General features: G+C 34.7%; 4 protein-coding genes and 1 long non-coding RNA gene across 6 annotated transcripts; 2 read left to right on the top strand and 3 right to left on the bottom strand.

Moving 5' to 3' along the window:
- Positions 1 to 14622: 14622 nt before the first annotated feature.
- On the bottom strand, positions 14623 to 20665 carry LOC128219170 (uncharacterized). The gene is made up of 7 exons (XM_052926985.1): positions 20546 to 20665; positions 16798 to 16932; positions 16569 to 16700; positions 16316 to 16401; positions 15514 to 15599; positions 15047 to 15261; positions 14623 to 14835 (listed from the first exon to the last, which is right to left on the bottom strand). The coding sequence occupies exons 1-7, from the start codon at positions 20663 to 20665 to the stop codon at positions 14623 to 14625; spliced, it is 987 nt and encodes a 328-aa protein (XP_052782945.1).
- A 36342-nt stretch (positions 20666 to 57007) lies between these two features.
- On the bottom strand, positions 57008 to 63687 carry LOC128220746 (myosin-9-like). The gene is made up of 9 exons (XM_052929251.1): positions 63571 to 63687; positions 61899 to 62033; positions 61665 to 61796; positions 61413 to 61498; positions 60498 to 60724; positions 59974 to 60137; positions 59728 to 59881; positions 59092 to 59306; positions 57008 to 58868 (listed from the first exon to the last, which is right to left on the bottom strand). Exons 1-9 carry the CDS (start codon positions 63634 to 63636, stop codon positions 58656 to 58658), a joined length of 1392 nt encoding a protein of 463 aa, XP_052785211.1. The 5' UTR covers positions 63637 to 63687; the 3' UTR covers positions 57008 to 58655.
- Positions 63688 to 67144: 3457 nt separating this feature from the next.
- On the top strand, positions 67145 to 88830 carry LOC128220324 (uncharacterized). Its single transcript, XM_052928686.1, has 11 exons — positions 67145 to 67417; positions 75366 to 75882; positions 76774 to 76998; positions 77238 to 77332; positions 80667 to 80789; positions 81031 to 82012; positions 82312 to 82451; positions 84624 to 84709; positions 85179 to 85285; positions 86537 to 86696; positions 88227 to 88830. The coding sequence occupies exons 1-6, from the start codon at positions 67397 to 67399 to the stop codon at positions 81091 to 81093; spliced, it is 1044 nt and encodes a 347-aa protein (XP_052784646.1). The 5' UTR covers positions 67145 to 67396; the 3' UTR covers positions 81094 to 82012; positions 82312 to 82451; positions 84624 to 84709; positions 85179 to 85285; positions 86537 to 86696; positions 88227 to 88830.
- LOC128220325 (uncharacterized) lies at positions 67830 to 73144 on the bottom strand. Of its 2 annotated transcripts, none has more exons than XR_008258747.1 (4): positions 72785 to 73144; positions 71346 to 71424; positions 71002 to 71042; positions 67830 to 70627 (listed from the first exon to the last, which is right to left on the bottom strand). It is a non-coding gene; the product is annotated as an uncharacterized LOC128220325 (long non-coding RNA). The 2 variants fall into 2 exon arrangements; XR_008258748.1 differs by lacking the exon at positions 72785 to 73144 and adding an exon at positions 72407 to 72771.
- A 13874-nt stretch (positions 88831 to 102704) lies between the features above and the next one.
- On the top strand, positions 102705 to 119329 carry LOC128219171 (monocarboxylate transporter 12-like). The gene is made up of 7 exons (XM_052926986.1): positions 102705 to 102716; positions 103050 to 103461; positions 110912 to 111055; positions 112165 to 112617; positions 113126 to 113395; positions 114817 to 114942; positions 119112 to 119329. The coding sequence occupies exons 1-7, from the start codon at positions 102705 to 102707 to the stop codon at positions 119327 to 119329; spliced, it is 1635 nt and encodes a 544-aa protein (XP_052782946.1).
- Positions 119330 to 135494: the final 16165 nt, after the last annotated feature.

Consider the following 135494-nt stretch of genomic DNA (forward strand, 5'->3'; position numbering starts at 1 on the left):
TAAAGGGACTGTACACCAGATTGGCACCAAAAAAGTTGTTTTTTTCTTTAACGAATCTAAGGACAATTTTTTAATAAACTATTTTACTCTTTGATATCGTTATTGTAAATAAAATACCAAAATTGTAAAAAAAATGCAGTGCAGTGTCGAATCCACTATGCTATGAAGACTTACTCTTACTGGGTGGAATTTCCAGATATATACCTAACTCGCTTAAATCACGTAATAACGACAGATTACGCATAAGGAATGAATTCTACTCGGTAGAAATACAATGTACCTAGTAATCTTTTTTTAATAGAAAAACACGAAATAACTGCTATTAATAAATCATTTGTGAATTATGTGGATCATCAGTTAGTAAGTTTCAATGCATTAATTGTACACATCGATACCAAGTTAATGTCATGTTTCTATAAAGAAAAGTTTTTTTCTTTTTCATTATTTACTGAGTACAGCCCATTTAAAATGTACCTTTAAATGTCTGTGACTTATCAAATATTTAATAGTAATGGTCTGCAACCAAGATTTGTTTGAATTATCAAGGTTTCGAACTGAATTGTGTATGCGATTGGAAAGCTAATCTAAGTAATTTGTTAATTTGTCAACTGCGCACCAAAACCCTGAATCTGAATGTATACGCAAGCTTATGCATTAGTCAATAGTAACCATACACCGCCCCCCCCCCTGGTCCAGGGAATAGCGGGGACTTTTACTTTCGGTCCAGCAAACCCAAGCTAAAATCCCCGCCCTGCGGGGATGATCTGATGGCAAGGTCCCCACCAAATACCCCCCCAGCACCCAAGGGACATTAGGTTAAGCCACATCCACACTGTACTTTCCACAAAGAGCCGGCACTGCGGGGCCACCTGAAAAGGTAAAAACACGGCCCATTTCCCCGGTATACCCCCGGATGTGGGGGCCCTGGTTACAATTGACTGGTGCATACTGATCCATAGTGATCCAATCTCATTCCAAGACGATTTCTGGTCTGACATCGCCAGGTAAGTTCTTCTTAAGCATAAAAAAAGCATGGAAAGCATTTGAGAAAGACTGTTGTGAGGTTAAATCTTCATTACTTCACTATGCCACAATATTGGATGTTAAGGGAACTTTATTGAATATGTTGATTTTCATTTTGTTCCCTAAATGCCACAAGCCAAATGATTTATAATTCAAGTTCAATTCTTTTTCCACAATTTTCAGCACTGCATTATTAAAAAACCCTCAAAAGTTACATTTGTAAATTATTTAACCAAATACCTTTCCCTCAAATATTTCTCAAATTTATATTGATCTCTCAACAATGCATCACCATACTGTATCTCTGACTGATTTTCATTCTTGGCTAGGAAACAAAAAGTGAGCTCAAAGCGTCTTCAGAAAAAGAACTTGTAATTTATGCACCAGTCAAATGTAACCACACACCCCCCCCCACTCCAGGTCTGGGGAATACTTTGACTTTCAGTCCAACCAATCCCCTATAAAATCCCTGCCCTGCCCTGCCCTGCGGGAACGAACTGGTGGTAAAATCCCTGCCAAATAACATCGCACCCAAAGGATCTTAGGTAAGGGTAATTCCCCGCTATATTTTGCGGGAAGACAAAACCACCGCAATCATCAGGCACTGCGAGGACACCTGAAATGTGAAAACACTGCCCTTTTCCCTAGTATACCCCAAGGGGGGTGGTAACAATTGACTGGTGCATTATAAGAGTGGAAATCAAAAGTGAGCAGGCAAGATTTTTTTTACAAATGGCGATGGTTTATCACAATGTCATTGAACAAAATGTATTTACACTGAGAATGGCTCCAAGACATTTTTGCGCACATAGGTAAACACTCATCATATTCATAAGCCAGATGCTGTGCACATATTCATACATTTGGCTTCATTTAGAATGAAACTTCATAAATAAGTATGCGCATATTTGATATTTCTTTATGATTTATCTCCATTTTGCATAATTGAAATCACATGATTTTATCAAACGAACTTGCTTGAAATTCTACGTGTCAAATTAAACATGCTACCCACGGTAAGATGACAATAAATCCGTTTGATGGTGGTAATCATTCAATGGCGACTTTATTGATGAATTTCTTCAATAAAGCACGTATAAAATTCACATCATCAGCATCCGGCAGTAGTGATAACATGTACATGTGTGAAGCATTCGGCCGCTCTGATCAGAGTGAATGAGTCAATACAGTAGACTGGTACCCGAATTTACTTTTCCTCAAAAACACAAGTTATAACGTTATACAGGTACGCGGCATATGGTTTTTATTTTACATTAATAAGTTACATAGTATTTAAACAATCAATACCAAAAATCATGCTGCATTTAAAAAAGTGCTGAGTGCCATGCAATGATTAGTTAAAAAATAAACTTTGTATTTGAAAAGAAAATGTCACGGAAACATGCAAATTATGTCGAAACAAAGAACAGCCCTGTTAATAAAGGATAACAATACCTTTTTTAAAACCAAATATCCTGGTTGTTTACTCCTTAGACCGTACACTTGATTCGGTTTACGTACCCACAAGACATTTCGAATGCGCGACGGGCACCGTGGTTAGCTGATACTGGTCTCTTTTCGGATAAAAGAGAAAGCGGCTACCAGTCTATCAATAAAGAGCATTGAACGGAAAAATGTCGATGCGTATTCTTCCAATATGTTCATATTCTTATTGCATTTAATCTGACCGTATGCAAGAACATTCATGTAGTTAACCCGATTAACTGATTACGCTACGTATCCATTTTTTGTGCTTTATTAAAAGAACATACAATTAGCTTGTCTTGTTAGGAGAACTATTTTTATTGGATGTTTTCATTGTAATCAGTTCCGGTACTACTTTGATTATTCAAATTCGCTAACGGCAATCCAATCAAAATACAGCGCATGAATACATTACGTCAGTGAACCCCCAGATGCGGCTTGAGAATGCAGATTTACGCGTTTACGGCTATGAACTAGGCCACAATAGCCCTAGTCCAATAAGGTTATAAGCTTCCAAAACTTGGACAATTTGACAAATTACCCTAGTCCTTATCCTCTGTTTTTGCCGAAGTTTCAATCGATTCGATTCTCATGACTAAGTGTAAGTGTTCAGAAGAACTACTAGAACTATTTTGTTCAGAAAACAGGCTTATATTAGAAATCGTTTGGCAAGTTAATAGATAAAATTATTTTTCAAACCTACTGTTAAAAGTACGATATTTAGATAAAACTTACTTCATAATGTCCAGCCACCATTTTGTTTGTTTGGGTAAAGAGCAATTGATTCTCTTCCCTGAGTCCAGTGCTTCCAGCAATGGAATAGGAAGACAGACTAGTTGTCGACATGTTCGAAACATTTTCAACATAACTCCAAAATTGTCACACAGTCATTTAATGCGAAGTTAGTTCTTGGCTTCCATTTGGGTGTTGGGGGATACATTTTTATTTAAGTTTTAACATGTTTCTGACAACATGGCGCTCTCTTGATTTAAAATGTTTACCATGGTATATCAGTTCATGGAGTCCCTACCTTTTTCAAGCACTTATTAGAATATATGAACACAGTTTTAAACCTTCAATTTACCTAAGTTATGTCGTAGAGTTGTTTTAATTTTGTTTACTAAATCGAACCTTTAAGGAAATTTCGCTATTGCTATTTCTGGATTTAATCCTTTGCAAGTGATGTGTTTTTTTCTAAACGGACAAAAAAAGAATAGCATGCGTTGCCGGTTTTTAGATTAGTGTTGATGTCAAAGAATTCCTCTACAAATCGCGTTTTGACGATTTGTTTAAGTTTTGAATAAACTCTTGTATAATTATAAAGTTAATTGCGCTTAATTGAAATGACATTATTTAATTTCCATAAACCATAGAGTAAAATAAATAAGAGATTGCCCGATGATTCTCGTGACCCGGCTGACATTCTATTACTGTTAGTTTCGGCGGAAATGCCTTTCTTGCAAACTGGACAGGCCAATTTAAAAATGCCAACGTCAGAAAGTTACGTCTTATGAGGTTTGGGTGAAAGTTACCAAAGAAATGCAATTTCTATGTCAATATAACGCATATGGATAATTTAAGGTATGCAAGAAAAAGACAAACCATGTGTTTCTGGTTCGGATCGAAAATTCCAAACCGAGGGCACCTGCGTAGACCAGTAACGAGGACTGGAAACACATGATAGATACTATTCAGGTGGTCGTTTTATTCTGAAGTTACTATATCAGAGTTTATTATTTGCTTTACTTGATTCGTTTTCACTGTCTTCAAGATGATACTGACTCCGATTGGGCTTGTATTTTCATTTGTGCAATCAATAATAACTATTTAAACAAATGTTTTGTGCAGATACTATTGTTTATATTCGCAGTGAGCCCCTGTTTCACCGACAAAGGAGGCGGTGAAAATTTAACGTGTATAAGTAAAGACATGTTGATTCATGTGTGGACTGTCTGTTATGTTAGTACGTTGTTTGTGTATCGTCCGTTGTTTGTTTAGTAGTGTGCCTCATTAGCAGGGTATGTGTTGCTGTGTTATTTGACCCATTACTTGCTTTCTCTTATAATTTACACTTCCATTAAAATTTATATTATCCTTTTTATGAAACTAAGAACACGTTTAAACCTATAAAGACACATATTTTCGTCGTTTGTTATTATTTTGATATTTCAATTCTTACCCTCACATGTTTCTGTAATTACCAAAATTAATGCTGTGTTCTATATATTTCTTTTATTTGTTTCACTTCCATCTAATTATCGATTACTTATTTTATATGTTTGTACTAACGCCTGCTTGTATCAATACAATCGTATGTTGTTTTTTTTGTAATCAATAAAACAACAATACAGCTTGATTTTGCTTTCAAGCTTTTTTTTTAATAAAATAAGAACAGGATCCACTGTGCTTTATCTTTTTTTTTATTCCGAATTAAACCTCTGTTAAATACAATTTACTTGAGCCCATGACTTTAGTCTTTAATTCACAATGTCAGTGAATAATTTTGCAAAACTGCTTGTTAATGTTTTCCCTCTCTAATTATCCCGATTTGATTGGCTGATTCAAGAAATGGAATATAACACCAGGAGACCAGGAACGTGAAACAATACTTATAGTTCAAAATGTAAATGAAACAGGAACTTAATTGTCCATTTAAATGTGACACAGATACCTCACAATATTCGTCGAACTCATCGTCTATGGTTGATACCTTATTCGGCCCTATCTGTCCGATTGCTTTCGAAATTTCCTCATTTGAAAGAGCGAAAAGATGATAGTGTTATACCAGATGAGTTAAAATGTAATTGTCAAAGATTTATGGAAAGTATAACTATAAAATAAATGTATTTATTCCGGACTTTATGAAATAATGGTATCTACTGTGGACTATATGCCATTGCTATTATAATATCTTATTGTGTTTGTAAACTGTTATGTTTCCTATTAATATTCGATTCCAACAAGTAACGATCTCGTGTATTCCAATACATAGCAAATAAATGTATTCAAATTGACAGGTAAGAAAATTGTCTAACAGTATAATACATTATTGCATTTGTAAACTTCTGGAGAGTATGGTCTTTGTAAATGAATTTAACAGAAACGGTCTGAGTCAAATATTGTTCAAATATCGATTAAGTATGTACTGACATACTGACATACGTTACCTATTATTTTTGTTTAATAAATATTTCGGTCTTTCGAATTAAAAATAATCTAATGAATAGTCTACATTTCTTAACTTTATGTGTCATTATGTTTTTCATTTGTTATCAATGGCACTTCATAAAACCTAAAGTTTGTTTGTTTAATTAACTGATGGCAGTTTACTCCACACTAAAGGTCCATGAACAACTCTTCCCTGAACTAGTATGTCTATATTTGCTGCCTTTACTCTTAATTAAATATTGGCAGCATTTTTCCTATTCTGTATGTCTATATTGGCTGCCAAAATCGTTTTATACCATCCCGTGTAAGTTTGATGCAAAATGATATTCGTCAGACATTTTTAAGACATTTCTATGTCATTGAATGTGTGTATTCCAAGTTTCAACAAAATTGGACGAGAAATGACAAATATATTATATTTAAGTCTCAAGAAGTGGTCGTTTCTTGAGAAATTTATTAATTTTTATAGGTCATGACATATAAAAAATATTTCATACAAAAAATGTTATAGATTTCGTTACAATCACTAAGAATTAGTTGCAATCAACATTGGTTGTCCGGTTAGCGCAGTGGTAAGCGCACTCGCTTCTCACCTAGGCGACCCGGGTTCGATTCCTGGCCTGGGCGCATGTGAGTTTGGTTTGTGGTCACCAAGCCGGACAAGTGGGTTTCCTCCGGGTTCTCCGGTTTCCCCCACAACACAAGACCACACTCTCGCGTAAAATCGTGCCAACGAGAGTGATTAATATAATGTTGTAATAACTTGTTTCACAATCGTTGTAAAATAAATATGTTTATACTATACTAATTAATTACTTGTTTTTACAAGATCGGACATGGTTAAACATAGTTCAATGAACTTAAAAATATCTTTAAAGTAGTTTAGATATTTTAGTCAATGTTATTTGGTGTGTAACTAAGTGTGAACTAGTTCCAATCAATCAATATATATTCAAAGTTTCAACAAGATTGGACAAGCTATGACAAATATTTTATATTTTATGTCTCAAAAAGTGGTCGTTTCTTGAGAAATTCATAATGACTTTATGACAGATGAAAATTATTTCATAATTAATCATGTTTTTTTATGTTTTTGATTGTGTTACTTGTAGTAAGAATTTATTCCAAACAACATGTATTCCATCTTTTTAGGTTGGACATGATTAAACAAACCTTTTTTGAGTGCTAAGATATACCGATTGGACAAAAACATTTATGAATTGTCATAGCATTGCCAAGTTAAACATGATTTTTTAAGACTTATCTATGTCATTTGTTGTGTTACTTTTAGTATTGTAACAGTATGAGCCAATATATAGTGGTTTTACAAAATATATCAAATAGACCAAAAATTATTGATTCTAAGTTAATCAATAAACCACTTTAAGTTTACACCTTGTGCTTTTTATATGAATAACTAGTTTTAGCATTATATATTATGCAGACTAGATCAGAAATTACACTAAGATTGGTTAGCGTTTTTAAGTGTTAAAATTGCTATATTTTGAAAATAAAACGCGTGCCTACCACCCTCACTTTTGGCAACTTTTTAATATATAATTTTAAGTACTTTTCACATGTTTTTTAACTTAGCAAAAATAATTTGATAATGGTTACTTTGGTATTTCCAGTTGTTGAAACATAAACATCACTTTACATATTGTTTTGCAGAAGATTGAAATTGAATTTCTTTCATTATGTGTTGATATTCAAAATATTTGTGAGAAATCAAGGTTTTTAGTTATGAAATACTTTGTCAAACTCTTCTTTATTACTTCACAATAAGCATACTGTTAAACATCTCATAGTTTTTTTACAACTATAATCGGAAATGAACTTGTGGTTGTCTGGAGGTTCCTGATTCCCATCAGTTCGCAAAATGCATTACAATTAAATGGTTAAATCAATCTTAAAATTAAATTTAAAATCAAAATTGGAAGGTAACAGCATCTACTTTTCTATATCATCTCGGCCAGAACTATTTTGTCTATAGTTTGAATTTATATTCATCATAATAGCTGGACAAAAATTAATCTATGTCATTTGGTAGGCCTAAGCAACTCGTGGTAAGAGTTTAAATAAATAAAACCTACTAGGGTAAATAATTATTTAAATACAATACGATGGTTAGTTGTTTGAGACAATGAATGTATACAATTCGATAATCAATGCACACTGTTTAAACTCTGGGTCGATTCTAGTATAATGTCTATCAGACTTATAATTTCAATATCTAGTGAAATAGATAAAATAATAATTGTGCCAAATGTAAATCTAGAATGCAACTGGATTTCGGAGGCAAACATAATAAGAGCAATGGAAAATTATAATTTAATATCTTTAACGATACTCCACGCTCATATGCACACCGATATTGAAATTTATCAAATACACTGTAATTCTGTATTGCAAAAAAGAAGGAAGAAACTTTTAAAGGTTCAATGAACTGACAATCATGGCTTACACCGCTTCACAATTTCTTTATCCTTTATTCTGTCATCACGCGAAAGACTATAACCATATGCTTAATTCTGGCCAAAGATAAATAACACGTTTAAGAGTTGTAATGTACATAAACGCATGTAAAGCCTGGAATATCTACATAATTAAACAAACACAATGCAAATCATGAACAAATTTCTTCGCTCGTGATTCGTTTTCTAGATTGAAACTGATCAGAGTTTGACAAGTCCTCTTCCAATTTCTCAGCTCTTTCTTCCGCTTGTTTTTGTATTTTGTTTTGTTTCTATCTTCATAAAATACTTTAACTCGTTAGTTCCATTTACCATTGTACCTCAAGTTTTACATCTACGAAATTTCTTTTGAACTTTTCTTTGTATATTGTGATAACTATAATCTAAGGCACATCATATGTAGTCATGTAGCTAAGACAGTCACTAAAAAGGTGAACATAGTTAATACACATATTTGAGGTCGTTACCAAATGTCGATTCCTGCTTTATTGCAAGCTAGCCTCAACTCAAAACAAATCCTTTATTACCTCCTTTACTGAAGATATTCTATCAACTATTCTAGACAACGATTCCTCAAACGACGAAATTCTGAAACCAGATGTACTTGCAATCATCTCTAACCTAAGCACGGAAATTTTAAAGATCTCAAAGCAGCAATTAATTGACTCGGCGTTGCTAACATCTATCCGAACCGACGTTACAGACATTGCAAACACTTATAAAGTAATGAATGGAACCCTTATGCGCATATTGGCTAGACTCCCGGAAATCACAGCCAATTCCCACCTAAGTAAACTTAAAAAAGTACAAGGTCTCGGTTCAGCTTTTGCCACGGTAAACTAGCGACTGGTTGAGGTTAGCGAAACTCCGACTCCACAGCCAGAAAGGTCATGCTCTGAAATCGTGAAAGACCATGACAAAAACAGTAACCATTCAAATGATCGTAGGACTAGTGACCCTACACCAATGACTACATAGATAATGACTGGCTTCGACCGCGCCGAACTGATCAATGAAGCGGGAAATGCATATTGGGAGTGGCAACATCACACTTTTCTCCAACACCGACCGACCGAAGACCGGACGTTAGAACCTCCACCCACCTCAACCGGCGACCACCTCAACAAGCATCCATTGATCCCCTTACACAGATCGACAAATTTGTAAATGCAGAATTAAAGCAATTAGCGAATAAGAAAGATAATGACCTATCAAAAGAAATAACTAATACTATACAGCACAGTGAAGTTGAAAGTGCAATAAAATGTCTTAAACTGAGGAAAAGCCCCGGAGTCGATGCTATTCTTAAAGAACATGTAAAAAATGGTGGGAAAGTTAATATCAGAGCTCTGACATTCTATTTTATTCCATATTATACAATGAGAGGAAGCCAAGCGAATGGAACATTAGTTTGCAAATTCCAATTTACAAAGGAAAGACGAAAGTGCAGACCGATCCTAGCAGTTACAGACCAATATCTCTAAGCCCATGTTTCAGCAAAATCTTTGAAAAAGTATTTTTGAACAGACTTGATAACTCAATAAAAAATAGACACATCGCGTTTCCATGAAAACAGCAGCAAGGATTTCGCAAAAAAGCTAAAGCTTAGTTGTGTTAGAATGGTGTTCAACCTGCAGGGTACTATATCAACAAATAAACCATAACAGCAACGTATTCGTAGGCATGCTTGACCAAAAGGTTGTTTTTGACTCTGTATGGCACGAAGGTCTCTTTCTTAAGATGGGACGATCTGGCTTAGTTGAAAACGCATTACGAACATTAATGTCTTCATATCGTGACTTGAAATGTATAGCGAAAATGAACGGTTATACCTCAAAGAACATTGCTATACGGAAATTAGTCCGCCAAGGGGGCGTTCTTTGCACGTTTAATTATTTACTATACGTGGATCAAACACTAAAAGATCTAGAAAACAGTAACCATGGCTGCACCATACAATCAACAAAGGCTGGCAACCCTTCATACTCAGACGACATAGTTTTGATAGCATTGTCACCCCTCAACCTACAGCGAATGATGAATATTGTATATACATATTGTCTGTCATGGAGAATCGATATCAACGTGAACAAATCGGAAATAATTGGTTACAGCAAGAATCATGAACTCATAATGTCGCGATTATGTTTGGAAGCAAAATTATCAAACAGACTTATTCGGTAACTCACCTGGGTGTTATGCAAACTTCCAACTTGAAATGTTAACTGTCAATAGAAACTAGATGTCAGAAAGCTAAAAATGCATTTTACGCAATGACAGATCAAGGAGCCCATTCACATGGTTTAAATCTACTAGTGTCTGTGTACCTGTATATCAATATAATTATGCCAGTTGTTCTATATTGTAGCGAGTTGTGGAATAATATTACAGCTAGTGACATTACAACAATCAATCGACTCCAACACTTTATTGATAAAATAATTTCCAAGGATTTCACTTTACAACTAGATCCGATATGTGTAAGTCCCTACTAGGACAAGTTATATTCGTCGGTAATAATCAGGAAATTGTTGTTTTGACATTTACTTCTATGTCTTGACTCTACATGTGCTAGTATAAGTAATTTTAAGACGATATTTCCAGTACGTCAAAGATGAGAATGTACCTTTAGGGTTTATACCTGACATCTGTAAAATTATATGTGTCTTTGGACTTCAAAACTCTATTCACAAAACTTTAATACACCCTGAACAAATACAATCAAGACTCCAATGGAAAACTACTATAAACTAACTCGTGCATTCTAAAGAAACTTTGCTGTGGACATATAGAACTACGTCTGGCGAAGATTTTAGACTTTTCAAAGTGTTACACCCAAATGTTTCCAAAGCAACAGTGTATTATGTTTTTGACACGAACTACTCCAAACACATCCGAATTTTAACTTCAAACCTTGGTGCAACGAACAGTCTTCAACGATGCTACAACTGTGGTAAAGACGTTAATAACGTAGATGTACACAGCGTATATTAATGCAGTGAACGTGAACGGGATAGGTGGTGTTTCATCGCTGACGTCACAGAACTTCACGTCAACCTTGCCCAAGAACTAGCATTTATGGACGGAGAAACATTTTTCCTCGCACTTCTTGGCGAAGATCTCATAGTTCCTGACTATGTTGAGTTAAGGTAATCGCATCTTTTTTTATTGATCATCTCGGCCAGAACTATTTTGTCCTTAGTTTGAATTTAGACTAATCATAATCATTATCAGGACACACAATAAAACTCTTTTTATCTTTTTATAGGCCTTTTAAGCATTTTATGATTTGAAGAATCAGTGATGTTTTGACATCATCGTATTATTGTCATTAATACTGACGTCATCATATGCTGAGCTCGAGCATCGATCGCTGATAGGTGTACCTTTCACGTATTGTATTTGAAGTTATAAGGTATGTGTTATTGATATGGTGTAAGGAGTTCAATGTTTAAAGGTGCATTATTAATACCACTTCGTTTTCAATAGAAATCGCATGCACAACACATCACGCCCAAATTCAGATATTACCGTTTTTGCAATATTAGGATGGTCGACCACATTCATGCATCCTAGCTCAAGGTATCATTCCTGCATTCGCTGTGAATGATACAGGCGAACTGCCTCGAGTTGCAGCGCATCGGTTTTCCCAAGCAGAATGAATTTCTAACAAATAAAAGTAACACTTGATTAATGGTTTATGTGTCTGAAAGCCTTATCGGTAAATATCTAAACCAGAAATGTGACCTGTGATTTTTTATTACTTTGTTATTCCTCTTGTAATATATGCATTGGAATTCGCAGAAGTTTTTCTAGTTTCGTTTTGAGACATAAACATGTACGAAAACACTTTTGTTTGCATTTACGTTCTAGGTAGTTTTTAGTTTTCGATCTTTCGTTTTAGTCTGAGCTTATATCAACACTCATTTATTTGCTAATCGCAAAAATACACGAGCTATAGTTGATATATTTATTTATGTTATGCATCGTAGCCTACAAGATACCTGTTTATAAATTATCATGCCAAGAGAACAACTATGGGACACAACTGTGATAAATGCGCTTTGATAATGATACGGAAAATGAAACGCAATTGAATAAAGAGTACGATTTGAGCATATCAATGTCATTATCCTAGTTTACTTGCGAGGTTTAGACATGTCAATATAATGTCATAACGACTGGTACAAAGTTTGACATTCACTTTATCAGAATCGATGTACTTTGAAAACGGGTATGATAATCTGAAAGCAATTGCTCTGCTATGAATAAGCTTTTTAACGAATCTAATTGCGATGATATCCTTTTAAAGCGGATGAATAACTTATGATGGACAAACCGCCATCAACAACTAATCCGAACGAGTTGATGCCTCATGGTCGGCTATGAATAAAAACAGCGAAACTTATGAGGAGCAAAGCTTTATTACAAAACATCATCACAGCATAGATAGAACGTCAATAGAGATACATACATCACTTCAAATACAATAAGATTATTTTATATACACAGTAGAGGATTTTGTATTAGTGTTTATCATTTTTAGAAGCATGCATTCCTACTTTTGCTCTAAATTAAGTAACCCGATCGTCAATTACGGTATATTTCGATATGAATACAATGTGACGACAAGAACAAACGATTAAAAATACTTCAAACTGTAAGTAGTCGTGAAAGTTGACATACTTTCGCCTTTTCATGTATCTGTTTTTGAAGTACTTGGTTAGAAAACAACAGCAAACTGTCGTCGATATATATATAGTATTATATTCCGCCCAAATAAAATAAAAGTTAAACATAGTTTACTAACAATACAAAATATTATCGAATGATGTTATCAACATGTTTCTTGTACATGTATTAACATAAGGCACACAGAGTTATAGATACCATAATGATTAATCAAGATACAAATGGCTAAAAGTAAATAAAGCACACAGTGGTTAATGAGACAGTAAAAGAATGTAATACATCAACCAAAAACACCACGAGTCGACAAAGCTAGGTTATAAGTAATTAAGACTACAGGGACAAGCTCAATTATAAAAAAAAAACATTAATAAAAACATAGGTTGTGCCATCAGGAAATTAGGCAAACTTCAGTTTTCGATATTCTTATACAAGTAATTATCTTATATTCATTCATTCTTATCAACTAAAACTGTATCTAAATCAGTCATTTTGCATCATTCTTAATATTCAATGTAAAACCGACCTTGATTAAAATGACTTAAAATCAACGTCTACCATGTTTATCACAATAACTTTTTCTGAACTCAAACTATTGAGCAGAAACGAGTGTTTTAAGTTTATCGAAACCTCTATCACTTCATGATCTTGCGATAAAGTAACTCGATCATAATACATCATTTCTCACCCCAAAAGTACATATCCACATATGTTTGCCGAACGTCAAAGCATGTTTGTTATTACTAACTTAACTGAATATATTAAGCAGAGTCCTTTGAATAGCTTCACTTGTCTGGTCTTGACCCTTATATGCATATGTTTTTTTATTCCAATCAAAGTGTAATTTTGAGAGGAACCTCCAATATACTAAGTTTCATTACCGCAGGCTATTCTTTACTTAAGTTATTGAATTATGTTTTTATCAATAGCCTCTTAACCCGTATTCATAGTTTCAGATGATTAAACACCATATGATCAAGACCTATCCCACACCACACCATATTAACAGAAACAAGCAAAACAAAGCTTTGTCCCATCTACATCACTCCTGATTTAAAGTTAATGAAAAGGATGATACTTTTAACAAGAACAAACATTGATTCCAAAAACAGCAACATTGCATCGTGGTGTGAAGTATGTTGGTATCTATAAGATCAAAGTGAGGTTACACATAAAAATGGCAAAATAATCCAAATAACAAAACAATACACCGAGAGCAGAGTAATGCTACATTTTTAACATATAAAGCCTCCGAACCTACGACAATTACTACCATCAACACATCTAGACAACACTACAGCCAACAAGTGTCTATATAATATATTCCCATTATACATCAACAGCAACGATTAATTTTTAGAACAAGTTAAGAGATAAACATTGTTTCAATTGATAAAAAAATGAAATTGAATATTATTGTTTATATGTTTTGGGCGCAAAAACAGATGTGAATCCACTAAACATTTTATTTAACATCTTGATTTGAGTTATTTTGTCAAGTGATTTTAATATTCACTTAATATTGATCATGTTATGTTAACTGAATTTAACATAGAATATGCAATTTGAAAGCATAAATTAGAAACATTAAATATTATGTAAACTGAAATATAAATTTATACTATTTTTATATCAAAAAGACACGGAATCTGCTCGATAAAAATTTCATCTCATACAAATATTGTTTTATGTGTTTTATCTCCGTTATTACTTCTTTCATATGTTTTTACTGAATTGTCATCTTGTTGCCTTAAGTGATTCAGTAGTTCAGTATTTGCAACAGTTATGCGTCTTTTTCGTCGGTTATGTCTTCAACCTGAGGGTAAACCTGGTCGATCTCTTCCTTCAGCTCACGTAATACAGCTTCCTTTCTATTCTTTCTTTCTTCAGCAGACAAGTGGTCAAGTGGTTTTGACAGGTACTCGTACAGGAAATCTATCTCCTTGTCCGTCTCCACAACATAAGCGCCGCAAAGTTGCCCGAAAAATCCCCAGTTCTAGATGAGAAGAAATCAAACATTTTGAAGTGAACATAACATCTTGAATATGAGTTAGTCATTTAACGGAGTCGTCACCTGTATCATTATTGACTGTACTTGCACAAACATGTTCAGAAATTTAATTTACATAAATATTAATAATAATCATAAATAATGAATACATCAAATATAAGATAAAATGTGCCTTCATAAAAAAAACAATTTTAACCTGTTCAGCTCTTTCTATGGACTTCAGAAAACGTGTCTGGTACCGTTCGTCTTCTATCTTTTTAAGGTAAACTTCTCCGGCTTTGGTGTCATCTTTCAGGTACTTTGTTGCCGCTGCCATATCTTCCCAAAACTTAATTATCTTTGTAAAAAGCTTGTCCACATCACCCAAGTGGGTTGCCGCTTCCTTAAGGGTTTGCACGTCACCAAGGCCAACTGTAACAAGGTGAATATAGGTTGTCAAAATTGTATGGATTAACTCCTTGAAAGGCATTGCTTTTTTATTTTACTTACAAATCATAACTCGGTTGACCTGTCCTCTCTATTCAGTAGTTTATAGTGTTCTTTTTTCAACTTTATCTTTGAAAAAAAAACAACAGGAAAGATTGATAGTAATCTAGCATTCAAGAAAAATAACAAACGTGATTCATTTGTGAGAACAATGGGTTCTTAATTACCTGACTTTGCCTCCTCCTTTAGTTTTCATGACTGTTGTATTGCGTTCGTCAACTTCTCCAAGGTTTTTCTGAACCTTTCCTTGTATCTGATAATAACTACAATATATAGGCAAAAAATGTAGTAGTGAAGCAAAGGCAGTCTCTATAAGACAGGATAGTGTACATTCACCTATTTAAGATTGGAAACAACGGCATAATCCCGAGAAGTGACATGTCAAGGATCTAAACATTTGATAATGTGCAAAATGCAAAATGTGTGTCACTATTATTGTATCGAGCAGACTATAGGTGCCGCTGGAATGTGTAAAACCATTTGATTATGAAAGGAAATTTACATATAATTAATTTGAATTCAAATGACATCATAATATTTCGTGAAGCGTCTGTCAGGTCAAAAACAAAACATATCGAAGTCATGTTTTAAATTAAAGGACTTGCACAACCTTAACATTTAAAGTTCGAATGGTTAGCTCATCGCAATTTAAAATGAACTGTTGGATGTGAATGTTATAAGTAGTCCTTCACGAAGTTTGACTATGATAGATCATTCTCATACTCAACAGGTTTTAAAGAAATAATTCAACAGTCGAAAGATTTTCATCCGTATGTCAGTAAACAGTATACATGTGTAAAACAATAAAAAACGACAAATAACGGCAAGTGAGTAAAATAGCACACGTTTTATATCGGTAATGCCTGGTTTTGCTTGAAAACAAATTCCTACACACCGAAGACGAAAAATTTATGCTTTGATTAGAAATATATAATTGTTTACAAAAAGCATGCAGATTGTTGAGTATATATGGCGGTACCTTGCTTTTGTCCTTTCAGATTCTTTCTTCATATCCTCGGCAAGATCGAGTATTTGCCCAAATGTGTCCCTGACTATGTCAGCGTCCTTGTGATAAAAATATGTCATTATCAATTAATCACAGGCAATAATCAATGTGCGAAACTTATTTTGTAAACAACAGCTTTAATGACACAAGGAGTTAGATAGTCGAACGTTTATGCTTTGGGAATACGAACCGTAAATTTTAACAACAACTTCAGTAATGTTCTTACCTGCAGTTCGACGCCGTCACGAATCATTGGCAACAACGTTTGAACAACATGTTTTGACGTCATGGTAAACTTCTTCATTAAGCCTGACGTCATCAAATGCTGTGCTCGAGCATCGTAAGCTGTTAGGCGAACCTTAAATGTATTTCGATTATTATGGTTAAATGATATGTATGATTGATAAAATATTTTTAAAATATTCTTTCAATTGTATGTACATTTCAGAGTTCACCTCTTTTGCAATATCAGGATGGTCGATCAAATTCAGGTAGCCTAGTTCAAGGTATCGAGCCACCTCCCTTTGGGAATGGTATAGGCGAACTGCGGTGAGCTGCAGCGTCTCATCTTTCTCAAGCAACACCGATTTCTACAAATATAAGTAGGAATCGACTTTTTATTACTGGTGTCTGAATCTTAACCACTTAGCTTTAACAAATCTGCATTTAGTTTAATATCTTAAATATGTAAATATTAAGATATTTCAAACCAGCCCGAAATACCAAAATGCCACCTGCCGAATATTGCTCTTTGCAATTACTTTGAATGAATGTAATCCAAACATTAAGTATATATTGGTTTTAATGCAGAATGTCTCATGAACAATGGGGTGGTGGATTGCAGGACCATTTAAGAAATAGGAACAGTTAAAAAAAATCCTAGAACACATGTCTTCCTATAAGTTAGCGAACATATTACTTCCGGTCTAGCTTTGACCAAAAGCTTTTCGTTACACCACTTTGAGATTCCATTCCGTCGATATCAAAACGTGAAAACAATGCATGTGCTCTTTTGCTAAATAAATGTTTACACACACGCACATATATAGTCATTTTTTAAATTCCAATTTATATTAAAGAAGTTCTTAAATACTAACTTATAACGTTATTAACAAAATGACATAATGTTAACTTAACAAGTTTATGGAACTGAGTGTTCTTACTGGATGTTTCTCAAATCTCACATATGGTATCTGTTAACCTGGTTACTGTGGTTCCTACCGTAAACAATTGTGAACATAGCGAAACACATGCAAAGGGTACTATATAAAGGGCTGCTATCGTGATATACTGTGATCGAAAGAACTTTATACGTATACGTAAGAGGCTATTACATTATGTAAGATCACACTTATAGTCTGTTCATTTATCCAATATGGGGGATTTGTTTTATGCTTATGAATAATATGCTGGTATTTTTATAAGTAGTAATGTTCGTATCTGCTGATTATGTACTAATATAATACCTCAACAAGACCAATACTTCAACAAGGAATATTTTTTGTGAATATCATCAAAATTTGAAAAAACAACAACATAAGATACCTCTTTAGCCAGCAATTATACCAGGTGGAAAATAAGATCAATTCCTGGTAAAACTATATGGTTTGCATAGTGTAAGAATCGCACTTTTTCACAAGTTTGCTTTTGACCGTGTTTGTAAGGAATTCTGATCTGAATAGCAACGAATAAAATTTGTTCATTGTTGGAAACCTATTTCAGTCCTATTGGCCATTGTTGGACAATTGTTTCAGGGTTATCGGCCGTGAACTGTTGGACAACTACTTTTGCGTTATCTGCCGTCAATTGTTAGACTATTATTTCAGCATTATCGGCCGTATATTGTTGGGCACGTTCTTCAACGTTATCGGCCATAAATTGTTGGACAATTACTTCAGTGTTATCGGTCGTGTATTGTTTGACAATTACTTCAGCGTTATCGGCCGTGAATTATTAGACTATCATTTCAGCGTTATCGGTCGTAAATTGTTGGACGCGTACTTCAGCGTTATCGGTCGTGAATTGTTGGACGCGTACTTCAGCGTTATCGGCCGGGAATTAATACGCAATTACTTCGGCGTTATCGGCCGTGAATTGTTGGACAATTACTTCAACGTTATCGGCCGTGCATTTTTAAACAATTACTTCAGCCTTATCGGCCGTGAATTGTTGGACAATCACTTCAGCGTTATCGGTCGTAAATTGTTGGATAGTCACTTCAGTGTTTTGTCGGCCGTGAATTGTTAGTGAAATACTTCAACGTTCTAGCCATTGAATTGCAAAAGTACACATAGGTTTGCCAAATCCCATGCCTTATATCTACATATAACTATGTACATTTTACAGGACCTTCCAATTTACTTATTTTTCGCCAATAACCTTGAACCTGACCCCATATTTATAGCATATGATAATAGTATATCATTTATAAGATCTTACACTTGTCTATCCACACCATGTTTAACAAAATACAACATCCGAAAACAAAGCTATATCCAATTAACACAAAACCTTATTTAAAGTAAAAATAATGATGATACTTTTTAAACGACAAACGTTGAATCAAACAATAGAAAAATGACATCGAGGTGTGAAACATGTTAGTATTTAAAAGAAAAGAGTGACTTTACACATAAAAGTGGCAAATTTTAAAAATCAAAGCAATTGCAAGGAAACATCATATGTGGTCCCTATCGAGCTATTATACATAAATATATTACGACTGCAAGACACAGGAACTCACATTAAGCCTAAGGCACATAGAAATGGTACATTAACAACAAATAAAGTAGTGTTTGAAAATCGGACTCCATTTGCTATTGATAATCGAATCGAATCGGACTCAGCATTTCGATTTACTATCGGACAATAATCGAAAGTTCATAATATCAGTAAGGAATACACTCTTTATACATATCACCATGATCTTTTAAATGGTTAAACCTGGAATCAGTACGTGTGATGCTATAGTCATGCTTTTTGCTACAGTAAGTATATTTCCATATTTTTTTTCTGCCTTTAATAACTTAAAGAAAAAATATAACAACACAACACATACTTAATAATTGCACATTCGTTGCAAAATGATGCACACCGCATCAAGTAAGTTATCTTAGCATTTTATCCATGTAAAAGCATATTGAATATTTGTGAACCAGCTTATCATTCAATAAACTGTTACATTGAACATTTCATTAGAATATCATAATTTCATAAAAGTTTCACAAAAAATATAAACAATTAAATTTAATTTGTAATTTTGGAAGAAATTAAAAGTTTTTAAGGCAGTGTTTACATTCACGGCATTTGTGTAAGGGAGTGAACTCCCTTGTTAAATGAGCTCAACGAGAATTTACCGGAAAAAAAACTGACAGTTACTCGACTTTTACTACAAAAAAATACGTAGTTACCGGAAGTAACATTAGCGACATCGATTTTGGACAACCACTATCGATTGTCGCCGACATAGCATTGTCAGCGACGATTTATCGATTGTACTCGATAACCGTTTCATCACTAAAATAAAGCGTCCGAACCTACGACAAATACCACCATCAACACATCTAGACAAATGCAGCCAACACTTGTCTACATATATATTCCCATTATACATAAAAACCAACGATGACCTTATAGAACATGTTAAGAGAGATAACAAAGTTAGTTTGATTAATTATTTGATAAACATATATACCCAAATCTTGATATAATGATTAAAGAATTGAAGTTTAATATTAATATATTTATGTTGTGGCGCACAGATGGATGCACGTCAACTTAAAATTTAATTTAACATTTTGATTTGAGTTATTTTTATCATGTGCTTTCAACATTACTGAATATTTATCACATAATGTTGACAGAATTTACTATTAAATATGCAAATTGAAAGCATATAGAAGAAACATTAGAGGATTTATTCCATCAAATATTATTATTAAAAGAAGAATATAGCTCTAAAAGCTTCGTAGGATATGTCAAAATCTGATTTAAAGAATACTTTACTAACATGGCTGTTTGCCCCAAGGTGGATATATAAATATATACTATTGAATATATCTAAAATTCACAAAATCTGCACGATTAAAATATCATCTCCGTTATTGCTTCGTTATTTTTGTAGCCTTCAATTCTTCAGTAGTTCAGTCTTTGTATCATTTATTTGTCTATTTCGTCAGTTATGTCTCCAATATGTGGGTAAACCTGGTTGATCTCTTTCTTCAGCTCACTTATTACCGCTTCCTGTCTGTTTATTATTTCTTCAGCAGCAGACAAGTGGTCGAGGGTTTTCGACAGGTACTCGTACAGGAAATATATTTCCATGTCCGTCTCCACATCATAGGCGCCTCATAGTTGCCCAAAAATCCCCAGTTCTTTATGAAAACAAATCAAGCGACTTGAAGTGAAACAAACATATATTGAATATGAGTAAGTCATTAAAGAGAACATTGTGTCATCATCTGTATTATTATTGACCGTACTTAAACAAACACATTTAAAAAGGAACTGTTATTTTCATTAATGTTAATGGTTACCAAGATAAATGAATCTATCACATATAACATAAACTGTGCCGTCATAAATGAAACAATAATTTAACCTGTTCAGCTCTTTCTACGGACTTCAGAAAACGTGTCTGGTACCGTTCGTCTTTTATCTTTTTAAGGTATACTTCTCCGGCGTTTGTGTCATCTTAAGGTTTTGCTCGTCACCAAAGCCAACTGTAACAAAGTGAAACTATGCTGTCTAAATTTTATAGATAGACCCATTGAAAAACATTGACTTTAGCTACTGATCTAAATGTTTTGGCCTTAAAACTTTAACGTAGTTCCCAAGTCAATCAGGGGCCATGCATTGATAAGTTTGATAGGATAATATGGAGTTATGTAACCTCATTGTGTGATGGTCCTAAACAACTATGTGAAGTATTAAGTCAATTGAATAAGGGTATAGAAGTTATTAATAAATATCACAACCTGCCCTAAAACTGTAACCTAAGTTCCATAGTAAATCAGGGGCTATAATTTGTATAAAGGATAATATGGAGTACTCATAATGTGATGGCCCTGAACAACTGTGTTAAGTATTTAGCAAAATGAATGAAGGGTATTGGACTAATAAGTGAAAATCCCATCTTGCCTAAAACTTTACCCGGACGCCCTCCATATTCTTCGAAAAGTCGAGCTTAATATTCGAAACTCACAGACAACAAATTAATTTTAAGAAAAAAGTTATACAACTCTTGTTTAAAATAATATCATATTAAAATTATCACCCTGTGTAAAAAACATCAGTGCGCGATTACATTATCTTCTACTAAATAAATATTGGTTTCATATGATGACTTTGACTGTAAAGCAGAATAGGTTCACAACTGGCGGGACTATAAGTTGTTAAATTGTTTTGCTGTTCAGTAATGACACATTTTTTTAAACTTTCATTTTATAAAATTCATTTATGTAATATCTACTTGATGTATCGACTTTAAATTTGAACATATGTACCTTGTAGGTACCTCGATTCGGCAGGTCTTATCAATTATGTAAATTAATAAATAAATTCCGCTATAATGTTTGAAATGATATTGAAAGTGTACTGTTTAAACGAATGACGCATTATAATCAATAAATTTCAGGTTGTGCGGCCGTTTAATAGGCGAAACTGAAGTATACGTCAATTGTGGGAGAAATTTAGAAGAACCGAAACTGACATGCACCGGAGGCCCAAATGTAGAGAAACAACTCGCCACCAAGAAAGATATATTGTTCTTTCTCACCTACGCAACCGTTTCACTCCGGCTACGTCAACAGCAAGCAGACCGTTGGCACGCACATCTGTCCAATTAGCCCACAGACCGTCCGCAACCGGCTCCGGGCCGTAGGAGTTCGTGCCCGTCGACCATGAAAAGTGCATGTCCTTACTGCGGGTCACAGCGCACCACGGCTAGCATGGGCGAGACGAAATCTACGGTTGATTAGAGCTGACTGAGCTAATGTATTTCTGTGGATGAAACTAGCTCGAAGGTCCGTGGGTCAGATGGGCGCGTCCGCATTTACCGACGGAGGCGGGAGCGAAACAGGTGGTGTTGTTTGATTGACTCAGACCAGTTCGGCGTTGGTTTCATGATGGTTTTGGCAGGAATTTACATGCACACAAAGACTCCCATTTACCCTATCCATGGTAATTTAAACGCAATGAGGCATCAGAACGACATTATTAAACATGTATTGATACCGCACATTCAAGCTAATTGATACATGATATTGTTTCAAGACAATGCGCCTTGGCATCTATGCTGACAACAACAATATTTTTGTTTAGATTTTCCGGAGAAAGCCCAGATCTCAATCCAAGGAAAATTTGTGGGACTTGCTAAAGAGGTAATTTAGGGCTTTGCCCCAACAACACAATGCCGACGAACTCAGGCGAGATATTCGTCGGATGTGAGACATTATCCAACATCTAGAGACATGTGGTTTCAATGAGGTCAAGAAGGTACAAAGCAGTAATTATCGCAAATGGTGGTCATACAAGCTACTAAACTTTTTCCTGGACAGTACTTTGAGGCTTTCGATTTAATAGATGACTAACTTAAACACTGTTATTTCAAATTAATTAATTGTAATAATGAGCGGAATATTTTATTAAAATGATTGCAATAAAATGCGTAAAGAATGTGTATTAAACAAGTTTGTGATTTTGTTATATTATTCTCATATTTCAATAAAAAACATAGTGGACGTGTCAACATTTTGTTTAGTGCATTTAAACCAATATCCTCGTCGATATTTTGAAACCTCGAGAGTACAGACCTTCTTTAAAGTGATACATTGATTCGCAACACTATTGATACAGTACACAGATCGACAAAAAACTAAACGTTTCTATTTTCATGATCGACACCAAACACCTCGGCTTATTATCAATTTTGGACAGAGGTTTAGGAGCTTTTTTGATGGTATAATTGCCTATTTCAATTTGACACCTATAGAACGTATTTCGTTATCCGCTAAATGTAATCAAATCTTACAGCGGTATTAGATAAAACTTGATTGTTGGATTTGTTGACATTTCAAAGGTTAATTTTTATAACGATTTATGTTAATTTAAATTAAGAAAAATCATGAATTTAAAAATGCCAAACTCATCTCAAATTACATCTGGGTGTTTTTACTTTTATTATTTGCCGACACAGTAATGAAAATACCATTAAATACCTATCCTGGCTGGTTTACAAGTGATTTAATATTTTACATAATTTACATTCTTAACTTAATGAGACACGAACGTTAGTAAAATATGTATACGAATATCACTCGTGTTGACGATAATTCGCCTTCATAAAGTAATGTAAAGAAAGACAACTCCAAATTTATTACATGTAAAATAGTCTTAAGATTTAGCTCCCATACCATTTTCCCGAATGTTAACTCCCTTATACATTACTATCCTGTTATCGTAGATTTAAGGAGCAGTATTTATTAAACTACGACACTGAAAAGCTCGGGAAAATTATTCATATCAAGATCTAGATATAATTCGACCTGTTAATTTGTGAGAATGCTTTAATTGACATTTTCCCAACTTGTGACAATCAGTTTGTTTTCTACTGTTATTACAGATACATATCCATTGTAAAACAACAAAAATAATATGAATATTTATTATTATAACACAGTCTTCAATCCTGTCTCAAGCGTCATAATACGTATATTCTAAATGGTGTGTGCAACGAAATGGATCGCCAAACAGCAAAAACACAAACACTCGTCTGTTATATTTTACGTAAAGGGTTCAACTCTATATAGTGAAGAATATGAGTATATAATGGAAATCGAAAGTGTCAGACAGCTTAGGCATTCCATAATAACATTTCTCATTACTACATAAAGTCACTAAATTTGGCACTGACCATGTCATGAGGACGTCACCTGAATGTCAGTGGAAATAACATTTAGTCTTTACATTTAATATTGCCCTCAAATTTAATATTTCTAATTTTCTTATGTTGAATTTTTTGAATCATTAGAGGTATTTGTTGAATTATGTGGAAGATCGTATTTTATTTCACTCGTGGTCACAGAAAAATAATAGTTTCACTCGTGGCTACGCCAGTCGTGAAGACTGTTTGTTTATGAAACGTTAAAGTGAACTTAGGATTTTCAACGTCCGAACCGAATTTAAACTAAAGAACACGTGAGATTGGTGCCAAATGTAGAAGGGCGTACTATTTGTGAAACCTGTGATCAATAACATTTATTTCAATATATATATATATATATAGAATTGAAGAATTGTTGCTACTTAATTTCAGAGAACTAACAGACTTAACAGATGTTTTACAAAGTTGAAAATAAATCATATGAACTAAGGCGCTGCCTCTACGGGTTTGAAGTGTTATTGACGGACACTTAAAGTTTACTTAATGACTAAGTATAACATACAAGGAGTAAAAGGGAAACGTTTTTGTATATGTTAATAAAACGTTTAAAATAACAAGTAGTTCTGTTGCTAATAGCAATTTATTTAGTATATACACAATAATCTTCAATAATAGTGTATACATTATATATAATGCATTACTATTTATTTTATATGAAGTTTAGAGTTATTCTTCTTAATTAACTTAAATAAAGCTACTATGCATTTATAATCAAATTCACAAACGCATTTGAGGAAAATTTTACAAACAGAAAATAAATAAAAACAAGAGCTGTCACAGAAACAGTGCGCTCGATTATTCCGCCGATTTTCGGTGTATGGACTGAAAAGTTTTGGCGAAACATGCAATGATCACTGTTATTTTAGATTTCAATGCAATACATGATGTGCTGAGATATTTACATAAATTGAGTTGGAAAATATTTGAGGTGATACGCAAACTTTAATGTAAATTCTAAGTGAAAAAAGCGGCATAATTCTGTCAAACGGCTCGATACAGTGACCTCCTCATGTGCACAAGTTGGGGGCATGATGGTGAACAAGCGTGCGAAGTTTCAAAGCCGGATGTCAATTGACTTTGAAAATATTTGAGGTGGTACTCAAACTTCAACGTAAATTCTAAGTCAAAATGGGGCAAAAATCTGTCAACATGCTTGATAGAGTCACCTCCTCCTATGTACAGGTTGGCGGCATGATTATTGAACAAGCGTGCTAAGTTTCAAAGCCATATGTCAATGGACTTTGAAAATATTTGAGGTGTTACGCAAACTTTAACGTAAATTCTAAGTCGAAAAAGGGGCATACTTTTGTCAAAATGCTTGATAGAGTTACCTCCTACAGTGTAGAGGTTGGCGGCATGATGGTGAACAAGTGTGAAAAGTTTCAAAGCCATATGTCAATGGACTTTGAAAATATTTGAGGTGGTACGCACACTTTAGTGTAAATTCTAAGTAGAAAAAGAGGCATAATTTTGTCAAAATGCTTGATAGAATTACCTCCTCCTGTGTTCAGGTTGGGGGCATGATGGTGAACAAGTGTGCAAAGTTTCAAAGCCATATGTCAATGGACTTTGAAAATATTTGAGGTGTTCGCAAACTTTAACATAAGTGGCGACGCTGACGCCGACGCTCGGGTGACTAGGATAGCTCTCCTTATTCTTCGAATAGTCGAGCTACAAATGATTACATACCAATAATGTTGCACTGAAGTGAATTACAAGCTGGAGTAATTATAATTTTAACTAGAATTGAATGGGCAAAAATCTATTTAAATATGATGGTAAAACATGGCAAAACATTTAATCAATTACTAATAATTATGATTGAATATGAACAATATGACGCCAAGCAGCTCTGGCAAATTGTCTGCAAAATATCTCAGTGAGAATACAGAATATATTCTTATTTGTTTGTTACAAAAAAATACACCCCAACCCCCAACCCCGCAAAAAGTTGCAAAATGTGAATTATGAACAAATGTGTTGTTTAGATTTTAAGGGCAAATACAAATCTGCTTTAATTACAGAATTATCTAAACGATGCTTTCAATAAACTTGACAAATCTGACAAACATCAAGTCTAATGATCAAAATTATCTAAGTTTCAATTAATGAATATTGTAAAGAGCTTTGCTAAAATCAGGTATAAACTAGAAGACCTGTGACAGTTAAATATGCAGCAACACATGTATTTTTTACAGATCACCAACAGTGACCTTTTTGTCTTGCTTTTTGATAAAAAGGTTGTTGTTTTTTACATCTGGTGGGAAATAAAACTGTATGAATAAATTGTTAATATTTTCTAGACTTTTAAAGGACCAATATGTTTTGACCTCTTATGAGGTTTATTATAAATAAAGCATGACAATAATCAAAAACAATTGTTAATATCATGGGACTTTCTCAAAGACCCAGTATATTAAAGTTTAAACTTATCAAGGTGTAATTACAAACAAATGACTTCTAACCCTCACATAATGTTTAACCCACAGGGTGATCTAAAAAGAAATGATAAATTGCAATTACAATCAACATTCAACAGAGTTGAAAAGATATTCTAAATTTAGCACCTATATAGAATATACAATAAAAGTAATCAAGTCAGAGATATTGTTGGAACACACCCAAATAAGAACCCAGTGAAAAACTGTCAGCGGAGCTCACTTAGCACTATTTCATATAATTTTTATATTTCTTGAGTGCACCAGCCAATAGAGCAAGACCAAATTTCAGTTCCGAAACCATTTATATATGAAAACAATTGAAACAATTAAAATTATTATATTATATAATGTATACAGAATGACATCATGAGGCTATTAAATTATTCACATATGTTAATATGCACAAATTAAGGCATGTCTTCATTCATTAATGTTATCTTCTATTAATATATAAATATATTTATTTGAAAAAAATGCTTGCAATATGTACAGTTTCAAATTATGATGATAAAATTCAGTGTTCTCAAAAGCACATTCAATGTTTTCTGTACTGACAGCTGGATCTTAAATGTTTAACATATCAGTTCAACAACATACAGTGATTTTGGATTCATTGACAGTTAAAACACCATAACTACTATATACCGAAATGATTTCTTCTTGAAAAAATCATGAATAAAAGAAACCGAACAAACCAGCAAAAACTGAAAGTATCTGGTTTTAAATGCTAAATATGGCACAAAATTAACAGAACAGAGTTTTGCATTTGTCTATATGTTGCTCAATTATTACATATATGCTGTAAATGTCACATTTTTTATTATTTACACATAAACAAGTTGACAGGGGTGACATCTGCATTCTCTTGAAATATGGGATTCTGTGCTGCATCTAGTTTCAAATTAATTGAACCCTTCAGGCTGCTGGCACATAAGAATCTGCAAATAACATAAATGCAGTGTTTTTAACAAAATAAAAGTACTAACTACTATTGTGAAGGTATACCAGTTAACAATCATTTGAGGCATACACAATTCTATATGTAGTCATAAATTTGATATAGACACATAGTCATAGTGTAATTTGACGGATTCAAAGATCAAGACAAAATAGATGAAATATATTATGTTTGAATATTTTGCAATGAGTATTAATCAACTCCAAGGTAATTGGCTACAAAGAAGCATTTTGGAGGAGTCAGAAATGCACTTGCTTAGAATCTCTTCTCACTTGAAGACATTTTCCATTCTCTGGAAGTGGTATGGAATTCCAGACAGAACTATCTTGAACAGGATTTTTTGTCCATAAAGGTCCTCTAGAGCATCAGCAACCAGGTGGCTATAAAAAAGAACCAATACATTTGTGCTTTTACAGAATGTTGAAATGTATTAAGAAGTATTGCGGGATAAGTCAAAAACCTGAAATTTATAAAAGAGCAAACAAAATAGTTTTACAAAATTGACAAACACGCAGAGGTTGTTTTTCATTAGAAAATGATATAATATCATGGCTGTGACCGGAAATAATTTACAACCAGCATGAAACAAAATTATTTAGGAATGAAACAAACAGAAAAGATAAACTTAAAAGATTCAAACCCGCTACTGTTTGGATACATTTTCATAAAGTGATTGTGAAATACTAATGAATTACCGCATGATGTCTACTCCAATTTAAGTTCGGCTGGCTGGTCTGTCATCATCCCCATCTCCAACCTGTTGCAAACAATAAACAAACAAGAATAAGTTATTAAGGAATTGGATTACTAAAATGTGCACTATACCTGGTTTATGTAATTACTAAAATCTTATTTTCATTAGGACATTCACTAAAGGCTTCGAGTTGGGTTGGTGAAGCTGGCGTTTAAACACCAGACAATTGAAACCGCCCCCCCCCCAGGTCCGGGGAATAGCGAGGACTTTGACTTTCGGTCAAGCCAACCCCGACTAAAATCCCCGCCCTGCGGGAACGAACAAATGGTAAAATCCCTGCCAAATTCCCCCGCACCCCAGGGACAGTTGGTAAGGCCCATTCCCCGCTATATTTTGCGCGAAGACAAAACCACCGCATTCATCCGGCACTGCGGGGCCACCTGAAAACATGCGGTTATAGTACTTTGATTACATACAATCCATGCAGGATATGACTAATAATACGTGTTTCCCTTTGAAACCGTATAATTTAACGTAATTGCATAATAAAAAATCGAAACTTTTTACTTAACTTGCTAGTCTAAACAATGATTACTTTATTTTACAGGGTAAATGTGTTGTTTTTTTTGTCTTAATTAATTAAATGGTTGACCTTAACACGGTTAATTGCTGATGATAGATTGTTATAAGCTCGTCGATAAGATCGGTGCCAGAACAGTTTGGTATGCGTTGAAAGTCGTCTAACGTGTTTTCCGTTGTAATACCAATGGGTTGAACAATAGACTTAAACGGTGAGTATGGTCTCTTATTTTCTTTTCAGAGTTTTATGCGATTCAATTTAAAAACTCGAAGAATACAGTTCCAAATAGAATTGTGTTTTGTTAAAAGTAAAAATTATGAATTTAAATACAATTCTGATCGTCTAAGATCTACATACCTTGCTAAGCCTTAATGTTGACAAGGTAAAATCTGAACTTTCATAAAAACTGTAATCGTTCCGTATGTTTCATAAATTTCCTTACATATATGTGTAGAAATTTGACAGAATGTTGCCTCGTTACAAATTTTAAAACTTCAAAAGGTTGTGAGTGCCAATGGACAATTGTTTATGATTTCTAGAACACCCGATATCCGGATATCTGTTATATAATGTGTACGAATTCGGTGTGTATCAACATTAACAAATACTCGCTAGGATTAAATGTAATACACTGCTATTATTTCAAATAAAAAACAAAAACTGCTATATTCAATTAAGAAGAAATGAAAATAACACATATTTTGGTATATAGGCTGGTAACCCAATTAAAATTTGGTACGGAATCATTTCTCCCCCCCCCCTCTATACCCCTTGATTCACGACTGTTATAAAAAACGCGCACTTTAACAAGTGACAAGGTTTGTCTACGATTACGACGGAAATAAAAACCGAGAGTACACTGAAATCATCATGTATCCTCTATATCTAAAATAAAATTAAATATTCACCAATTTATCTGTAGCAATGGCTTTTTACTTTTCCTTGGCTGTATTTGTAAAATGACTTGAATATTATTCTTTATAATTTCAAACATAAACCTGAACTAAGAGTACATTAAACAAAACACTTCATACCTCCTAGTAGGCCATAGACGAGGATCATGATACGAACATTGGGGAAAACGTACACAGGAAGAACGAGACGGAGGCAACGGACGCTGCGAAGATTGCTACGGGTCGGCATCCACACACCGTCACCAAGATACTCGCTATAGGATATATGAAAAGGTAAAGAAATGTTGAAAGTCAATTGAAAAATATAAAAGAGCCACGTGGACGTCCAGAGACACCTTCCATCAATTCGATGCTAAAGGTGCCCCAAAATATGTCAAATTTAGGTAATGTCTCCATTTTAACATTTAAAACATGAAGTAATGAGAGAGTTTACCATTTCAATAAAACAGATAAATTGAACACAGGGAATGAAAAAGGGAAACGTCAGGAATGAATAGGGTGTCGGTCACTCGACCGCCAAAACGGAACGTTACACAATAGCATAAATGTCATCGGCTGAAAATATTTCATGTATCTTCCACGTCCGAGGGTGTAAAACAGATTGATCCAAAAACGACCTTACCGAGTTATTTTGCAGAATACCCTGCGCGATGGTTTGATTGAAACCTTACACGAACGGCCAGGGTGGATGCACTTTCTACCACTTCAGTTATTAAAAAAAAATGAAAAAATGTATTTTAATTTAATTTTTGCCAACAGGTATTTCTTAATCTTCGGCCATGGGCGAAATAAGGATTAGCACCGTGGCCAAATGTTTTGATCTATATATTTGCATTGGTAGAAATATCAATTCAACGGTTTTATCAAATGGCATAGCATTTTAAAACAATAGACAATGAACCAATGAAATTATCGAATATTGTTTTTAACCTTCAACTTGACAACTAAGTTGTCGTGATTTGTTTTTCAGAAAATATCCGAACTTGAACTACTCACCTATGCTAAGGCAGGCTCCGTTAAGCACGGAGATAATCAAGGAAGTGAGACTTTTGCTCCCCTGAAAGTGTTGAAGGAGCTCCCTGTAGAAAATTCCGAACGATAACGAGATTCCGCTCGAGTTAAGAGTTTTCCGTACCCCCACCCCAGCTACTTAAATTGTAACTTATAATTTAGAACACTTTAAATAGCTAAATACCGCTATTATCAAGGGTAACATTGCCTATCATAGATCTATCGCCATCAAAATGGAAATATGAATCTAAAAAATAATAAAATAGCCTTTAATTTTCTACAAAGTTTCACAAATGCAATTTATATCAAACAAATAGGGGATATTATGACAGGACATATTTTCTGGCGATCTGTATCACGTCGAGTTCGTTGTGTAAACGCGTATCCGTCGAAACGCGTACAAAACGTGCTACAGGCCGTCAGAAAAGCGTCATGTCGTAATATTCCTTTTAGTTGCTGTCGCCATCGATTATTTCCATGTTTTAAAGCACCGCTTTTAGTTCAATCCAACGAAACTGTGTTTAGACAATACACGACCTTTCCGGGAATTTCTATGTCGAAAATGACGTCATAAATTAATCACAATGACGATTTAGTGCATTTTCTTGAAAAATAAGCAAAAATCAGCAATTGAATACATTATTTAAGAAAAAAAGTAATTTCCACAAACAATTTATAACAGAACAGTAAATTTATATGGTAAAACATTGAATCAAACATATGTCTATTAAAAGTAGCACTCAACACATGCTACAATGCTGATACGGGTTTGGTAAAAGACAGTAGTATGATACGGATTTTTTAATACGGCGTGCTGTAGTGTCACAGTGTGATATGAAAATGGAAATGAATAGACATAAAATAAACTTTAATATCGTTTCATATGATGTGTACACAGTGTTTGTATATGTACGTCCACTAATTATCCATGCTACAAGACGAATTTGTGACAACTCTCTGCCCAAAGTACTCCCCTACCTACGGGTCTTTGATCTTTTTGCCTTGGTAAAATTTAAGTTTATCGTCTACGTCTTGAATGACCGGCTATCCAGGTCTGGGGTAGGTGGAAAACACTGTCTTAGAATACAATCTACATTGTCAGCAAAATATATTTAATCATTTAGAGTTTGAACATATTCGGGTGTTCAAAGGTCCGCCTACTACCACTAATCCGAAACACACGCCCTTCGTCAGATTTTGCTTCGACAATATGTAAGCCAATGCAGTTGTATTCGAAGTCAATGAGATGACCTGATGTAATATCTTAATATATTGATTACGAAAAAGACTTGTTCGCTACGCTCGTAACGCCAATTCTTAATCATTACAATCGCTTTGATCGTCGAACAACAGGTAAGTCCCTAACATCTGGCTGAGCATCTGATTATATCGCTCAAAACAGACCATTATCCATTGTATGATATGGTGTGGTCTTTGATTGGTCCATTACTGCTATTTGGCACAACTAGGCAATAATATCTAAAACAAAGGTTGGCCCTTACGGTATGAGTATGCTCTCGGAGACCATAGTGAATCAAATATTTCACTCAGTGTATGCGCGCAGTGGTCCTACCTGTCTAGTTGGTGGCTGAGAAAGCCCGAACATACCTTTTAAAGCGGTCAGTGATTACAAGGAGTGTATTATATCAACTTTTGTGACGCTATTTTAATCAGCGTCTTCTGGCAAATGCTTCGATTATAACAGCTGACGCCTGAATAGTGAAGCGGTCCGGTCTCTCCCTTGGTGACCTACATCATAATGCATTGTCTTTAACACCATATACCGCAATGGAGACGGCAACAGAGGCTTATCGTATTGGTCATCCGAATACATACCTTGCCGGTACAAAACACCGTTGTTCAGAACAAGGTTATCTCAATCTCGTGAGTACTTTACTACAGCTGTAGTCTCTTTTCTATTATTTTGCTGAGCTAGAGGTCTATTTACACGTTAAGTTTACTCGTGGAAAGCTGACAAAAAACTTTGGTTCTAAATGAGTAGGCTTCAATTATTTCTTTATGTATATTATAATCTGCACCTGCCGCTTCCAGTACATTTTATAGATATACTGAACTAGACAAAAATATGTCTGCTCATATGATGTAGTTATAGCGGTAGTTGTCGCTGCGAGTTCAGGTCTACTTCGATATAAACTCGTCTTAAACCGTCGGCATCGACATTTCGAAGTCCAGCTCGGTATCGGGAGTAAAAGTTTAGTTCGCCAATGCCGCTATACTTGTTGATCGGCTGAGTCGAACTTTGTTGCGTTATCGGCGGTGATAACCTTAAAGTCTGTGTCGTATAGGTAGTCGTGGTATTTTTCTGTTACTGCCCATTTAAATGCCAGAAATAATTATACTTTGTGTCAACGATTGACTGGCATACGATATAAAGTGGTATAACATCTTGTTGATACAAGACTGAACCAAGGTCTTTGAAAGTCGCATCAATTGAAAGCAGGTTGAAAGGCTTTGAGTAGTCGATGTAAGCAAGATTTGGTTGATTTTCAGACCTTGTCTTCAACTCATCAATTGCAAACAAATGGTGCTTTCTTCTGTAGGGTAGACTTTTGCCTTCGTCTTCGTCGTCGGATGTCCTATGAACAGGTTGTTAAGTGGGCGAGCAATCTTCGCGAGTCCCTTTACAAACTGAATGTAGTAACCGACAAATCCAAGAAATTGTCTCACGTCTTTAACCATATATGTTACTGACCATCTAATAAAAGCCTCTGATTTTTCCTTTACTTCTCGAGATAATACATGCCCAAGATAAATTGTCTTGATCTTGAAGAACACACATGTGGATGGTTGTGGTTTAAGAATATAATCATATAGTCGAGAGAAAACGTAGTTTTAATTTTTCAAGGTGTTAATATATAGCTTTCAAGTAAATCATTATATTATCCAAATAGGTTAAACAGTCTTTCAGATTCAAATCACGCATGGACCGCACGATTATACGCTAAAATAGTTTGCACGTTGCACAAAGCAAATGGCATGCGAGTGTACTAATAGAAACCTAGTCCTGCAACATGTTATACGATCCTTTCCCTGTTCTCTTCAAATGATTCCACCTGCCAATATCTAGATTTTATATCGCCTTTTCGAAAGTTATTTGATCCTGAGAGCAATGGCAATTAGTCTATTCTTGGAATGCTTCACAATCCCTTTAAGTTCTTTGGTTCAATTTCCTAATGTATATGCAGAATCTGATATTTTTACCTTCCTTAATCCTATCAATTACCACATTTAAATACCGTGGATATTTATTTCTCCAAGGTTTCCTATTTCTATCTTTTCTTTCAAATGTGTTTTTTGCTTCATTGAAAATTGCAGGTGGTAGTCTGCGTAATGGAATTTTCAACAGTTCATTGTTGATCAGTGATATGTTATGTTTGATTTCAGAAGCGCAACCACGTTCTAATTTATTCTTCGGAATGATTCTCTTCCACTTCTTTAATAGCTGTTATTTTTTGTTATTTTGCTTTTCGGTACGATTAGATTCATCCAAAATTAAGTCCAACCTAAGTTTTTCGCTTCATTGTGACTTCTTGTTTTTTGTGTTTTTTTCTTTCATGAGAAGCTGCTAACACAGTGACTTCCTTGAGCTGGTATAATTTCACTTTTGCTCTGATTCTTATAGGTTTTGCTGTAACATTACAGAGCCTCACTGATATACGTGCATTGACACCTTTGTTCTGTTATTCAACAACTCTCGGACATACTACAACGCTATGGTCATAGCCATCACTGTTCAGTAACAGCTGTTTCAAAATTGCTTGATTTTTTCAGAAAACTAGTTACTGTTCTTTTCCCCCTATGATATAGATAATAATATTTGGCGTTACTTTATCTGTAGAGAAAAATATCTTTGATGTGTTTTCTGTATCTTCATCTTTCTCTCCCCTTTCTTTAGACCGTCGGTCCTTTAAAATCATTGACCTTTGTTTCTTTAGTTTATAACATCTCCTTTGCAACCAACTTATTTTCCCGTAAAGCCATCCTTTCTTATTTTCTTTTTCACTTCCTTTCCATGTTCTTGACATTTAATCGAGCTTAGGTCAACCAAATGAAAACGTATGATCAACGTAATGCAATTCCTCTTCGTTATGATACTTATTCGCTTGCAAACCCTCCATATGTAAATCTTTGTTTGAAGTTCATTTTGCAAATTCCGTCCATCGTCCAAAGTTTCAATGTCCCTTCATTTATCAATTAATGAACTTGTATGTCCGAAAATTTCTACTTGTACGTCCGAGTGAGTGCACTTGTATGTCAGAGCGTTGTACTTGAATGTCAAAGCGTTTGTTCTTGTATGTCCGAGTTTGTTTTTTTACTTTTATGTCCGAGCGTCTTTACTTGTATGTCCGAGCATTTTTACATGTATGTCCGAGTGTTCGTTCTTGTATGTCCAAGCGTTTGATCATGTATATATAAGCGTTTGTATATGTATGTCTGAGCTAAAATGATTTTATGTCTGAACCTTTGTACTTGTATGTCCGAGCGTATGATTTTTAGCTCATAGCATTGTACTTGTATGTTCGAGCGTATGTGCATGTATGTCCGAGCTTATGAACATTTATGTCCTTTCCTTTGTACTCGTATTTTTGAAGGTTTGTACTTGTATGTTCGAGCGTATGTGCAGGTATGTCCGAGTGTTTATGCTTGTATGTCCAAGCGGGCGGTAAATTCCCTATCAGTTCAGGATTTTTAATTCCGTTCACATACATTCCGGATCTGCTGGCTGACACGGGTATGACGTCAAAGCAAGGTGCGATGATCATTGCCATAATCGGCATAACTAATACGGTGGTTCGAGTGTTCGTCGGCTGGTTGGCGGATCGACCCTGGGTCGACGCTATCATAATCAACTGTGTTGCTCTGGTGATAGGCGGCGTTGCCACTGTGTTCGTGCCCATGCATTCTTTGTTCAGCGGCATGGCGGCGTTCGCCATCGTTTTCGGGATCAGTGTAGGTAAGAACTAGCGGAACAATTGTCAGAACAGTTGTGTCGTCGTGATAAAAATATATATAAATATGCACTATCTTAAGAGCTTCATTTATAAAATGTTACACTAAACTGTTTTAAGCAGAAGAAAAAGTTTCATTCTGACTATAATCAACTAGCGCAAAACCACTTCAGATGACGTTTACTGATGTCACTTGATGGCGTTTTTTTAAAAAGGCACGAAGATGATGATAATTGATTTTATGCTAAATAAATACCAAGTTGAACTGTATGGCATTGTTTGCAATGAGATATTATTGACCTTGGGAGGATGGGTTATTATTATTGTTATTCTGAGAAAGTAAATACCAATAACGTTCCACAGCTCCTCCCTGATTGATTGGTTTTCGACAGCATCAAATAGGTCAATTATTGATATCGGAAACTAGTCGCTGCTGTATTAATTTTACGAAAATGACATCAAAAACATATCGTTGCACTCATCGATTGATCAAGCGTAGGTCGTAACTTAATCTCAGATCGGATGAACAAATGTCTGCTTAATCAACAGTAAATTGTGGAGGATAATGACCATATATCTGATATAATAGATTCATGAAATCATAAATTCTAATCAATATTTTGTAAAACGAAACACGATCATCTCATCTTATCTTTGACTTCGTTCGACTGTACGAATTATATATGCATATGTTATATGTTTTATTTTGCCATATTATTCAAAGAGCTATAAGCATCAAAACTATATCTAAGCTAAGACTGGTAGTATTTCATATAGATACTGGAGCGGATTTAACTTCTGACCAGTGTTATAGAAACATCGTAGAGTTATCCTTCTTTCCAGTATTTCCAAATTTATTTTTAAAGTAATTGAATTTTTAAGAAAGATGTTTTGATTGGTTTGCAAATATTCACTTTAAACAAAATTATTAAAGTAAATTCTTAAACAAATTCATATATAAGAAAAGGAACATATCATCAAACCCTAAACACGATTATGCAGCATAGAACAGTAAAAGTATTATTATTTGTGCGTGTGTTGTTTCCAGCGGTGTCCATTTCTTACCGGTCTACTATCGTGGCTGAGTTACTTGGTATAGAGAAACTGACGTCCTCTTTCGGGCTCCTTATCATGTGCGAGGGCTTATCAGCATTTATAGGAGGACCCATAGCAGGTACTTAGGTATTTTAGATGTTTATAAAGCCACTATGATGACCGTTTCAATAATCCAGACTAAATAAGTGGTGACATCCTTCTACCAGCTATTGTCTTCTTTTAACCTTCGCAGGTCAATTGGAATTTCACCTTCCCGTAGGTTTTCGTGTAGGTTTGTTTTAGTGTGTGTATGTGTGTATGCGATGTAGATATGTTTGTGCTATAGTTCGTTGTCGTTTGGGCCCTTGCCTTGTGCCCCTTAACAGGGTTTATTTGTGAGTTTTCGTCTACTGGGCTTGTCCCTGTGTTTTTCGTTGTATAAAACTACAACCTGTCCTCTTCAAATTAAGTGTATACTTGGAAGTTATAATTGTTTAAGCTTATATTGTACTAGCATCGAAAAGTTGATACGAATCGAGTCTATCTCGAGACGATTTCATGTGTTTAAAGCACCACAAGTGTGAAAAAAGCATCCATCGTCGGTACTTCGTCACAAACTTAAAAGTCTCGGTCCGATTCTACGGCATCTGTCAGAACCGTCAATAAATGAAAAACGGAGCTTAACATCAAACTTTTGTATGAACGAAAAGAGAATGACGGCAAAGAATACGCCAGGGATAAAAGGCATAAAATGTAGGCACTGTATATACTTAGTAATCAGCAGTTGCACCCTGATAATTTCTAGATCCTCCTTGCTTTTGTCAGTTGTGCAAAATACATTACCATCGAAAAATGTAAATGCAAATAACACTGTGTAGGATTTGAGCCCATGAACCTCTGCTTGCAAGTCTGATCCTCTGCCCAACTGGACTTACCAGGCACCTGGTTACTCAGAAGCCTTGAATAGGGGCCGCCACAGATTGGCTTATTGTGACTGTAACACTCCTCTCCACTATAGATTTTGAAAATGTTATCTAAGGTGGCGAGGCGAACTACTAGTGATTCAAGACTTTTGCGTAACCAGAAGCTTAGTTAGCCCAGCTGGCTATTTGACTTAGTCTATGGGAGACTTAAAACCAAAATGGAAAGGTTTATAGTTTATTCTTATCTCAGTGCACTTGGTAAATAGATGTACATAATGCAACAACAAAAATACTTGTCAGTTTGGCAACTTACAGGAAGTAAAACAGCCTTTAAATAACTGCTAGTGGAACCCGCCATTTTGCTAGTTGAAAAAATGGCACAACCAACAATTGATGTTGATTGTTTTTTTATAAGTTTTCATACAGGAACCTCATTTGAATACCTCAAACAGTTTGTGAGTCATGGCAATGTTAAATTAAAAAAAACAACTGAAAGTATTAAAAGTAACTATTTCTGTAATAACAAGCCTGCTTAATTGAAATTCCTGTAAGTAAATCATTTCACATACATGTGTACACAACAGGCTTAAATTTGATTGTATGATTGTTTATACACATGGTCAATACTGTTACTTATAGTGTGCATTTGTTTTGTATTTGTAGCTGCATACATATGCAGTGCAGAGCTTATAGAGATTGAAAAGGGTATCCTGGAGAAATGCAAACAGAGGAATGCACTTCTCAAAAAAAATCAATTTGAAAATGATAGCCATGTTGGATTGAAGCAGGAAAATTTGCGAATGTTAAACGAGTCACAATTGTTGACTTATAATGACTCATTTGTTTAAATCAAAATGCTCAAACTTTATTTATATGGGTCTGTCTCATTCAGAGTCCCTATTCACTTATGTATCAAGTCTAAAACTAATTAAGCTCTTAAAGCTGGTATTTTAAATGATTCAAAAGAACTATAATGTCACTCATTTTGAAATAGCATATTTCTGTACAGTAGAACAGATCATCTTTAACAGATATATGCAATTTTTATCGTTTCTTTTTTTGTAATTACATTTTTACATCTTATTTAAATCTGAGTATTTAACTTGAATTAAATACCTTAATGAATATGGGTCAAGATTATATCAGTTTGTGATATTTTTTGCTAATTAACTAAAAAAAAATATGTTTATGTACTTGAGATGTAAATTATGCTTGTGATCTTGTTTTGACAGTTGTATTGTATGTCTCTATGTTAACTGATTTTATAATAAAAATAGTTAACATTTTATCATAATGTTTTCAAATATATCAGGAATGTTTGTTACTGTAAACATTTCAAGATTTCAAATCAAAATTGACTAGTGCACATATATACAGTCCATTAAACTACATTGTTTTTCACCTCAAGAAATTGCCCGACAAATTTGTGTGTGTAAAATACACATAATGATCCGTTTTGAAGCTTGATACATTTTACCTCCATGAATAGGGAACTGCAATGGACAGTATTAGTCAGGTCAAAACTTTTGTTTGAGTAAAACATGGAAGAAGGTGTATTTTTTCTATTCAGTATCTTGTCAATTTTAAGAAGTGAAAACAAATTACATATTTGTGCACACTTGTTATACGAACTATTTTAAACACTATACTTAGTTGTTAATTATAGAATAATACATTGTTGACCATGGCTTTTGGTTGATAATTGCCCCAGTGGAAGGAATAATTGCCCCGAGGGCAATTATTTTCACTGGGGCAATTATCAACCAAAAGCCATGGTCAACCATGTATTATCCTGTATAATACATAAGTTTTGTCATTTTATTTCAGATGGATTTGAAAACATGATTTTGTGGAATAATGAAGGATATGTCATATAATTAGCATCTGCATGTAATCTGAAACTCTTAAAAATTGTTTTGAATGACATTTAGCTGCGAAAAATTACCAGTGACTGGAAATCAAAATAGCAAACCTTTTCGTACGTGTTTTCAAAATAAGACTGCAGTTTTTCCATCTTTCAATATTTCCTGTTTTACATCGGCTGATTTTGATGTTCATTTCAATAGGTGAGCACAGCTAGGGTAGATCTAGCATAGGTAAGTTTCATAAGAATCTCGGCTTGAATGACCCTAACCATTTCACTGGAACAGTTAACATTTCTCAGCAATTAAAGTAAAACAAAAAGTTTCAAGAAAACGTTTCCTTGTCTCACTGCCTTATGACCTTTACCGAATGCGAACATCCGGTACAGTTTCGGATAGTACTCGTTACTGAAACACGGAAGGTGTCATTATTGGTAAAACAAATGTTACTGTTATTGCACCGATAGTTCCATTTTAATCCCTTTAATTTAAAGCTACTGATCTTTAAATGTTTGCCTACCAAGTATACGGCGGCCATTTTATTTTTGTGAAAGTGAGCACGTTTTTGTCTTCGTCAGGCAATTATGCCAAATCGCCCTGACATGCAGTGATTATCTCACGGGCGGAGACAATACTCATTATTGCGGGAACGAATTTCAATAGTAAAATGTAACTATTTATAGTAAGATGTGTATTATAAGTCCATAAAAAATTAAAATTGATTGAAAGTATTAAGCCTTCGAGATTTTATGTCAATTAAGGACTTAGACAATAAGAATACTGATATATGTGAAGGGTATTGCTTTGTCCGACAAATCAAGAAAATGAGTAGCTACAATAAGTTGAAGCAATTGTGAAAGACCTTGTTAAAAAATGTTATCACAAGAGATGTTGGGTAAGTTCCGTTCGCCTTTTTTCCTCTCTCCCTACTTAATGTTCGTAACACTAGACGTTTGTCCGTCATCATCATTCGGTGAGATGTCCGGAAGTGGCAGCCATCTTTCCAAGCACATATTGTGAAGCTTGAAGCAACACAATATCACATTTCCGATTTCCCTGGGGCAAATGGCAGACACCCACTGCTCATGCTGAGGCATATGAAATGGCATTAGTTATTCTCTTATAACTGGAATTATATTCAGGATGTAATGTCTGTCTGGGGCACCTATAAAATGACATAACAATAACATTTCAATGTTCGAGGAGCAAAACTGACGTGAAAAATTAGATACAACGTCCTAGTTGTCAAATCTAAACAAAAATTAGTCAGGTTCTCTGGTTTTCACCATGATAAGCACAATCACATATCACCAAGACATATTGCGTTTGATTCCAAGTTTGTGTGGACAACAATTTGGGAGGTGATCACCAAGCCTTACAATTTGTCTGCAGCCAATATAATTTTATGAATCATACAATCATGATGTCCGAAAATCTTTCCTTCAACAAGCTACTTGTGCGATACACTACTACTCGGCCCCTTTTATTGACATTGTTGTAACGTTCCTCTGCAGGAGATACAGGATGCAGATACGGTGACAACATAAAACGTTTCCAAGGGTATTCACTGTCTCCTAATAGGTAGCCGATGTTTGTTGCCTCAAGATGCTCCTTTAATACAGACACAATGATGATAAAGTGATAATCAAGGAAACATGGCACAAAAATATGTAATTTTTCATTACTTATATCCAGTTCAACACTACCACCTGTAATATTCATAGCAGAATTAGAATATGATGTTGAAATGATCTGACTGTTTTTGTTGCAAGTATTCCAAATGTAAAGTGATTACAATCTGCCTTTTGTGTGAAGACCATAAAACACTTTGGTCAGTGTAACATCCTTTTTAAAGAACATGTAGTGTAGATAGATTTGTTAATTTACTTTTATAAAAGGCTATATATAATAGATATATAAAATATATTGTCATCACTGGAGAACGGTGTTGTATGTATCTTCAGTATACAGCTTTGAAGGTTTTAAACTACACATTAAAACCCACACTTAAAGGAAACATTTTTAAAACACTTAAAAAATGTATGTAGAGTTGTATACCTGAACCAAATGTTTTACTTTTATGCGTTTTCTGGAATGATCCTTTTTATTGAAATTGTACCTCAAAAGGATTTTGCGGTTTGATTCCTGCTTCCTGATGTATCATGCTGTTGGGATGACCCATGTCTTTAAACATAAATTATGTACATGTAACAAGTTCATGAGATCCACTATTAGAATTTTTTAATAAATAATTTGAATGAAAAGCAAACCAACGTGAGTATATGAATAACACGCATGCCTCGTTTTACTCATACTTATGCTCAAATAGAAAAGACAGGCAAAGAGGCGGGACTATTTTGGATGAATTATTTAATCGAAGTCAATGATGACTTAGACACCCCATCACCAATCATCTAAGTCATTTATATATATATTAAACTAGTGTCATGTTTATGCATTTGCTTTCCGTAACAAACCATTACGTCAAAATCACAAATTGAATCTATATCAACTAGTATACGTAAGAGGCTTTTACAATACGTAAGAACAAACTTATAGTGTGTTCATTTATCCAATATGTGGGATTTGTTTTATGCCTTGAATAATATTCTGGTATTTTTATAAGTAGTAATGTTCACCTCTGCAAATTAATTATGTTCTAAAATAATACCTCAACAAGACCAATACCTCAACAAGGAATAATTCTTGTGAATATCATCAAATTTTGAAAATGAACATAACATAAGATACCACTTTAGCTAGCAATTATACCAGGTGGAAAATATGATCAATTCCTGGTATAATAAATGGTTTGCATAGTGTAAGAATCACACGTTTTCACAAGTTTGCTTTTGACCGTGTTTCTAAGGAATTCTGATCTTAGTAGCAACGAATAAAAATTGTTCATTGTTGGAAACCTATTCCAGTCCTATCGGCTAATGTTGGACAATTGTTTCAGGGTTTTCGATAGTGAACTGTTGAACAACTACATCAGCGTTATCGGCTGTCAATTGTTAGACAATTATTTCAGCGTTATTGGTCGTGTATTGTTTGACAATTACTTCAGCGATATCGGTCGTGAATTGTTGAACAAGTACTTCAGCGTTATTGGCCTTGAATTGTTGGACGCGTACTTCATCGTTATCGACCGTGAATTGATGGACAATTACTTCGGCGTTATCGGCCGTGAATTGTTGGACGATTACTTCAACGTTATCAGCCGTGCATTGTTAAACAATTACTTCAGCGTTTTCAGCCGTGAATTGTTGGACAATCACTTCAGCGTTATCGGCCGTAAATTGTTGGACAATCACTTCAGTGTTGTCGGCCGTGAGTTGTTGGAAAAATACTTTAGCGTTCTAGCCCTTGAATTGCAATAGTTTGCATAGGTTTGCCAAATCCCAAGCCTTATAGCTTGTTTGTTATTGCTAACTTAACTGAAGATATTTAGATGTACGTTTTAAAGGATCGTCTACTTTTTTTTCGGCAATGACCTTGAAACTAACCCCATATTCATAGTATATGATAATAAAACATTAAAATCTTACACTTGTCTATCCACACCATATTAAACAAAATACAACATCCGAAAACAAAGCTATAACCAATATATACAGAACCTGATTTAAAGGCAAGAAAATTGATGATACTTTTAAAACGACAAACGTTGAATCAAACAATAGCAAAATGACATCGAGGTGGGAAACATGTTAGTAAGTGACTTTATACATAAAAGTGGCACAATATTACAAATCCAATCAATTCCAAGGAAATATCATATGTGGTCCCTATTGAGCTATTATACATAAATATGTTACGACTGTAAGACACAGGAAAATACACGGGACTAACATTAGGCCTAAGGAACATAGAAATAGTACATTAGCAACAAATAAAGCGTCCGAATCTACGACAAATACAACCATCAACACATTTAGACATCTGCAGCCAACACTTGTCTATATAATATATTCCCATTATACATAAAAACCAACGACGACCTTATAGAACATGTTAAGAGAGACAAAACAGTTATTTTAATATTTGATATACACATACACATATTATACATATTGATATAATGATTTAATAATTGAAGTTGAATATTAACATATTTATGTTTTGGCGCACAGATCGATGCACCTCAACTTTAAATTTCATTTAACATTTTGATCTGAGTTATTTTGTCATGTGCTTTCAATATTTACTGAATATTTATCATATAATGTTGACTGAATTTACGATTAAATATGCAAATTGAAAGCATATAGAAGAAACATTAGAAGAATTTTTCCATCAAATGTTATTCAAAGTACAATATAACTCTAAAACCTTCACAGGATATGTAAACATCTGATTTAAAGTATACTTTATTAACATGGCTGTTTGCCCCAAGGTGGATATATAAATGTATACTATTGAATATATCTAAAATACACAAAATATGCACGATTAAAATATCATATCATACAAATATTGCAGTACGTGCTAGCTAAACATCATCTCCGTTATTGCTTCTGTCATAAGTGACCTTTTGTAGTCTTCAATTCTTCAGTTGTTCTGTCTTTGTATCATTTAGGTGTCTTTTTCGTCAGTTATGTCTCCAATCTGTGGGTAAACCTGGATGATCTCTTTTATAAGCTCACTTACTACAGCTTCCTTTCTGTTTATTATTTCTTCAGCAGATAAGTGGTCGAGTGGTTTCGACAGGTCATCGTACAGGAAATGTATTTCCCTGTCCGTAATGAGTAAGTCATTAAAGAGAACATTGTGTCATCATCTGCATTATTATTGACTGTACTTAAACAAACACTTTTAAAAAGGACCTGTTATTTTCATTAAAGTTAATTGTTACCAAGATTAAGGAATCTATCAAATTTAATATTAACTGTGCCTTCATAAATGAATCAATATTTTAACCTTTTCAGCTCTTTCTACATACTTCAGAAAACGTTCCTTGTACCGTTCGTCTTCTATCTTTTTTAAGGTATACTTCTCCGGCTTTTGTGTAATCTTTCAGGTACTTTGTTGCCGCTGCCATATCTTCCCAAAACTTGATAACTTGATAACTTATATCAAAACTACTTAATGTACCGACTTAAAATTTGAAAATGCATCGTTATGCCTAGTACTCTATGGAAATTCATAAAGAAATCACAGCTTACGGTCGAGGTTAACCATTCGAGATAGGTACGATTTTCATGACGTGTTTTGGCACGAGGATCAGGAAGTTTTAATTTTACGCAATACATGTTCAATTTTCAACTAAAAAAAATAAAACAAATGGCTAGAACGACCATTGAAGATCGAGCAAGGGCCGTCGGAATGAATGATGTAGGTTCTTCGATTCGGCAGGTATAACCAATTTTGTAAATTAATAAATTAATTCCGCTTTAATGTTTGAAGTGATATTAAAAGTGTACTGTTTAAACGAATGACGCATAATAATCAATATAGGTTGGGTTGTGCGACCGTTAAATAGGCGACACTCAAGTATCCGTCAGCTGTGGGAGAAATTTAGAAGAACCGGAACTGACATTCACCGGAGGCCCAAAGGAAGAGTAACAACTCGCCACCAATGTAGATATATTGTTCTTTCTAACCTACGCAACCGTTTCACTCCGGCTACGTCAACAGCAAGGCGAACCGTTGGCACGTAAAACTGTCCAATTTGCCCATAGATTATCCACAAACGGCTCCGGGCCGTGGAGTTCGTGCCCTTCGAGTATGAAAGGTTTATGTTCTTACTGTGGGACACAGAGCAGCACGGCTAGCATGGGCGAGACGGAATCTACGGTTGATTAGAGCTGACTGGGCTAATGTATTTTCGTGGATGAAACCAGACTGATGACTAACTTAAACACTGCTATTCCAAATTAATTAATTGTAATAATGAGTGGAATATTTTATCTTTTTTTGGCAATAAAATGCGTAAACCGTGTGTATAAAACAAGTTTTGTGATTTTGTCATCTCATTCTCATATTTCAATAAAACACAAAGTGGACGTGTAGAAATTTTGTTTAGTGTATTTAAACCAATATTCCCGTATGTACGTGAAGTTAGGGGCCTAGCGGCCTAGCGGCGTGAAATTAGCGGCCTAGCGGCGTGAAGTTAGCGGCCTAGCGGCCTAGCGGCGTAAAGATGGCGGCCTAGCGGCCTAGCAGCCTAAAATGCTATCCTATTTCAAAGCATGTATACATTCGGTTTTTTTTTTTAAATGTTGACTGCTTGTTCGACTTTTGGAAAAAAGTGTTGATAATCGCCTCAGAGTGATAGTTTTTGCATAAAAACAGTTAATATATCTTTGTTTTAGAAGAAAATGCATGTATACATGCTTTGAAATAGGATAGCATTTCAGGCCGCTAGGCCGCTAACTTCACGCCGCTAGGCCGCCAGGCCGCTGGGCCGCTGAAGTGCTCGATCGACTTTTTTGAAAAAAAAGTTGAAAAACTTTTCAGAGTGATAATTTGTGCATAAAAACAGTAAATACATCATTTTTAGAAGAACATGCATGTTTAATGCTTTGAATTAGCTGACTGCTTTATCGACGTTTTTGAAAACAAAATGTTGATAATCGCTTCAATGTGTTAATTTGTGCATACAAACAGTTAATATGTCATTGTTTTAGAAGAAAAAGCATGTATACATGCTTTGAAATAGGAAAACATTTTTGGCCGCTAGGCCGCCAGGCCGTTAATTTCACGCCGCTTGGCCGCTAGGTCGCTGAAGTGGTTGATAGACTTTTTTGAAAAAAGTTGAAAAACGCTTCACAGTGATAATTTGTGCATGAAACAGTTAAACTAAAATTGTTTTAAAATAAGAGGTAAAGAAAAATGTTCTGAATAGAAAACAATTTAAGGCCGCTATGTTACTGTTTGGATAAAAAACTTTGATTTATCATTGTTTTAAAAAAACGCATTAACAATTGCTTGGAAATAGAAAAAATATTTAGGCCGCTAGGCCGCCAACTTCACGACGATAGGCCGCCAGGCCACTAGGCCGCTAACTTCACGCCGCTAGGCCGCTAACTTCACGCCGCTAGGCCGCTAGGCCGCTAACTTCACGTACATTATTCTCGACGATATTTTGAAACCTCGAGAGTACAGACCTTCTTTAAAGTGCTACATTGATTCGCAACCCTATTGATACAGTTAACAGATCAACAAAAAACTAAACGTTTCTATTTTCATGATCGACACCAAACACTGATTGTCAATGTTGGACAGAGGTATAGGAGCTTTTTTGATTATATCAATGCCTCGTTCAATTTGATACCTATAGAACGTATTTCGTCATCCCCTAAATGTAATCAAATCTTACAGCGGTATCAGATAATACTTGATTGTTGGATTTGTTGACGTTTCCGAGGTTAACTGGTATAACGATTGATTAAAATTCAAATTAAGAATAATCATGATTTAAAAAATGCCAAACTCATCTCAAATTACATCTGTGTGTTTGTACGTTTATCATTTGTCGACACAGTAATGAAAATACCATTAAATACCTATCCTGGCTGGTATACAAGTGATATAATATTTTACAGAATTTACATTCTTAACTTAATGAGACACGAACGATAGTTAAAAATGTATACGAATATTACTCATGTTGACAATAATTCGCCTTCATAACGCTATGTAAAGAAAGGCAACTCCAAATTTATTATATGTATAATAGTCGTAAGATTTAGCTCCCATACCATTTTCCCGTAAGTTAACTCCCTTATACATTACTATCCTGTTATCGTAGATTTCATGAGCAGTATTTATTAAACTACGACACTGAAAAGCTCGATGTAATTCGACATGCTAATTTGTGAGGATGCTTTAATTGACATTTTACCAACTTGTGATAATCAGTTTATTTTTCTACTGTTATTACAGATACATATCCATTGTAAAACAACAAAATTAATATAAACATTTATAATTATAACACAGTCTTCAATTCTGTCTCAAGCTTCATAATACGTATATTCTAAATGGTGTGTGCAACTGCACCTGAATCGCCATACAGCAAAAACACAAACACTCGTCTGTTATATTTTACGTAAAGGGTTCAACTCTATATAGTGAAGTTTATGACTATATAATGGAAATCGAAAGTGTCAGACATCTTAGGCATTCCATAATAACATTACTCATTACTACATTAAGTCACAAAATTTAGCACTAACCATGTCATGAGGACGTAACCTGAATCTGAGTGAAAAAAAATAATTTTGTCTTGACATTTAATATAGCCCTCAAACTTGATATTTCTACTTTTCTTATGTTGAAATTTTCGAATTAATAGAGGTTATTTGTTGAATTTAGTGTAATATCGTATTTCATTGCACTCGTGGTCACAGAAAAATAATATTTTCACTTGTGGCTACGCAACTTATGAAGAGTGTACGCCAAGTTCGTTTATGCATCGTTAAAGTGAACTTAATTTGCCTCATTTTCCATCCATTTAGTTCCTACAAAAATCCAGTTTTTAATTTTCCAAGACAAGTTCTTTTTTATAGCAATACATTCTGTGTCTAATGCCACATCTATTTTTGAACAAGTTGTAAACAATTTTAGAAGGATATTTCTGTGAGTTGGAAACTAACGAACGATTAATACATCTGCATAAATATAGGGCCTGTCACACGTTACCGCTGTACCTAGCCAGTACTAAACCGGAGCACACAATTAACAACGGCGGAATACCGGCGGAGGTCCGTCGAGGAAACACTTAGCAAAACAATATTGGCCGTAGCGAAACCGACGTTGTACTACCGTTGTGATACCGTTGTACAGTTTTCCTAACGATATAAGAGTCAATGTTCTACCGAACACCACCTTTCTGTAACTTTATTGTTATATCGAGGCGCCTCGTTGTCCCACCGGTGTGCCACCGTTAACCGGAGCTAACTTTACTTCCTGGCCGTTGCTTTTTTTCGCCGATGTTCTTACGGTGTCCTGATGATGTACTACCTTTCTTAACGATTTAATACCGTTGCGCTGCCGTTCTAGTACCGATCCCATATATCTCCAAATGTGTACTCCGGTTAAGCCACGTCGAGCCAAATTTCCTAGGTCTATCAGACCTTAAAACAAGCTAATGGCGGATAATATTTATTTGTATCTGGGCGAGATCTCTCCTCCTTTATCACAAAGCGTTCAGTATATAGTTTGGACTGAGAAATAAAAATCTGTTTAATTTGTCAAGAACAGGCACTGTACCTAACCCATTTTTCGGCTAACTGCACTTAAAAATAAATTTGAAAACCTTTTTTTATGATTTTCAGTTATTTAGGCTTCAGGCAAATAAGTTTAATAGTGTGGCATATAGAAAATCTAACTTAATCGATAAGAGAGCATAAAAAGGTTATAAGCCTGCAAAACATGGACAATTTGGCAAATTGCCCTAAACCTTATCCTCTGTTTTTGCTCAAGTTTCCAGGGGTTCGATTCTCATGACTAAGTGTAATTGTTCAGAAGAACTACGGCATTTTGTTTAAATCTTCAGAAAACAGGCTTATACTTGAAATCGTTTAGCAAGTTAATAGCTAAAATTCTTTCTCATACCTACTGTTTAAAGTAAGATATTTAGATAAAACTTACTTCATTATGTCCAGACGCCGTTTTGTTTGTTTGGGTAAAGAGCAGTTGATTCTCTTCCCTGAGTCCAGTGCTTCCAGAAATGGAATAGGCAAAAAGACTGGTTGTCGACATGTATGAAACATTTTCAACATAACTCCATAATTGTCGTACAGTCATTTAATGCAAAGTTAGTTCTTGGCTTCCATTTGGGTGTTGGGGGATATATTTTTATTTAAGTTTCAACATGTTTCGGACAACATGGCGCTCTCTTGATTTAAAGTGTTTACCGTGGTATATCAGTTCATGGAGACCCTGCCTATTTCAAGCACTTATTAGAATATATGAACACAGTTTTAAACCTTCAATTTACCTAAGTTATGTCGGAGAGTTGTTTTAATTTTGTTTACTAAATCGAACCTTTAAGGAAATTTCGCTATTGCTATTTCTGGATTTAATCCTTTGCAAGTGATGTGTTTTTTTCTAAACGGACAAATAAAGAATAGCATGCGTTGCCGGTTTTTAGATTAGTGTTGATGTCAAAGAATTCCTCTACAAATCGCGTTTTGACGATTTGTTTAAGTTTTGAATAAACTCTTGTATAATTATAAAGTTAATTGCGCTTAATTGAAATGACATTATATAATTTCCATAAACCATAGAGTAAAATGAATAAGAGATTGCCCGATGATGCACGTGACCCGGCTGACATTCTATTACTGTTAGTTTCGGCGGAAATGCCTTTATTGCAAACTGGACAGGGCAATTTAAAATTGCCAACGTCAGAAAGTTACGTCTTATGAGGTTTTGGTGAAAGTTACCAAAGAAATGCAATTTCTACGTCAATATAACGCATATGGATAATTTAAGGTATGCAAGAAAAAGACAAACCATGTGTTTCTGGTTCGGATCGAAAATTCCAAACCGAGGGCACCTGCGTAGACTAGTAACGAGGACTGGAAACACATGATAGATACTATTCAGGTGGTCGTTTTATTCTGAAGTTACTATATCAGAGTTTATTATTTGCTTTACTTGATTCGTTTTCACTGTCTTCAAGATGATACTGACTCCGATTGGGCTTGTATTTTCATTTGTGCAATCAATAATAACTGTTTAAACAAATGTAAGGTTTTGTGCAGATACTATTGTTTATATTCGCAGTGAGCTCCTGTTTCACCGACAAAGGAGGCGGTGAAAATTTAACATGTATAAATAAAGATATGTTGATTCATGTGTGGACTGTCTGTTATGTTTGTACGTTGTTTGTGTATCGTCCGTTGTTTGTTAGGCTCTAGAAGTGTGCCTCATTAGCAGGGTATGTGTTGTTGTGTTATTTGACACATTACTTGCTTTATCTTATAATTTACACTTCCATTAAAATATATATTATCCTTTTTATGAAACTAAGAACACGTTTAAACCTATAAAGACACATATTTCAGTCGTTTGTTATTATTTTGATAATTCAATTCTTTCTCACATGTTTCTGTAATTACCAAAATAAATTCTGTGTTCTATATATTTCTTTTATTTGTTTCACTTCCTCCTAATTATCGATTACTTATTTTATATGTTTGTACTAACGCCTGCTTGTATCAATACAATCGTATGTTGTTGTTTTTGTAATCAATAAAACAACAATACAGCTTAATTTTGCTTTCAAGCTTTTTTTAATAAAATAAGAACAGGATCCACTGTGCTTTATCTTTTTTATTCCGAATAAAACCTCTGTTAAATACAATTTACTTGAGCCCATTACTTTACTCTTTAATTCACAATGTCAGTGAATAATTTTGCAAAACTGCTTGTTAATGTTTTCCCTCTATAATTATCCCGATTTGATTCTCTGCCCTATTCAAGAAATGGAATATAACACCAGGAGACCAGGAACGTGAAACAATACTTATAGTTCAAAATGTAAATGAAACGGGAACTTAATTGTCCATTTAAATGTGACACAGATACCTCACAATATTCGTCGAACTCATCGTCTATGGTTGATACCTTATTCGGCCCTATCTGTCCGATTGCTTTCGAAATTCCCTCATTTGAAAGAGCGAAAAGATGATAGTGTTATACCAGATGGGTTAAAATGTAATTGTCAAAGATTCATGGAAAGTATAACTATAAAATAAATGTATTTATTCCGGACTTTATGAAATAATGGTATCTACTGTGGACTATATGCCATTGCTATTATAATATCTTATTGTGTTTGTAAACTGTTATGTTTCCTATTAATATTCGATTCCAACAAGTAACGATCTCGTGTATTCCAATACATAGCAAATAAATGTATTCAAATTGACAGGTAAGAAAATTGTCTAACAGTATAATACATTATTGCATTTGTAAACTTCTGGAGAGTGTGGTCTTTGTAAATGAATTTAACAGAAACGGTCTGAGTCAAATATCGTTCAAATATCGATTAAGTATGTACTGACATACTGACATACGTTACCTATTATTTTTGTTTAATAAATATTTCGGACTTTCGAATTAAAAATAATCTAATGAATAGTCTACATTTCTTAACTATATGTGTCATTATGTTTTTCATTTGTTATCAATGGCACTTCATAAAACCTAAAGTTTGTTTGTTTAATTAACTGATCGCAGTTTACTCCACACTAAAGGTCCATGAACACCTCTTCCCTGAACTAGTATGTCTATATTTGCTGCCTTTACTCTTAATTAAATATTGGCAGCATTTTTCCTATTCTGTATGTCTATATTGGCTGCCAAAATCGTTTTATACCATCCCGTGTAAGTTTGATGCAAAATGATATTCGTCAGACATTTTAAAGACCTTTCTATGTCATTGAATGTGTGTATTCCAAGTTTCAACGAAATTGGACGAGAAATGACAAATATATGATATTTTTTTAAGTCTCAAGAAGTGGTCGTTTCTTGAGAAATTCATTAATCTTTATAGGTCATGACATATAAAAAATATGTCATACAAAAAATGTTATTGATTTTGTTACAATCACTAAGAATTAGTTGCAATCAACATTAATTACATGTTTTTACAAGATCGGACATGGTTAAACATAGTTCAATGAACTTAAAAATATCTTTAAAGTAGTTTAGATATTTTTATCAATGTTATTTGGTGTGTAACTAAGTGTGAACTAGTTCCAATCAATCGATATGTATTCAAAGTTTCAACAAGATTGGAAAAGCTATGACAAATATTTGATATTTTATGTCTCAAAAAGTGGTCGTTTCTTGAGAAATTCATAATGACTTAATGACAGATGAAAATTATTTCATAATTAACCATGTTTTTGATTTTGTTACTTGTAGTAAGAATTTGTTCCAAACAACATTTATTCCATCTTGTTAGGTTGGACATGATTAAACAAACTTTTTTTGAGTGCTAAGATATACCGGTTGGACAAAAACATTCATGAATTTTCATAGCATTGCCAAGTTAAACATGATTTTTTAAGACTTATCTATGTCATTTGTTGTGTTACTTATAGTATTGTAACAGTATGAGCCAATATATAGTGGTTTTACAAAATATATCAAATAGACCAAAGATTATTGATTTTAAGTTAATTAATAAACCACTTTAAGTTTACACCTTGTGCTTTTTATATGAATAACTAGTTTTAGCATTATATATTATGCAGACTAGATCAGAAATTACACTAAGATTGGTTAGCGTTTTTAAGTGTTAAAATTGGTATTTTGAAAATAAAACGCGTGCCTACCACCCTCACTTTTGGCAACTTTTTAATATATAATGGTAAGTACTTTTCACATGTTTTTTAACTTAACAAAACAAATTTGATAATGGTTACTTTGGTATTTCCAGTTGCTGAAGCATAAACATCACTTTACATATTGTTTTGAAGAAGATTGAAATTGAATTTCTTTCATTATGTGTTGACATTCAAAATATTTGTGAGAAATCAAGGTTTTTAGTTATGAAATACTTTGTCAAACTCTTCTTTATTACTTCACAATAAGCATACTGTTAAACATCTCATAGTTTTTTACAACTATAATCGGAAATGAACTTGTGGTTGTCTGGAAGTTCCTGATTCCCATCGCTTTGCAAAATGCATTACAATACAATGGTTAAATCAATCTTAAATCTAAAATCAAAATTGGAACTAACCGCATCTACTTTTCTTGATCATCTCGGCCAGAACTAATTTGTCTATAGTTTGAATTTAAATTCATCATAATCGCTTGACACAAAATAAAACTATGTCATTTGGTAGGCCTAAACAACTCGTTGTAAGAGTTTAAATAAATAAAACCTACTAGGGTAAATAGTTATTTAAATACAATACGATAGTCAGTTGTTTGAGACAATAAATATATACAATTCGATAATCAATGCACACTGTTTTAACTCTGGGTCGATTCTAGTATTATGTCTATCAGACTTATAATTTCAATATCTAGTGAAATGATGAAAGAATATTTGTGCCAAATGTAAATCTAGAATGCACCTGGATTTCGGAGGCAAACATAATAAGAGCAATGGAAAATTATAATTTAATATCTTTAACGATACTCCACGCTCATAGGCACACCGATATTGAAATTTATCAAATACACTGTAACTCTGTTTTGCAAAAGAGTAGGAAGAAACTTTTAAAGGTTCAATAAACTGACAATCATGGCTTATTCCGCTTCAATATTTCTTTATCCTTTATTCTGTCATCACGTGAAAGACTATAACCATATGCTTAATTCTGGCCAAAAATAAATAACACGTTTAAAAATTGTAATGTACATAAACGCATGTAAAGCCTGAAATATATCTACATAATTTAATTATCACAATGCAAACCATGAACAAATTTCTTCGCTCGTGATTCGTTTTCTAGATTGAACTTGATCAGAGTTTGACAAGTCCTCTTCCAGTTTCTCAGCTCTTTCTTCCGCTTGTTTTTGTATTATGTCTTGTTTCTATCTTCATATACATACTTTAACTCGGTAGTTCCATTTACCTCTGTACTTCAAGTTTTCACATCTACGAAATTTCTTTTAACTTTTCTTTGTATATTGCGATAACTATAATTTAAGGCACATCATATGTAGTCAAATTAGACTTATTCGGTAACTCACCTGGGTGTTAAGCAAACTTCAATCTTGAAATGTAAACCTTCAATAGAAACTAGCTGTCAGAAAGATAAAAATGCATTTTACGCAATGACCGATCAAGGGGCCCATTCACATGGTTTAAATCTACTAGTGTCTGTGTACCTTTATATCAATATAATTATGCTAATTGTTCTATATTGTAGCGAGTTGTAGGATAATATTACAGCTAGTGACATTACTACAATCAATCGACTCCAACACTTTATTGATATAAAAATTTCCAAGGATTACACTTTACAACTAGATCCGATATGTGTGAGTCCCTACTAGGACTTAACAAGTTATATTCGTCGGTAATAATCAGGAAATTGTTGTTTTGACATTTACTTCTATGTCTTGACTCTTAATGTGCTAGTATAAGTAATTTTAAGACGATATTTCCAGTACGTCAAAGATGAGAATGTAATTTTAGGGTTTATACCTGACATCTGTAAAATTATATGTGTCTTTGGACTTCAAAACTCTATTCACAAAACTTTAATACACCCTGAACAAATACAATCAAGACTCCAATGGAAAACTACTATAAACTGACTCGTGCATTCTAAAGAAACTTTGCTGTGGACATATAGAACTACGTCGGGCGAAGATTGTAGACTTTTCAAAGTGTTACACCCAAATGTTTCCAAAGCAACAGTGTATTATGTTTTTGACACGAACTATTCCAAACACATCCGAATTTTAACTTCAAACCTCTGGTGCAACGAACAGTCTTCAACGATGCTACAACTGTGGTAAAGTCGTTAATAACGTAGATGTACACAACGTATATTAATGCAGTGAACGTGAACGGGATAGGTGGTGTTTCATCGCTGACGTCACAGAACTTGACGTCAACCTTGCCCAAGAACTAGCATTTATGGACGGAGAAACATTTTCCTCGCACTTCTTGGCGAAGATCTCATAGTTCCTGACTATGTTGAGTTAAGGTAATCGCATCTTTTTTTATTGATAATCTCTGCCAGAACTAATTTGTCCTTAGTTTGAATTTAGACTAATCATAATCATTATCTGGACACAAAATAAAACTCTTTTTTTATCTTTTTATAGGCCTTTTGAGCATTTTATGATTTGAAGAATCAGTGATGTTTTGACATCATCGTATTATTGTCATGAATACTGACGTCATCATATGCTGAGCATCGATCGCTGATAGGTGTACCTTTCACGTATTGTATTTGAAGTTATAAGGTATGTGTTATTGATATGGTGTAAGGAGTTCAATGTTTAAAGGTGCATTATTAATACCACTTCGTTTTCAATAGAAATCGCATGCACAACACATCACGCCCAAATTCAGATATTACCTTTTTTGCAATATTAGGATGGTCGACCACATTCATGCAGCCTAGCTCAAGGTATCGTTCCTGCATTCGCTGTGAATGAAACAGGCGAACTGCCTCGAGTTGCAGCGCATCGGTTTTCCCAAGCAGAATTAATTTCTAACAAATAAAAGTAACACTTGATTACTGGTTTATGTGTCTGAAAGCCTTATCAGTAAATATCTCAACCAGAAATGTGACCTGTGATTTTTTATTACTTTGTTATTCCTCTTGTAATATTTGCATTGGAATTCGCAGAAGTTTTTCTAGTTTCGTTTTGAGACATAAACATGTACGAAAACACTTTCTTTTGCATTTGCAAGCTATGTAGGTTTTTAGTTTTCGATCTTTCGTTTTAGTCTGAGCTTATATCAACACTCTTTGCTAATCGCAAAATATACACAGACTTTAGTCGATATATTTATTTATGTTATGCATCATAGTGTACAAGATACCTGTTTATAAATTATCATGCCAAGAGATCAACTATGGGACACAACTGTGATAAATGCGCTTTGATAATGATACGGAAAATAAAACGCAATTGAATAAAGAGTACGATTTGAGCATATCAATGTCATTATCCTAGTTTACTTGCGAGGTTTTGACATGTCAATATAATGAATAAATTTTATTAATGTCATAACGACTGGTACAAAGTTTGACATTCACTTAATCAGAATCGATGTACTTTGAAAACGGGTATGATTAATTTAAGCAAGTTTTGGCAGATTGAGTGCCATTACTTTTCGTGAGTGGAAATGGCAAACACTTAGTGAATGTGTCATGTTCAAACGTCGATAATCTGAAAGCAATTGCTCTGCTATGAATAAGATTTTTAACGAATCTAATTGCGATGATATCCTTTTAAAGCGGATGAATAACTAATGATGGACAAACCGCCATCAACAACTACTCCGAACGAGTTGATGCCTCATGGTCGGCTATGAATAAAAACAGCGAAACTTATGAGGAGCAAAGCTTTATTACAAAACATCATCACAGCATATATAGAACGTCAATAGAGATACATACATCACTTCAAATACAATAAGATTATTTTATATACACAGTAGAGGATTTTGTATTAGTGTTTATCATTTTTAGAAGCATGCATTCCTACTTTTGCTCTAAATTAAGTAACCCGATTGACAATTACGGTATATTTCGATATGAATACAATGTGACGACAAGACCAAACGATTAAAAATACTTCAAACTGTAAGTAGTCGTGAAAGTTGACATACTTTTGCCTTTTCATGTATCTGTTTGTGAAGTACTTGGTTAGAAAACAACAGCAAACTGTCGTCGATATATATATAGTATTATATTCCGCCCAAATAAAATAAAAGTTAAACATAGTTTACTAACAATAAAAGATATTATCGAATGATGTTATCAACATGTTTCTTGTACATGCATTAACATAAGGCACACAGAGTTATAGATACCATAATGATTAATCAAGATACAAATGGCTAAAAGTAAATAAAACACACAGTGGTTAATGAGACAGTAAAAGAATGTAATACATCAACCAGAAACACCACGAGTCGACAAAGCTAGGTTATAAGTAATTTAGACTACAGGGACAAGCTCAATTATAAAAAAAACATTAATAAAAACATAGGTTGTGCCATCAGGAAATTAGGCCAATTTCAGTTTTCGATATCCTCATACAAGTAATTATCTTATATTCATTCATTCTTATCAACAAAAACTGTATCTAAATCAGCCTGGTGTATACACATTTTTATCATTTTGCATCATTCTTAAATATTCAATGTGAAACCGACCTTGATTAAAATGACTTTAAATCAACGTCTACCATGTTTATCACAACAACTTTTTCTGAACTCAAACTATTGAGCAGAAACGAGGGTTTTAAGTTTATCGAAACCTCTATCACTTCATGATCTTGCGATAAAGTAACTCGATCATGATACATCATTTCTCACCCCAAAAGTACATATCCACATATGTTTGCCGAACGTCAAAGCATGTTTGTTATTACTAACTTAACTGACGATATTAAGCAGAGTCCTTTGAAAAGATTCACTTGTCTGGTCTTGACCCTTATATGCATATTTTTTCTTATTCCAATCACAGTAAAATTTTGTCAATAGCCTCTTAACCCTGTATTCATAGTTTCAGATGATTAAACACCATAAGATCAAGAAAGAAGCAAAACAAAGCTTTGTCCCATCTACATCACTCCTGATTTAAAGTTAATGAAAAGGATGATACTTTTAACAAGAAAAAAACATTGATTCCAAAAGCAGCAAAATTGCATCGTGGTGTGAAGTATGTTGAAATCTATAAGACCAAAGTGAGGTTACACATAAAAATGGCAAAACAATCCAAATAACAAAACAATACACCGAGAGCAGAGTAATGCTATATTTTTAACATATAAATCCTCCGAACCTACGACAATTACTACCATCAACACATCTAGACAACACTACAGCCAACAAGTGTCTATATAATATATTCCCATTATACATAAACAGCAACGATGAATTTTTAGAACAAGTTAAGAGATAAATATTGTTTCAATTGATAAAACAAATGAAATTGAATATTATTGTTTATATGTTTTGGGCGCAAAAACAGATGTGAATCCACTAAAACATTTTAATTAACATCTTGATTTGAGTTAATTTGTCAAGTGATTTTAATATTCACTTAATATTGATCATGTTATGTTAACTGAATTTTACATAGAATATGCAATTTAAAAGCATAAATTAGAAACATAAAATATTATGTAAACTGAAATATAAATTTATACTATTTTTATATCAAAAAGACACGAAATCTGCTCGATAAATATATCATCTCATACAAATATTGTTTTATGTGTTTCATCTCCGTTATGACTTTTTTCATATGTTTTTACTGAATTGTCATCTTGTAGCCTTCAATGATTCAATAGTTCAGTATTTGCATCATTTATGCGTCTTTTTCGTCGGTAATGTCTTCAATCTGAGGGTAAACCTGGTCGATCTCTTTCTTTAGCTCACTTAATACAGCTTGCTTTCTGTTTTTTCTTTCTTCAGCAGACAAGTGGTCAAGTGGTTTTGACAGATACTCGTACAGGAAATCTATCTCCCTGTCAGTCTCCACAACATACGCGCCGCAAAGTTTCCCGAAAAAACCCCAGTTCTAGATGAGAAGAAATCAAACATTTTGAGGTGAACCTAACATCTTGAATATGAGTGAGTCATTTAAGGGAGATTTGTGTCGTCACGTGTATATTTATTGACTGTACTTGCACAAACATGTTCAGAAAGTATCTTTAATTTACATAAATATTAATAACAACCATAAATAATGAATATATCAAATATAATATAAAATGCGTCTTCATAAGAAAAACAATTTTAACCTGTTCAGCTCTTTCTACGGACTTCAGAAAACGTGTCTGGTACCGTTCGTCCTCTATCTTTTTAAGGTAAACTTCTCCGGCTTTTGTGTCATCTTTCAGGTACTTTGTTGCCGCTGCCATATCTTCCCAAAACCTAATAATCTTTGTAAAAAGCTTGTCCACATCACCCAAGTGGGTTGCCGCTTCCTTAAGGTTATGCACGTCACCAAGGCCAACTGTAACAAAGTGAATCTAGGTTGTCTAAATTGTAAAGATAAACCCCTTAAAAGGCATTGTTTGTTTTTTGCTGTTATTACTGATCTAAACTATTTTGGCTCGATAGTGAAGAACGCTAATAGCTGTAATGAACCACTGTCGATTCCGTTTATTGGTGAAAACCAGTACTGTACAATCGTTGAGTGCAAATTATTCACTTGTGAGCATTGACATCACAATAAAGCAGTCGGATATAATATTTCCTTTGGTCACACTCACCCTCAATTGTCTTATTTGACGAAAGTCGATCATTATAATAAAACAGTATGCGTAACGACTTTAGATACGTATATCTATAAAATATTTAAGATGAAAACAAACTCAACGTAAAAAACTCACAACAGTGAAGGCATATTAATTATAATCTTACATGTATACTACCTGTTATATCTCTATTAAGTTTTTCGATCATGGCATGTCTTTCTAGCGCTTCTGTACGTTGTGTGTCTTCTTCAATTCTGAGTTTTACTTGTTGCTCGTTCCTCGCCCTGTCCTCAGTATTCAGTAGCTTATACTGTTTTCTTTTCAACTTTATCTTAAAAAAACAAGGAAGGATTGATAGTTATCTAGCATTCAAGAAACATAGCCCACATGGTTAATTTGTTTGGACAATGGGTTCTTAATTACCTGACTTTGCCTCCTCCTGTCTTCAAGATAGCCTGATATGAGTCCCACAGTAGCATTCACGATCGTTTTTGCGGTTTCTGGGACGCCTCCAAGAGTAAAAGATCCCATCACATCGTCTATGAATGTTGGTCCGTCTTCTAAGTCCAAGGCTTTTATGTCCTTTTCTACAATGAAACAATGAAAACTGCAAGGACAAACACAGTATTGAAAACCTTATCCAATACTATGTGTAAAGTCTCATTGATGAAGTACAACAAACACAATCAACTCTACAAGACAAGAAACTAAACAACTATCAAACTGACGTCATTGGTAAACGTTTAGTTTTGGAAAGTCAGAAGCCATCTATACAGTAGTGACTAATGTAACATTTATATCTTGCAGACATCAACAGCCGTCTGGCAACAACTCAAAACCTAAATATGAACGATATTGCGAATATTGCTCCTCCCGTATTTTCTTTTCTATTAACAAAACATATTCTTATTTTTAAACCTTGTATTAATCAAATGTGCAAAGCATACCAATTTCTTCGCCCATGACTTTCCTTCTTGATCGAAGTTCTTCCAGCTCCTTATCAGCTTTTGCCAACTCTACCTTCAACTTCTCAGCATTTTCATTCGCCTGCTGTTGCCTTTTTTCTTCCATCTCCCTTTCTATCTTCTTTTGCTCGTTAGTTTTCTTCACTGTTGTATTTCGTTTGTCAACATCTCCAAGATTTGCCTGAACCTTTCCTTGTATCTGATAATAACTACAATATAAAAAGTGTAGCCGTCAAGCTAAGGCAGTCACTATAAGACTGTATACGAAAAGATGCACCTATTTTAAATAGAACACAATGGCATAGTCCCAAAAAATGACATGTCAAGGGTCTAATCATTTGGTAATGATCAACAAAATGTGTGTCGCTATATTTGTATCGAACAGACTATAGTAGCCGCTGACATGTGTAAATTTACACATACTTTGTTTAAATTAAAGTGACATCATAATGATTCGTGAAGCGTTTGCCAGGTCAAAAACAATATATCGAAGTCATGTTTTGAGTTAATAAAAACAAGGACATAGCCTTGAAATTGAAAATTTAAATGGCTAGCTCATCGCAATTTACAATGAACTGTTTGATGTGAATGTTCTAAGTAGTCTGTCACAAAGTTTGACTGTGATGGATCATTCTCATATTGAACTGGTTGTTTTGAACGAAATCAACAGTAGCAAGATTTTCATCGTATACCAGTAAACAATATACATGTGTTAATCAATAATTAACGACAAATAACGGCAAGTGAACTGGATAGTACACGTTTTATACCTGTAATGCCTGGTTTTCCTTGATAACAAATTCCTACACACACCGATAACGAACAATATTTGCTTTGATCAGAAATATATAATTGTTTACAAAAAGCATGCAAATTGTTATGTATAGATGGCGGTACCTTGCTTTTGTCTTTTCAGATTCTGTTTTCATATCCTCGGCATGATCGAGTATTTGCCCAAATGTTTCCCTGACTATGTCAACGTCCTTGTGATAAAAATGTGTCATTCACATTAAATCAAATGCAAAGATCAATGTGCGAATCTTATTTTGTAAACAACAACTAGTTTAATGACACAAATAGTTAGATAGTCGAACGTCTATGCTTTGGGAATACGAACCGTATATTTTAACAACAACTTCATGTTCTTACACCAAGTTCGACGCCGTCACGAATCATTGGCAACAACGTTTGAACAACATGTTTTGACGTCATGGTAAACTTCTTCATTAAGCCTGACGTCATCAAATGCTGTGCTCGAGCATCGTGAGCTGTTAAACGAACCTTAAATATATAGCGATCATTATGGTTAAATGATATGTATCATTGATAATATTATTTTACAAAATACTTTCAATTGAATCGTTCGCACATTTCAGAGTTCACCTCTTTTGCAATATCAGGATGGTCGACCAAATTCAGGTAGCCTAGTTCAAGGTATCGAGCCACCTCCCGTTGGGAATGGTATAGGCGAACTGCGGTGAGCTGCAGCGTCTCATCTTTCTCCAGCAACACTGATTTCTACAAATATGAGAAGGAATCGAATTTTTAACTTCTGGTGTCTGATTCTTAACCACTTAGCTTTATCAAATCTGCATTTAGTTAAATACCTTAAATACGTCAAGATATTTCAAAACAGCCCGAAATACCAAAATACCACCGGCCGATTAATGCTTTTTGCCATTACTTTGAATAAATTCAATTCAAACATTTAGTATATATTGTTCTTTAATGCAGAATGTTTCATAAACAATGAGATGGAGGGTGGATGGATCAGTTAAAACAATCCGAGAAAACATGTGTTCCTATAAGTTAGCGAACATGTTGCTGCAGGTCTAGCTTTGACCAAAAACATTTCGTTATACCACTTTGAGATTCTTTCCCGTAGATATCAAAACGTGAGAACAATGCATGTGCTCTTTTGCTTATATTAGAAATTCTTAAATACTTATCTATAACGTTATTACCATGCTTAAACATCTTCATTTCGATGGTAAATAGAAGAAAAATACACCCTTTTAAACTATTATCAGTGTATTTCAGTTCAATGAAACATTCCACAAGTAATCGATAGCTTAATGTTCAAAATTTCTTAATACCATTATGTTTAAACTGATACGATAATTATACATCTCCTATAGTGTACGTGCACTGTGTGAATTGTGCTAGATAAACTAGATATAAATACACTAGAATCATAAACATCACTTTACTAAATTTAAATCATTGAAAGTCCTGTGTTTGAGAAAATGCTCACTGTATGCTCATACCATGCTTATAAAAGGGTTTGCCAAAATTATTTATTGCGAATAGTTTTAATTTAAAAATATCCTATTTTATTCGATTTATGAATTTTTATTGAACCAAATATCTTGTATTTTTGAAATCTTAGCATTATTCACACATAAGAACGTCCGCAGTCATGCACTCACACACAACTCACACTCAACACACACGCACACGCACACGCACACGCACACGCACACGCACATGCACACGCACACGCAAACGCACACGAACACACATAACACACACAGAACCAAAACTATTATTTGACAAAATAAGTACATATAATCGACGTCACCGGGAACGAACGGATGAAGCTGAAACAATAGAGCGAAATCTTTCCGATGTTGGGATGTTGCATTATTTACGAGTTAAAAGTAAAAATGTTGCACACAGTTAAACATGTAGCATGGCAAAAATGTCATTCCTGGATGCAAAAGATTAGCTAACAGTGATTAAATTTAGTATAGCAATGGTCAAACATAAAAACAATACAATGAAACCGCTATTGAGAGCATCAGTGGCATACTATTGAGGTAATTCTGCCTGTTACTCAAAAGAAAACCACATCTTGATGTATTTTCGATACGAGGCAACTCAGACAAACGATAATTTCAATATTACCTACATTAGCCAATAATGTATATAGCACATTGAATTTAAAAAAAAACAGACACACAATTAAATAGAGTTAAAATCATTGATAGCATATAACAGAATAATTACTTATTTCAATTAATAATTATTTTAAGATGGTTTCTAAAAGTTTTACCTCGAGTTTTGACACAGCCATTGTCCTGTTCTCCTGCGAAAATAAAGCTGTTAAGTGCGCGAGCATTTATAGGTTCCTGTGCAATGGAAATTTACCGAAAACATATTTGTAACGTGGGCTGACCTAAACATTAAAATCTTGAAACGATGTTAAAGGCGATTTTGCATACATTTGAGTATAATTGTATTTCCATTGCGTTTTTTCGGTTCAAATCCACATGTTTGATATTCACATATTGATGTTTTAAACCATACAAAAAGTTAAATATAGCAAAAGTAAATAAGTTTTAATTATCGTACTTAAGCAAGGGCAGTAATGTCAGGTGCGTCCATGCTTCCCGGTTCATTGTTTTGAGTGATAAACGTACTCGATTCGGTGAGTATTACCACTGTTTTCAATATGTTTCAACGCTTACTTTTAGAAACGACCTTGTGCACCGAATGAAGAGCAATTGCTCGTTTACGAAGATGCTTGTTTGAGATCCCAATAACGAGGTGTACTCATATTGCCTGTACAAAATTACCCTTCTTAGACGTGTTAAGAACATATACATTAATTTTAAAAAAATCGACGCCTTTTATTCGTTATTTTAATCTTTAAGATTTGGGATGAACCTAGGTTCTAAAAATGTACAGAATGAACCAGCAAGCTTTTCGTAAATAAGCCGATTTAACTCCAAAATTTGCTGTCTGCATTCGGAAAACAATAGCAATACTGCTATTGACCAAAACAAAGCATCGGGTGGGGTTTGTACGCAAGAGAACGATATTAAATAGTTGTTTTGAAGCAAAAAATGCATTGAGTGAGTCGGGAAGCCTAGTAAGAACGTGCATTGTTTTCACGAGATATTTTTATACAGATATTCTTTTGATCTAAAACAAGCGTCTTCGTAAACGAGCAACTGCTCTTCATTCGGTGCACAAGGTCGTTTCTAAAACATATCGTTGAAACATATAGAAAACAGTGGTAATACTCACCGAATTGAGTACGTTTATCACTCAAAACAATGAACCGGGAAGCATGGACATCACTTATTACATGCAAGGGACTACTTTTATGAGTACTCTCTTAAAAGTAAGAGTTGAGTTCATTTGTTTCGAGTAAATGACAGACAAGGGTTGGAATTGAAAAATGTCATTTATTCACATTAAATGACGTATATCGTTAGAGAACGAACGATATACATGTCCGAAACAAAGTTGGAGGTAAATTAAACGCACTACAATAGAACATATCGAAGAATACAAAATGCATGATGTAAGTCAAAAAGTAAGCTTACAGTAAAGCAAAAGTATAAAACAGAAGGCATGACTGATAGTGTAAAAACCAAAATATGTACAACATGAAAAAAAAGAATTATGTCCGAAACAAAGTTGGAGGTAAATTAAACGCACTACAATAGAACATATCGAAGAATACAAAATGCATGATGTAAGTCAAAAAGTAAGCTTACAGTAAAGCAAAAGTATAAAACAGAAGGCATGACTGATAGTGTAAAAAACAAAATATGTACAACATGAATAAAAAGAATTAGAAAGTAAAATGAACACAAACAGGCATGGATTGTAAGCGAAAAATGATATGACTAGATTTGGTATGATACTGTGGAAACAAACTCTCCTATTAAGTGGGTGAGGTAGGGTGGGATTAAAGGCTTGTGAAAATACTGCGTAGTCCGGTTTTGCATAAATTATCTGTGAAATTATTACGTTGTGAGATCAGCGAGACGAGACGGTTAAATAATACTATCAAAATTGGAAACTCGGTACTTATAATTTACTGAGTGATGAGTTAGATCCCTTGAAAGTATCATAGATAAATTTATTTCTTAGGCAATAAATTGAATTTTATGAGTACTCTCTTAAAAGTAAGAGTTGAGTTCATTTGTTTCGAGTAAATGACAGACAAGGGTTGGAATTGAAAAATGTCATTTATTCACATTAAATGACGTATATCGTTAGAGAACGAACGATATACATGTCCGAAACAAAGTTGGAGGTAAATTAAACGCCATAAGAAACCCCAACCTCAACTCATACGTGATAAGAGAGTGACCAAGAGGACATGATGTAGAAACAAACAGTGACTAGAAAAATAACATGGACATGAACGAGAAAAATAATTACAAATAAAGGGAATGAGGCTGTAGAGAAGGAGCCCACAACTCCAATCTTTAAAAAAAAAAAAAAAACCTTAGCAGTTAAAAGAGTACAGCAAGGAATGAGAGAAAGAGCCCACAACTCTAGTCTCTGAACATGATTAGCACATAAAAAAAAAGAGAAAGAGCCCACAACTCCAGTCTCCGAATTATATACCTGGAATCTAAACATATCTGAACACAAGGGGTTGAATATAAAGCAAATAAATTGACATGAACAAGAGACATGCAGGGGATACAGCAGAAAAAAACCGACGTGCTCGAGCCCACAACTCGAAGCGCGCCGCAATATCGATACACAAATGAACTATTGGTCGATGTATAAAAAATCAAATGTTGTGCTATATAAATATTTATTGGGTATGACGTAGATATAAGATGACAAAGAACCAAATGTGGAAACCAGTACACGATACATGGTTAATCGAAAACAAATTATTTACTTTCTAATATCATAAAATTAATAAAACTCGGAATGTTGGATATTGTTTTTTTAATTTTTAATGTGTATTGCATTTTTATACTTATGAATCTCATGTCACTTTTTGCAAGGCGAACAAACGATTGGATTTAGTCTTAACAGTATAACAAAATATTTGGTTCTGGATTTAGGTGACGTATGATATTTATACTTAGTTCTAGAAAATGATGACACCGGTAGCACAATGTCTCATTCTAGATACAGATGACACAGCATATTTGCAAAATAATCATCCCAAAACATCATAAAGATTACCTTCGTTCAGATACTCAATTTAGTCAACACTGCTGCGAATATATCGTAGACAGGTTATGAATTTTGAAAAAAAAAATACTATGAAAAGTAAAGGGACAATCCCAGGTGCCATCAATTTATATATACAATGTAAGATAGCGGCACAAGGCAAGAGCTCGAACGACACTGAACGGAGACGCTGAACGGAGACACTGAACGGAGACGCTGAACGGAGACACTGAACAGAGACACTGAACGGAGACGCTGAACGGAGACACTGAACGGAGACGCTGAACGGAGACGCTGAACGGAGACACTGAACGGAGACACTGAACGGTAACGCTGAACGGAGACACTGAACGGAGACGCTGAACGGAGACACCGAACGGAGACACTTAACGGAGACACTGAACGGAGGCACAAACGTACAAACACTACACAAATCAATACTTAAATCGTTTGGAACTGACTGAAGATAATAATAACGTGTTATATTTCAAATACTGTGTCTATCGTTATTTCGTCTTCTTTCAATACGAAAAATAAATATATTTTAGAAATGGCGTTAAGGCCTTGAGATACACAAATTTTGGAACAACCCTTGCGATCATGAGTGCTGTGCATGAGTGCATCTGCGGCCTATTTTTAGAATAACCCGAAACTGAAAGTATTAATCATAGCTTCATGGAAGGACTTTATTTACCTGTATGTATTCATGGAATGCGATCGTGCATGTTTAGACAAAGTTTTGCACATAATTTCGAGTAGTTTCAATATCTAGCTTTCTAGAAGGCAATTATACGGGCTTTAACATGAAATGGGGTACTCTTTGTGAGCAATAATAATGCATTTGCCTTAATTTGCTAATCTTTGATATCATCATTCAACAAAAGGTTATTTTTGTTCAGCCATAATATTTAAAAAACAACTAATTTAAATATAACAAAAAAAGTATGGATTTGCACATCGCTAAGGTAATTATGTTTATCTTATTTGTTATTTTAATTAGAAACACTACTGTTTTTGGTATTGTTTGTAATATAAAGTTATTATTGTAAAGAATATGATTATTATGGCAATTATGATATATGATAATTATGATTGATGATGATGATGATGATGATGATGATAATGATGATAATGATGATGATGATTATTATTATTATAATTATTATTATTATTATTTATTATTTATTATTTATTATTATTATTATTATTATTATTATTATTATTATTATAGAAGTATTGGTAAAAGTAGTAGTAGTAGTAGTAGTAGTAGTAGTAGTAGTAGTAGTAGTAGTAGTAGTAGTAGTAGTAGTAGTAGTAGTAGTAGTAGTAGCTACTGTATATTTTGTAGTATAAATCTCCATTTGAGAACCTCAACAATTTCCGCTTAATTAATAGCAAAATGTTCAAATGATACAAAATAATATGGGGTCAACATGAATAAAATGAAAATTAATGAGTAACAGAATCTGACTGACTTGCATCTTATTATGTTACTTAGCAAATATTTAACAGATATTGATGTTTAAATAAGGTAAACATAAATACTTATAAGCTACATGCCTTCTAATAAGGCTTTTTTTGCCACATTCTTCTATTTATTTTTCTTTTTGTGATTTGTTATTTGCACTGTGTGTCGTGTTTGGACGCTTCACTCATTTTCAAATATATAGCTTGACGAAACAGTTATTTCAATTGTTACGGATTGGTGCTCTAACGGATGTTGGTGTACGTACCAGCTGGGGAAGCGAAACTCAAATTCATTTTTCAATTTTCATTGAGAGGTACCAGGTTTTGTCTCTCAATCCGAAACACGACCAGAAGACAAAACTGTAAGATAACCAGAAAAATATATTAGAACGGTCACAATAAGTCACAATTTAATGTGTGATGAATAAATAATGCAATAAAATAACAAATTTGATTAAAAGTAACACATGAATAACATGATACAATTTTTAACATAGCAAATTGTAACAAAATTAATTATTGTGACTAGAATTAATAAAAAAAATAATTCTAAAACATATCAATACTGTTGAGGAGTTCATACAATTATACGAGTTCAAGAAAAATGAAAGCATACAGAAATTCAAATAAAATACTAAACGTGTTGATTAAATAATTCTTTTAACTTTATTCATTATACAACTCAGTACATTTTCATAAGAAAGACTTAAAACAATTTATGAAAAAGAATCTAAATGTAATAATAAATTATACTTCTAAACTAATACATTGTACTCTTACCTGTAAGATAACCAGATAAACTTCTGGGTTGTGCGCACGAGAGTGACGGTCATTTATACTTAAGCCCGTGTGGGTGTAAATTACTATCGGAGCGCAGATTTTACAGGTAAGTCATAACCTTCTTTCGACCTAACCAAAAATGGTTGGAAGATGGATGAACGTTGCTTAGTCAGGATAAAAGATTTTGTTTTAGAACTTTTCTTGTGGGCAGAGATTACTAATATAACCTTGTACTAGATGCTACTATTTATTGAATACGTTTTGTGTTATGAATATATTTACGGCATTATTTATGAATAGAGAGCTGTTTATGAAGAGTGTTAAATATTTGTTATAATATTGGTAGCAATAACAACGTAAAAAATTAGTTTAATGCGGTATATTAAACTGATATATCATTTTAAAGGTTACGTCATTACAAACTCATATATGCACATTTCTTCAAAATCCATCAATTTTTTACAGAATTATGGCCCTTTTAATTTTACATTTTTATCAATTTGTCTGCCAAAATAGGTCAAATTCAAAACTTCGGAATTTAAATGGAATAAATAATGTCAAACAACACATTTTGTTTAATTTCTATAAATTTAATACACATTCCTAAATATCAGAACATAAACAATGTTTTAAGCAAATTATTTCACTTTAAAACAATGATGAAAAAACGTCCATTTTTAAGAAATTTTAAAAATGCTTTATATTTTGAAGAATGAGCTTGAAAAAGGTAAAAGACAAAGAACATTTACATTCTTCCATTCACTGCTTGACTGTTGCATTTTTACAGTTAATAGTATTATAAATAGGAAGATTAAAGGCAAACAAAAAATTAGTTGCCATGGTAACCATTCAATAAAAATACAAAAAAATGCTTTAAACATTGCTTTTTGTTAAAAAGGAGAATTATGTATATCTTGCCATGATTTGCCTGACAATTGTAATAAAGGTGAACTTCAACCAATCTAGCAATTCTGAATATTTCAATATAAGTATGAGATTGTCAGCAATTTTCAAGGTTAAATTATAAAAAAAATTGTATACAAAGTATGACCAAATGATTAACAAATAACAGAAATATTCCCTTGACTGAAGCGGACATGCTAAAAAGGTATCACATTGAAAATACAAAGGTTTTTAGACAACAATTACAGTTTCTTAAGAAAACTAGACTCTAAAGTTACCATGGCAACTGTTTAAAGTGACACTCTTATTCAGTATCAATGCATACACATGTATAACAAACGCAAACATATTAAATGATTGGTGAATGCATAAAGATTTACTGTGATCTCAATTGGTAGAACTACTGTCTTTTATGCACATTTCCTTCAAGTAGAAGTAGGCATCCTTCATTAGAACCATTGTTTTCAACATTTATTCATCCTTTTTGGAATAACAAAACAAAAATATTAACTGTGGTAAATATTATGTGGGAGTAAGAGTGCATCTTTAAAAGAACTGACTTTTTTTAAAATTGACATGGAAACTATCAACACGAATAATACCAGATAATGTTTAGAAACAAACATAAGGACAATATTTCTGTTTCAAACCAAATTTAAAATACGTTTGTGGTTAATTATTGGAATCAAAATGTGCATAGATTTGGAATTATAATGTCCATGCATAACAAGTGTTACACATAAAAAGAAAACATTTTATATGGAAACATTTTCACTCTATAATCACTCAAAAAATGAAGGAACTGTTCATGCTGTACAGGGGTATTTGGAAGTGCAGATACTTCTTATTGCAAGAAATTTAATCCTCTTTGCACTACACTGTAATCTTAGATATTGCAGGAATTGATAGAGAATCTGTGAGACACTTCATGGTATGACTGTTGCATGATAGAATCACTGTCAAATACTGAAAAATACTGTCAAATTACACCAAGCTGTTGTTTTTTCTCAGAAACCATCATGAGCCTGAAAATATAACAAAGGAATGTGTTGATTTCAATACACATGTTCACAAAAGAAACTACATGCATTCAGTTTATATGGCAACATACATCTACAGATGTATACATACAGTGTAAAAAGGTTTTATCACAATTAATTAAGGGAATACATTATATTACCAGATATTGTCTTAATAAAGTTGACATACATACAGAGAGAAATAAGGATTTTCTAATTTAAAACTTCATACTGTTCAACATTTTTGTCCACTTTTTGTACATAACAAATTACCTTTTCTCTATAATAATTTATTTTTCCTTTCAAAATTATTCCTCAAAAAGGTCAACATTATATTTTTAATAGAGCAAATAAATACAATTTGACAAAAAAGTACATACAATTAGGTTACTGAATCTGCATCAGTCAGGTGAGAGTGAAACTGAAAGTAAACAGAAACATAGATAATTATGTATTATTCAGAGAGGGACAACTATGTATATATATGTAATGAGGTTTGATGTCTATACACAGTTTGGTATTTACCAGAATCAATTTAAGAATCAATTCAACTTTACAGCTCAAAAAAATGTCAAAAGCATTTATTTTACAAATAATAAAATATGTCATCATACAAAATGTCACAGTTTATAAAGAGTTCTCAATAACTTCAGGTATAATTTAGAAGAAAATGGCTTGTTCATGAGATATTCTCTGGTAAATATGCATCATAGTTCTATGTTACCTCAGTTCTGCAATCCTTCCCATCATTCTGACTGGCTGAATTTGAGTGGTATGAATGTATTCTATGGCTTTATTTCTCACTGAAAGGAAGAAAAGATTAAATAAAAAAGGGAAAAAAGACTAATAAATGACAAAACTGACCACCCATGAATTGGCAGACTTACTAATGTGTAAAAATACTCACAATATTTAGTCAAAAAGGAAGAACAGCCATTTATGGAATGTGAAGTTTAAAATAATTTCAAATGAATAATTAATCAAAACATTGAGTTGAAAATTTATGACAGCAATTGAAATCCTATCATAACAGGAATTCCAATAAATCTAAAGACTAATAATGTTTGAAAAGTTGAATATTTTTTACAGAGAGTGATTTTATAATCCAAGTAACTATACAGAACATAAAAATGTTTCCTGAAATTTACACATTGAAACATTGATATGTTGAAATTTGAAACTTTCCAATTATTATTTAAGTATTAGTTACTTGGTGACAATGTATGATCTATAAACAATTAAAATTGGTAGGCATCCAATTAACTGTTTAGAAGATTAAAAACATGCTTACTGTCTTAGTTTCAATTGTGAAATGCCTATATATAAGCCAGCCTGCATTTTTATTATTAACCAATAAAACACTAAATGGAAACTTGGCGTTGTAATTTGATTAATTGGGTTTTGGTTGTCGAGCTCCTTTAAGTTATTTAATATGAATTGGTCTGACAATGCCCGTGGCAGAAACATGCGCATAAACAATAACAAACTTCAACTTGACAGATTCTTAATTAATAATATAGAATGGCTTAATAAAAAATAACTGCCAATTCTCCAATAGTTTATTTACATTTTTTAAAACCGAAAGTGACCAGATCCTTAAAGAACCCAGTCTGTTTATTTCATTAAAACCAATCACAATATCCAAAATAAAAACAATTGCAAATGTCTTATAATATTTATTCAAATTATAAAACATTTGACCAATGAATGTTCATGCTAAAGAATTGGCAACCCCTAATAAATAGCATTCTAAATATAATAAAACAATGATATGCATAAACCTACCTCAATGTTTACTCAAAATAAATAACTATTTACAGAGGTTGGCATTTTATAAGTAAACAAAAATTACTTCCTGGTTAATTCGGATACTCTCGGCTTTTAAGGTTGCATGCCTTATGAGTCATCAAATTGTTCTTGTTTTTGGCCACTCTCAGAAACGATGTGTTTATAAATAGCCCTTGCGGAAAAATGCGACAGATTACTGAATCAAATGGATAGTATCATTGTGTAGATAAATGAATGAATTTTCAGAAATTCGTTGATGCATTGTTGTTTTCTTTCGATTTGGACCTGTAATTCGGCAAGTTTTATCCCCTGTTTCAGTTTTTGTCAAAATAAAAGCAGAAACTATACATAATAATTCATTAAAGTTATACTCACCGATGCAGGAGATGTCAATGTATCCTTGTAAAGTCATTGACAATCAAAACAATTCTTAAAATATCCGAAATCGGAAGTATAAAATGACAGTCAAAACGTCCCAAGACCGGCAGAAAAACGACATATTACAAAAAATGCTTGTGAAACTTTTTGCTCGTTTTATTTTGTTTCACATAATTAGCTAAAACCCGTACTACAGTTGATAGATAATTTATTTATGATTATTTTGGTACCATTTTCGGCAGTTAGTATAAATGTTTGCAGGAGTAATATCCATTGGAGTGAGGAGTGGTATTAGCATTGTGCAGAATAGGGAAGTGTAAAAAACGACGTTACGTTGTTATTGCTAATATTGGTTCTTTCGTTGTAGTTGCTTTTTCCATAATAATAATAAGTTGTTCATCAAATAATATTTAAGCTTGAATAAGATTTTGCAATATATGATCTTTGAAATTGAATTTTAATTTCATCTATTTTAATCTAAAAATAAAGATTTTTTTTCTTTCTAAATTTAATTTTAATTTAATTTAATTTAATTTAATTTAATTTAATTTAATTTAATTTAATTTAATTTAATTAATTTAATTTAATTTAATTTAATTTAAATTCTATTTAGTGTTTATTCAATTTAATTACTTATAATGAAAGTTTGAAAATTAGTTATATTGTTTTGAAACTTAACTTGATATTACAATATGGAAATAATAGACGCGTTACATTTCCTTATCCTAAAAATTCACATTAATTGCATGCGTGTTCAGTAAATGAATTGTTCTTAACTCGCCTTATAAATTATTACAATAATGTGATATTAAACATTCATTTGCACATATATACAACGTCATACTATTTCAAAATATTCAGCACGCGACTGAGTTTAAAACAAAATTAAGTATGAAGGACAAACAATAAATTATTGATTGAATGTACATTGGTTTTCTTGTAACTGATAAAATAAACTATACACAATTGAGATTCAGTTTCACACTTCCTTGTTTATGACGCATGTGTACATGTAAAATTTAAATATGTTTAGTTTTTATTATGAATAAGCTAAGCTACAATTTAGCACTCATTGTTAGAATGTTGTGCGTTTTCTTTAAAAATATACCAGAAAGCAAACAGACCTACACGTTTGGACAACGGATCAAAATAGTTGCATACTTAACATAGTCTGATAATAAAAATTGCACTGCCGCATCATGATGATGCGCATTTCGTTTTGTCGGTTACCAATATCTATTAATTAATTAATAGTTTGGTTGCAGCGCAACGGTGGATCTACATTGAACAGCATTGTTTTGAGTTTGTGTTTGTATGGATATTTAATTCATCGCACTAGGGACATTTTTTTTCAAATTCAGCTAAGAGCGCAAAGGTATTCAAAAAAATTATATTTTCTCCGTATTTCATTTAAACAGTCGAGTAGATCTTTTTTCAAATGAAACAAGTATATATATGATATTTATATAAATACAATTTACATAATAATGGAAACTCTGAATATTGTTATGAAAAGTTTAAAGTCCCATTATGTTTTAGTGATGTAATGTTGTTTGTATGTATATCCAATTGGATTTTCTTCACCTTTTTGACATTTTTAACCCCCAGTGGGCCAGAATGTTAAAAAATACAAAATGCAAACAACACCGAAAACACAAAAAGTGCATTTTACAAAAAACATGAGCGAGTATCTATCTGCAATTTTTCACTAAACAACATTGTTGCTAGGCTCCGCCCACTTATCTGTCTTATTAGCAAAAAGTGAGTCAAGGGACCAGTTTGGAACTTAGTTAGTATTTCCGATACTTTAAAAAAAATAAGGCAGCGTGTGCGCCTCGGGAATTTACCAGATATTATATGAGACTCGTTCATAGTCATATACTTACATTTATTTTTTCTGTGATTATTTAATCCTAAGTAGCACTGAGGCCTTAACGCTAAATTGAATTAATTACTTTCTTACATTTATTTTATGGAAAGTGGGAACTGAACTCTGAACCTTCCATTATTGAAACTTGCTTTGTACCGCTGGGCCATCTAAGCTATAAATTAAAAAAACACCATAATTTCGATTAGTGAAGAAGAGAACTTCCGTGGTAAGGTTTGGACGAAAATTTCCTTTTATGGCTTTTTCCTTCCTAATTTCCCTTTTATAAAAATATCCAACAGATGTTGTTGTTTTTATGTACAAGGAAATACGCGACACGGATGATATACAGGATAAGTGTAAAGAAATTTAGAATATCAACAGACTACTCGTGAACTCAAACATCCATATTTTAGTTGTATGTTTCATTCAAAACGGAAGCAACTTAAACATTTCTTTCTTGCGAAACATGTACCGACCTGTATATAGCCTTTGGCAAAACAAACGGAACATATTTGAACTGTAAGAGTTGATTGTAAATAATCTGACAGAAAGGTTTATTGGTTTAAGGGTAAAGGGTTCAACCCCGTATTGCCTACATTACTTCAGGGGGGGGGGGGGTAAAGTATATAAAAGCGATATTGTTTTCACCAAACACGATGCGATAAATGTGATCATGGTTTTAATTGAAATGTTATGTTCAATTCGCAGATAACTTCCGACGTGAAATTATCAGACGCCCTGACGAGGCAACTGGAAACTACTCGGCTCTATGCTCAATCATATGATGAATTGGTTACAAACGTATATAAAGTGTTGTCAGGTACAGAGGGTTTCATTGCCAATGCAGTCACGCTTTCCGATGTGCATGTTTCCACATCTTCCCAGTCAGTAAAAGAAGCACAGAACAAACTTACAGTCATATCAGAAAATGTTGCAATTCAGCAAAGGTCACTGCAGATCGAGCTTGAACAAAATCGTGAAAATTTAAAGCGAAGCAAAGGACTCAAAGAACAAAAAGAAAATGAAATAAAAAGATGTAAACAACGAATCGAGCATGAAGAAAGACAGCATGCAATGTATAGGGAATTGGCTAAGGGTGCACAAGCTGACGTCGATAAATACGAAAAGAAAGGCGATACAGCTATCAAGAGAATAATTATAAGCGGTGGTGTCGTCGCGACTGGAGGCCTAATGTTTCTTGGAGCTATTGCCGCACCTGTAACAGGTAATAATCTTAAATCACCAAAGTGTGTTTGAATGTGTTAACATGTATCCATATTTTGCTTACTTCAAGAACTGGATCCATCTCAAAGAATTTACTGTAGATAAGTATTACGAAAATTACTAATCTTGAGCTAAAAGCATATTGAGCGTCGCTGTGTCGCTAGATTAAATCCTAGTCTGTAAGTTTGTCGAAATAAACATTATTTTAAATACCTCTGGCTTTCGATGATAAAACAATTAATTTATAAATGGGGTGTGAGTGGGATTTTAGTTAGCCAGAGAGAAGTTTACACGCATGTTTACCTGTGTGGAATTAGTTTTTTCTAATACTTATATGAAAAACTTCAGAAACAAGCTCAGTAGCCAAACGTTTAAACATAAACGCCTGGCACAGGTTAATCGCCAAAGACATAGAACAAAAAAACAACAGCAAAAAAATCCTAAACAAGAAACATAGAAAAACTGCAATTTTCGAAGACAAGAAAACCTTATATAGGTTTATCGGAATATTAATGTAACTTGAGGGTTATGAGTTTATATAAGTAAGATATTTCATCATTTAATCTTGGTCAGACAGACATTTATTTATCCTAACAAAGACCATACAAAATGGATGGACATAACGAAGTGATTTTATAGGTCAGTAATGCATCGGGAGCGAATTTAAATTATCAAGGCATTTATTTAATAAAACCGAAAGCGTACATTACACCTTTTACTGTTAAAATTCTCCATTTTACAGATCGTCGGGATTTGAGTTATGTTATGTTTATTGGTTCTACCGCGCTTCGCTTTTTTCGCGCCGATATTAATCGGCCAGTAAGATGGGCTATTCAAGCAACATTGAGCATAATATATTAAATGAAAGTATTATCAGTTCCATCATGAACAGGAGGTTTAAGCCTGGCTGTAGCTGCTGGGGCTGCCGTTGTTGGGTCGGGTGTAGCTGCTGGTGGGACAGTGTCTGCAGTCATAAACGGGGTCGAATACGCTGAAATGAAAGAAAAAAATAAAGAATACACGCAAAAGGCGAACGAAGCAAGAGTTAACCAAGCAAAATGCCAAATGGAAGGAGCTGAGTTGGAAAGAAATATTAAAAGCCTAAAACAAGAAATAGGTATTACTTTACCTGTACCATTATGTCATTAACAAACAACGGATAAAATATTGAATGATTCACGTATTTTCAGACTTTTACAAATCCAAATAATGTAGATATTTTGTAAGCTTTGATGTCATGTAACATTAGTGAATATATATGAGAATAATCAATTTCTTCAAAACATATGGCACAAATATTTAAAATATAGGTATTGTAATATAACGTTTGTGGCTTATTTTAACTGATTTTTGCAGGCTCTGCAGATGAAACCATTAAAGATGTCCAGAATATGCTAGACATCTACTTCCTTTTAGTAAACGAATTGCACCAGGTTTTAAAGCGATTTCAGGTACATTTTTCTTTTGCTTAAATATTATATAATATCATGAAACGAAGTTACCAGTGAAGTCAATATTATTGTGTTACAATAATAAAGTTAAATACCGACGCACAGACTGGGAACAATATATATGTTAAGTATATTGAATAATTACCAAACTTCCAAGGTACAAAAAATTGGTATATAATAGCACATATATTGTGTTTGTCATACATGTCCTTATATATTGATATGCTTTAATGTGTTTTAATGTTAGAAATTGATGAATTGAATATCATTTGTTCCAACATATACTAGTATATAAACAGCAACATATTGGTTATTGTATTGTATACTACTATAGTTTGATAGATTTGTGATATACTATTCCAGTTCATCCTTAAACATGGATACGAACAATCTCATATCCGTTAGATACAAAACGTTTATTAGTACTGTGTTGTTATCCGGGAGGTTGTATTCGATTAAAGTGAATTTTTACAGCCGACCGAAATCAAAATCTGCAAATTTCCACGAGAGTCGAATATGACATTCCGAATCAAAACGCAGTACTAATAAACCTTTTGTAATATACATAATTGGTTAAAACAATTAAAAGACACATGTTTCCATAATAATAATCAAAGCACTATTTTGTTTTATGATGTCATTTTAACAAGGCGCAATGATTCGTTTATGATGTGATGTCAACAGAGTGGAATACAGTTGCATTGTACTGAATTGAAAAACGGATTAACGCATTTTGCGATGTTGATATTTTGATGGATATACAATGAAGTAATACGTTACTGCATTACCCGTAAGTCATATATAGACACTAGTATAACCAACACTTCCCACCCGTTCGACATGCTTAGGCATTGCTATGATCAATTCTACTCTATACATTAGACATACTTAGACATTTATATATTCAACCCTACTCTACAATTTATATATATATCCTGAACAATTGCTAAGCCAAAGCCTGCCTTACAAGTTTGCCACACGCAAATATTATTATACCCAATCCTGCCCTAACCGTTAGTAATACCGAAAAAAATGGTATTCCGAACCCTACACGTTAGTTATACATAAAACTTGCTTTGCCCAACACTGTCCTACACGTAAGACATACTAGTATTTAAAATTGTTATGTCAAACCCTGCCCTACACGTAAGACATGTTAAATATTGCTCTGCCCAACGCTTCCCTACCTGTTAGACATATTTAGAATGTACTTTGCCCGCCCCTGCACTACCCGTTAGACATACTTAAATTGTGCAATAATAACCCCTGCCCTACACGTTAGACATACTTAAATTGTGCTATGCTAACCCCAGCCCCAATATGTTCAACATACTTAAATTGTGCCATGTCTATCCCTGCCCTACCCGTTGGACATACTTTAACTGTGTTATGCCCCCCTCCCCTACAAGTTAAACATACCTCAATTATGCTATGCCCACCCCTGCCCTGCACGGTAGTAATACTTAAATTGTGTTATGCCCATCCATGCCCTAAAGGGTTGGACATGCTTGAATCGTGCTTTGCTCACCCCCTCTCTATACGTTGGGCATACATAGAGTGTGCTATGCCCAACCCTGCACTTCACATTAGACATACTTAATCTGTGCAATGCCCACCCTTGCTCTACGCGTTATACATACTTAAATTGTGCTATGCCCAGCCCTGTCCTACTTTAAACATACTTAAAATGTGCAATGCCAAACCTTGCTCTACACGTTAGAAATACCTAAATTGCGCTATGCCCATCCCTGCACTACACGTTAGACATTTCATAATTGTTTTATGCCCACCCCTGCCCTTCCCGGTAGACATACATAAATTGTGTTATGCGCATCCCTGCCCTACCCATTACGCATACTTAAAATGTGCACTGCCGACCCTTGCACTACCCGTTAGACAAACTTAAATTGTGCTATGCGAACCCCTGCCCTATCCACTAGTCATACTTAAAATGTGCTAAGCTCACCCTTGTCCTACCCGTTAGACATACTTAAAGTTTTCTATGCCAACACCTGCCCTACCCGTTAGTCATGCTTAAAATATGCTATGCGAACACCTGCCCTAAAAGTTAGACATACAGAAATTGTGCTATAACCACCCCTGCCCTACCCGTTAGTGATATTTAAAATGTGCAATGGCCACCCCTGCCCTTAATGTAAGACATACTTCAAATGTGCAATGCCCACCCCTGCCCTTCCCGTAAGACATATTTAAAATGCGCAATGCCAACACTTGCCCTAAACGTTAGACATACTTAAATTGTGCTATGCCGACCCTTGCTCTACCCGGAAGAGATACTTAAATTGTACTATGCCCATTCTTGCCCTACACATTAGATATACTTTAAATGTGCAATGCCCACAAACGTCCTACCCATTAGACATACTTGAAATTTGCAATGTCCACCCTTGCCCTACACGTAACACATACTGAAAGAGTGCTATGCCCACCCCTTCCCTACACGTTAGACATACTTAAATTGTGCAATGCCCAACCCTGCCCTACCCGTTAGAGATACTTAAAATGTGCTATGCACACCTTGCCCTACACGTTTCACATACTTAAATTGTGCTATGCGCCCCCCCCCCCCCCGCTGTACACGTTAGACATGCTTAAAAGTTGCATTTCCCACCCTTTCTCTACCCATTAGACATACTTAAAATGTGCAATTCCCACCCTTGCCCTACAGGTTAGACATACTAAACTTCTGCTATGCCCTGCCAAACCAGTTAAAAACACATAAACTGATCTTTGCTCACCCCTGCTCTACCCGTTAAAGTCACTTGAATTATGATATGCCCACCCCTGCCCTACCCATTATACATACTTAAAATGTGCTATGTCCACCCTTGCCCTACCCGTTAGACATACTTAAAATGTGCAATACCCACCCGAGCCCTACACGTTAGACATACTTAAACTGTGCAATGCCCAACCTTGCCCTACACGTTAGACACTAAAATTGTGCTATGCACACCCCTGCCCTATCCGTTAGAGATACATAAAATGTGCAATGGCCATCCCCGCCCTACACGTTAGACATACCTAAAATGTGCAATGCCCACCCCTACCCTACTTATTAGACATACTTAAAGTGTGCAATGCCCACCATTGCCCTACAGGTTAGAGATACTTAAACTGAGCTATGCCTACCCCTGTCCTACAGGTTAGACTTACTTAAACTGAGCTATGCCTACCCCTGCTCTACCAATTAGAAACGTTGCTTCACATAACCCTGCTCTTCACGTCAAACAAATTTAATCCTGGATTAGAAGGTTTTAACATTTTTTGTTTTAAAATTTAAGCGTAGACATATTTCGCGATCTCCTTCCAGGAATCAGACGTAGCTATGCACGCAGCTGCGGTTGAAACAGAATCTTTCCGGAAAATTCAGAGAGCGTTTACGAAACATAGGAATCACACGGGAAAATTCGATAAATATATGGACAACCTTAAGGTATCAATACTGATTATTCTTATAGCATTTCAAATAAAAAAACTTCCACTACCAACTGTTGCAATTATCGATGCTGATTATACTTAATATAATTTTTATATTTGTTTGTATTCCCAAAAGTTCTTAAAAGCAGTATATAATCGTCATGTTTATTTGAACATTGTACACAATTCGCTTGAGACAAATGCTATTTCTTATTTATTTCACCTGCAATCAAATGTGAATGTGTTTAACATTTCAGGAAAAGTGGCGTGAAATGCAGGACGTCATTGATTTTCAGCACAAAAGAATGATACAACCATAATGCTAGCTAATGAAAAGCGTGAAAAATATATTAATAATTGGACAATTATAACACGTTGATGTTCAGTTATATGATCAAAAAAATCACTTAAATCGATTATCATGTTGTAAATTGAGTTTTAAAAAAAACACTAAAAAAACACTTTCATAGTTTTGTAGCCATTTCAACTACATTTGTGTATTATGACCATAACTTTGTACTCGAATATTCGACTAAGACATGAAGATAATGATACCCGCTGTTCAATATCAACGTCCACTTAAGTACACAAGGTCATGTATGGACATCGCATACCAAACTCAAAGACTCATGGTCATTAGCATTTATCAGAACTAATAAAATTATCATAAAGGCTAAACAAGTGTGCTGAAGTGTGTTTGCATCGTCACCAAAATGCGGGTAATGTACTTGCAATAAATAAAATAAAGGATTGTACGTTCAAAACATCTGCCTTTGTATTACATACGTCATTAGATTGACGCACGTTTTTATATACATGTAATGCATAAGCTAATATACTACACCTTAAACATGATCGATTTGGTATATTACGTTGCAGTTAACGATTGCATAGATTCTTGGGCGATAAGCAGCTGTGCGGTTTGGATGCCCACAAGTTTTATGATAAGTTTCAGCTATTATATATTAAGGACATAATTTACTGTTAAGTGATCGGCGTTTAACAAATATGGATAGTAGAATTGTGATATGTTGCATACTAGCTATCGGGGCTATGTGTGAAGCCTTCCGGTTTAATCAAGGATATGGTCACGCCAGGCCCTTATTCCTTCATGATCACCCGGGCGTAGGGCCCATATGCATTAACCCGGACCTGTGTACACCGGAAGTCGCGCCTTGGGGATGTTGGAGAGTCCCGAACGAAGCGGATACTATGAATACTGAAATTTTTAAAAATCGGGTAAGCTCTCATGTAAAAGACGGTCGTCGTCTTCGTCATCAATCATCATCATCATCATCGTCATCATCATCATCCTTATCATCATCAGCAGCAGCAGCTACATCCATTTTATTGTGTCAAAAACGTAGTTGAGTTCTCAGAATGTTGACAATGTTTGTCATATGCAAATTAAACCATTTATATTAAAGACTATTTGAACAAACTGGCTGCGGTTCCAAAGGTTCCCCAATCTTCAAGTTATTGATCAGCGCCTTGTTTAAGCCACGAAGTGTCAACCGTATTTGTCAAATACCTTTCAGACCTCTGGCACAGAACTGACGTTGCTGTGGATTCTTGACGGTATAGGCTACTACCGGGAAAACATTTTAAATGCATACCATAGCCAGTTACGGTGGACATTACATGACGACGACTCCGTGACCGTTGGTTTCAAATATAGGTAGGAAACTATTTCAACAGTATTTTAGCAAATTCACGGTTACCTTAAAATAATTTGATATATCATACCACCCAGTACAGACACATATTCTTGGTGCATGCGTACCTAACATCATGATGATGTCAGAAAAACCATCACTCACACGTAAAGGATTCACAAAAATCGCCCGAAACACCACTTATGCCAGAACGCCCTTTTCATGCAAGGCTTAGGAGTATGTTTAAACTTAACTTACTATCGTAATAATTTTGCTATACATTATTGTGACTGTATTTGAGCTGAACAAAAAGTTGAACATGTATTTTATCATTGCTGAAATCGTTAATGTTCTCAAATGTTAATAAGCATAACAAACTTAACTAGCTTATAAATTTATGCCAAATATTTGACTTATTCTTGGTTTAACTATAAAAAAATTGGTTTATCATGGTTATTGTAAATATATAAACTCATACAAAGGTATGTATAACACAAAATATATCAAAACTGAAATAGTGAACCTAATCTTGTTATAAGGCATTTAATTTGTTTCGGGAAATAAGGCCAGAACGTATGTCTATTTAGAGATCCCCCCAATCTTTTAAATGAGAAAATGACACCGGTACAACTGAACAGCTCTCATTCCTTAATCGGCTTACTTTTCACAAACATGTACGTCTTCAGGTAAGCAATGACGTGAATTCAACGTGGTTTTCACATGGTCATCACGGGCCAAAACCGATGTAAACATACAAGCAAATGACGTTGATTTATAAATGACTTCTTGACACAAAATATAGAAAAGTATTTCTTACCATATTAAATACTATGCTATTTTCTTCTTTTACACATGTGAACTTTTTGAGATTTGATTACAATTTAACTATGCAATCCTTGGCTAAGCCTTTAACTCGACGGAATTTGTAGAACGATGCAACGCTGTGTGCGCCGTGGTTCTTTGTTTTGTATGCACTTCACAGGAATTAGTAATATAAAATAACTCGGACATACGTTAAAAGTTTTTTTATAACTTTCATGTAACGAAATTTTTGGTAAATTGTCTTTTAATTCTAGCAATAAATATCGAGCTTTCAAAAAATGCTGTTGTTCACGTGACTGAATGGTTTATATGCTGATGCTAACCTGAACTTCTTTTCAGTAAAAAAGCAATTTTGTCACAGTTGAGACAATAATTTAAACCATAAAATTAAAATAAAATAATAAACATATTACGATGAAATGCCTACCGATTAAATATAGTTTGCTTAATCTATCTAAGAAGAGTTCACGTTGACATAGTATGAACTTGAGTAAAGCATTTTGAAAAAAAAATGGCGCTAGTCGAAATTGCCAGAACGTAGTCCTTACTGCGTGCCTGTCAGGCATTTACTGCGTCTCACACGTTCCAACACGTTCTTACTGCACGTATCTTTACGCGCGCACTACGTTCAATGCGTTCTTTGTACGTTCTGAATACGACCAGGAAAATTGCACCACGCGCTTACCTAGTGCTTATCACGTCTTCCTTACGTTCGTATGATTAGATTTTAATTGTAAATGTGATCGAGAGGGAATTACCGTGTTCGATTTATAACTTGCTTATTTTTCATTCATATCCAGTGTTGGTTTAAAATGAAGTTCCCGTATTTATACATGATCACTGTTCAGAACCAGGACAAGGTAAGAACATAATACACAATTTGTCTAAGACGTGTTAAGCCCCGCAAAAACGTATTTACAACCGAACAAGGTCTTCTAAAACGTGGCATGAACGTGCCATAGTCGTATTAACACGTGGAGAGTTGTGGTGATAACTCCATTGATGTAGCAAGAATGCAAAGACAACATAGAGACAACGCGATGAGAACGCCGTTCAATATTTCCCGTCCAGTATCACGCTCGCACTACATCAATCAATTACCTACACAGTTTTAGTTACTACGTCCATGCCGTCGTTAAACATTCTTGTTAAGTTCTTACTACGTCCTGATTCGACCACGTCTTTACTACATTTTCTTTAACGTGATCAAAGTCCAACCACCTCCTTCACGTACATTAAGACCATAACAAGTCTTTATAGGTGTCTTCTGCGTCCCTTCGTCGTTGACTAAGTTCTGACTGCGTCCTGCCAGATTTTTGATGATGTAGTGGGAACGAGCCCTAGTGTGATTTTTTGGCAACTATTAATTACAGGGAAGGAAAAGAGCCCGGCGCCCCGTGTATGCAGGTTGAATTGGAAGGGAATCTGACCCGCGGAGACCATGCCATAATTGACTTAGGTTTGTAAGTTTTAACAAAGAATATCAATTTGTTTTAAAGGAAACCGATATCCCGAAAATGACATTTCTAGCAATTATCAGTAAGCACATTCAAACGCACATTGCAGTCGAGTTTAAACCTCAAACGGCCTTTTAAGCAACAACGATCGCTAATACGCACATACAGATAAACGCGTACACAGGCTAATAAGAAATCAACCTCTCAAACTCACACGCGAATGTGAAACGCCCTTTAAAAATCGCGTACAGTCCTAGTTCAGACAAACACCCATTAACTTGTCAATATACATAAATCAGCATACGCATGACTTACTATTCAAGATGTTTATACATTTTCTTAAGTAGTTTTGACGAATACAAACAACAGAACGTAAGTGCAACCCTAATTTATCTAACATAGATTTTGGTATGTTGGTACAACCGTTATACGCATATCAATTAAAAACCTTATATAATATGCGCATTTCAGACTTGACGTTTGCAGAACCATTAGGCCACATGACACCACGCTATTGGCTCATGTCAGACCATCCTGATGACTACGTGCTCTTGTTTAGTTGTATCAATCCTGCACAGGTCAGTGTCAAGTGAAATACATGGTCAAGTATATTATGAATGCTCTTTATAAATTCACAATTTTAACGCTGTTTTCACTTTCATGAACGTTCTTCGGTATCTCTACATTTCTTGGCAAAATATTACCGCTGAAGCCAAAGCGTATGGCTGTTGAAAGTGGTTAACCTTACGTTGCGGTCAATGAACGATCTGGATCGAGCCGAGACTGAATTTTTTTCTACATTGGAAGAAGCTTTACACCAAAATATATTTATCAGACTAAATGTTTAAGAATCCAAATACAAAAACAGGTTTAGAATTTGTTAATCCTAAGTTTAAGAATTCAAATACAAAAAAAAAAAAACAGGTTAAGAATTGTTGAACCCTAAGACTAAAGATGAAACAATTCAATGACTAGAAAGTCCGATTCGTCGTATGTAAATGGCGGTGGTACACTTTATTACCAGTCATTCACCCATGTTCCTTAAAGGGGAGTGGGCACCCCCTGGATGATATTTGATATTTTATTGGTACTACAAGTCGTAGACAACGTGTGCTACGGACGGTGGTAAATGGAAGTCCTTGTGACCCGCTCCATTATCTTCCACTGCACTTGTTGCTAGAAAACAAAAGTGGAAACAAGGCTAAACATGAATTCCTATTTATACACCAGGTCCCAAACAGAAAAGGGCTTACACATAAAACCGGGTTTACCTTCGCTATTTCTTTTCATCAATATTTCAAGTGGCGTGTGTCTCCGCCCTTAGGACACGAACGCATTTCTAACGTTTGACCGACCTGATCCTTCCCTTGTGCTAGTAGAGGAGTGAATCGAATAAAAATTTTATCCTTATATTCACTCTGCCATTAGCATCCTTAGGTTCAGCTGAAGGACCCTTCTTTTTTCAGTCCGCTACGCAGAGACCTACATAAGCTTAGTTGGTAACCGCGATTGAGTTAAATTTAGCTGATACTTCAATGGGATTTCAAATTTGAACAATGTTATGGAATACAAAGTTACGCATTTCTTTCATCACAAGCCGTAATAGCTCAGTAGTTAGAGTGGACGACTTTGAAAGTACAAAAAACTTCTGCGTTGTATATTACATGATCGCCCATATAATTTTTGTTTTAAATAATTAAGCCACAAATGACAGTTATGCAAAACCAGAAATTGTACAATAACATTTAAACAGTTAGCATGTTATATCGTGCGCATTGTGCATATTGGAATCCTTCTAGAAATCCTCGGGTTTGTTATTTGTATAACAGGTCCAAAACGGCGTGTGTTACGGACGTTGGTATGCAGAAGTCTTTGTGACATCTGATCCACCGGACCATCCACCCATGCACCTCATAGTAGAAGAACTATACCGGAAGTTGGGTCTCACCCTCGATAATCCCGGGTTTCGGTTTATTAACATTGGCCATGGTAAAACACTTTTTTTGCATATGTAATATAAACGTAGAACCAAACAAGTGCCGTTGCCTAAATACCGTAACTAATTTTCAGTATGTTGACATTATTTTTGAAGACAAATATACGAAATATTCGCAGCTTTGATAACTTTATACACCTTGGATCGGTGGAACGTTTAGTAAATATGTTGAATTTACGTTTGTTTAAATGTCTCATGTCACCAAAATAAACAGTTTACTTTAACATTTATTCATAATAAAATATATTTTTACAATTAAGAAATGTCAGATTTTAATTCGAAATTCAAAACATGTTGCCTGACTTGCCTGCGGGCACATTACGGTTTTTCATCACTCTTAAGTACATTATCAACACAAACGACTATACGAAATGTTTATGGCATATTAAATCAGAGTATATTATAAGTATCTCTCATGTGTTTCCGGTACGGATGAAAAAATCCGACCCGAGAGCACGTGCGTAAGCCGGTAACGAGGCTTGCCGAGTTACCGGCCACACAGCGTGTCCGAGGGTCGGATTTTTCGATCCGGACCGGAACACATGATTGATATTTTTCTTGCATATCTAAAATTATCAATTTGTGGGAAAATTGACGTAGAAAACGCTATTTTGTACATTTCACCATAAAGGGCGTGCGACGTTGTTTACTGACGTCATTAAGCGCAGTAATTTTAAATCACTATTGACTTCAAATAGTTCCTCTAAAAATCGCGTTTTTACGATTATTTATTTGCATTTTTTATTAAAAGTCTTGCATACTTATAGATGTTATTGCGCTTCATTGAAATGGCATAATAAACATTTCATAAACCATACAATAAAAGAAATAAGAAGTGGCGGGTTGTTGCGCGTGACTCATCTTACATTGGGGGTGTAAGACGTGTTTTTCCAGCACTGGTCACATGACCGGAAACACACGTCCGGTATGCAAGAAAAAGCATTTCAGCCGAACCGATTAAATTATAATTAAACACATCCATCTTATTTCATAAACTTTTTAGGCCTAGCGAAATTTATTTTTTGCTCTTCTCATAATGGCAAATTCAAAATATGAAATGGAGCGAGCGAACAAAAAAATACCACTTTCTAAATTAAGTTTTAAAAGGAGCGAGCGAATGTTAACATATATGTTGTTTGAAACATAGTTAATATTTTAAATGAAAGTGTTGAACGTTAATTACTTTCATAATTATCTTATTGTCTGTTTGTTTCTCTATGTGACTGCATAACTGATTGAAATGCACCCTCGTGCTGCATCAGCTGTGGCCGACGATACACGACATAACGCGACTTCCTTGGGAGTGACCTGCCCACTCTCGCGATACCCCATGATGTAGTGTTGAATAACTGTTTCAGTCTCCCCGACACTGTCAGAAATATATATTACTAATTTGCGGAGTCGGTTGCAACACTGGTACGCAATTTATCATATTTGAGGTTGCTGTTTCCATCAATTCGTCGAGTTTTATGCTAATGTTATTTCTTTTTCCAAAACCATTCTCTTTATGTGTCTCTTTTCAGCCTGCCCAGAGACGTAATAAACCCGGAAGCTTTGAGAACCTTTTAGGGAATAACGCCGAGTCATAACCAGATTTGCTTTTGTCTAAATCATGACTCTTTGTGTCATTGTATGAAGCGATATCTTTGGTATTTCTTTGCTTCATGACACTAACTATTTTACGCTGTTTTTTTTCATACAGACGAACATATATTTACGAGATGTAATTAACTATTAACGTGGTTTAAGTTTAGTTGTGTGTATTCATATCTAAAAGTGCGTATATTTTTTAGAAATTTCAAATAACGGTTTTATTATGTTCCCATTCAGATAATTTGGTATTTCCTGTCATCATTATAGTTTTTGTTTTGTATGTGCTAGCATTGAGGTATTTACAATAATAAGCATAGATTTATGTATAATAAACATGATATGAAACATGCAATTGATCAGTTAAATATTTCTTTATTTATTTTGTTTATTTTGTTTATGATTTCAATTTATCAGAATGATTATGATATATACATGTATAAACATAATGCATGTTTGTATTTGTCACAATTTGTATGCTATTTGTGAACGTGAGTCTATGACCTTATCGTAAATAAATGTTCCATTCTGTTCTGATCTATTTGTTATATTTTATTTATTGAATACACGTCGCTTGCTTGTTTTAGGACTGTCAGTTAAAAGATAACAATTCACTCAATTTTCTAAAAGAACTTCCTGTAAAAAGAAGGCGTCTAAAGACGGTTAAACATTCTTTTCACTAACATGACAATGTTTTCCGTATGCTTTGTTGCGGATATTTTAACATAGCGAATCAGGAGCATCTGATCTGACAGACACATTGCAGCTTTTCTAGCATGTCATTGTTTGGCATATGCTTTGTTGCGGGTATCATTAACACTTTCAATCAAGAGCATTTGACCGGAAAAACGCTATGCACCCTAACTATCAAGGCTTTGTCTTTAATAATTAGGAGCGTTTATTTCGAAATAGAGATACATTCGCCGAAATCTGGTTAACGGCGCCGATCTGTTTACATAAAGGTTAACAATTAGGTCTGACCATTGTTTTCGTGCCTCAAACAAGTCAAAATTTAAGGTGTTGTATGCTAAAGGAACAATACCTTCTCGTACATTACGGGATACTGATCTCGGTCCAATAAATCTTTATAAATCTTTTGATATTATGTCCGAGTTTGATAAACATTTTTGAATTCAAGAAACAGCAGCTGCCCAGGACAAAATTGATTTGGTCTGTAAGTTTACCTTTTATATGGCCAATTTCGTCCGAAGAGAAAGCTACGGAGTCCGTCCGCAAGAAGAGGAAAAGCTCTGCTTCACAATCTTCTGTAGAACCTGGTAGCCACACAAAACTTAAGGTTATGGGCCTCCTATTTACGTTTAGGACGGGGTCCATCAGACTAATCTAGGCTCAGAATTGCTTTTAAATGGCATTTCAGCAGCTTTGTACAAAGTCATACATCTAGGCTCACCTGTTTTAAATGTGTGAAATATTTAAAACGTTACCAAATTCATATTTAGCTGGAATCAACTTAAGGTGTTATTTTCTTCAATTCATGGCCTCTTTTCGCATATCGAACGCTCGAAAGCTATTTTGGTGGGATCCCATTACAGTCCTAGTTGACCTTTTTGGCGATTTATCCCTTCCGATTGATTGATTGACGGGCTCCAAATGGCGGTTTCATTGTGCCAAAAGATTTCAAATAAGTCGTGACCCTCGTACGCAGTCCAGTATTGCTGATTACTAGGGACCGCTGCGGATGATGATTCTAAGTTTAAATACGTTTGTGACCTTTTGATGGATTGTGTACTTAGTGAACATTCTTGATGTTTTTAATTTTCGTGACATTGTGTACATTCGTGGTCGGGATAACATGTTTGGGCAAGCTACGTCCCCGTATCCCACTGTCCTTAAAAAAGCCCTCTCCTCGTGCACTCTTCTACCAACACATGAGATTAAACAACATTCATATAAATACATTATCAATGTGTTTAATGTTAATGTTTAATTAGATGATTAATATGCGCAGACTTTTATTACTTCATTGATAATATATTGTGATGTATAAAGTTAATTTAATTAATTCATACTGTGGTGTAACATGAACAGTTCAGCGTCTAGAAACCTAATCTGAAGCCGTTAGGCAAATCATATAACAGGTACCATTAACAGTAGGCAAAAGATGCCCGTCAATTATTTGAACTTGCATGATGTATGTCGATCAATTTGGAAACGGCTTTACGTAACTTGTTTGTGACCTACGCACAATTTACCAAAATAATTGATGACGTCATTTGTGTTTCCTTTCCGAAACTCCCTCAAAGGGTAACACATAATTTCCTCCTCCAAAACTCACACCACCCGCCCAATGCCCCTAGAGTTAGTTTTATTTATAACATAACATACGGCGCAAGAGTGATATAATCCCATGCAATATTTTTCATATATCACTAGTGTAATAACTATGCAAATTAGGTAACCGCATCACAAAAAAAATGTATTCATACGCGCTGTCAAAAAATGTTAACAATCATTAGAAACGATGTTTCAATAGAAATCATGTCGGTGTCAACAAACTCAATTCCACGAAGAAACAAATAGTGAACGAGGCTGGGCTTAATCCAAACAAACACCTCCCTGATCACAGCACCAGACAATACCTTGTCCAGAAATTTAATCATTATATGAATGACAGCAATGCTTCTGCGAACCAGATTATGCAAACATCGGCACACAAGAACATTGCATGTATAAACGACGATAGCAATATAAATCTAAATCAACACAAGGAAATGTCTAGCATCCTGTACTCCAGTGTAAATTAACTGTCTACTTCCGTGCAAAATGGTCATTCTAGGCTGTTCAAGCAATGCTCAAGTTCACACACTGTCACAGTCATTGATTCAACATGAAATCCAACTTTTTCTGGTGGTTTTTACAACATTTATGTAGCTCGAATTCACGGAAGAAATGTCCTTGTGCACATCCGTTAAAATGTCAAAAATCCATGCTGTAATCAGCAACAAAGCGAATTCGCACTATTGAAAGCGACTGTGAGGCTGGCTTATGTTCTTTACAAACTTCAACCGCCAAATGACATGTACACACTCGCGTGATTACTTGTGACGTCACGCAGTCATGACATTGGTATTATTATTGATTTGTATAATTTAAATGGATTGAAATATGTATTTTTGTTGTTTTTAAGTGGAACCTTTGAAAATCTGTTTACATGATTTATGTTTTGTATTGCTAATAAAATGTTTTTATGTCGGGCTATTTTCTTTCCTGCGGATGAAGCATCCTAGTAACACACAATGAAAATTATTCTCACTAATACAAGAGAAGAGTATTGAAGAAACTTTGACGAGACTTTAAAGATTTCACATAGTTAGGAAACCATCTTAAGCAGTCCGGTACCACTGGTTACCAGAGTCCGATGTGGACGGTGATTCGTAGTTTAAATTGTTTGTTACTTTGTGATTGGTTGTGTATTTTGTAAACATTCGTGACTTTGCGAATGTTTATGATTTATGAACTTCCGTGATAGGAATGACATGAATGTTAAAAAGCCCCAATCCCTCACTGTTCTTAAAACGCCGTGCCTTGTTTTGTAAACAATTGAATTAAATGACGTTCAAATATAGACATTGTCAATTTGTGTAGATAGTTAATATTTGTAACCTTTTATAACTTAACTATTAAGATAATGTTATGTGCGAAGTACAAGCTGTGGTGTTACATAAACATTCCTGATTCCTACAGTGTTCATTGTTTAGCAACCTAATCTGCAGCCTTTGTCAAACCATATATCCGGAACAATCAATACCTCTGTATTTAGTTTATATTTAGCTTGCTCGCAGACTTGTCCATTTAGAATCAGTGGCCAGAAAGCAGAACGCATGTTTCTACCAATGGCGTTCCGCAAAGAGGTTTCACTATTCCAACAAGACGTTCATAATAACTGCCCATCCGCGGTGCGCGTTCGACTATGACATTCCACTTTATGTTTGTATTTGATGTATATCTTTGCACTTCGTCATTTGTTGTCACTGTTTCAACACTAGATCAAACACATATTTTGCACTTTTAAATTGTAATGCGTTATCACTGGTAATTTGTACAGGTGTATCGCGTTGAGACACATATCTTTTAAAACCTTACAAGAACTTAGAATTTGTCATATCTTGTAAATTTGCAATGTGAATAGCCCGTGTCACGAGGCAGGTATATCGACAAAACCCACAGCTTTGTTGGTTCACCTCTGTATTTGATGAACACGGGGCCAAAGTTATCAAGCCCTGTAAAATAGAACGTCTCGCAGATACACTTAATTCAGCATGTACATGGCGACCCGCACAGCGAAGTATTCCTTGTTCATCTAGGTATAGGCCCAACTGTCGTTGTACATTTGTTGTTTGACCAGTTTTGATAGATTGAATCACGTCAGCATAGTGTTGGTTTTGCACGAACCTGACCCATATAGTTTTTGCTTTTTGATTTCTTCGCATCTCAAGGAACCTCTTCGGTTTTCCATTTTCCTCAAACATTAAATGAAACGAAGAACGTATGCGGTCACTCTTATAAGTGATTTAGAATCATGGGCTGATATTTGGTGAAAGTTTTTAATTGCTTTTGATAAACGTTTGATTATTTTTCTTTTGAAATGTTTAAAATTATCTTAAGGTAACAAATTTTATGGTAACGATTTTATGTTGTAAATTATTATTATAAACTTGCCTCCCATTTGAGATTATCTCGTTTTAGGGATTTTGTTACCATTTTCATTCAGGAGTCCTTTGTTCATATCCAAACTATTTCTAAATAATTTGGATTATTAAATTATTCTACATTCTCTTAAAGGTAATAACTTTAATTTGAACGTATCTAAAGTCTCCTTATTCCATTTTCTTGTCTTTTAATAATTGATATCATTAATTTAAAGGAGAATTTTAACAATTACTGTTATACATGAAAATAGTATATTTAAGGTGATTATCAATTACCAAAATTTCAAGAAGCGTTTTAGTTTAATGGGACTTCTCGAACAAGTATTACTGAAAATATAACTACTTATGAGGTTCATAGTTTTACAAATATTTGTTGCTTTATGCAAAGTAATCTATGTTATTTGGAGACTTGTTTTAGAAGCCAATCAGGCCAGTACCTTTGTTTACAGTTGGGCTCTAACTATCTATGTACACTAAGCACTGCATGTCTGAGAGCAGCACTCTGCAACTGATTTCCACCTGATGAAATCGCTTTACTCTCAGACCCAACTCAACATGATCTTTTACAACACTTAATGACATTTGGCAACCTAAATAACGCTACAAGAATGACTTTTAGAGAAGATCAATTTAATAAGAATACTACAAGCAGCACCCTAGAAGAAGATAACTTACAACAAGCATCAACCTAGAAGAAAATAATTTACTACAAGCAGAAGCCTAGAACTAGATGATTTAACTACAAGCAGCATCCTAGAACAAGATAATTTTACTACAAGCATCAGCCTAGAAGAAGATAATTTACTACAAGCAGCAGCCTAGAACAAGATAACTTTACTACAAGCAGCAGCCTAGAAAAAGGTAATTTACTACAAGCAGCAGCCTAGAAGAAGATAATTTACTACAGGCAGCAGCAGCCTAGAACAAGATAATTTAACTACAGGCAGCATCATAGAACAAGATAATTTTACTACAAGCAGCAGCCTAGAAAAAGATAATTTTACCAGAAGAATATAACTTTACCAGAAGAAAAAAACAACAACTAGGTCTTCAACAGCTTCCTACTTCAGAACAATTATGTTTCAAATTGTCTACTATCAAGTGTCCTATTCGAGATCATACACTCAGTCATACATGCACATACACTCAGTCATACAAGCACATACACTCAGACATACATGCACATACACTCAGTCATACAAGCACATACACTCAGTCATACAAACACATACACTCAGTCATACAAACACATACACTCAGTCATACAAACACATACGATCAGTCATACAAACACATACACTCAGTCATACAAACACATACACTCAGTCATACAAACACATACACTCAGCCATACAAACACATACACTCAGCCATACAAACACATACACTCAGCCATGCAAACACATACACTCAGTCATACGAACACATACACTCAGTCATACAAACACATACACTCAGTCATACAAACACATACACTCAGTCATACAAACACATACACTCAGTCATCCAAACACATACACTCAGTCATACAAACACATTTTCTCAGCCATACTTGCTGATACACTCAGACATACTAGAACATACGCTCCGACACACAAACTTCTGAGATGTTTATGGCTTATACATCGTTAATAATGCCAATTAAACTTCACTTCCACAAAACCAGTTAGCCTATCTTTTCAGTAACCCTACATTTGAAAAATGCCACTATCAGCTCGGGTTTCATAAAACTTTAATAAAACCATTCAAAGGTATACCTTGTCTGCATCTAAACATGAAAAAGGACTGCCGATTTATTCGATAAATGCATGGCGAATTTCCCTTACCTTTTAACAATGCCATTCCGTGATCAAAAGACGTATCATTAACCGAGATTTCTTTTAGAAAATCACCTTAAAATAAATGTAGATGCGACCTTAGTGCAATACGTCTTTTATCGCTTAACGAATTATCTATTATAACAAATGAAGACATTCTGAATAACTGAATCGTAAGATGTCATAACATAAAGGCTTGTATACTCACCAAGCGTACATAGAAATGAGGACATTCCATATATAATAAATGTCGGGCTTTTAGGAGGTCAAAATCGAACATGTATGATATATTAAAATGACAACACTTTTTGCAGAGTTTTCGTCCAAGGATTTATCATTGGAAGCACCGTCTAACCCTTTGTCCTTCAAAGCATTGTCGGCGCTCTCACTCTGCCGCTTCCGTTTAAGTAAGTATTTAAGCCCTCGAGCGGTCGTAGGAGGGCGGCTATATGGATCCCGTTTAGTACAATGGCGGAAATGATCAACATGGCACCCTTCCACGTGTATTTCTTTATTAAGAACTCGCTGAGCGGTGCAAACACGAATCCGCCGATGCCACTTCCGTGAATGGCAATGCCGATAGTGAGGGCACGCTTTGTCTTAAAATAATAGCAAACCGAAACAACGGCTGGGAGGTACATCAGCCCAAGACCAGCACCTGAAGCAAAACATAATGAATAGTGGGTCTCATCAATTCCATGTACATTTATTGCAACAATTTTGTTTTCAGAATGCGTTTTTATGTAGTTATTTTCTTTATTTATTTTTAATTTAAAAACTGGCGACAACACATTGATTTGTAAACTTCTTATGACGAGGTTTCACTGTTACAGGTACAAAACCACTACGTACATGTATGGAGTCAGTAATTTAAGCACGTGACAAATTAAGGACGAATAGTTCCGATTTTCAATAAAACAGAGAAGGACATTACTTTTCACTTAGGAAATAATGAACGATCACTGATGTGTCACTGAGGGTTGAAAATGAGAAATCATTAGCAAAGAGGACTTACAGATTTTGCCATTTAGGTCAAGTTAAAGACGAAAAACATTCCATGTTTAAGTCGATGTCTATCAGTACATGTGGCTATTGTCCTTTGATAAAATTCTTTCTTTGGAAGATATGAATAGCAACATGTTTAATCCTCGAAAAATGTACAGTTTAATTTTATTGCATAATCAGAATTTTGTTTTATTAGTTTGTTAAATTCACTCTTAATTAAAATGTTTGATATTACTTCAGATTATCATACAATCGATAAACGGTTGAATGCTGACGATAGGTTTTTACCCGCTTGCTGATAGGATTGGAGCCAGAACAGTTCGGTATGCGTTGAAAACGCGTTTTCTGTTGTAATGCCAATGGGTTGAAAAATAGACATAAATGGTGAGTATGGTCTCTTTTTTTCTTTTCAGAGGTTTAAACAAGTCAGTTTAAAAATTCGAGGAATGTAATTCCAAATTGAATTGTGTTATGTTAAAAGTAAAATATCTGAATTGAAATAAATCTCTGATCGTCCAGAATCGACATACCTTGCTAAGGCTTAATGTTGACAAGGTAAAATCTGGATTTTCATTTAAACTGTTATCGTTTCGTAGGTTCCATAAATTCCTCTGCATATGTGTAGAATTTTGACAGAAGGTTGCCTTGTTACAAATTTTAGAACTTTAATAGGTTGTGGTGCCAATGAACCCTTGCTCATGATTTTTAGAATACTCGATAACCGGATTTCTGTTATACACTGTGTACTTATTCGGTGTGTATCAAAATTCATAAAATCTCCATAGGATTAAATGTCATACCCTTCTATCATTTTAAAGCAAAACCAAAAACTGACATCTTTAATTAAGGAGAAATAAACAAAAACACATAGTTCGGTATACAAGTAGGTAACCCAATTAAAATTTGGTACGGAACTATTTCTCTCCATCCCCTATATCCCCTATATTTCACAACTGTTGTAAAAAGTGCACTTTCGTGTGTGACAATATAAAATAAATCACTAATTTACCTCTAGAAATGGCTTTTTACTTTTCCTTGGCTGTCTTTGTAAAAAGACTTGAATTATTATTATATATATTTCAACCATAAACCTGAATTAAAGATAATATTTAACAAAACACGTCATACCTCCCAGTAGGCCATAGACGAGGATCATGATGAGAACATTGAAGGAAAACGTACACAGGAAGAACGAGACGGAGGCAAGGGCCGCTCCGAAGATTGCTACGGGTCGGCATCCAAACACCGACACCAGAATACTCGCTATAGGAGCTATGAAGAGGCAAAGAAGTTTAAAAAGTCAATTGAAAATAATAAAAAAGCCACGTGGACGTCTAGTAACAGCTCCGAACTAAATAATGCCAAAGGTGCAACAAAACATTGCAGTTTTAGTTCAGGTCTCCATTTTTATATCTAAAGTATGAAATAATGAGAGAGTGTGCCATATCAATGAAGCGGATTATTTTAAATAATATACATAAATTATAAGAAGGAAAACACTAACCAAATATTCTCTTTATACATTTCACGACATAGAATAGAAACCTTTTCGTCTGAAATAAAAGCAAGTATTGTTTGGAATTGTGTTCTACGTTTGATAAATATGGGAACGCCTTTTTTGTTCATTCGAGGTATTCGAGGAGGAAGGAAAACGTTAGCAATTGAATGAATCACCTTTCATCAAACACCAGGTGACCTAAAGCAGCGCCCCAAAAGTACCAAATTAAAATGGTATTGCTGGGTACAATGTGCTTAAATTTATCAAATATAATAAAAATAATATTTTTGAAAAGTGTGTAGGGACTGTCACTACGGAAAGGAATCTGATGCGTTTATAGAATAAGCTCAAGGTTTTCTACCAAGGTGTTTTCAGTTGGGCTCCTTTGGTCTTGACTAACCATATCAGAAACCTTTTAATGATTTGTGGAACCCTAAAACTTCATCCTCATCTAGATCAGTTGATTTTGAGAACAATCACATTAATGTATTTTCCACGTCCGAAGGTGTAAAATAGATTGATTTGAAAACGAGCTTAGGGTGTTTTGGGTAAACGAGATTAACCGAATCACTGCAGAACACCCTGCGCGATGGTTGGATTGAATCTTACACGATCGTCCTGGGTAGATGCTTTTTCTTCCACTTGAGTAATTCAAAAAATAGTATGGAGTACCATTGTGGCCAAATGTTTTGATTTTCTTATTTTGGTTGGAAGTAATATTTATTCAACAGTTTTATCAAAAGGCAAAACATTTTGAGACCATCAACAAAACCAATTAAAGTATTAAATATTGTTTTTAACCTTCAACTTAACAAAGGAGTTGTCGAAATAATTTTGTTCGACAATATCCAAACGTGATCCACTCACCTATGCCGAGGAAGGTTCCGTTTAGCACGGAGATAATCAAGGAAGTGAAACTTTTGCTCTTCTGAAAGTGAAGAAGGAGCTCCCTGTAGAAATCCCGAACGAGAACGAGATTCCGTCAATAATCACGACCAACATGAACGCTGCAATAGTCACAATCCACCCCCATCCACCGTCCGGTACATTGTCATTGCAACTTTGTTCCAGTTCCATAGCCCCAGCGGTTTGACTAGATTGTCTTTTATCTACCGGACGCTCTTTCAAAAGTTTCACTACTTAACTTATCATTGACTGTTCTCCTTATGATACCAGCCCGAACTTGTCAAAGCTCTGCAACCATTACTGTTATCATGAGATTGTTCCTCTTTAAGGTCCCTTGTTTTTCTCTGCACCTTTCTTTCGGTTTGTCCGTCTCCTGTTTCCCTTTCTCCATGTTGCGATATTGATGTCAACACACACTAAATTAAGAGAAAAAAAGACCTGACCCACCGACTTGGATAATAATTTTATAAGTTGTCCGCTGGTTATAGTTTAAATAGTTTAATTGTTTAATGCAGTCCAACGCATTTATATACACTCTTAAACTTTCCCCGAAATGTTTCATCGAGTTTAGCTATTTCGTCTTCCCTTGAGACTTATATGCTATCAAAGTGAAATGCTGAACTTTTGAATAGAATGAACCATAGGCGAGAACGTGCACTCTAAATGTTCTATACAGGTATTGATATCTTACGCTAATATTATAAGCTTCATCATTACGTCTTATTTTATTTTCAACAATATATTCATTTTTTTTGAAAGAAATTCAATGCTCTCAATTACCATTAAAACGCATCTGAAATATACCCCAAGTGCAAGTTTGCACACGCAGCATTCAAATGCAATATATATCTTAATAAACATACTTTTTATAATATTTTTGTGAGTTTCATATTCATAAAACAAAAGTCTATACTAAAATCAGTCGTGTTCTCTACACTGTAATTTAAAACACATTCAGAGCCTAAAACGCAGGTGTAACCTTTTTTCATACTCAATGACAAATTAACCTAACATTTTGGCAACAATTAAGCCCTTAAAGATCCCTATTGCCCCCTTGTTTGTTTTTCACAAGAACGTGTGTTACATGTACAGCACTGGTCTAACACCAAGAAAAACCTTAAAAACTTCCATAACGGAATGGGGCCGCGTAATTCATGACTTGTTCATGGGTAAACATATAAAAGCCACGACTATTCACCTGTTTCATCATTCAGGGTCTGGTCTAGGCTTCTCCACGGCAACGAGTCTTACGTGTATGATACCGGTCTAATGACCCATGTGTTTTGTGCACCGAATGAAAACCAGACTTAAACCCTTGTAACAATACTACTATCCTCCGCTGCGGACCATTACCCTATTACCGCTTGTCAATTGTGTGGTTGGTTCCCTTGCTTGTTATAGGTATCTAAAAGGCGTGCTGCTGCTGTTGCTGCTGCTGCTGATGCTGCTGATGCTACTACTACTACTACTACTACTACTACTACTACTACTACTACTACTACTACTACTACTACGACTACGACTACGACTACTACTACTACTACTACTACTACTACTACTAGCCAACTGCTTGTTTGTGCATTTTGGCTGAGTGCAGTAGACCAATCTCCACACTTTCAAATATAACATAGTAGGTTAGTGCCGTGGATGGAGAAAGTTTATCGGGCACGGCGGAGTAATAAATCGATGAGACATATGACTTTTCTCCATCCACGGCACTAACCTAGAGTTTGTTACTTCTTTTATGAAAATAGAATAAAGTACCTTTAAACTAACAATTTATTAAAAGGGGGACAAATGTCTGTGACATCGGCACACTACCTATGCAGTGTTTAATGAACTTGTCATGCAGTGTTTAATGTACCAAAATCCTCTTTTTGCATTTTTCTTCAAATGTTTAAAGTACGTTTATAGTTAATGAGTTACATTTTAATAATTCAATATCAATTCAAAACAGAAACGCTTATAAAACAACATAAACGTGGAACAGTCACCAAGCAATTATCTATTCATGTAACAATTATTCCGAAAGTCACAGGTCATGGCTTAAGATCACGAGTGTGTAAACAATCACCACATGTTCAATGGATTTAGTTCATGTTAAGGAATTAAGTGTTGGATGTTCAAGACTCCACCGGCAAAGAGAGAATTGCCAATACCATTAACATACAAAGTGATGAAACTTTCTGGGAAAAAGATTGTTAAGGTCGGTTGTTGGTGTACTACTGATACGTTTCTGAAGCACTGCTTGTGTTTTCCATTGACATTTTAAAAAAGAAAATAAATCGGGGTTCGCGGTCACATGACCAACTGATTGTAGAAGAACATCACGTGGTCAATGATCCTAATAAACTAACATTTACACGACTTCGTGTTATTGGACCGATTTGTATGCTAGTGACAGGCTAAATAAGCATTTTAAGATGACAATACGAATTATGTGATTACGCTACCAATGATCAAAAGTCAATATTATTACGCTATCAATGAGCTTCCTAGGTTGACTTTGACTGTTTGATTGACCAATGCTATAAGGCTACAAATGACGATGGACTTATGCTATACAATTGCAAATGACGTTGCAATATGCCGATGAGACTAGTAGAGCCATGTCAGTACGCTACGGTGGGGTTTAGAAAGAATGGCATAATAAACATGGGCGTTGTAAGTAAGATAAGACTAATCTGTCTCAGAAAGCGTATTGTGATGGCAATGCGATAGTACATGGACCAATACCACTAACACAAGCATAAAGACTTTACAAACAATGATATATCAACAACCTTTTTCTCACTGTCACGATTTCAGCCCCAATTTCCTGAGACTTATCTAAGAGGCATTAATTATGATTTGTACACACGGAATTATTCAATGAAGAAATAAACAAACATATTATGATTATATCCCCTTGAATGCAAATTCAAACTTAACAAATGTGTTAATATAGGAACAATTATGGCATGGTTAGTGTAAGGTGAAAGGTCAAAGTGGTCACAACTAAGCACGACACTTCATATTGAAAAATGTTTGCAAATTAGAGGTGGCAATGATTAAGACAGAGACGAGATGTTTGTATGAATAAAGTGCATGCACGTGCGTACGAATACAAAAAAGCTAGTCAGGCATACACAAATAATACGTTTAAATAAAGTATTATCAGAAAAAGGTTACACAGGGTACAAATTATAAACTAAATGGTTTGGCATTGAGTAGGCTTAATTTGAGATGCCTATGTGTGGTTTTGATCTCTGTATAGGCCGTTTGGTTGCCAAGATGTGAACTAGTTGGTAATATGTGTGTTTATTTAGATCACATGGGTTTGTTTTGCTCCAGATGGGGCTTATGTTATTCAAAATGTAGTCTTTTTGGCACTTAAAATGCTTTATTAGAATACACAGTTTGTTTGGCTCGGAATGGGCTTTATTGTTGCCAAACCATATGAGTTGTGATATGATTTAGAAAATATTTTTAAACTTCAGAAAGATCTGAGAAACAAATGTTTATAATCTCGTCTAGACTGCCCTGAATCGGTCACCTAAAAGTAAGCCCTTGTTTGTTCATTTCAAGTTAAACCATCCGAAATTAATATCACTTTTAATGTGAAAGGACTGTCTACGAACAGGACCTTTGACCTCAAAAACAATAAGGTTATCTGTTTATCATAGGAATTTCTACTAAATATAAAGATCGTATGTTTAAAACGTAAATCGTTTGTTAATAAAAGGGGCACAACGACCTTGACCTTTGACCTCAACACAAATATGAGTAAGCTACAGTTTATGGCCTGTATTTTAAGCAAGTTTCAGGATAATAGGATCAAGCATTCTTGATATAGTCAGTTGAAAAAAGACTTAATAAAGATCACCATAACATTGGCCTCAAAATCAGCAGGGATTATCTACTAGACCAAGACAAGTATGGATACACAGTTTTAGGATTCTACTTATCATTGAAAAGTTATTGTAAGAGTTAGTCCAGACCCAATAGGCACAACTAGAATTTAGTTGGTAGATGAACTTAAGCTAATGTTATTGTTATAGATACATTAAATACCTCTCCTTAGTTACAGGGTATACAAATATTAAAAAAGTCTTATTCCATGCTCCTGGAACTTCAGGACCAAAATGCAGTGAATCTACATTCAAAGGTATCGGACATAGTGTGTGGTCAAGCTTTCAACATTAACAGTGACTTTGCCATTTTGCCCACTGATCCCAAAACATTGTTCAAATTTAGTGACCTACGTATACAGCAATACGATAGTTATGAATTGTGAATTTTGAGTGCTTAACGTTAGCCCTTGTCACTTTTTGCTGGTTGAAGTGAACAAATAATGTGTTTCGTCTCCATATACATTTTTATAGAATATCACCTTTGTGCCTGAACTCAAATGAACAGAGACGGCGAATCGTCTTTGTTTATAAAAATAATTCAACAATACTTAAAACCGTACTTGCTTTTGTTTCATACGAAATGGTTTCCATTCTATGTCGTAGTTTATATTTGTAGCGTAAAATGTATAAACAGGTACCGGGTATCCTTTGTTAATTGACGACCGTGTCCCCGGTTTAAAATTATCTTTCTTTCCATGCCATAATTACATTTCATCTTGTCTGCTTCGACGGCCAAGATTTTTGTCTTAAGAATTCCGACCCATAAATTAAGCTGGAACCCTGATATTATTATTTACCTTAATGTAAATGTTCACGCCTGGTGACCCTAAATAATTTTGATATCATTTCAAAAAAGATAACCAGTGAAGAGCTTATCAAATTGGTATACAATAGGCTGGTGTTTAGTAGTGAGTGCATCGAGCTACGTGACGCAGCATGAAGATGGAACTAGTCGATTGCAACGCAGACAAAACCGGACGTAGACAGCGCAGAGATAATCAGGGAACGCATAGAGAAACAGTCGCATGCTTACAGTAATCGCGGCAGTGAATTGACTACTTCAGAAAATTGTGATGATATTTTAAGAACAGCCAGTGATGTTACAAAAGGTGGAACGCTTGAAAAGGCGGTGGTAGATAAAAGCAGTTCTTATCAAAACGCTGGGGCTACGGAACTAGAACCGAGTTTTTATGACAACGCGCCGGACGGGGGATGGGGGTGGGCGGTGACTTTTGCAGCGTTTATGGTGGGCGTGATTTTGGACGGAATCTCGTTTTCGTTCGGGATTTTCTACAGGGAGCTGCTTCAATACTTTGAGGAGAGCAAGAGTCTCACTTCCTGGATTATCTCTGTGCTAAACGGAACCTACCTCGGCATAGGTGAGTGAATCATGTTCGGTTATTTTCTGAAAAAATATACTCCAACAGCTTCTATGTCAATTTTGAAGTTAAGGAAATATTTCATACCTTTATCGGTTCTCTTTGTATTGTTCCACAATGTTTTTTTCTAAATGTCAAATACCTTTTTAGCCGACATACTTTTTTCTGTATCGTTTTTTTTTGTAGACACCTGACATTCATTTAAATAGCGTTTTACTAAAAATAAGACACCAACATAAAAATATAGGAAGTGTTTGTATACATTGTTTCGATTGTGTCATTTGAAATATTATATTTAGTCGCACTGTTTGTACAACTGTATGTGTGATCAATGTGATACTTCAAAACAAACTTCCCAATAACGACAGATGTAAAAGATTAGCATATATCAAATACCTAAAGTGAAAAGAATGCAAATTGAAAGAAATAGAACAGCAGTTCTGCAGAGTTACAATTTCTTTATAGAGTTACAGAAGAGTAACTGCACTTTTAAAGGGAATAGGCACCAATGTACCCAAAACTCGGCAAATACAGTATTTTCTAAAAACAAGCATAGATTTGTCAATGCGAGCTAATATATTAATACATCATTTTACATTTTAAAGTAATAAACACCCCAATCATGTTGCTGTATTTCCCCGTATAAAACAGAGCATAATGGTTTTCCATTTTAAATCATGTCTGGCTGATGGTTGATATAATTTAGTAGTTACATCTGGCTTAACTTTTTATAAGGATTGCCATAGGGTTATTTATAACACGTCCACGTACAGTCATTATCGCTATCATTCGCTATATGTGACGTGTCTTTTAAAATATGTTACTAGTATTTCTGATAAACATTAATATAATGTAATCTTATATGAAACCATATATCATAGCTTTGACAGTTTTCAAAATATGCATTGAATGTACACTTGCTATACTGTATGGATCTTTCTATTACGGCATAGATATCTCAGTTTTAGATAGTTATGCCAACACTATCGATTTTGTTAGGTGATGTAAAATCAAACCCTCGACCGGACTCCAATAATTGCGTTTCAATTTTATACCAAAATATTCAAAGTATCACATCCCAACTGAACTTTATAAAAAGCAAGTTTATTGACTTTGACGTTTTGTGTTTTACAGAATCACATCTATCAAATGAAGTCCGCGAAGATTTTCGGCTTATTGATAATCAAGAACTTATGTTTAGAAAAGGTTACTGGTGCCCATTCTGGTGGTTTTTTTAATGTTTGTCACGACATACTTCAGACAAATACGCTTGAGTAATTTAGAAAGTATCTACCCGAATCATTAATGGTCGAATTAAAGTACTAAAATGAAACCTTTTGAATAGGGACGTTATATCACTTATTATTCGAGTTTTGGGATAGAGTTAATGTTTGCCTTGAACATGATTTATGTAACAATATTATATTTGTTGGAGATATAAACAAAGATAAACTAAATCCACTAAATCGGAGTTTTCGGGATGTTATTTCTTTCAATAACTTACGAATTGATATCTATTCACCAATGAGAATAGCGAACTCTACGCGGACCATGTTAACTTATAAGTGATCATTATTGTGGTCATGCCTTTATAAAAAGCTGTTTTCTGCTACCAGAAGCATCACTAGAAAGGTATGGAACTATTAACGAGCATATTTAAACAAAATAAATGATCTTATTAGAATGACCGACCGGAATGTTTTTAGTAACGGAGATATCGACAAGGCTACGAATTGCTTAGTAAAAATAATTGATAAACATCGCTGATTAATGCATACCTCCTTACTATCCAACAATTCGTAATTCAAATGAGTTTAGGTATGACTCTGAAATTAGAAAATTATCTAAAAATCGTGACAAACTAAAAATAAAAGTTACGCGATCAGGAAATTCGAGTAATTGGGTCAAATATAAAAAGTAAGAAACAAAATATTAAATATGTCTTAACCTGAAAAACATGCAAACGAACATTTTTTAGTAACTTATAGGGTAAACGTATCGTGTTAAATTTATCCAATCAGCGCCTTTATTGGAAAACTGTTAAAATGCTTGTAAATCAAAACAGCAGCAAAGTCAATGCAATACCTCCACTGCAAAACTTTGATAATTCTTATTCACTTACTGATTCGGAATAGTCAGGTTCCCTCAATGACTATTTTGTTTCTATTTCGAGAATTGATGGTGATAATGTACTTTTACCCATCTTAAGGACTAAGACGAATAGTGAATTAGTTCAAATTAATATTACTGAGACTGGATTAAGAGATGTCCTCTAAAACATTGACATTAATAAGCTAAATGGTCCGGACAAAATTAGTCGTAGAATGCTTAAAAATACTTCATCCACTTATTTATATTCCATTGCGTTTTATCTTTAACAAATCTATTCAGAAAAGTGTCCTACAAAATGAAACTTGCAATTGTAATGCCTCTTTTTAAAAAAGGTTGACCGCACTTATGTGTCCAACTTTAGGCCAATATCGTTGAAAAGTTGTGTTGGAAATGTAATGGAACGGATAACTGTTAAACATTTGTACACTCAGTACACTCATATGCACCAAAAACAACCTTATTTACAAGCACCAGTCGGGATTCATTCCTGGTCATTCGACGATTTACCAACTTATAGATAATTATTAATATATTACCAAATTTGTAATTCCTTCAAGGACAAATAATCATCCAGTATTGTATTTTGTATATATCCAAAGACTTTGGCATCGTAGTCTCATATTTAAACTCTAAGAATACGGAATTTCAGGAACTAGGAGGGTTATCTCATTATCTTCTGAATAGACCTTAAAGAGGTTTTGCTTGTACTTCTTTCTCTAATTTTAAGCAAATCACAGCTGGAGTCCCACAAGGTTTTGTTTAAGGTCCACCGCTTTACCGTATTTACGTTAACGATTTTCTTATACCCTAGCATTTTCAACTAGGCTTTTTGCAGGTAATAGCTCGCTTGCAGTTTCATCAAAAAGCACCGATTACATGGATAGTACAGTTAATCCAGATTTACAATTTCGGAATGGTTTAAGCAATGGCTGTTTCAATTCAACTCTTCAAAAACGAGACTTTTTTCTGCTCACTTAATAACCAGCAACAGCCATCATATTTGTTTGATAATAAACCTCTAGTAATATGCTCCCATCACAAACATTTAGGCGTAACACTGAGTGCTAATGGTACTTGGTATCACCACATAGACACTATTATTAGTTCTGCTAGAAGAAGATGTTGGTTTTATGCATTCTTTAAAATATGAAATGCATCGTAAAACCCTTAATCAAACATATGTATCGTACCTAAGACCAATTATTGAATACGCATCAATGTTCAATATAAAAAGGGAGCATATGAAACACTCCAATACGAAGCTGCACGAATTATAACCGGTATCACACGTTCAGTATCAATTGCTATACTTATAACGGAAAAAGGAAAGATTTTATTGTCCAACAGAAAATAAATGAAAAATTTAATTGTAGTATACGAACATATTTACGGTGAATTGCCTACGTACTTATCAGATCAGTTTTCCCCTATCATGATCGATTCGTATCCTTATAATTTTGAGAAATAGTGATAAAAGTTGTAGCAATTAATAGACGTTTAAAAATATATAACCGTTCGATGGTACCGTCGTCCTTGTCATTATGGAATTCGCTTGATATTATTATAAGGCAATCACCAACTCGTTCGGGCTTCAAACGTAAGTTAAACAATAAACTTAAACAAACCGCTGCACCGTGTTTTTATCTTTGCAACGCCGCTTTTCTGTATATCATGCGAGACTTAGCAACAACTGTATTTAAATTCCCATTTATTTACAATCACGTTGGAGACTCGCAATGTACGCATTGAAAAAGTAATCGAAGATGTTGAACATTTCTCTTTCCGTCAAACACAATACACAGAGCAACGAATACATTTTTTAGAAACACAAGACAATAATCTGACCTCTGCTGAATTATTTTTCGGTCTTAACAGTTTTCCGACTATCAAAATGTCTGTTCTTTAGAGAATTTCAATGTTACATAAAAAATACCAACCGTTTTAAGTAAATCATTAGCAGGAGCTTACTTCTTTACCTCTATCTTCTTTCAATATTTCCTTTTCTCACATCTTTTTCTTTAAATATTCTAATGACATTTTTATTAACTGATAAACAGATAAACAATATGCTTTAATTGAAACATTAATATCTTAGTTTCAAAACACTTTTGCTTGGTAACAAATTAGATGTTTTGAGAGAGAGCCGTATCTTATGTTGGTAGAACTCGTTCCTAGTCCCGTTGCGTGTTTGCTAATTAATTATTTGTCTCAAACTATATGTAAACGTGTTGAAGTTGTATTGATGATTTCATTGTATTTATATTCATGCATTGAAATGTGTTGCAACTAAGTAAATACAAAATATAAACCTTGATAAAATTTACCTTTACGTTTTTGTCTGTATTCAGGATTGTTTGGATAAGAGTAAGGTTTGTGCACGTACTGGTTTAATCCTCAGTAAATTTTACTGACCGTCCCAAGGCGGTACCAAACAATCCTTGATAAATATACCTAGTTTGGTGTATATGCACTGTGTTGTTTGTGGAGTTTCGTGCTGTTCTTCCATGTTTCTTGTTTGTAATTTTTTGGTTTTGTGTTCTGTCTTAGGCCTTTACCCTGTGACATTTAAACTTTTTCCTACTGAGCTTGTTTCTGTAGTTTTTCATATACGTTTTCATAAATGAACAAAAAAGTACATGAATACATCATGATATATAGTGATCTCATTCAATAAATTAGGTAAACTTTATAAACCTGCATTTTAAAAAAGAATCTCACGATTGTAAATCTTCATTGTTGCTAACATTGTTATTGTAGGAGAATTATCATTAATTTAACTAAACACATCCCGGATCTTAAAACGATTTTATTGGTTCGTCCACTAGGCAAGACGTGTTAAATGAACATTATTCTAAAGTATACCTCATAATACCAATACATCCAGTGTTTAATAGAGCGAAGTCCGAGTTCAAATGAATAAAAAGGCCAACAACTACACACCCTGTCATGAGGCAGATACTTGATCTAGTTGTAATACACTTGACTGGCAGTCCAGGGATCGTAAGCTTGATTCCCCGCCGCATCACTAACAAACTACTAATCGCCTTCTGAGAGGGACGTTAATGGGGGGTCCCATGTGACAGTGCTATACACTGGTGCACGTTAAAGAGCCAGGGTAGCTCTAAATAGTGTTAAATTCTGTCTGTGCGCTATGCTCGAAATAAAACAACCTAAAATACTAGCAATCTTATTGGAACACTCCCCGAACAGGCCTTGTCCTAGTGCGAATATAAAACAGCTTGCACACCATGCACACATCATAACTGCATGAGTCTCTCAAAGCAGACGAATTCTGAAAGTAAAACGTCATTGCGAGAAAATTACATTACAAAAAAATGAAAATCCAGTTTGTTCATCACAAAAACCAAATAAGCATATGAAACCCAAAATGAAACAAAATGCAAAAAATCTACCAGATTTGACGATATATGTTGATAGTGAGTGTCAACCACAAACAGTATGTATTCATGTTACAAATTCAATAAAATAATTCGATAGATTATATAACATGCATAAACAAGCACTCATCAGCAAGAATGTTCTGATTTTAAAGACAAGAAGAAAAGCAGTGCTAAATCGGACGATGACGAAATGGACGATCCAACTGGATCGTCATGTGGATGAAATATTTGAGCAGTACCAACAGAGCTATGAATAAGAAGTATTAGCTTTTATGGAATAACAAAACAAGGGGCACGAGACCGAGTATGCAAAATAATGAAAAAGGCTTTTCGCAAAGCTCATGCATTCACGGATAATGTTTAATGTAACATATCGCTCAAAGTCCTTTTTCCAAATGCTACAGAGAAAAGAAAAACTATGTTTAAATTAGTCAGTGATGATTATAATGCCGCAAAGCTTAACAGTGAAGGACAGACTGATTAAAACTTATGTCTGTGTTTTTTCAATACTGTATGCAAAAGATGTCTAATCAGTGATGCTGCAAAGTAGTGTTTGAACTAATATATAATAAAATAAACTTATCATTACAGAGTAACAAAACAGTAACTTATTTTTACAGAGTAACGAAATCGAAACTTATATTCACAGAGAAACAAAAGAGTAGCTAATCTCAACAGAGTAACAAAAGAGAAACTAATCTTTACAGAGTAACAAAAGAGTAAAAACTATTTTATAGAGTACCAAAGAGTAATAAAAAGTAGCTATGTGAATATTTGAATAAACTTATTATCTAAAAAGTATATCTACTATATCACGCCTTCAACAGAAAGGACGCAAAGCCTTTGATCCCGGTTTAATCACGCGGTTTTTCAAATAATCTTTATTTCTTCCGAAATCGTTTAATAAATGTTTGTCGACGTGATATATGCGCTAAGGGGTTAGTAGGTGACCCGATACGGTTGTCTTCGCCCCCAATTTACACCATATCGGACAAACTCCTCACACCATCTTAATATATGATTGTATCATATATGATTATGTTGTAATTTTACAATGAATGAAACTGAAAACGATTAGCAGTCATATATAAATAATTATTAATAGCCCTGTTTAGAGACACAATGTCATGACACAATTACACTGAACAAGTGGTGTTGTCGGTTAAACCAAACTGAAACTATTTATTGTTTTGGGACTACGTGCTCAATCGTGACACCACCATACAAACGATTACCATCGATATGATATGTCCAATTCAATGAATGTCATTCACGTGAAAATTTGAACATTTAAGCGTGACTATGTCATCTTGTTAACAAAGAGAAACATTAAAGCTATAGCTTTATGATTGAGAAGATATATACTGCATCGAATATTTTAGTCAATACTTGAAAGGTTAAGCTAAGTCGCTCCAAACATAAAATTGATACTACAGTGTGTGTATACCACGTGATAAATTGCGTCATAAATGCTTCGTCGGAAGGCAATATTTTCTTTTGACTTTAAACAAAAATAATTTTACTATGTCTTCACCGTTTGATAGACATGAAGTTTCACCAACCTAATGTGGACTCTTTCATATTATGAGAAATGTCAAATTATGAAATGGCTATTGAACACTATCAGTGCTTTTCAGATCAGGAAGTTCAACCTGTTCTAAAATATGACCCACGCGATAAATGATAACCAAAATAAATTGACAAATCAGTGAAATATCTTATACAAGATTTTTTGATAAATCTACGCTACTTATAAAGCTTAAATCGGGCAGCATCAGATTGTGAAAAATCTTAAGGTTAATCCTTAGCCTTTACGACTACAATGACTGGTGTGGAAAAGCGAAGAGTTACGTACATTGCTAATACCTTCCTTGACTGAGATGTCACGAATGTCATTTTTCTCATTCGACCTTTAACAATTCTTTGGCTTTTCATAGGTCCTATAGCGAGTATCCTGGTGACGGTGTATGGATGCCGACCCGTGGCTATATTCGGAGCCACCCTTGCCTCCGTCTCGTTCTTTATGTGTACGTTTTCCCCCAATGTTCGCATCATGATCCTCGTCTATGGCCTATTGGGAGGTATGAAACGTTTCGTTTAATATGATACTGCTTCCAATTCGAATTTGAAGTATTACGAAATAAAATTCGGTTTATTTTACAGCTTTTACAAGACAGCCCTGGAGAAATATTATAAAATTAAGTTGTCCTATATTTCATTTATTAATTCGATAATGAGGATACTTTTGATCCAAGTTTATTATCGTGTTTAATTCATTCATAATCATAGACAGACAATGCGTTTTTCCTTTAAAATCGTGAAATGAAATACGGTCTTATATTGATATTATATATATCATAATATTTCGTATTTTATTCACGAGTGTTATATTAAAACTTATTTCTACGAGTGGGAGAGCCACGTTTGATGGCAGTATTTGGGAATTTAGACAGCGAGTGATTCCCAAGAGGAGGTATTTGACCGGCCATTTGAGACCGCCATTTTGGATAGATTTGATCGCCTTTGTTTATTAAATGTTTTTTATGTTTTCACATCACCTATCCTATGGATTCGGACTGAAGTTGGACAGAGGTTGCTTTAGGACAACAAAATTTGCAGTATTCCTCTTTTACTTAAACATTCCCTGTGCTCGTTGAATAAAATTGTGCTTACCTCGTATTTATAAGACTACTCGTAAAGTATTCTATATTATAAATTTCGGGGTAAGAAAGTGACCCATAATCTGATAAACGGGGCACGGGAAACTATCGGGTTCGAGCGATTATGGTTTCGAAAGCTATGGAGTAACCACGTGACCAAAACTGAAGAAAGGGCTTTGAGTCATTCATGTTGGAGGCGTTATATATACATGCAGCTGGGAACCAAACCAATGTCGCTGGGTTGCCAATCTTTCGACATTACCACATGTCCACTACATATATACCTCTAGTTGGGCCCCATATCTGTCAATAAAGCGTTCTCTAGCGTCCTGGTAACAATAAAGGTTGTCATTAGAAGTGAGAAGCGGTTGTCTCGGACTTAGATAAATAAATATGTTGTCGCCAGTTTGTAAATTAAGAATTAAGAAAGAACACAACTACATAAATATACATTTTGAAAACAAAATTGTTGCAATTAATGTACATGATATTAATGAGTCAGGCCCATTATTTTTTATTTCGTGTTTCAGGTGCTGGTCTTGGGCTGCTGTACCTCCCTGCCATCGTTTCCGTCGGTCACTATTTCAAAAGAAAGCGCGCCCTCGCTACCGGCATTGCCGTGTGTGGAAGTGGCATCGGCGGCTTCGTGTTTGCGCCGCTTAGCGAGTTTTTAATAGAAAAATACACGTGGAAGGGTGCCATGATGATCATTTCCGCCATTGTGCTCAACGGAATCCCTATAGCCGCCCTCTTAAGATCCCTCGAGGGCTCGCTTACTTACTCTGAACGGAAGCGGAAGGTTGAGAGCGCCGATCGCGCTTTGAAGGGAAACCGGTTAGACGATGTTTCCGGTGATAAACCCTCGAATGAAAATTCTGCAAAAAAGTGTTGTAACTTCGATTTCTCATCCACGTTCGATTTTGAGCTCCTAAAAAGCCCGACATTTATTGTATATGGGATGTCATCATTTTTATGCATGCTTGGTAAGTAGAAGATCCATTTTGATGAAATGTTACGGTTCAGTTATTCTGTATAAATATTTACATTTGCTATAAAAGAACTGATTTACCAATTAAAATAACAGACAGTTTAAAATCTTAAGGTTTTATGTCTGATAGCATGTGCTTGTACATATATGTCTTAGCGTATGTAATTGTTCTACCTAATGTATATCTTTGTATGTCTGAACCTATGTGCTTTTTGTCTGAACCTATGTACTTGTTTGTTTTGTTTTCTGGGCGTATATACTGGTATATATCGGCGTATGCGCTTGTTTGTCTAAGCGTATGCGCTTGTTTTTCTTAGTGTATGGGCTTGTATGTTTTAGCGTAAGTATATTTATGTCTGAATGTTTGTACCATTGTATTTACGCGATGAAGTGGATGAAACAAACATGTTAAGTTTTTCGTGTTGTGCATGTGTCGAATCCTAATGTTTAAAATGCCTGGGTTATATGGCGGTACAATACACACCCTGCTAATTGTCTTTCAGGTTTCTTCATACCGTTCACATACATTCCTGATCTGGTAAACGACATGGGAATGACGTCAAAGCAAGGTGCTATGATTATATCAATAATCGGCATAACTAACACTGTGGTGCGTGTGTTTGTCGGCTGGTTGGCGGACCGACCCTGGGCAGATGCTCTTTTAATCAATAGTGTTGCTCTATTGATAGGGGGCGCTGCCACCATGTTTGTACCCATGTACGATGTGTTTGGCGTTATGGCGACGTATGCAGTCGTTTTTGGGATAAGTATAGGTATTTAGCGAAATTTGGAAAGTAGTATGAACGGATATTTCCTGATTTTCTTGTTACAATCATTCATCATTTTAAGACAATCTACAAACATTTGCATTCCATAAGTAAATGCAAAAATTATTTAATATGTAAAATTTGACCTTTTAATCTGAAAATATTTGTTAAGCTTCATGACGCCATTTTCCCAGATGTTCAACAAGATTTTATGTAGTCCATTCATGACTGCGTGGCTACATTCGTATTTTGAAACTATTTACTAAGAACACCTTATTTTAGCAAAGTCGGATGACATATAATGATGTTACCTCATCGGGGAAAAAGTGAATGTCAGGTTCTAGTGGTCTTTTCTCCAAGAGATTTTGTTGGGCATGAGAGGAGGGATAATTATGACATTTGTATTCCTATACTTTCATTATATGACTATATGAAGACATAGTTTTAAACCATGTTAAGGCGAGCTAGTTCAAATAACCGTCTTTCAATTATTTTATAGTACCTTTTGAGAGCTACCACTGTTACTTCGGCTCGATTTATTTGCTTGAATCCGATGTTTGTATCCGGTCGTTCATTACTTAACTTATTAGTTTTAATGTTTGCGTTTTACTTTTCTCTTCATTGTTTTTAAGTAATGTTCATAGTGTAATTGCTGTCATTTTTTTAGTATCGCAATAGTGATACCCAAACAGGTTTTTTTATGAAGAGAAAAACTAAGCTAATATATTATGTGCTCTTGGTAAATTATTTACGAACTGTTTGAAAATAAACGATGTACGATGGATAACAACCACTGATATACCAACTTTAGGAGATCAAAACTAAAAGCAGAAACGGGACAGAACGAAATAAAATAATAAATCAAAACAGAGAAAGAACTTAGTAAAAGACAGCATAAGAACGTCAAGAATTTGTAACTTTCCTTCTAGCAAGGTATTCTAGATGATATTTTGATGTTTTTGTTATTATTATTTATAATTGTTCTATAATTAACATTGAAAGGACGTAGATTTTTTTTGTCATTTTATACAACTGCTTTTCTGAGTCTGAGTGTATACTCGGACTTCAGACTGTTCGTATCAATGTCTCTAATATACAAGATCTGAAACACGTTTTATATATACTTGATATGTAACTTGCAAGCGAATTAAACTGTCACCTGTATAACATAAACATTGGAAACATATCCTTCTATCTAGTATATTAAGAACTTCAAAATCACGTTTATAGTAATTGCGTTCTGCTGAAAAGGTATATATAAACGTTGGCAATATTACGCTTTAAAATATTAAAGGGAAAATAAAAACAATACACTAAAAGAAAAGAAAACAACAGTATGATCTGATCGCAAACATTGTTATAAATCAAGAAAATATGATATATAAACATCCCTTAAAAGTTACAGTTTGTATTTTTTGTCTCTTCAGCCGTGTTCGTATCTTATCGCTCTATCATCATGGCTGAACTGTTGGGTATAGAGAAACTAACGTCCTCTTTTGGGCTCGTCACCATGTGTCAGGGCTTATCAGCATTTATTGGAGCCCCCATAGCAGGTACATGGCATTAAAGACATTTATGAAGTCATAATTGTGATCTCTGAAATAGCCTAGACTAAACGCCAAATGATTTTCTTGTAGCAGATAAGTGTCTCCTGTAAACGATTTGGTCAGTAAACGGAGAATGCTTCCGGTGTTTGTTGTTATCCCAACCATCTTTCCCTCCATCTTCTTCCCTCTTTTACAATCACTTCTTTTTTCAGGCGCATTGTCGGACGACGCAGGCGACTACGAAGGAGCATTCTATCTGGCGGGAATCGCTATCGGTCTTTCCGGTGTCATCTGCTTCCCGCTGCGCCTGATAAATCGCTGGGAGAAGCGGCGTCAAGAGGGGCGTGGATACAATATGAACGGGAACGTGTTTAACCCTGACATTGATATCCAGATTACATCATCAATTCGTGAGACAACTCACATATGACGTTCGAAAGTGAGATTTAGATATTCAACGAATATGTCAATCGTTACAACTCGGCAAGCTTCGGGATAGACTTCATAAATAGCCATCAAGTTATATGAAAATATGATTTGACCGCCGGCGATAAACTCATTTATCATTTCGCTTAATAAATCCATTCGATAACGCTAATAATGTACTGAAATGAACCATATTGATTTTTGTGTTTTGGAAAAACTTCAGAATGAGTTCTCAGGACCAGTTACATGTTACTTCTTTTCTTTCCTAAATATTAAATATGTCACTTGACAGTTGATATCACATTCTATTTGTTTTTCATATTTGCGCCGCCATGATGGTCCACTCTAAGATACTATATTCTTCCCAAGGTCATATGTGTTTGATGATGGCCAAGGTGTACCGATTGCGAATATGTGATACTTAATTTTTCAACGAATATCCTGGTGGCGCTCTCATACTCTTATAAATATAATTGTCTAACAGCTATGCTTTGTATATGAGAGTACAAAGAATATTCGATTAACTTGGCAAGACATAGTTTTTTGAGATCTAGACTCAAATTAGAAAACGCCCATCTGTGCAATCACAACCACCGTCTACGTGTGAACTGTACGGGTCGATGTCTTCAATAACTTCAAACTAATGTTTGCAACAAATTTTGAAATCGGTTACAGTATGGCTTTGAACGTCATACTTTCAGAAGACGATATTATGTGCTCGTCAGTATGGGCATGTCGCCAACACATTGAGGTCGCCGAAGCAAATAGCCAAAGATGAAACGCCTAGTATTGGAGGTTTGCAGTGCATTTACGGCAAGCATCTGGAAAGACTGCATATAAGTAGCAGATGTTTAGGATATTTAATAACACTATCGCATTCAGTTAAAACAGAAAAAATCAATTTACCAAACAAACAGAGGTACAAATAAATGAAAATAAGTTAGAATAAATGTGTAATATGGAAGAAAGTGAAGAAATAGAGTATAAAAAAGGGTCAGTTTCTTTCTCCATTTTTCTTGCAACCATAATCTAATGGAGAATGGGGTTAATTTTATATGAAAGAATTGCCCATTATTTTACAATATAATCATTTTTAAATTATAATGAGTCTTTTGAAACTACAAAGCAAATAATGAAAGATATGAAAATGTGTTCTATAAATATCTGGCATGCATGCGAGTCTATTAGTTAGCTTAGCTGATGAACACTTAACTTTCTTAATATTTTGGTAGGGAGTCCAAAGTTATCGATTTGCTGCACTTCCAAATAGATTGGCTCATGAGCCGCTTTTTTTTCTCGTTTGCTTAAAGCTTGGAGGTAAACGGTAGATAAAAAATGGTTTTATATGTTTATCATTAGTCCCCTACCGGGTTCACCAGAGGGGCCTTAAGGTGTACCCTCCGTCCGTCCGTGCGAGCGTATGGACATTTCTGTCTGAGCATATGTACTCGTTTGTCTGAAGGTTTGTACTTGCATGTTCGAGCGTTTGTGCATGTATGACCTTTTGTTCATGCCTGTATTATCAAGCGGGCGGAAACACGCTGTTCAACTACGCTGTGAAACTATCATTTCAGGATGTTTCATTCCGTTCACATACATTACTGTTCTCCTGAACGACTTGGGTATGACGTCAAAGCAAGGTGCGATGATCATTGCCATAATTGGAATAACTAACACGGTGGTTCGCGTGTTTGTCGGCTGGTTGGCGGACCGACCGTGGGCCAACGCTATCACAATCTCTTGTGTTGCTCTGGTTATAGGCTGCGTTGCCACCATGTTCGTGCCCATTCGGGATCAGTTATGGTAAGAACTAGCGGACCTATGTTCAGAACTGTTGTGTCGTCGTGATAATGATAATTATATATATATGCACTATGTTAAGTCCTTCATTTATAAAATGTTACAAAAAATCTGTTTTACGAAGAAGAAGAAGAAAAAAGAAGAAGAAGAAAATGTTTCACCCTTGAAGATTATACTCAAATAGCGCAAAACCAATTCAGATGACGTTTACTGATGTCATTTGATGGCGATTTATTTTAAAAAGGCACGAAAATAATGCTAAAAAATATCAAGTTGAAAAGCTGTGTGGCTTTCCTTGTATAGTGTTTTTCTTTAACATGGGAGAATGGGTTATTATAAAATTGTTATTCTGAGAAAGAAAATATCAATAATTTTCAGCAGCTCCTCCCTGATTAATTGCTTTCGGCCACAACAATAAAGTCAATTATTGAATTCGGGAACTAGTCGATGCTGTTTTTATCTTTAAAAAAATTCAGAAATTCAGAATCATGTCGTTGCACACATACTAATGGTAAAGCATACGTCGTTACTAAATTTCAGAACGGATGGACATATGTATGCTTATTCAACAGAGAAATAACTTATCGTGTTATATGAAAATGAAATGTCCGACTGCAAAACTCATTTTTTACAAATTTTAAATTACGATATTTTATTTTTTAAGCGAAATTATTACAAAAATATCCAAAAGGAAATACTGATCTATTTATAGCATGAATACAGAATAAAAATCTGAAACAAAAGATGCATTTATTCAAACCATAATAAAATGTGAAATAAAAGTTCTAGATGTAGTCGCTTACTTGTTTAAATCTTTTCGGGTAAAACAATGCACAGACGAATTAATCACATCCCGTTAAAGCTGCACTCTCACAGATTGAACGTTTTGACCACATTTGTTTTTGTCTTGGAACGAGCCAATTTATGCGAAAATGCATGGAAACCATTTATATAAGATTGCTGACAAAAACTCCGTTCGCAGACTTTTATATTTATATAAGTTCAAAAATTGATATTGAATGGGGTTTTTTCTTAAACCGTTAGTAACGGTTTAAGCCATAAAACATTTATTTTCGAACGGAAATATGAAAATCTACGATCTGATTTTTTGTCAGCAATCTTATATCATGGTTTGCAAATATTTACGCCAAAATATGCTCTTTCTAAGACAAAAAATAAAAAAAAAGTTGTAAAAACGGTCAATCTGTGAGAGTGCATTGCAGGGAATTTTATGAAGAAAAAATACCTTAAAAACATTAGAATTTAATTACTTGTATTCTATTATCGTAGCTGAGTTACTTGTTATAGAGCAACTGACGTCCTCTTTCGGACTCGTCACCATGTGCGCGGGCTTATCAGCATTTATAGGAGCACCTATAGCAGGTACTTAGGATTTTTAGATATTTATAAAGCCGCTTTCATGACCATTAATATAACCAGGACTGAACAAATGGTGACTTCATACTATCAGCTAGTGTTGGCTTTTCACGTTCGCAGGTCAATAGCTGAAGATTCAAATAGCAAGGAATCAAACATATATCGTCTTAAACTCGGTCATTTCATTTCCCCTTTGTTTTTAAGATTATTTTGTGTTTGTTTGTGTGTATGTGATGTTAATATTATGTGTCAATAGTTTGTTGTCTTTTGGGGCCTTGAGTTGTGCAGGATTTTATTTTTTTCGACAACTAGGTTTGACCCTGTATGTTTCATTGTATTTTTCTTCAACCTGTCCTCTTCAAGTTAAGTGTATACTTGAAAGTTAAAATAGTTTAAGTTCGAAGTGTACTTGCAGCGTAATGTTGATATGAATCAGGTTTACCTGTGTTTAAAGCAGTACAAATGTCTGTTTAAAGAGGCCAAGGGAACTCCGAGTCCCCGGTGTTGTTTGTTATCCCCCATATCTACTCCTCCCTACCTTCCCCTCTATATCCTGCACTTCAATGATTCAGGCGCGTTGTCGGACGAGGCAGGCGACTACAAAGGGGCATTCTATCTGGCTGGAATCACAATCGCTTTTTCCGGTGTCATCTGCTTCCCGCTACGCGCAATCAACCGCTGGGAGAAACGGCGGGAAGAGGCGCGTTGCTACAAGATGAACGGGGACGTGTTCTCCTCCGACAATGAGATCCACATGACATTAACAAGTCGTGAGACTCTTCCAGTATGAAATGCCAAAGAGAAATTGTGATGTCCAACCAAGAGTGATGACCTTTATTAGACCTTGTCTGAAGTTAACGTTGGATTTCCCTTTTGACGCTCTATATCTCATACATCATTGTCCCTGAATGTTGTGATAAATTATTTACTTTTGCTTCAATATAGTATATTATAGTGGTTCAGATATATTTTCCCTACGTCAGCGATGTGTTATCTTTAAAAATAACTATCATATGCAACAACCGTGCTTCATGTATATATGTAATGGATTGTTGGAAAGTTGTTGGAATCGTATTGTGTTCACTTTCAGCCACGAAAGCGTAAAGAACATTCATTTTTGTGCTGGTTTTTTTGGCATGTTTCTGTTTGACCGGACTCATATATCATGTGTTTCTGATTCGGATGAAAATAATCGACCAAGGGCACTTGCGTAAGCCAGCAACAAAGTTTGTTGACGCTTTCTATTTTTAGAGTAAGATTGACGTCAAATAATTTATCTTTAAAACGCTTTTGCGACGGTTATTAATTTTGTTTTGTTCTTATTTAGATTATTATAATTATATATTTATGTACGCTTTATTGAAATGACAGAATAGAAAATTATAAACTGAAGAGTAAATCTATATGGGGGCGCGATGATGTCGTCTGGTTTTTCTACTACGGCTAAGCTCACAGGAAATACCTTTCTGGCACACCGGACGTGGATAAATCTGAAATCACAATCCGTCATGACGCCAGTAAGCAATGCCTTATGCGCGTTTTGGTAAAATGTACAGAACATGCGTTATCTATGGCAATGTTTACACAAATAGATATTAATTTGAAATATGCCATAAAAAGGCCAACCATGTGTTTACGGTCCCGATCGAAAAAGGCACGAGTGTACACTGAAAACGAGGACCGGAAATGCACATGATATATAGTATTAATTGGGAGTTTTCGTTGTGTACTAAAGTGACTATATAAGCTTTCATCATTTAATTACTCTTAGCCTTCACTCTCTGCATGATGATACTGGTCCCAATATGGCTGATATTTTATTTTTACAATTATTCTTAAATGTGAAGTTGCGTATAAAGAAAACGATTTAACCCCGCAGTGAGTTCCAGCTTCACATACCCTTAGAAAGCGACGTATTCAACCTTATTTGGTAAATATATGTGATTGCAAATGTTGTGTGTGCGTGTGTGTGTGTGCGTGCGTGCGTGCGTGCGTGCGTGCGTGCGTGCGTGCTTGTGCGACTGCGTGTGTACGTGTGTAGACCATTGGTTGTTAGGCTTTAGTCTTGGGATTTAAGCAAGGTTGTTGTTGTGTTGTTTTACACTATGTTAAACAGGAAGGGTGGGGTTGGAATTATTATTTCTACTACAATTCTGCTATGCATGCAGCACGGGAAATTGCATAGCTTTTTCGTGTTCGGCTTATCAGCGATACAGGTGAAACATGTAGGGCTTTGGGTTATTATTGACCGGAAGAGCTTGCGATAAAACGAATCTGACATGTGCCAAATAAAACACAATTTCCCGAACTCGTTGAATAATCTATTCAGTAAGCTTGCCTGATTTTTTTCATAAATAAATGAAAAAAACTACGGCGGCCCAGAAGCCATAAAATTCAACCAATATCCTGTTTAAAGGCGCAAGGGTCATTGTAAATAAAGAACACTCAATATGAGACTAACAGCGTAAAAATACGTTAGAATACATTGCACAAATACCAAAATATCGTCAGTAGAAAAGGTTTAAGCTTTGTCAGTAATTTCTAAGCAAGATTGGTACTCACTGATCCTACGAACCATGCACTCAATAAAAAAGTCCTTAGGCTTAACTGTTTAATTGAAATTACTACTAAAGCGTAGTTAAATGTAAAGAATTCTATTATTTTAAACCGCCAATATACATCCGAGTTTGATTTCGAAGGAAAATGACCGATAGGTAGATGGGTGCTGGCTAAAGACTGGTATTTGTTTACTTTGACTAAGCATGGGGTTAACTGCCGTTCAGTACTTCGTGGTAGCTATAACAACGCCCCGTTTTTCGTCAACAGACCCTAGAATGTGACTGCTCTGAGTACATTCGGCATTCACTGCCGTTCTGAGAACAGTTGGCGTTATCTTTCGTTCAATTTTGTGTAGTTGAAGAAGATAACAATGTGTTGCTCTTTTTACAGCTGGCATTAATTGCAGTTCATTGTGTGTGTAGTAGCTGATAATACATCCCGTTCTTCGTCCTTTGATACTGTAATGTTTTTGCTCTGTCTACAGATGGCTTTCATTGTGGGTGTAGTAGATGTAAATACATCCCGTTCTTCGTCTTAAGATCTTATCACGTTTTTTCTCTGTCTACAGCTGTCGTTCATTGCAATTCACTGTGTGTGTGGTTGCTGTAAATACATCCCGTTCTTAGTCCTTAGATACTGTAATGTTTTTGCTTTGTCTAATGATGGCGTTCATTATGTGAGTGGTAGCTGCAAATACACCTCGTTCTTCGTCTTTAGTTACTGTAATGTTTTTGCTCTGTCTACTGATGGCGTTCATTGTGGGTGTAGTAGATGTAAATACATCCCGTTCTTCGTCTTAAGATCTTATCACGTCTTTTCTCTGTCTACAGCTGTCGTTCATTGCAATCCACTGTGTGTCTGGTTGCTGTAAATACATCCCGTTCTTCGTCCTTAGATACTGTAACGTTTTTGCTTTGTCTAATGATGGCGTTCATTATGTGAGTGGTAGCTGCAAATACACCTCGTTCTTCGTCTTTAGTTACTGTAATGTTTTTGCTCTGTCTACAGATGGCGTTCATTGTGGGTGTAGTAGCTGTAAATACACCCAGTTCTTCGTCCTTAGATATGATAATGTTTTGCTCTCTTTGCAACTGGCGTTCATTGCAATTCATTGTGTGTGCAGTAGCTGTAAATTCACCCCGTTTTTCGACATAGGTACTATAATGTTTTTGCTCTGTATACAGCTAGCGTTCATTGCAATTCATTAAGTGTGTAGTAGCTATAGATACAACCTGTTCTTCGTACGTAGAAACTATTAGAATTGCGCTCTGTCTTCAGCTTTGTTCATTGCAGTTCATTGTATGTATAGAAACTGTAAATACACCATGTTGGTCGTCCTCAAATACTATTAGGATTTTGCTCTATCTACAGCTGGCGTTCATTGCAATTCATGCTGTAAATACACCCCGTTCTTCATTCTTATATACTATAATGTTTTCGCTCTGTCTACAGCTGGTGTTCATTGCAGTTCATTGTGTGTTTAGTAGCTGTAAATACACCCGTTCTTCATCCTAAGATACTGTTATGTTTTTGCTCTGTCTGCAGCTGGCGTTCATTGCAGTTCATTGTGTGTGTAGTAGCTCTAAATACACACACAGTCCTTAGTAACTGTTGTTTTTGTTTGCTTTGTCTACAACTGGCGTTCATTGCAATTATTTGTGTGTGTAATAGCTTCAAACACACGCCGTTCCTCGTACATAGTTCCTATTATGCTTCTGCTCTGTCTCAAGCCGGCGTTCACAGCCGTTTATGTTTGAGTGGTAGGAGTTAAACACATCCCATTTTTTTGTCCAGAGTCTAAAATGTGTTTACTTTGGTTTTGTGTGATAGCTGTGAAACTCGTCGCATTTCTTCGTCTACAGTGTAGTTACGTATGTTCTAGTTCGCTGTCATCATCAGTTATGTTAAAAAGATTTTACCACTTAAAACGATGTTTAAGTAGATAAAAGAGTTACTGTGATCAGTATTATAAAGAAACAATTGCTGTTTTCATTTTCGTGAAAAACGTTGTATTTTAGTTAAGACTACTGATATCGCGAATCCGAAGCGCACACTGCCGCTCAGTGTGTGCGTGTGTTATATACATGTATGTAAAAAGTCGCCACTTTCTTGGTCAATAGTGCAATGATTTATGTCCTGGTCATTTGTATTCATTGGGTGTGTTTAATTGAAACATCGAAATAGATATCCCCTTGAGGCGAAGGTTTTGACGTATATTCCCTTTGGTATTAATCGAATATTGTGTTGTTAAATTACGATGACTGCATTTCTTTTACCATTCGGTAATATTTATACATCTATTTTCTTATATTGAGTCGTTTGAGGGATGTTAAGAAAGTAAGTAAAAACACCAATTCATGTTATGTATAGTTAATGATTGAGATACAATGTAATAGCAAACTTAAAGTCTAAAGCAATATACTTATATTAGTATATGAAGTTGCTAATGGGAATGTCAAATTATAGTTAGAAATATACTGGTATTCTCATTACACTGTTATTAATGTTCATATATATGTATGCAGAACAGTTGATAATAAGTAAATTATTACTACAAGCTTCTCGTAAATATGAAATTGAGAAGCAAATATAATCATTAATTAAAAACTCGCTTCATCGTTTTGGACAAACTTGAGGGAGAGAGTGAGAGAGTGTGAGAGTGAGAGAGATTTTGTGAAGTAATGTTCATCTTTAGTTTTAAACATCGTGTGGAATATTTATGATGCCTGTGTGTCTTGACAGTATTAACTAAGAGTACTGATGATTCATGTTAGTTCGTGTTCAACGTTAATGTTATTTACCCATTAAGGTCTTTTATGAACTTGATATTTGCTAAGCAATATTCAACAGCCCGAACAAATGGCGTTATATTTGCCGTATTTGCCATGCAATGTAAAAAATACTGATTAGGGTCGACGTCATGTCCATATTCCTTCGACAATTCTATATTGATTGCTAAGGCCTAAAAAGGTTTGGTTAGGGTTACATCCTTTTCAAAAAAAGGTAGGGTAGGTGGGCTTTTTTTAATTGGGCTTTATATAAGAATGTCATTTTTATCATTGGATAAACCGATAAGCGTTTGATTTTGACACATGGAAAGTTTTCTATCATTTTTTTTTTGTATTATATGGTGATATATTTATCAAAATCTAAGAGTTTTGAATAACTTGATACTGTGCAATATACGACTATGATGGAAATGTGTCTCCTCTTTTGTATAGTAGCCCAATTATCGCCGAAAGTTGCATGATCGCTCACAAAATGTTCATTGATGTGGTACGATTTCAAACATAAATCAACAAATTGAAGACAAGAATAAAAATTGAATCGAGAGAGTTCATTGTAATTGCATAATCTAGTAATGTGTAAGATATCAAAATGATATATGTTGTTGTTACGGAGATATTCATTCCTTTTGATTCCCTGGCAGTGTACTGGGGATAGATGAAGCGAATAAATAACTGCACTGGGATAGCTATTGAGTGGACTGAGGATAGTAACGATGTATTTAGAATAACGAGACTGTGATAATGATTACGGCCATTTACCTATACGCGAGCTCGAGGGAAATTATTCGATGTTGTCCATATCGAGGGATGAGAGCAAAAACATGTTGTTGTTTTTCGAACCTGTAAGCACTTAAAACGGTTTCATTCATACAGATTAGTTAACCATGATGCTTTTTTCACAAGCATCAATATCTAAATATTTGAAATATGCCGGTAATCTGATTAATTGAGGAACACAAAACATGACCGTAGAATTTATGTGGTGTTTGCTATTCATATATATAGTATTGCTTTGTAAATCAAGTAGGTACGTTTTTGCAAACAGAAAGTCATCAGTAGGGAATGCGATATTGTGATCAAATTTGGAACACGTGAAGCTTTTTTCTAAGCTTGGGTCGATGTGGCTATTACTTAGAACAGAACAAAGGGCTCTGCTAGTTCACTTCAGTGAGAAAGTATGTATTGTGAACAACCCTGATATTTAAGCAGCTTGCATATATACGTTCATTTAGGAGAGCATGGATTAAATTCTTTGTTAACTTAAGATTGCCCAATAATTTTTTAATTGCAGATTATTTGAAAGTTCGAAACAGACATACATGTATATTGTATATAAACAGTGTTACTATCAATTTTTGTCTCATTTTACATGTTATCACCAGGACACACGTTTCTCAACTTTGAAACTATCCCCAGTACATAATACGGCTATCCCCAGTACAGTACTGTGAACATTTCTAAGGGCATATCTTTAACAGTTTAAAAGTTACATTGCCATTTCTTACAATAAAAATAGTTGAGCTTATGCTTGTGAAATCCTTAAATTTAGATTTTTTATGTATTCGATATATTTCCTAAAAATAACAATACTTATTGAAATTCTGTAAGTTTTGAGGTGATCATCTCAGAATTGAAGAAACATTTTTCGAGGTCTGCTAAATCGTAAGCACTTTAAAGTATACCATAGGCCAAATTTAGCATTCAGCTATTAGTTCAAACCCTTGCTTCATTTGTGTATACGGTAGATAAGCGTTAACACAGCAAGATCTTACCTCTGGTAAAGAAAACCAACTGCATAATTGTCTGTTTACTTATCACTTTTTGAGCTATATCCGGTGTCCGTTCCCACACAGTGTTTAAACTTCATATTGAAAAGCAAAATAAAAAAATATTATTTTTTTTAGTTTCTCAATTATTATTTTTTCATACTGACTAGAAAAACGGTAGGGTCGGCACCTTTTTCGTAGGTAGGGTCGGGTAACCCGAACCAAATGTATTTTGTTAGGCCTAATGCCGCTATAACCTGATATGAAGCACTCTCGAGTCTGTATCGCGGGATAATTCATGAACTGCACCCAATTTGACTTAAATTCTTAAAGCTGCACTCTCACAGATAGAACCTTTAGACAACTTTTTTTTTTGTCTTGGAACGAGCCAATGTTTGCAAAAATCCAAGGAAACCAGTTATATAAGACTGCTGACAAAATGTAAGATCACAGATTTTTTACATTTTAGTTCAAAAATTGATGTTTTATACATTTTTCTTAAACCATTAGTAGCGGTTTAAGCCATTAAACATTAATTTTCGAACGGAAATATGCAAATCTGCGATCTGATCTTTTGTCAGCAATCTTTTATCATTGGTTTGCAGATATTTACTTAAAATTTTGCTCTTTCCAAGACAAAAAATAAAAAAAGTTGTAAGAAAGGTAAATCTGTGAGAGTGCAGCTTTAAGCTAAGATGGCCTATGTAGCTTATTTTACATAGCATATATACTAACGCAATTTAAAAAATAATCATGATTATGAAGATCACCAAGGAACTGGTAACTTGAGGTGTTGCCTAAGGCATTTTCAAAAAACAACTCCCATGGTTTTAAAGTGCAGTTTATTCTAGACTTTTCGTAAGAACAGGAAGCAAATGTTTTTTTTGTGTTTATTGCCTTTGGTATTAAACATCATGTGAATTTGTAATGGTGCCTGTTTGTCCCTTTTTTCGACAGTTCTCTTATTTTCAACTTTTGATATAATCCAAATTAGTTCGAGTTTCATAAACTACCCCTGCATAACAATAACCCTGCTAAGGCTTTTCTGAACTTGCTATTTGCTAGGCCATATACAATCCAATTCAACCCTGAGTTCAACAGCCCAAGCATATAGCTATATTCTCTTACGCATAGAATGGTTCTGTGTCGTGTAGGTAGAAGGTCCGCTTCCAACAGTAATGTAAGTATTATAAATGGAAACCAGCAAATAGCAAAAACCATGTAGACTTTAACAACCAGCTTTGATTTGGACGGAATTCGGCTGACCGTTCTAAATTCGGATGTATTAGGAGCATGTTTATCCCGTTGAAGCTGTGAAGTTTTCACCTTCCATATCACAATAAAACACAGCACTAGATTAAACAACAACTGGAATATCAAAGTCGCAGCAACGGCGATGATTAATCCTCTCGGAATTGCAGAACCTAGGTTGCTAAACAGAACCTCGTGTCCTAAAGAACTCACGTGCAACAATGATGGTAGCACTGAGCAAACAATGGCAAGCGTCCAAATCAGACACATACAGCTGTAAAGCCGTCTCTTCTGCATGTGTTGATGTAAATGGCGTAAGGGAAACATTGCCGCGAAAAAACGATCCAGTGACATCGCCATTAGCGTAAGTCCAGACGCTAACATCGATACCAACACAAAAGACACTTCTATCGCACAGAAGTAGGCATATTTCAAGAGATCTGCTTGCCACAATGCATGTATGTCTCCGAGCAAATATAGCAACATGCCGACGACGAGAAAGAGATCGGCCACCGCCAAATTACCAATCAACATGTACATGCTGCCTTTAAATTGGCGAGAATATTTCCAGAGAGTCGCCAAAATCAAACTGTTCCCGAAAAGCGCTGCTACCATCACTACAGATGCAACAGTTTTTGCGACGGCTTTGTATTCGAAACTTTGAGTGCACGTCAATGTGTCGTTCACGAAGGATCCGTTCTCTCTTAACATACTGTCGATAAAAGTTTATACGCCGTTGAATCCAGTCATAGGCTAAATATGCACTTCCCAGTATATATCAGCAAAATATTAGATAGGAAAAAACTTCGCATTTGTTTTTTAATGAAGCATTAAAACCCAACAGATTTAATGTTAAACTATAAAGTCATATTTGCCATACATTTGAAAACCAACTGATCTCACTGACAAGGAGCGACGTAATGATCATATTCCCTTGTCAACTCAATATCGATAATCGTAATGACACTCCCCTTCAGAACAATAATTAAAAGAGTCCGCTTTTTATCTTATTGAACCTCGTCGCCATTCCTATTTCCCAGTGACAATAGTTTCAATAATATTAAAAATGTAACTTTTACTTCAACGAATTCCTCGTCGCATAAAGCTTTTTCTAAAGCCTTTTAATTCCAATGATTCCTCAGTGGTCTGGGTTTGCCACGCTAAACGCGTTCATTGGTTAAAAACAATTATCATGTGTTTGACTGAAACAAGCCGGCATGGAGCTTAAGTATCGGTCTTGTTCTCTAAAAGTGTGTTTGAATAAATCCCTTTCAAACACGTTTCACCCAAGTACACATGCACTAATATACCTTCATTGCAATCATAATAATAAATGCAGAATTAAATTATAGTATTTCGAGTTCAGTAAATATGTCTTAATAATCACCGCTTAGACTGGAACAGATTAATGATCGACGCTTAAGCCGGGGTGTCGGGCTCATTTAATATGTCTCAATGATATTCGAAAATAGGTTACCGCTTGGCAGCAGTACACTACAGCCCCGATGCTTTGCGAACAGGTTACCGATAAGATTTTGCTAGTTTCAGGAATTATTATTATTATTATACCAGATTTGTTGAGCGCCCTTTCAATAAAGAATACGTTCAAGGGCGCTTTACAATTAAACATGTGACATATCGCAGATATGTGGAAATCACAAAAATGACAAATTTTAACATATTAAACCAATTCAAGTGAAACTCATATGTTGTAAAAACACACACGCATAAAGTGTCTTAAAATGTTATATGCAATAAAATAAGAATAAAAAAGTAAAATAAGAATAAGAAATCAACAACATGAAACCAAATATATATATCTATAGTTACTGTAGTTCTGTATCGTAAAAATAAGTAGGGGTAAAGACAGTCACAGTTGTTATCTATACGATGTAGTAAGTTTTGAAAAGTTGTGTTTTGAAAGAGACCAGTCGACATTTTTGTGGCGCAAGGGTGGTTGCTGCACTTGCTGATCTCAGGTTTCTAGTTGGCACGTAAACCTCCACTAAGTTGGAATCATCCAGGATCTTAAGCAAAGAAATGAGAAAGCTTTGCCATTGGGCTGGTTCGGTATGTGTTTGCGGAGTGACATACGAAATTCTGCGGTAGAAACAACGAAACCTATCCTGGAACGCCGACAGTTCCGGAATTGGCTCCTGAATGTTTCTCGATTTTGTGGAAATGTTGCGGTTTCATTGCAAAACATGCTGAAAGGTTGCTGAATCGTTAGCGATAGAATTTTGAAATGTTGCCGATTTGAGAGTCCGGGTGCGATGCCGAACATCCATTTTGTTATCAGTTGCTAGGGGGATACAATATATGATAGAGGTCTTTTCATTGCACTCAAGTTTCAAATCCAAGCTGAAATGGATGTCTTGCTTGCCTTGCCATCGTATTTGAGACAGAGAAGAGATGGCGTAATGAATTCATGTTATGTATAGTATTCAAAACAGTTGATATATATATATATATATAAGTCCATAATTACGAACAAACCGGTCATCAGCAGCTGTATTAAAGCTTTTCAAGAAAATCTCCCTTTAGTTTCAGAATGCATTTTCTCTACAAGCTTCTTGTAAATAACAAATTGAGAAGCAAATATATTCATTAATTATAATCTTGCTTCATCATGTTGGACAAACTTGAAAGAAAAGAAAGAGAGAGAGAGAGAGAGTGAGAGAGAGAGAGAGAGAGAGAGAGAGAGAGAGAGAGAGAGAGAGTGAGAGAGAGTTTGTGAAGTAATGTTCATCTTTAGTTTCAAACATCGTGTGGAATAGTTGCCTGCGTGTCTTATATTGTCTGACAGTACTGATGATTCATGTTAGTTCGTGTGCAGTGTTTATAATATTTACCCATTAAGGTATTTTATGAACTTACTATTTGCTAAGCAATGTTCAACAGCCCGAACAAATAGCGTTATATTTGCCGTATTTGCCCAGCAATGTGAAAAGAACTGACAAGGGACGACGTAGTGTCCATATTCCTTTGACAATTCTATATCGATTGCTAAGGCCTAAAAAAGGTTTGGTTAGGGTTACATCCTTTTCAAAAATAGGTAGGGTAGTTAGGCTTTTTTTTATTAGGCTTTATATAAGAATGTCATTTTTATCATTGGAGAATGGTGTGAAAGTAACCTTCAGTATAAAGCATTCAAGGTTTTAACACTGAGTGGGAACGGACACCGGATATAGCTCAAAAAGTGATAAACCGATAAGCGTTTGATTTAGACACATGGAAAGTTTTCTATCATTTTTTTGTATTATATGGTGATATATTTATCAAAATCTAAGAGTTTTGAATAACTTGATACTGTGCAATATACGACTATGATGGAAATGTGTCTCCTCTTTTGTATAGTAGCCCAATTATCGCCGAAAGTTGCATGATCGCTCACAAAATGTTCATTGATGTGGTACGATTTCAAACATAAATCAACAAATTGAAGACAAGAATAAAGATTGAATCGAGCGAGTTCATTGTAATTGCATAATCTAGTAATGTGTAAGATATCAAAATGATATATGTTGTTGTTACGGAGATATTCATTCCTTTTGATTCCCTGGCAGTGTACTGGGGATAGATGAAGCGAATAAATAACTGCACATGGGATAGCTATTGAGTGGACTGAGGATAATAACGATGTATTTAGAATAACGAGACTGTGATAATGATTACGGCCATTTACCTATACGCGAGCTCGAGGGAAATTATTCGATGTTGTCCATATCGAGGGATGAGAGCAAAAACATGTTGTTGTTTTTCGAACCTGTAAGCACTTAAAACGGTTTCATTCATACAGATTAGTTAACCATGATGCTTTTTTCACAAGCATCAATATCTAAATATTTGAAATATGCCGGTAATCTGATTAATTGAGGAACACAAAACATGGCCGTAGAATTTATGTGGTGTTTTCTATTCATATTTATAGTATTGCTTTGTAAATCAAGAAGTTACGTTTTTGCAAACAGAAAGTCATCAGTAGGAAATGCGATATTGTGATCAAATTTGGAACACGTGAAGCTTTTTTCTAAGCTTGGGTCGATGTTGCTATTACTTAGAACAGAACAAAGGTCTCCGCTCGTTCACTTCAGTGAGAACGCATGTATTGTGACCAACCCTGATATTTAAGCAGCTTGCATATATACGTTCATTTAGGAGAGCATGGATTAAATTCATTGTTAACTAAAGTTTGCCCAATAATTTTTTAATTGCAGATTATTTGAAAGTTCGAAACAGACATACATGTATATTGTTTATAAACAGTGTTACTATGAATTTTTGTCTCATTTTACATGTTATCACCAGGACACACGTTTCTCAACTTTGAAACTATCCCCAGTACATAATACGGCTATCCCCAGTACAGTACTGTGAACATTTCTAAGGGCATATCTTTAACAGTTTAAAAGTTACATTGCCATTTCTTACAAAAAAAATAGTTGAGCTTATGCTTGTGAAATACTTCGATTTAGATTTTTTATGTATTCGATATATTTCCTAAAAATAACAATGCTTATTGAAATTCTGTAAGTTTTGAGGTGATCATCTCAGAATTGAAGAAACATTTTTCGAGGTCTGCTAAATCGTAAGCACTTTAAAGTATACCATAGGCCAAATTTAGCATTCAGCTATTAGTTAAAACCCTTGCTTCATTTGTGTATACGGTAGATAAGCGTTAACACAGCAAGATCTTACCTCTGGTAAAGAAAACCAACTGCATAATTGTCTGTTTACTTATCACTTTTTGAGCTATATCCGGTGTCCGTTCCCACACAGTGTTTAAACTTCATATTGAAAAGCAAAATAAAAAAATATTATTTTTTTTTAGTTTCTCAATTATTATTTTTTCATACTGACTATAAACACGGTAGTATCGGCACCTTTTTCGTAGGTAGGGTCGGGTAACCCGAACCAAATGTATTTTGTTAGGCCTAATGCCGCTATAACCTGATATGAAGCACTCTCGAGTCTGTATCGCGGGATAATTCATGAACTGCACCCAATTTGACTTAAATTCTTAAAGCTGCACTCTCACAGATAGAACCTTTAGACAACTTTTTTATTTTTTGTCTTGGAACGAGCCAATTTTTGCAAAAATCTAAGGAAACCAGTTATATAAGACTGCTGAAAAAATGTAAGATCACAGATTTTTACATTTTAGTTCAAAAATTGATGTTTTATACATTTTTCTTAAACCATTAGTAGCGGTTTAAGCCATTAAACATTAATTTTCGAACGGAAATATGCAAATCTGCGATCTGATCATTTGTCAGCAATCTTTTATCATTGGTTTGCAGATATTTACTTAAAATTTTGCTCTTTCCAAGACAAAAAATAAAAAAAGTTGTAAGAAAGGTAAATCTGTGAGAGTGCAGCTTTAAGCTAAGATGGCCTATATAGCTTATTTTACATAGCATATTTACTAACGCAATTTAAAAAATAATCTTGATTATGAAGATCACCAAGGAACTGGTAACTTGAGGTGTTGCCTAAGGCATTTTCAAAAAACAACTCCCATGGTTTTAAAGTGCAGTTTATTCTAGACTTTTCGTAAGTTATAGAACAGGAAGCAAATGGGTTTTTTGCGTTTATTGCCTTTGGTATTAAACATCATGTGAATTTGTAATGGTGCCTGTTAGTCCCTTTTTTCGACAGTTCTCTTATTTTCAACTTTTGATATAATCCAAATTAGTTCGAGTTTGATAAACTACCTCTGCATAACACTAACCTTGCAAAGGATTTTCTGAACTTGCTATTTGCTAGGCCATATACAATCCAATTCATCCCTGAGTTCAACAGCCCAAGCACATAGCTATATTCTCTTACGCATAGAATGGTTCTGTGTCGTGTAGGTAGAAGGTCCGCTTCCAACAGTAATGTAAGTATTATAAATGGAAACCAGCAAATAGCAAAAACCATGTAGACTTTAACAACCAGCTTTGATTTGGACGGAATTCGGCTGACCGTTCTAAATTCGGATGTATTAGGAGCATGTTTATCCCGTTGAAGCTGTGAAGTTTTCACCTTCCATATCACAATAAAACACAGCACTAGATTAAACAACAACTGGAATATCAAAGTCGCAGCAACGGCGATGATTAATCCTCTCGGAATTGCAGAACCTAGGTTGCAGAACAGAACCTCGTGTCCTAAAGAACTCACGTGCAACAATGATGGTAGCACTGAGCAAACAATGGCAAGCGTCCAAATCAGACACATACAGCTGTAAAGCCGTCTCTTCTGCATGTGTTGATGTAAATGGCGTAAGGGAAACATAACCGCAAAAAAACGATCCAGTGACATCGCCATTAGCGTAAGTCCAGACGCTAACATCGATACCAACACAAAAGACACTTCTATCGCACAGAAGTAGACATTTTTCAAGAGATCTGCTTGCCACAATGCATGTATGTCTCCGAACAAATATAGCAACATGCCGACGACGAGAAAGAGATCGGCCACCGCCAAATTACCAATCAACATGTACATGCTGCCTCTAAATTGGCGGGAATATTTCCAGAGAGTCGCCAAAATCAAACTGTTCCCGAAAAGCGCTGCTACCATCACTACAGATGCAACAGTTTTTGCGACGGCTTTGTATTCGAAGCTTTGAGTGCACGTCAATGTGTCGTTCGCGAAGGATCCGTTCTCTCTTAACATACTGTCGATAAAAGTTTATACGCCGTTGAATCCAGTCATAGGCTAAATATGCACTTCCCAGTATATATCAGCAAAATATCAGAACGGAATAAACTTCGCATTTGTTTTTTAATGAAGCATTAAAACCCAACAGATTTAATGTTAAACTATAAAGTCATATTTGCCATACATTTGAAAACCAACTGATCTCACTGACAAGGGGCGACGTAATGATCATATTCCCTTGTCAACTCAATATCGATAATCGTAATGACACTCCCCTTCAGAACAATAATTAAAAGAGTCCGCTTTTATCTTATTGAACCTCGTCGCCATTCCTATTTCCCAGTGACAATAGTTTCAATAATATTAAAAATGTAACTTTTACTTCAACGCATTCCTCGTCGCATAAAGCTTTTTCTAAAGCCTTTTAATTCCAATGATTCCTCAGTGGTCTGGGTTTGCCACGCTAAACGCGTTCATTGGTTAAAAACAATTATCATGTGTTTGATTGAAACAAGCCGGCATGGAGCTTAAGTATCGGTCTTGTTCTCTAAAAGTGTGTTTGAATAAATCCCTTTCAAACACGTTTCACCCAAGTACACATGCACTAATATATCTTCATTGCAATCATAATAATAAATGCAGAATTAAATTATAGTATTTCGAGTTCAGTAAATATGTCTTAATAATCACCGCTTAGACTGGAACAGATTAATGATCGACGCTTAAGCCGGGGTGTCGGGCTCATTTAATATGTCTCAATGATATTCGAAAATAGGTTACCGCTTGGCAGCAGTACACTACAGCCCCGATGCTTTGCGAACAGGTTACCGATAAGATTTTGCTAGTTTCAGGAATTATTTATATTATTATTATACCAGATTTGTTGAGCGCCCTTTTCATAAAAATTACGTTCAAGGGCGCTTTACAATTAAACATATGACATATCGTAGATATGTGAAAATCAAAAAAATGACATATTTTAACATATTAAACCAATTCAAGTGAAACTCATATGTTGTAAAAACACACACACATAAAGTGTCTTAAAATGCTATATGCAATAAAATAAGCATAAAAAGTAAAATAAGAATAAGAAATCAACAACATGAAACCATATATATATATATATATATATATATATATATATATATATATATATATATATATAAATATATATATATATATATATATATATATATATATATATATATATATATAGTTACTTTAGTTCTGTATCGTAAAAATAAGTAGGGATAAAGACAGTCACAGTTGTTATCTATACGTTGTAGGAAGTTTTGAAAAGTTGTGTTTTGAGAGCTCTTTTGAATGAATTAAGTGATGATTCTTTTCTGAGAGAGTCCGGGAGAGAATTCCATAGTTTTGCGGTAGCAACTTTGAAACTCATATCACCGTAAAAGACCAGTCGACATTTTTGTGGCATAAGGGTGGTTGCTGCACTTGCTGATCTCTGGTTTCTAGTTGGCACGTAAACCTCCACTAAGTCGGAATCATCCAGGATCTTAAGCAAAGAAATGACAAAGCTTTGCCATCGGGCTGGTTCGGCATGTGTTTGCGGAGTGACATACGAAATGTTGCGGTAGAAACAACGAAACCTATCCTGGAACGCCGACAGTTCCGGAATTGGCTCCTGAATGTTTCTCGATTTTGTGGAAATGTTGCGGTTACATTGCAAAACATGCTGAAAGGTTGCTAAATCGTTAGCGATAGAATTTTGAAATGTTGCCGATTTAAGAATCCGGGTGCGATGCCAAACTTCTATTTTGTTATCAGATGCTAGGGGGATACAATATATGATAGAGGTCTTTTCATTGCACTCAAGTTTCAAATCCAAGCTGAAATGGAAGTCTTGAAAGAAAAGAGAGAGAGAGAGAGAGAGAGAGAGAGAGAGAGAGAGAGAGAGAGAGTGCGAGAGAGAGAGAGA

The sequence above is a fragment of the Mya arenaria genome, chromosome 15 (genome assembly GCF_026914265.1).
Source record: "Mya arenaria isolate MELC-2E11 chromosome 15, ASM2691426v1".
Taxonomy (NCBI): domain Eukaryota; kingdom Metazoa; phylum Mollusca; class Bivalvia; order Myida; family Myidae; genus Mya; species Mya arenaria.

Bases quoted from the DNA above. Each gene is read 5' to 3' on its own strand.
- LOC128219170 (XM_052926985.1), bottom strand. From the start codon at position 20,665: ATGGAAATATATTTCCTGTACGAGTACCTGTCGAAAACCCTCGACCAC. The intron at 15,262-15,513 runs GCAAAGTCAGGT...ACCTTGTTACAG, and splicing joins CATGAAAACTAAAGGAGGAG to TTGGCCTTGGTGACGTGCAA. The intron at 14,836-15,046 runs GTTAAAATTGTT...CTTCTCATCTAG, and splicing joins CCATAGAAAGAGCTGAACAG to AACTGGGGATTTTTCGGGCA.
- LOC128220746 (XM_052929251.1), bottom strand. From the start codon at position 63,636: ATGCTCGCGCACTTAACAGCTTTATTTTCGCAGGAGAACAGGACAATG. The intron at 61,797-61,898 runs GTGAACTCTGAA...TATATATTTAAG, and splicing joins ATCCTGATATTGCAAAAGAG to GTTCGTTTAACAGCTCACGA. The intron at 59,882-59,973 runs GTAATTAAGAAC...TGTTTTTTTAAG, and splicing joins ACAGGAGGAGGCAAAGTCAG to ATAAAGTTGAAAAGAAAACA.
- LOC128220324 (XM_052928686.1), top strand. From the start codon at position 67,397: ATGGATTTGCACATCGCTAAG. The intron at 75,883-76,773 runs GTAATAATCTTA...CATCATGAACAG, and splicing joins TATTGCCGCACCTGTAACAG to GAGGTTTAAGCCTGGCTGTA. The intron at 77,333-80,666 runs GTACATTTTTCT...ATCTCCTTCCAG, and splicing joins AGGTTTTAAAGCGATTTCAG to GAATCAGACGTAGCTATGCA.
- LOC128219171 (XM_052926986.1), top strand. The intron at 103,462-110,911 runs GTGAGTGAATCA...GGCTTTTCATAG, and splicing joins CGGAACCTACCTCGGCATAG to GTCCTATAGCGAGTATCCTG. The intron at 114,943-119,111 runs GTACATGGCATT...TCAATGATTCAG, and splicing joins TATTGGAGCCCCCATAGCAG to GCGCGTTGTCGGACGAGGCA.